The sequence below is a fragment of the Elgaria multicarinata genome, chromosome 4, assembly GCF_023053635.1.
Source record: "Elgaria multicarinata webbii isolate HBS135686 ecotype San Diego chromosome 4, rElgMul1.1.pri, whole genome shotgun sequence".
In the NCBI taxonomy this organism is placed as follows: Eukaryota; Metazoa; Chordata; class Lepidosauria; order Squamata; family Anguidae; genus Elgaria; species Elgaria multicarinata.
Genome location: NC_086174.1, coordinates 111,185,527 through 111,329,705, shown reverse-complemented (window position 1 = coordinate 111,329,705; position 144,179 = coordinate 111,185,527). Strand labels below are relative to the sequence as shown.

The 144,179-nt window shown below is 40.5% G+C and overlaps 3 protein-coding genes across 5 annotated transcripts; 2 read left to right on the top strand and 1 right to left on the bottom strand.

Moving 5' to 3' along the window:
- The first annotated feature begins 1,853 nt into the window (after positions 1 to 1,853).
- Positions 1,854 to 9,026, top strand: SDHAF4 (succinate dehydrogenase complex assembly factor 4). The gene is made up of 3 exons (XM_063125004.1): positions 1,854 to 1,970; positions 5,319 to 5,471; positions 8,220 to 9,026. Exons 1-3 carry the CDS (start codon positions 1,910 to 1,912, stop codon positions 8,327 to 8,329), a joined length of 324 nt encoding a protein of 107 aa, XP_062981074.1. The 5' UTR covers positions 1,854 to 1,909; the 3' UTR covers positions 8,330 to 9,026.
- A 27,286-nt stretch (positions 9,027 to 36,312) lies between these two features.
- Positions 36,313 to 110,888, top strand: SMAP1 (small ArfGAP 1). Of its 3 annotated transcripts, none has more exons than XM_063125000.1 (11): positions 36,313 to 36,699; positions 59,691 to 59,824; positions 61,293 to 61,378; positions 62,834 to 62,909; positions 66,927 to 67,004; positions 67,654 to 67,728; positions 83,730 to 83,814; positions 96,974 to 97,104; positions 105,178 to 105,343; positions 106,080 to 106,411; positions 108,707 to 110,888. In XM_063125000.1, exons 1-11 carry the CDS (start codon positions 36,582 to 36,584, stop codon positions 108,839 to 108,841), a joined length of 1,416 nt encoding a protein of 471 aa, XP_062981070.1. In that variant the 5' UTR covers positions 36,313 to 36,581; the 3' UTR covers positions 108,842 to 110,888. The 3 variants fall into 3 exon arrangements, with proteins under 3 accessions (XP_062981070.1, XP_062981069.1, XP_062981071.1); XM_063124999.1 differs by having other exon boundaries at positions 67,648 to 67,728; XM_063125001.1 differs by lacking the exon at positions 66,927 to 67,004 and having other exon boundaries at positions 36,314 to 36,699; positions 67,648 to 67,728.
- B3GAT2 (beta-1,3-glucuronyltransferase 2) lies at positions 110,066 to 133,107 on the bottom strand. The gene is made up of 4 exons (XM_063125003.1): positions 132,541 to 133,107; positions 115,675 to 115,819; positions 110,232 to 110,380; positions 110,066 to 110,152 (listed from the first exon to the last, which is right to left on the bottom strand). Exons 1-4 carry the CDS (start codon positions 133,105 to 133,107, stop codon positions 110,066 to 110,068), a joined length of 948 nt encoding a protein of 315 aa, XP_062981073.1.
- Positions 133,108 to 144,179: the final 11,072 nt, after the last annotated feature.

The following is a 144,179-nucleotide window of genomic DNA, read 5'->3' as shown; positions in this document are numbered from 1 at the left end:
GATGTCACTGCTTTTCTTTAGATCATATACAAAAAAACCTCAGGTTTTAGAGAAAGGGAAGCTAGCTCTCTCTTTCTTGGACCAGAAGCACAAAACATGCTACCCAATCCAGCTTGTGCGAGCAAGCTACCATTGGTGAGTGCTTTGCCTCCCTGTACTCTTTTCCTCTTCACCTAAGACCAGGAGTTGCAACGGTCCCCAGTTCCAGTCTACAGGAAAGGGCTGCAGCCCAAAGAAAAGGTATATTGCCTTTAAAGATTCTGCTCTTTCCCCTGTTCTGTGTGTATGCTGTTAAGTCTCAGAAGGTTTATTTTTCAGTCTTGAAACTACTTCTAAGCCTCCACTTCCTCAGCTAATTTCCCCCAAAATTACCTTGTGCATTTGTATTTGTTTCAACCTCAATAAATGTGCCATTGTGGCATTATCCTCTTCAATGATGTAGATTTCTTGAGTAAAAATTGCCTTAGCCATAGACGCTTTATTGCCAATGTCAAAAGATTCCTTATAAGTGGGTGTAAGTCTTGTTAGAATGTGTACGAATCTAGTGAGAGCACATCACGTAACAGCAGCGTGATCCATTGTATGGGTACTAAGTGTTGCTTGAGCTGACAGGAACCTGCTTCCTTCAACCCTAGCCTTAACGCTATAAAGAAAGCTGGCGAACTTAGAGCTTTATCACACCAATCTTATACTGTGCAATCACTATGAATTGCATGCAAAGGATTCCAAAGTTTTCCACCTTATAATCTGTTTTCGTTGTGAAGTACTCCCATGCATCCTGCTTTAATTGCGCTTCTTAACCAAAAGAAGTGCAATATTTTGCTACTAGTTTTAGAGTGTATCATTTGTTTTCCGAGTGGCCACTGGGGCGCAGGAGCAGGATTTGAAGAAAAATTAAACAAATGCTTACACCTGCGTAAGCTTTAACAAAGGTCCGCATAGTTAAAGCAATGGTATTTCCCGTAGTAACCTATGGCTGCGAGAGCTGGACCATAAGGAAATCTGAGCGAAGGAAGATAGATGCTTTTGAACTGTGGTGTTGGAGGAAAATTCTGAGAGTGCCTTGGACTGCAAGAAGATCAAACCAGTCCATACTCCAGGAAATAAAGCCAGACTGCTCACTTGAGGGAATGGTATTAAAGGCGAAACTGAAGTACTTTGGCAGGATACCCTGGAGAAGAGGCTGATGCTAGGGAAAGTGGAAGGCAAAAGGAAGAGGGGCCGACCAAGGGCAAGATGGATGGATGATATTCTGGAGGTGACAGACTTGACCTTGGGGGAGCTAGGGGTGGCAACGGCCGGGCTGGTCCATGAAGTCACGAGTCGGAAACGACTGAACGAATAAACAACAATAGATATTAAGGAGAGCTTTAAGCACACCTTGGGTCAGCCTTTGATTCTTTTAATGATTTTTTTTACATTTCCCCTCTTAAACCCATTTCCTGGAATGCAAAGGATCTAGCTGCCTGGTAGCAGCAGCAAGAATAACAGCGACAGCTTAGCGCTGTACGGGATAATTCGAGGGAAACAGGTAGGTGGGATGAAGCTCTTATTCTCCCTAGAGCGAGAAAGATCCGCTCCCTCTGCTTCACTCGGTTCCTCTTTCGGAACCCTTTCAAATCCCTTGCCCGAAGGGGATCAGGAATCCTATCTACTTTATCCTCAGGACAAATGAAGGACAGTCGCGCCCCTCCCCAATCTTAAAGTTGCAATTCGAACTAGCAAACCCCGCGTTCTAAATGTTGCCGGAAAGCTTTATGAGTCACTGCAGCTTCGTTGAATCCAGTATGACGCGAAAAGGGGCTGAGTCCAGAGGCGGCGCTTATTGGCATAATCCCGCCTGCTACACTGCATAGCCTGGGACCTCGGGAGCCGCGTCCGAGCAGACTAGGCCTGGTCCAGCCAGGCAATGGCTCTGAGACTGTCGTTCGACTTGGGCCGCTCTTTAGTCCCCGTAGTGGGACAAACCAGTAAGCGGGTGCAGGAGGTTGGAGGCGGGAGGACTGCAGGGGGTGGGCGTGTGTGAGAGAAGGCTGCAGTAATGTTTTGGCCCGTCCTCTTGTAGCAGGGTCATCTGGCGCAGGGTCAGCCCAGCCTGAGGCGAGACCGTGTTCTGGTTGAACTGGGAGTTAGCTAAAGCCGGATTATGAGTGGTTCGGTTGCAGCAAATGCGGATCCGGCGCTGCTGCTGCTACCACAAGCCCCCACCCACTCTGCCTTCCCGCGTTCTAGCGGCTGCCCCTCCTTCTAAACTTGCGGGGCTATCCACGGACTCCTCCGTTTACAGCTGAAGCTGCGTATTGTTTCTGCTCCTCGCCTTGGCTGAGAGGCGGGAGAGAGGGGGGCTCCACGGCGGGAAGGTCTAGAAATAGGAAAACACGAGGGAGAAGCGGCGGGGGCCTTGCTTGCGCTCCTCCCCGCATGACAAGCAACCGGGTGCCTGTAAACAGCTCTGACTCGGGAGAGGAGGTGAGAGAGGAAGAGGACTAGAACCAGAGAGCACTGAGGATGGGGGTTGGTGTTTTATATTACCTTTTTGTTTTGTTTCTCCCACTTACAATACAGTTCTATAGATGTCTACTTAGATTTAAAAGCCACTTAGCTTAAATGGAGTTTGCTCACAGGCAAGTCAGTGCGTAGATTGCAGCTTTAGTTTGCTTCCCTTAATGGTCAAAGTCTCCTTGACCATTAGCTTTTCAGTAGCTTTTGCAGCCTCCCCCCTCCCGAAAAGAATATTGCAACCAGCTTCTGCCCTTTCATTTCATTAGCTGGTGCAAGAAATCGCTTTGTAAATTGGACTGAAGTGGAGAAACTGGACACAACAATTAGGAGTGGATTTTTTGTGGGATCAAAAGCAAATCATTGGCTCAGTGAGCATATACTCAGAAGCACCCCATCCCTTAATTCCTTGCCTATGCCAGGAAAAGTGGGAGGAAAGAATTGGGGTGTGTAGTGTTGTTGGTTTTTCTAAGAACTTCTGGAAGGAAATCCAGGAGTAGAACAGAACATGTACTCTCTTGTACATTTTGTTAATGATGAAGCACTCTGCACATGCACAGGCACATATGCCCACAGTGGTTCTTTTAAGGCTATGGAGAGGGAACAGGGTGCAGTTTTCCAGGAGAAGTCACTTTTGGTGCAAATGCTCAGCCTCTTTCTGGCTCACCTGCACCTTATCGCTATCCTTTGCACCCATTCTCTCAGACCTCATATTAATAAATATCTTCAAACCTTAGTAATTTTCAGAATGATTATGGTATTGGTAACAGTGTTTAGTTCTTATAGTAAGCTTCCCAGTAACTATCCTGGTTTTGTTTTGATTTAACTTCTAAGGCTGCCATTTGTATGCACACTTACTTGAGTGAGCAAAAAAATGCCTAGGAACAGGCTATTTGTCTCATTGAAGAATGGGCTCACGTTCTATTCTATGCTCAATTACTTGCCTGAGAAAATGGGAGTCTCAGTTTTTGCTATTTCTAAAATGGGACTGTGTGATTAAGAATATGAACAGAATTTAAATTGCAAATATGTTCAGCTAGTTCTGTATAATACAGATCATTCTAGCATATGGCTTATGAGACAGAATAGATAATTGGCTTTGCCCCCTACCCATGCCGCCATTTTGGGTCTTGCTTCAATTGGTGTATACCAGTTCTTCTTGTTGTTGTTTAAATATACGTGTTCATTTGGTGGCAAGGGAACTGCTCCAATGCCTCCAGCCTTGACATTCAGCAATGGGCGAAGGTGTTTTTTTTTAAAAAAAATGGTATAATTTGAGATGGACAGCTAAGGGATGGGGGGTGAGGACACCAAGAGGATGAATTCTTGTATGGATTGGAGGGTCATTTCCATAAATACCTTGCCCATGGTGTTACAATTGAGTAGTGAACTTGTAGCTGCCCATCTCCTGGTCCCACCTTGCAGTTCTAAGCTGTTCCAGGAGGTGGTGAGCCATAACCTTGCCCTTCTTTCTGTCCCTGAGGCTTATTTAATAGTCCTAGAACTGATGGAAATCAACAGATTTTCCCAGTATGATCATGAGCAATGGGTAAATCTGCACCAATTTTAAAATTTCTGTCATTTGTGCAAAGAGGCACTGATGGGAAAGAAAAGGTAGCAACTCTTAAGCTTATCACATCTGTGGCATGTCAGACCATTCATATGCAGCACAAACCAACACTAATTCTTTGATATTTTTAGTGTCCAGATTCACACTAAAGGGGAAGCTGAGAATCTGTGCCGCTCTTTAACAAGCCCTATACCGTATTTCTTCGATTCTAAGACGCCATCGATTGTAAGACGCACACTAATGTCAGTACCACCAGCAGAAAAAAAGCTTTGATTCTAAGAAATAATAAACGCACCCCATTTTTAGAGATATTTATATGGGGGGGGGGAAGTGTGTCTTAGAATCGAAGAAATACGGTATATAGTACGTAGTGACTCCTCAGTTCTCAGAATCTGATTTGGTTGTTTGTATCATGTAAAGTTTGGTTGTTGGTGTGTTCCTCCCCCTATTTGTGACTTTCTATGGTCGTTTATCCATGGTCACCTAGTGTAGATAAGGTACTCCTTATACACATAACCACGTTTTTGTACTTGAACCCAGGATGGTCATAAAATGCAGAACAAGTGTTTTCCCACTCTTTTAGTGTATAACTGGGGCTGGTGTGGTTATGGGCCAGGTTGGTAATTGTGCATGTAGTACCAGGTGATAGTGGTTTTATTCCAGATTTATTAATCTATGGTAAAAGGGCTGATGTGTTAATGCTGGGCCCCAGATTCAATCCCTGACATCTCCAGTTAAAGTCTTTTAAGTAGTTAGGACTGAGAAAGACCCCTTCCTGATAACTTGGAGATCTGTTGCCAGTTGAAATAGATAATCCTGGGCTAAATGGACTAATTGTTAGCTTCATATACTCACAATTTAGGGGAAACAAATTTCCCTCCAGAGCTATTAATAATTTTTGAAGTCCTTATATGTTTAAACTAGATTACGGTTTATATGTTTAAACCGTAATCTATTTGCTTATGGGGGGGGGTAGGAGAAAATTATCTATGGTAGGTTTTATTTATGAATGATGTATCTGCACACCATAGAGTAGATTGACTTGCTCATAGCTGTCTAGATGAACACGCTAATAGCAAGCTTTCACATGGGTGTTGTATTCTTTTCTGTATCTATCTAAATCTAGATTTGTACTGGACTTTCTGTTACAGTACTTCACCTTTTTGTTCATCTATATTGATTTCAACTTTGGAAAAAGAGGCATCCTGTGAACATCTTTCTTAATTTGATTTATGTTTGATTATAATAGGGCCAGTTTTTCTGCACAGCTCTTTGGGAAGTACTAACGTTAGCACAGAAGGAAATGCTGCATTTACCAAGCAACCTCTTAAGAAACCAAAATTGCCGGTAGGCCGTTTTGATGAGTCAGAAGCATCTAGTACAGAGAAGGAGCCATTAGAAAGTAAGTGTCTATGAATGTGTAAAATATAAAAATGAACATTTGGGAAATGGTACTAAGTTAGACACAACTCTGAGATGCTATAACTCTCAAGTCATGTAGTAATGGCAAGCACGCAATGCACGAAGAACTTCAGCTGGATATATTTAGACCCTACTACATTCATTTTTAATAGTTATTAGTATCTCTTTGTTATCCAGGATTTACAAACATAACTAAAAATAGCATACTTTACTTCATGTGTCTGTATCAGGGCTCTGAGACATTGTGTACTTGATATAGTTTGGATACTAAATTCACTGACACTCATAGCAGGACAGATGTTTTTCAGTTTGCTAATGTGAAAACCTGTGGGGGGTTGTTGAACTTACGTATAAGGCCTTTGCTAGACCTACCAGTAAATCCGTGCCCGATGAGGGGAGACCTCGCGATGCAAGTATCGCGGGATGTCGCCCTAGTCTACACGTCAGGCACGACGAGCTCAAAGAGAGATCCGTTGCGTCTGCCTTTTTTTTTTTTTTAAGGAATGAAGCGCACAAACGCTCATGCGCCAAGGTAAGTGTTGTTGTTGTTTTAAAAAAATATATGGGTTTCCCCGCTCCCCCCACCCTGCGCCCTGTATGCGGCTCCCGGCTCCTCACAAGTAATTGCACGGAGCCAGGAAAAGCCGCAAAAATAGGCCATATGCTTGCGGTCTCAGGCTCAGCACGAGACTGCGAGAAAAAGCGAGCCTAAAGGGGTAGGCTTTATCCCGGGGCCAGGGAGGGTTGATCCCTGCCTGAGCCCAACATCACCTGTGCATCGTCTGGATGCACTGGGGCGATCCTGGGTATCAGTCCGGGATAACCCTTGGTCTAGCAAAGGCCGAAGGATCATTTCTTCAGCTGAACTAACCCTATTTTAAAAGTAAGATCAACCATTCAGTTTTTTCACCCATTGCATCTATGTTTCCCTCTGCACTGCTGTGTCTTTTTATTATGGCCAGCTCTACCTTGTGTCAAATCATGATGATCCTGTCATCATAATGCTGTATCCCTCTTGCACGTGTATACCTTGTAGCACACACAATGGCTAGATCTATACTATGGCTTTATAACAGTATTGAAGGTGCACAGATAACATGCAACACAATCCACATTCCATATACCACTTCCATAGTGTTATATCCTGCTTTTTAGTCCACATTTGTAATGATTTGACACAAGGTGTTGATCTGGCCAATGACATTTGTTGTGGTATTTTGGATAATGTGGAATAAAGAGTAGGATATAACACTATGAAAGCGGTATAAGAAACATGTAATGTTTCCCAACAGTTATCAGTGCACTTCAATACTGCTATAAAGCAGTTGTGTAAATCTCGCCTATGTTATCTTTTAAGTAAACTGAGCTTCAGCACTGTGTCTCATAAAATCATAACTACTTCACACCTTTCAGCAGTTTTTCTTATAGTTTCTAAATATATTTTTAGTTGTTAACATGTTATATAATTGTATCCCGAGACGGTGATATTTTACAGTATATATAAACCCTTAGGTTTATTTGGTCTTATTTCGTATCAAGGTAAAACAAATACTATGTACTCAACTTTATGTTGGGGTAAATTACTTGGTGGAAATAATCCTCAGTTTATGGCCTTTTAATATTAAGTTGCTTTCAAAATTGCTGTCCCATTGAGGTATAGCAAAATATTTGGTCCAGATCTTTTCTTTCCCTGCTCCTCCTACCATAAGTGGGTGTGTTATGCAGGCATGGTGTCATGGAGAGAAAGGAATGAGATGTGATTGATAGTAACATTTACATATAATCCATAAGTCTATATCTGAATGGGTCAACCTTCCTTAAATTATGTGGTAGGGGAAATAAATGTGACTATCCTTGGATTATCTTTGTTTTACCTGACATACCATGACAATATCCTAATTCTGGGCACAATTGGTAAAGCAGTTTATGTTGCTGCATGAATTTCACAAGTATGTTTCTATAAATATTCAATCACCCAAGTCTTTTATTAACAGTCTTCCATTTGGAGCCAGCAAAAGCTACACTCTTGTTCTTTAACTCTTTAGGGCACTGCATCTTCTGCCAAGAGGGGGGAGAGAGAGAATTTTGATTTCTGATTGAAATACTGCCATTTGCTTTGAATCTTCTGTAGCCTGTTATGATACCATTTACCTGCCTATTATGTCAGCTAGGGCAAGTATTAGAAGCTAAGCCAATGTTTTGCTCTGTTTATTCCCTTTACTGCAATTCTGAGTCCTTTGTGTTTGTTAACAAACCCAAGTTTTTGAGATAAGTAAATTGATATGTTCTGATATTGGGGGAGTGATGTTACCTCACATTAATGTGTTGGTCTTCTCGGCCTAGTTACTGCAAAAATGTATGGTAACTCTTTAGGGGAGTTGGGTGGATAGAAACCAAAAGCTGTCAGCTTTGTAACTAGAGTATCCCATTTAGATCATTCCTCTTGTTCTTTAACCCTTTAGGGCACAAACATATGTGTAGGATTGCTCCCTAAGTTGATCATAATGTAGCTATTGATTTATTGGTATTCCTCATGGTAGATTTGATCCCAGAGCTAACACTGAATGAAGTAGGCAACCAACTAATTTGCGACCTTCTAGTGCCACAGTAAAGAGAAGGGTAAGGACTCTCCAAAGGATTCCAGGAACAGCACATATTGTAACACTACGAGTCTGATGGTTGAGCAGAACTGTCTGTTTATTAGCATTTTGCTGTACTTTCTTTGTAGAATTTCCAGATGACATCAATCCTGTTACTAAAGAGAAGGGAGGACCCAAAGGCCCTGAACCTACGCGTTATGGAGACTGGGAACGGAAAGGACGTTGTATTGATTTTTAAAGGGCCCCATACTTTAACATTACTGATATTTGGATAGAGGTAAAACTGATGAAGAAATATCACCCAGATGAGGCAAACTTCCTTTCTGCTTTTATGTGCAGTAAAGTGCCATATTTCCAGGATTTATTTAATTACATTTGAGAGGGATACTTTCTGGGGATAAATATATGTTAAGGTACAATGGTGTGTTTGCCTTCTTTGACTAACCTTGGAGGAAGTCCTGTGGGATTTAACTCTATGTAAGACTTTAAAGACTGATCCATGTGACCAAACCTTTTCAGTAATGCAGATTGCAGAGTTAATGTCAAATAAAATCTATGTTTGTTACTTACAGTCTAATGTGAGGTAAAGCAATTGATTGACTGCTCTCTTTATAGTGTTATGAAGCAGGTAACATTTCCCACTTAATGGGTAAAACACAGTTTAGGCATCTGATGGAGGAAATTGCTGCTATTCATCTGACTATAAAGCATTTTCAAGTGCCACGTTTATACCATTTTTAGATGTTTGAACTGAACACACTGAATACTGTGCAATGGTATTCCCTGAATATTATCCACAATTCATATTTACGTACTTTTTCATTTTAGATTGTTAATTGTTTAACCAGTAATTTATTGTGATTCTCCTACCCCTAATATATTTTTCCATTGGTCCCAATGCTGAATAAATTGCTTTTCCGTCTCTCTGGAAGAAATTATCTGGATTGTGGTGTCATTTTCTTTGGCTGGGCTGTGACTTTTATTTAAATAAGTGTCTTCTTGTCAAAATTATTAGCTTGTTTATTTATAAATGCAAACCAGAAATGTATATTTTTGAGGAGGAAGTACACCCAGGTTTTAGTACTTATCAAAAATATTCTTGCTGGTTTGTATTCTGTTGTGCTAGTGAAAACCCTAATCATTTTGGTGGAAATGTATTTTTAAAACAATCTCACCAAAATAGAATTAGGGGAAGTATTATAATTTTTGGAATACTCAAAATGTTTTTTTATCCTTTTTTGTTAAAAATGAAAACTTTCTGATGAAAATCTTTTGAACAACAATGTTCTGAAATCTTGAGAAATCATCTTCCCGCAATATCATTTTTTAGACTTTTCCCATTGCTACCTATGAATGTGCCAGGTTTCACCTTCATAAAAGGATATTACGTACATTGCCACGAATTGTGTATACAAAACAAGCAGCTATTGATATGATACACGTTTCTGTTTGAAAACTCAGTGTATTGTTTTCAGACTAATAAATTAATGGCCCTTACTCCCTTTTCTCTCTGGGAAAGAGCAATTAGGGAGGAAGTCATAGAAACAGAAATTTCTCTCTGCTATGGTGTTGAAGTACAAAGTGAGGTGCAATACCACTAAGCAAGCTATTTTGTACTTGCTTAATTTCTGTAAGATTAATCTTCTGTAAGATTAATTTCTGCAGCTGTCAAAACACACACACGTGTGTATGTGTATGTCATTTGAGCAAAGACTTTTTGAAGATCATATTCCTTATTATGTAAATCGGATTCCTTTCTATCCTAACAGAAAACCCCAATAAATATATTTCTTATGATGCAGCATGTTTTTTAGTATAGTAGACTGTTCTAGTTTCTCTTTGCTATAGTATGCTCTAATTCCAATGGATTTAAGATGTAAATAATGAAAGCTGTCATTAAAATTATCACCCTTTTAATTTAAGCGAAGCAGTTTTGACATGCCCAGGCAGAGTAGGCCGGGTTACTACATTAATGTGGTTGGTTTGTTGCGATTTTGAAAAGTGATCTTCAGTGTTTGTTTAAAAAATCAAACACATCTAACTCTGAAATGGCCACTGTCAGATAATTTATCTTTCGGACATCACCACCCTGAATCAACCATCTTGGTGTTAGCTCCTAGTCTGGGCCTTTGCTGTTAGCTGCAGCTTTTTGGAAACGCAAGAGGGGCTAAGGAATTGCCAACATGTTGTGCCCTCGGATCCAAGCGGACAACTGAAATTGGTAGGAGTATCACAAATCTATGCATAATATTATTAGAGCCCTGAATGACTGGGTCAAGAGAGAAAAGGAATGGTCCTTATGGATTTTCTAAAGGATGCTACTGAATCCTAAAAAAGCATGGATAACTTTTTGAAGGAGCAGATTTGAGATAAAAACCCAGAAGGAATGGTTTACAAAGAATGCTAAACATATAAAAGATATCCTTCAGGGAATGATAAAATGCCTTGTGAAAGAGAGCGAAATAGTCTTAACACTGAATTAGATAGATTACATAACGATTACATAGATGCTAGAGGAGGAGGAGGCTTACAGAGCCCATGCTGTTCTAGCAAATGTGAGTTGATAGACGGGAAAGAGATAATTTGAGACGGCATATCTGTTACAGCATTGACTTTGGCACAGTCTTAGTAGAAAGAAAGCAAGAATTAATGGCGTGAAGAAAGCTTACTGTACCTCTTCTAAGTGGACAGATCGGTCTCTAAGGCTACATGTCAGTCACTCTAAAGACCAGAGCAGGATCTACACTACTGCTTTATAACTGTTTATAACAGTTTTGACAAGTGTTTGGGCCCAGGACACATTATATATACCATTTCAAAGTGTTTTATCCTGCTTGGTGTATATCTGGCCCAGGAAATTATGGGCAGGAATTTAGACTGCCATTATTCAAAATGCCCCAGAGAATTTTGGAGACATCAAAGCCTTTTGAAAGGTATGGGTCATATGCCAAGAGATAACTGGAAGCTTTTAATTAGAGATTTAGGGGATGGTGGTTTGATGACAGATGATGACTAGGCTATGGTAGTGTAGTCAACAGGGCATCTAATCATATTTAGTGGGATACAAATGAGATCTGCAACTAAAAGTTGCAGTGTGGAGTACTCCTGTTCAAAGTCCCAATCAGTCATGCCTTCCAGGGTACTCCATTGCCCCCTCTCCCCACACCCCAGTAACAGATAAGTAGCATTCCTTGGTTTTTATCTCCATTTTTTAAAAAAAGTTTTTTCCCCCTACAAACCTTGAGGTTATCACAAATCCAATGATAACTTCCCCTTATGTATGGGTGGTGCCACTTTGATTATATAAGCAATAGAACTCACACTTGAACATCAGAAATAGAAGGAATGACTTAGATAAAACCCAGGAAATGGCAGAATTGGTACAAATTACATTTGGCAAAGGGAATTCTGTGCTTGAAACTACAAGTTTATTGCTACTGCCAGAAGAGACCCCTGGAAATATTTCAGTCAGACTCCTCCAGGTGCATAATACCTATATTGATCCTCATCTTATATAAACTGACGGTGGTCATACAGTGTTGTTGCCTAAGGGTAGATTTGCTTACAGGTGGATTTGAGAGTAGTTTTGGGCCAGATGGTACAAATCTGACTCATACAGAATTGCAGTACATTGAAATTTGTTCCATTTTGAAGAGTTATCCCTTCCCTTTGGGTCAATTAACACCAGGGCTACAACTGATCACAAAAATTGTGTAATTGTATCATGTTCTCAAATTCTCCACCATACTTCCCAGAATCTTGAATATTTGGCCATATCAATGCCAAAATACCTGAAAAAAGATGGCTGGTCCTGTACAAATGAAGGTTCACTGCTGTGACAACATGATTCGCATATTAAAGTAATGCTGGTAATGAATATATAACCCATTTAAATTGTTAGCATCTGTAGCGTAAACTAATGAGGGAACGGATTTGAAATGAGATTTAAAAAGAGCATCTTGTAGAGAGTGGCAGCTGGAAGTGGGGGAAGGCATCCTGAATGACAAGCTGCTGAGAGCTGGTTACTGTGGAGATGAGATAAATGTGAGGACAGAAAGATAGTTGCAGGAGGGCAAAGTAAGAATTGAGAGACCAAGTGACAGAGGAAAGTAGATGGAAGAAGAAAGTTCATTCGGAGTGGAATAATAAATATTTAAGCCTAGAAAGCAGATAGTGAAAGAAGTAGTGGTTAAGCAGCTGAGTGAGGACTGGTGTTGAAGAAAGGACCTTACAGTTCAACAATGTCAGGGGCTGCTATCTAAAGCCACCAAGAACTACAGGCCTGGCACCTGAGGAGAATGCTATGATGATGGTAGTGGTCGGAACATTGACACGTCTCTGCTTGTATGTGTCCATAGGAGGGTGTGGAGAGGAGGGACTAATATGAATTTGTCTAATCCCCCCCTTAAAACCATTCAAACCAGAAGGCATCACTACTACTTGTAGCAAGTTCTATAGTTTAAATGTGTGCTGTTGAAGTAGTATTTCCTTGTATCTGTCCTGAATTTCCTACCAATCAGCTTCATGGGTTGACCACAGGTACTAGTAGTATGAGAGAGGGAGAAAAATAACATAGCAAGCACAACTGTTGGAGTAGCTGGGCTAATAATAAGCACTAAGACTACATTTGCTATTATTAATAATAATAATAATAATAATAATAATAATTGCATTTTTATACCGCCCAACAGCCAAAGCTCCCTGGGCGGTTGACAAAATACTCTTAACAAATGAGAAAATAAAACCACAGAGGATATACATTTTTAAGGTAACCAGTTAGCTATCATCTGTAATAATAGTAAATTTACAGCATAATCCTATGCATGCTTACTCAGAATAAAGTCCCACTGTGTTCAGTATTATTTAATTCCTTGTAAGTGCAGTCTTAATTATACAAGGATAGAGAGTAATGATTAAATATCTCCAGGTGTTTTTGTGGAGTCAAAGAAGGATTAGAAACCATAGTTTCATGGCCATTGCCTGTCAGGCAAGTGAGCAGATCAGGGTTGTTGTTTTTTTCTTTCTTAAGGGAAATGGAAGTCTATGAGGGGAGATTTCTGTAGATAATGTCAGAAATTCTTACTTTCCTAATAGGGAAGGAGAGGGAGAGTATCCATGGCTGTTTACACTATTTTGATAATGGCATGCAAGAGAGATTTTGTTGCCATGAGGCCTTTTCCTCAGTATTTATGAAGCTACACGTTAGGTAAATTCTCTGAGGATTCAGTTGCCATGTTTTCTTCTCTTGCCACTTTAGATTTAATCAATTCTGGGTTTTGCTTTACAAACTTAACCACAAGCAAGTAGGCTCTTGTAGAAACCAATTTCTGTTTATACAAACAAAAATGTCCACTGTCCTGTCACAAGATAAACCAGGACACAAGAAAAATAGTCAGTGGCTAATCCAGGATGCACCCTTTGTTCCAGAGTAAGAAGCATTTTTAGGCTGCAACTCTATTTGCACTTTCCTGACAATCAGCCCTGTTGACGACAGTAGGACTTACTTCTGAGTAGGCACACCTAGGATTGCATTGTTAATCTCTTAAATATGGCTGGCATTTGTTTTTAATTGAGTTTTATCTGTTAGCCATTCTAACAGAGTAATCCTTAGGGATTAAAAAATGGATTATATTTAGTAAATTAAATACACAGGAATAGTCTGAAGTCTTAAGAGAGAAGAACCTGGCATCCATCAACTAAATTGTGATGAATCCTTAGAGTGCTCCAATGATGAGGAAAAACCTCCAGAGGAGGAAGAGGGAAGTTTGCAGGGGAGATTTGTATGGTTGTGTTTGTTGCTGTTCCCCTTGAACCTTTCCCTCCATTCTTCCCTTTTTGGTTTGCTCATTGTTTTCTTAGTTATGTTTAGTAATTTATATTGAACAGTTTGGTGCCAGGATATCTGAAAGACCTGCCTCCTCACCGATGAGTCTACTCAGAACCTGTGTTCATCACCTGGGGCCCTGTTATGTGTCCCACTTACTAGAGAGGTGAGAATGGAGATTCAAGACGGGCTTCTGTTTAGCAGCATTCCCAGTTGTGACAGATGATAACTAGACTGTTAGGAGTTTTTAGTGATTGATGCTGTCTACCATTCTTAACTGTATAACTAACCAAAACAAAAGTCAACATCAAAACCTTCTGCCAGCATATAAAGAGGATTCCAGTTAAATTCCCTCCCACAGCAACTAAGAAAGTTGTCTGTGTTGGGAATATTGCAACCTTGTCTGCAAATTACTGTAAGGTGGCAGCGTTACAGTTAAAATTCATGGGAATTTTGACCACAGCCAGCCTCAGGATCTCTATAGCCTACAATGTGATTTGCTGCGATTTCTTCCATTTGCTCCTCCCCCATTTTCTCAGATCGCCTCCATTTCTGGGAGCACATGTGTTTACTCTCTCACTCTTGCTAGTGTAATTAGGGTGACCATATGAAAAGGAGGACAGGGCTCCTGTATCTTTAACAGTAATGTAGAAAAGGGAATTGCAACAGGTGTCAATTGAAGTGGGTGAAATTCCCTCTTCATCACAACAGTTAAAGCTACACTAGCTATAGTAGAGTGGCCAGATACAAAAGAGGGCAGGGCTTCTGCAGCTTTAACTGTGTTGATGAAGAGAGAATTTCACCCTCTTCAATTGACACCTGCTGAAATTCCCTTTTCTACATTACAGTTAAAGATACAGGAGCCCTGTCCTCCTTTTCATATGATCACCCTAAGTGTAATGGAACATAACATGGACTGAACAAACTCTTTTGAAACTCTGTGCTGTATAAGCATTGTATATACAAGAATATTTGTGAGCAAAACTGTTTTCTTTCACGGAAGAAAGGTGTGGTTTCCTTTTTTTTGTTGTTGTTCTAAGATAGCCTGTGTGCATGTCAAACTGGTAAATGCACATTTTGTTTTGCCTTTTTTGTTTTTTCTGCTGATTGCCTTTCTAACAGGCGGCATCATTATTAAATAATCCCATCAGTCTGCCTGCCCCTGGCATAAACTGAGGTCCAGTATTGGGCAAACTGCAGAATAATAATAATAATAATTAATAATCTGGGGTAGTTATTAAACATATAACAACTAGATTTCACCAAATTGCTAGTATATAGAAGTGTTACTTTCAAATTTTTAATAGCCATCGCTTTGATAAAACTGATATGCATTTGCATTAATAATACCTCTACATGCACATCAGGCTATATAATCTTACCATGACATGCATCTTAGCACACGTAAGCATGACTTGAAATCTGTATGTCAGTTGGTTTGCATTCAAGGTTTTGTGTTTCATACATATATAGAAGAGCAGAACATGCTGAAATGATCTTGAATCTACTTCTGCCTTTTCTTCAACGCAAGGAATGCAATTGAGTTCATTACACCATCACTAATGCATTGCCAAACACAGCTGCTTCTCTGATTGGAAGAACTGCACACATTTGCTGTTCTCAATTCAGACATATTTTTAGGAAATGGTTGCTGTCCTAAAATAGTTCCACTTAGAATAAAACATTGTAATATACTAGATTTCACACATTTGTCTTTTCTGATGCAGCCTTCCCATCACATCCCAAATTTAGAAGGCAAAAACTGCCTTGAAAATTGTAATAGTGTAAAGGGTGTGGTGTGTGTGTGTGTGTGTGTGTGTGTGTGTGTGTGTGTGTGTGTGTGTGTGTGTGAGAGAGAGAGAGAGAGAGAGAGAGAGAGAGAGAGAGAGAGAGAGATAAATTAAAGATCGGAGTTATGAAACCATAATTTTGTGTGTCTTAATGCCAAAGGAAATCTGTTTCCTTCTAAAACATCTATGAATCTCTTAGGGATCTTTGTTAGAAACTGAATTATTGTTATTGACTTCTGTAATTTTATTTGTACATTAGCTTTCTTAAATGTTTTACAGTGAAAGGTGGTATATAAATAGTATACATAAATAAATATGTTTTTGTAATATTTTTTATGAGTAGATTTCTAAATAGTATGTTTTTCAGCAACAAATGATTGTAAATAGAAATCAATTACGTGAAATGGAATGAAAGGATACATTTTAGTGATACTAATGTTTCTAATATGCTGGAATGTTATATTAGTTATACTACAAAGATAATGTTCCTTTTTACACTTGTTAAATTTTAAGAAATGTGTCAAAACCCAATTAAAATGTCATGTTAATAAAGGAATGTTAAAGTATTGAATTATTATTGGTGCTGAGCAGCATTGGATTTAATATTGTCCATCCCTTTCTGTCTGTTTCGGATAGTAACATTTTGGAGGGTGTGTAAGGAGAATAGTACTTTGTACCGTATGTGGTCCACCAGCTTTTTGGCGTGAAGAGTTTGGGACGATATCAGCGCTTATCTCCCAACTGAACATCCCTGATCTGGCTCTGGCATCACAACCTTTATTTACTAATACATGTGGGTTCAATTAACTAATACACGGGGTAATTTTTCTTTCTCATGGTGCCCACATGGAGATCGCCAATCACCAGATATCCTAATCTGTTTTCACAATTGGTGATTGGTTTATTTATTTATTTATTACATTTATAAACCGCCCCATAGCCGAAGCTCTCTGTGCAGTTTACATATTCTGGTTTGCCAGAATATGGCAGATAGAGCTGAAATAAGAAGGATTTCACAGACATGTTATTTCCTTTCATAATGTTTGTAAAATAAAGGGCCCCTGATTTCAAGCCTTTAGACACACAAAAGCAGTTTTGGGCATAATCTGCTGATCTGAGCAATAACAGGAAGAACTTACCATGAATTGTCAACATATCTAAAGATGTATGCAGAATCGACAGGGCATGTCTAATGTACTGTAATGGTTTTGCTGGAAAATTAATTAAAACTATTTAAAAACAGTAACACACTTATAGGTGAAGAGAAGATCTTTTGCATTCAGTATGAATGAACAGTAATGAACAGATGTTTTTGGAAATATAACTTTGTTCAGGTAAAAATATTAAATGATAATATAGTGAACCTAAGAGGATTTGGTACTGAAATGGTACCAACGAAAAATAAGGTCATTCCGGAGTAGTGGAGTCCTCAAGCACGAAGAAATTATTAGTTTGTAAATTATTTCAGTTACAAAAAAACCCACCTCAAAGAATCTAAGCACTTACTTCAGAAGCTAAGGAATGCTGATGGCAGCTGAGCTATGGAATGTTACGGGTGAAATTCGGGGTGGCCAGGAAGTAAATGAACTAGGGAAAGAATTGGCCTGCTTTGAACCCTTAACTAAGAGATCCATCACACCAGCATTTTAACGTACTCTCAACATGCCTGGTGTCTGGTTTTGCAGTGCGGCACTCACATGACATCGTACCCATCCTGCTGTGATCTCACTGTGATTGCGCCGTTTCTTCCACCTCTTCCGTTTTATTTTTGTATGAAGAAAGTCTGTTTCTTTTCACCATGCATAATAACATTGCCGTTCCGTTCCCGGGTAATTTATTTTTCAATGCTATTTCAGATGGTCCTGATTTTTATGCTGGGTGGGTGTCTGGAAGGATGTGTGTATAGGATAGTGTCTCTGACGAAAGCGGAGGGCAGGGTGGTTCTCCAGCACGCCATTTCAATGTCCTTTTATCATCATTCTCCTTGGGAATGCCTGCTGGATCGTTGGTACAGAGTTTGTTGAGTTGGTCCATTGTACTTTCAGTACTCCAGCTTGGTTTATAAGGATCCTGGGGAAAGCATTGTGTGTTCTTTTTCTCCCCCTGCCACTTTCTCCTAAGTTTTACAGTGCAACAATACTTTGTTGAAACGAGGATAGGTCAACCAGTCCGTGGACATGCAAGGGGTTGACTTTCCCTAATCCCTTAAGTACACCATTGCATCATTACAGTCTACCAGAATTGCATTCAATTGCATTTGCGCAGAAATAAAAAAAATAAAACATGGGAAAAGAAGAGTTCAGGCGGGGGAAGGAACCCATGTCCATCTTAAAGTCCCTCCCAGCCACAACTATCAATGAATTGCAAGGGGAAGGACAAGGGAGGTGACAGAGTTGTTAGATCAATGTTCTTTTCACCCAAGGACGAAATCCAAACAGCCCTTAAGCACGACTCCACCATTCCAGCGACAGAGGGTTCAAAAGCACTTTATTGATTAGTAATCAAGGCCTGGTCTCTTCAAAGGGAGCAATCAGACAAAAGACATAGGGAATACAATACAGTATTTGAGCTTTCAAGGGGCAGGGCCCTGTTGCAGCATTAACCAATCAGAACATAACACTGGGGCATAGCTAATTATGCTAAACAGTTCTGTAAACAATACCTTTGGCCTGACAGCGAGTTATAGAAGTTAACTTCGACACAGCAGCACTGGAGACAGCTGGAGACAGAACTCTTGTTTATGTTTAGATAAGAAAGATGCACTCAAGGAGACATTCTCATACAGGACATCATGACATTTTGGTTGGTGTGCAATGGAGACTTTACAGTTTCCTGTTAAAAATGGAGGTGGTTATGCTAACAGAGTGGTATGTTAGCGATGCAAGCCTGCACAAGTGAAAGGATGCACGAGCTGAAATCTCACAACAATGCACACATGTGAAAGTGTTCAGCGCTTAATGTGCTGTCGAAACAGGCGGATAGTGTGGGGACAACCTGGGGGTAAACTGTTGTGATGGAGCTCTTAAAATATCAAGAAGATGGTTCAGAGGGATAAGTACTATGACGTTAAAAAAGAAACCCCTCTCCTTCCCACACTATACTGTGATATTTGGGGGAGAGAAGAAGAAAGACACCCTTTCCCACTGTCCAGAAACGTCATCCTGCTCTTTTATATAACAATAAAAGACTCAGGTTTGGGGCTGGCAGCAATCTAGTACTAAGGGAAACATTTTCAGGGGCATGACCCCGCCCCCTTTCCTTCTGAAAGCTTTCTCCCACCTCACCTAATGAGCTCTGACCAGATACAAGACTCCGGATACAGGTTCGCTAACCCTGAACACAAGCTCTTCAATTAGGCTCTGGGGATACACTGACTGCAATATTTCATTGTGCGTCTCCACTTGTGTAGATATTGTTCTAGAGTTCTGCATATCACCATAGAATAGGAAAAGAATGAAGGGAAAGTATTGGAAAAGAAGGCAGATATTTTACCTTCCAATGCTCTAGTCATAAGACTCCTAGTGGTCAGTTTCTTGAATTGAATTGCTGGGGTTCAAGAAAAGACATGTATAAAATAAAGATTTTGGAGAACAGCTTCTTTTGCAGAAGCTGTGTATACCTCCTAGCCTTCACAAATGATCAGCTACCAGAGTGACCTCTTAGATTTGGCCATGTCCTCTGGATGAATGGGATGGATTTTATTCACTGTTGCCTTTGAGGCAGACATTGTGAACACTGCAGATGTCTCTGTTCCCAGACACTCAGCTTTTTATTGTTTTTTATTTGGTGGCAGGGAGGGAATTATTTTTCATCTTCAGATGATATCAGGTTTATTTATTTTTTAATTGTTAAGATTTTTGCTGAGTTAGCACTTCTTCAAATATTAGATGGGTTCTCTGAATCCTTATTATTAATTGAATATAGGATTTCACAAGGACCCAGAGTTAGAGGTTGCATATTAGTGTGTGTTTTGAAAGACAAACAGATACATCTTAGTCAGCAATATGAGACTGGAAAGATATGAGTGCATCTGAGTGTTCCTTTTGTTCAATTTTTAGACTTGGGTTTGTAAATTGCAATGTAATAGGAAAGAGCTGTGCTTTAAATCCTTGCTAAGTTTGGGATTGTTCTTCCCACTCTTGTCAGTCTTTCTCCATTTTTTTTTAATGTAGTGTGTTTTTTCATTTCTCCTGTACATATAAAAGTCACAGTGAGATGAAGTTTAACTCAGCACTACTGCAGATGCTATTCTTGCCAAAATGAGCCAGTAGCTTGCGAATGATGCCAAAATGAACCAGTAGCTTGCGAATGATGTTACCTTCACCATTTTGAGGATGGGAGCCGCTAAAATTAGAAGACTGAAATGGATTAATATATCAGTGTCATGTCTTCTAAACTGTAGCCTGAAGATTACAGATCCTATTATTTTGCAATTTAGTTACAAATGGCTAAAAGAAAGGGGGGAATAAATTTGAGACAAGAAACTTAGAACTATAAAGTGTGACATTTTGGTTCAGAACTACATAGTCTTTGTGTTTCTGCAAGTAAGCCAGTGAGACTTAAGTGTTTGCTGAGATAATTTCCAGACTATTTTCCTTATGCAATAAATGCACAGTTGTTTTCCATTGCACAGGAGCCAGAATCTTTTTTCAAGATAATGCTTTCATTGTTGGGATATCACAGTATTATCTGTGCAATGTACAAAACAATACTAGCTTGGATCTGAAGATAAATTAACTTAAGGAAGTTCACAGAAAGTTTCTTGTGCCTCCCATCCCTCTGTAGCCACATGTATTCTTCAAAATATGTATTCTTCAAAATACATATCTAGATGGAGAGGCAGATAACAGTTGTTGTTGTGGTTAAAATGCTAGAAGGGTAAGGGCCTTCTTGAACAATGTGGAAAGGGGGGCTACGGAGGATGATCTAAAATTAGATTAAACCCCCCAACTCACCAGAAGAGCATTGGAGGGTGCAGGTAAATGCAGGCAAGGGAAAGAAAGGGGCAGGAAACTTTATGTGAACTTCCTTAAATTAACATCTCTGGACAGAAGTCAGTATTTTGCACAGTACAAAATAATGCAAAATAATGCACTTGAACAATGTGATGTTCTAGCAATGGAAACGCTACCTTCACCTCCTCCTTAGGAGGATACTCAAAACCACCATATATACCACAGTTTAGGAAAGATAGGACAAAGTCCAAGTGGTCACCAGCATGGTTAACGAGATGTCAAAGAAGCTAATAGAGAAAAGAAGTCTTCCTTCAGAAAATGGAAGTCTTGCCCAAGTGAAGAGAACGAAAGGAAGCACAAACCTGCACAAAAGAAATGCAAATGGAAAATAAGAGATACAAAAAAGTATTTTGAGAACCATATCACTAACAACATCAAGGCTAACAATAAAGAATTCTTTAAAAAATATCTGAGGCAGCTAGGGAGGAAGTTGGACAGTTGGATGACAACGGAGTTAAAGGAGTACTAAAGGAGGATAAGGAGATTGAGGAGAAACTGAATCAATTCTTTTCATTTGTCTTCACTGCAGATGTCAGACAGATACAGTACCTTTGCATGGACTGATGTTTTCAGGAAGGGAGCCTGAGGAACTGAGGCAGTAGTAGTGACAAAAGATGACATTCTCAATCTTATTGACGAATTGAAAGTTAATACAACACTGGGCTCAGATGGTATCCATCAAGAGTTCTTAAAGTACTCAAATATGAATTTGCTGATCTTCTTAGGGACATGCTCCATATTTTTGTTAGATCAGCCTCTGTACCAGAGGACTAGAGAATGGCCAATATGATGCCAATTTTTAAAAAGTGATCCAGGGGGACCAGAAAATTACAGGGAAGTTAGTTTCTGTTCTGGGTAAATTGGTTGAAACCATTATTAAAGATTAATTAGTAAGCATATAGAAGGACGAGCCCTGCTGAACTCCCCCCCCCCCCAAACAAGGCTTCTGCAAATGGAAGTCATGTCTCACTATATCTTTTAGGGGCTCAATAAACATGTGAACAGGGTTGATCCAGTGGACATTGTTTACTTGGACTTCCAAAGACTCCTGAGCAATCTTAGCAGTCATGGAATAAGAGAAAAGGCCCTCTTAGAGAGGAGGTATAACTTCTTCCAATGGTGGTATATAAACAATAGGGTCCACAGGGATCTGTATTGGAACCAACGCTTTACAACTTGTTCATATATGATCTGTAATTAGGAGTGAGCAGTGAGTTGGCCAAATTTGCTGATGACACCAAATTATTTAGGGTTGGTTAAAACAAAAAGGAACTGTGAAGAGCTCTAGAAGGATCTCTCCAAATTGGAAGAATGGACAGCTAAATGTTGCTGCAGCTCTGTACAAATCCTTCTCAGCCTCCCACAGCCTTGTTTCTGCCATGACACCAGGAATTGTTCAGAAAAGCTAGCTCCTCCTTCCCCAACTTGGTGCCATCCAATGGGTGGCTGATGTGAGTTGAAGTATAAAATATCTGAACCCTGCCTTCACAGCACCACGTTGGTGCCACTCTGCTGCCAAACCCCGCAGTATTGCTGCTGTGGGTGTTGGTGGCGGCAAGTAATCTTAATGAGGTGGTGGCCAGGCTTTCTGCCAGCCATTCGGCTTGCCAGGCCCTCCCCCTGCCCCTTGCCTGGCTTCCAGCAACCAATCAGAGGTCTCCTTCTACTGGGAATGCCTCCAGGATGACGTTGGAGTGACATCAGACAGTGGAAGAGCCATAGTGACCTTGCTTCGGCAGGAAAAGTCAGGGTAAGTCCTCAACTTTTCCAATGCGCAGCTTCACAGGAAAGCCCCATAGTGGCTGCTGCTGCATGTAACTGACACGGCACCACTATATAACTACCATGGGGCTTTTAAAATATTTGGACAGCCCCCTGGAGGGCACTAGGTTGAGGAAGGCTAATCTAGTCTATATATTCAACCTTAAGGGCTACAAATCTGTATGAAAACTATTATTGTTGGGCTAACTAATGTATCCAATGGACAGTCAACATGTTGTCCTCCAGATATTTTGGTCTACAACTCCCATAATCCCTCACCATTGACTATGCTGCCTCAGACTGATGGGTGTTTGTAGGCCAAAATACTTGGGGTTTTGCCCACGCCTGCTATATGAGATGTATGACTATCACCAAAATCAGCAGCCCCATGTCTCCTCTTTCTGTCCCTTTGCCTCAGTAATGGCTAATAATACAAAAAACACAATATGGTAACCCAGCGCTGCCAGCTCCCCTCTCTCATTCACGTCATTGGCTGGTCACTTGCAGGGGCAAGGAAACTCATAGCATGGCGATACCCTCTCAGGCATGTGGTCTTACTAGACGTTACAAGGAAAGAGGAGGAATGCAAGGAGGGGTGTATTCTGAGTGGCCGCCCTTAATGTCTAGTCCCAGTTTCAGAATCAATTTTGCCTAATTTGTGACCCATCAGGCTGAATACAGCCACCAACTAGGTGGCAGTGCTGTACTAGGGCTTGATAACATCCTGATATTTCTGCCTTTCTGGGACTACAAGAACAGCAGTGTTGGTGGGCTGAATTTGACTATGTTTCACATGTTGTGCAGTCATGTTCAGAAGGCTGAGTACTCATCTAATATCTAATGTCATGCTTGGGTAGTTTATTTTGGGGGAAATACACAGGTTAAAGGAGAATATGTATGTAAAATCTGTTGGATCCTGGAATGGATCCTGGTTATGTTTTCCATTGATTTGTTAATTGCTGAGGATCTGGAGGAACAGAAGACTCAGCAGAAACTTAAAGGTCAACTCTACACCTGGACATTGAGTGTCATAATTGAATAATTGTCTAACTGATTGTCTTCAATTAAGGGTTGCAAGGAGTTGCATCATTGTACAGGTTGTCTATAAAAGTAAATGTATTTTCATGTGCAAGTAGAAGGTATAACTTCCATGTCCCTAATGTGAGCTGTATTGACTGACCGTTTGTAAGTATTTGTATCTGTACTGCCATAACTAAATTATATATTTATTTGCCAGTAAAAAGGTTTGTTTTAACTTACATAAATTTCTGTCTTAATTCACATCTTTGCTGACTTGGCTGAGAACCGCTGTAATCTCTGCTAGTCTCTGGAAGGCCCAGACAGAGACTTAACACAAAAGGTTATGTGCCAGAAACCCAGTCTGTGCAATAACTAAACAGCTTCTAAAGCCATAACTCAACAAAATCACCAAGAATCCAGTCAGAGTGAATTGAACATAAAATGAATGCCTACATTCTGGCCATTTCTTTTAAAGGTACTTAGAAGACATTATAGCCTTGTATTTCTCCGATGGCAGCAAAACAGTAGATTAGAGAGAAATTGCTGTGTTTCAGTTATGCCATTTAGATGAATGATTTTAGCAAGTCATGTCATGTTGTAAAGTTGATAGCATTTTGTTACAGTTCACCATTTTAGCAAACAAATTACAATGCCCTGTTTAACACTGGGCTATTGTTAGGATTGCTGCATTAGCAATAAAATGAAAAAAGGGACTTCTAATTTAAATAATGGCGCCACTTACAACATTTTCATGTCAAACAGGAGACAAAATGCTGCGACAAAATGTTTGTTACAACCCTTTTTGCATCAGCAGTATTTTATCTCCATAATGTAGAATGTTTAGATTGTATAATTCATTCCCTGTACTCAGCTCTGAAGTAAGCTCTTTCACTGCCGGAGGTGGAAGAGAACATGCACTAGAGAGTCACCAAAGCTTTAGCCTGGGCATTTTCAGGAAATAGTGTAAGAACCTACCCCAACTTGATGCCCTCCAGATGTTTTGGACTTCAACTGGATGTAAACCGCCCAGAGAGTTTCAGCTATTGGGTGGTATAGAAATGCAATAAATAAATAAACTCTCATCAGCCCAGCCAATATGACTAATGGTTAGGAATGCTGGGAGTTGCAGCCCAAAACATCTGGAGGGTACCAGGCTGGGGAAGGCTGGTGTAAGACATTCTTATTCAGATTTGCTTATGGTGGCCAAATATATGGAAAACCAGAAGGATATGCCTAAATAATTAGCCAATGTTACTCATCCTGAGCCCTTTGGATGGATGGAGCAGGATACAATTTTGATTAATGATAATTGGGACCCATCCCAACATTTTGCACCCACACATCTGCGGCACACAGCACATTTGCACCTGGCCATGGCTAGTAACAGCAGTGGTGATTCCTGCTAATTTGACAGCATGATGTCCTAGATCATAATACTTGTGCAACATCACAAGTCATATCCCTCAATGATTGCACTAGTATAATTGATACCACGTCATTTTCTGAGAGCTGCTTTGCCAACACAACAGGTTGCAGGATCTGGCTGCAGAAGATACTTTGGTGTCAGTCAGCACACTGTCATGTGTTCTTCTTTTTCCACAGCAAGCAAGTAAGCAAATACCAAAGTACAGGTTAATACAGGCTGAAGTTGTTGTTAGTTCCTGGGAAAACATACAAGTAGAGATACTGAAAAAAAATGCTTCAGTTTTAAATAATGAGCTCCATCACACCACATTTCCCCTCCCCATGTTTTATCTTATTTTCCCATGTTTTTTGTTGTTATTATTTCTGCACAAATGCAATTCTGGTAGGCTGAAATGGTGTAATGATGCAATGGTGTACTTAAGGGATTAAAGGATTAGGGAAAGTCAGCACCTTGCATGTTCAGAGTGGTCTACCTATCCTCGTTTCAACGAAGTATTAGTGCACTGTAAAACTTATGAGAAAGGGGCGGGGAGAAAAAGAACACACAATGCTTTCCCTAGGATTCTTATAAACCGAGTTGGAGGACTGAAAGTACACAGCGAACAACATACTAACAATCCAGCAGGCATTCCCAAGGAGAATGATGAGGAAAGGAAATTGAAATGGCGCGCTGGAGGAAAACCACCCCACCCTCTGCTTTAGTCAGCGATACTGCCCTACACACACGCCCTTCCACAGATACACCCCAGCAGAAAAATCGGGTTGATTCAAAATAGCATCGAAAAGCAAATTACACAGGAATGGAACAGCGATGTTATTGTGCATGGCAAAAAGAAGCAGACTTTCCCTGTACAAAAATAAAACAGAAGAGGAGGGGGAAACGGTGTGATCACAGAGAGAACACAGCAGGATGGGTATGACGTCATGTGAGTGCCGTGCTGCAAAATATGTATTTTAGTGACACCAGGCATGTCGAGAATGCGTTAAAATGCTGGTGTGATGGAGCTCTATGTCTTGTCAAGTGATAAATAGAAAGAAAAATAAATAAGTACATTTGTAAGATATACTGTCACGACAGTACTTAATTTTTAAATTGAGAGGTATCTGGAAGCTACATTATTTCACCTGAAATCCCTAGTTTCAGCTATGTGTAGACTGGTCTGGATTACTCCATGGAGAAGCAAAGGGCACAATTTTATTTATTTGTATTTTATTTACTTTCAGAGATGTGCTCTGGTACTGAAAAGAGGTAATAGGTCTGAGCCCTGATTAACCCTGACTCAGGGTTATACCATAAAAACATTTTTCTTGCACAAATTAGTGAGCAAAATTGCTGATTTATGATCTCCCTGATAATGATTTACTGGCTATTGTACGTATGCCTGTGCCCATTATAGTACAACTTCGTTTATAAGAAACAAATCCAGTATGTCATGGCAACTGTTGGAGTCTAATAAAGACTGTAAGGATACAGAGCAGGGTTGCTACATGATACAAAAAATGCCCGCTGTGTGTTGCTGCAGCGAACAGAATAATACTGTCTATCATCCTGTGGTAGCTGTAAACATTCGCCAATGATGTGTTGCTTCATATTTTGTTGAAGTGTCATTTAAATATGTATTTTAGTGACAACAGGCAAGCTAACTATTTGAATGTTTGATATGCTAATTGTTGAGGCTTCCTGAAAATATTTCCCTGAGGAAAAATCTAGCTTCTGGAAGAAGGACAATGTACCACACAGCATTTAGTCCACTACCCAATTTTGAGCAAATTCACAGAATATTTCCTACATTTTCCTTTCCTCTGTAGTTTTCCAGCACTTTAATTGATCGTTAGGGTTGTGCATGCAACTTTGGGTGAGATTTGAATCTCAGCAGCTTAGGACTTGGATCCACATCTCCTAGCCTCCTAAGGTTCATACAGAGATCTGAAGCCACTTGTCTGAAACTGCTCTGGCACACTGCAATGCAGCTCCTCTATGTCCTTCCTTTCAATATCCCCTGACATTACAGCTCCTATCTGAGCTAAACTTCATGTTACATGACAGATCTGTGATTGGATCTCCTAATCTTTTTGTTTTTACGTTAAACAACTCTGTGTGTGTGAGAGAGAGAGAGAGTGGGAGGGGGGGGAGAGAATTTAATTGAAACAGTAGTGCTTAGAGAGGAGTTTTCAACTCTCCTCCTGTGCTGCTTCCTTAGAGAAGAAATATGTTCTGTATCCCGCCCCCTCCGCCCCCCAATAGGGATAACATCAACTTCAGGGGACAATTTAGCTCACAAAAACAGCATGGGAGGGACCTATAAAACCTTTTCAGCACACTGTTCTAATTAAATTCAGAGCCTTCTTACCTCAGTTGTTTTAATAGTTAAAAATCCCTCCCTCAGTATCACTGTTCAGCTGAAACTCAAGTTCCCTACAGCTGCGTTAAACACAAAAACACTGGGAAATCCAATAACATATCTACCACATAACTTGTAGTTTGGTCCACTGTGCCCATCTCTGTCACCATCATTTTTATTTTTAAATGCATGACGTCATGCATGTGACATCCTTAAGGACTTGTGCATTAAAAATAAACTAAAATTGCCACTGAGCACTGACAGGGACAGTGGAAGGCAGTGGGAGAAGGGACAGCAGGCAACATTAGTCTACACATGGTACTTCACTCTGCTGAGCACAGCTCTATCGGCCATAGGCTGCAGTTTAGAGAAGAGATTCTAAGTCCTACATAAAATCTTACAATCAGTGGTCTGTCTTGGGGTTTTCCGAAGTTGCAAGCATCAGCCATTTTTGAAAATGTGATTGGAATTACTATGCAGAATCAATTGTTTCACTGACAAATCCTAGATGCTCATTGCTTTGAAGAAGGAAGCTGATATTTAGTGTAAACAGTGTCAGTCATAAATGCCAGTTAACATCGAGTATCATCGGGTGTGTGTGTGGAATCGTGTTTCCTTCTGTCGTTTCCCCCTGCTTCTGTCCCACACTATTTCCTCTTTCTTCACAAAGGGATAGAAAGACGAAGTAAACAATGACCACGTGGTCCATTCAGTGGGCGTTTTTATCACTCCGCTTTACCTGCACACAGCAGGAAGTGGAAGCACATTTCGTTTCAAAAAGAAAAAAAGATGTCGGCTTTACCAAGGCCTATTTTGTGATGGAAGAAGGCCAGAAGGAGTGGGAGATGCATGGGAGGCATCGCTGTCGTCAAAAGGACCCATGAACATTCATAAGTGGGTAGTAATGAGCATGCGATAAAACGCTTGTCTGATGATGCTCATCAACACAACTATCTTTGTCTCTGTCTAGGCTGTGGATATTGAGGCGGGATGCTCAGTTGCATCTCCTTTGCTGTGCTGCTTTCTTCTCCACAGAAGACAACATACCACACATTGTTATTGGGAAAGGTTCAGAAACATTTGAAACTGCAAAAGCTCTTCTGCTCTGCCAGGAACAGGTGTGGCTCTAAGCCATGTGGATAAAACAGAGTAAGGAGACTTTCTGTCTTCTGCTGATATGCAGGCATGGAGGAGAGGAAGTAGCCGAATCATTAAACCGAGGCAGGGGAGAATAGTGAGGAGGATCAATGCGAAAGGAGAATAAGAGCCTTGAAGCAATATTTCTCGAATCAGCCTGGGAATACAAATCAGAAGCTACAAAATGGGAAAACAGAAGGGGAGCTGAAAAGTTTTTAGAATAACGGAAAATAAAATAAAATAAAAATTAGATATGTTCATTAGTTCCAGCGGGTAGTTGCTGAAGGGATAAAGTAAAGCAGATTTCAGAAAACAGAAATAACCACAGGATTATTATAAACCTCCTTGCAACTGAAGACAAGATACTGTTGTGATGTATTGTTGCATAGGAAAGAAAATATGGTTTCCTAGAGTAATGTCAGATCTAAATAAAGAAACTGTCTGCCTCAGAGGAATGTGAAAATGCTGAGAGGCTGATGAGATCTGCCAGAACATGGAACATCAGGCTGATTATGCCCATCAAAACAATGGATGATTAAATCTCATAGCAAAGAAATGACACACTGCTGTCTCTAGTTAGCTCATTTTCATGCAGTCTAAAATATAATGCATTGGTGTAAAAATATTCTCATTGCTATAGTAATTGGCTTTGAGCAAGACTACACACACAAAAAAAAAAACCCCGGCATGTTGCATTGTTATTTTTTAAAAAAGAACACTCTACTATAGTTTTGTATGTGACTATGAGAAGGCTTGCAGCTGTGTGATAATTAGTCACAGACAGGGAATGGGACGTGTAAGGCAGGGGCTGTGGTATAATACAGTTATTATTTGCAGACTCCTATTTCAAGGTTTATGAGCTTTTATTCTGAGCTTGATGTTTCTGAAAGAATAATCCCACAAGACTGCTGGATAACAGAAGATTTACACCCCAATCCCACAGTGACTTACTTCCCACTAAATAGGTTTAGCATCCAAAGACTTCTCAACTCAGGGACACTAGATAGAGCACTGGACAGTGGGAGAATTGTGTTAAAGGTGTGCACTGGCTGTGGGTGTACATGGGGCGGATCTACACGGCATACTGAAGGCGCTTGCGTGCGCCTGCAGTGCGCCCCGAAAACGATGGTGTAGGTCCTGCCCTGGAAGAGGCGGAGGAAGAGGCGGAGGAGGCGGCGGCTGGGGAATCCGGCCGCGTCCTTGCCGCCGCCGCCGCCCACCTCCCCGCCAGCCTCCTGCTGCCGGCGAAAGAGCCACCCAGGTTTCAGGGACCAAGTGTGCTATTCATCTAAAACTTAGATTCTAAATAAAGAAATGTTGCAGAGATACTGAAAGCTCTTGCCACTAAACTTTACCTTTTGAGTATATGCAAAAGAATCAAAATAGACAAAGAGCAGGAAATCCATGTGCACAGATGAAAAGGTTACAGCTGTCCTACAGGTCACAAAGGGCATGTCTACACCAGCCATTTATCCCAGGCTGGTCATGTGGTCGTCCCTGAGCATCTAAATGATGCTCAGGGACGACCACATTAACCAGGGATGACCATTCAGTTTGACCAGGATAACTGGGCCTGCGGTTTTCCTGAATTTTATCGGGGTACTGGGACAATCCCAAGGTCTGCAGGCAGTATGGCGCTCACTCTCAGGGTCGTCCCTTCTTCCCTGCAAGTAGTGGGGCTCTGCCACCAAGCATGGATGGGTGTGTGGGGGGAGAGAGTTTTTTGCCATCGCAGCGATGGCTATCGGGGTTCTTTTCTTTTTTTAAAATCTAGTTACTTTTTGGTGCATGATGGTGCTGCGTTGCGGCGCAAAAGTAAAAAACACTGCACCAGACGTCCCTCTTTCCTTCCGGGATGTTGCACTCGTGTTTGGACACTGGGGGAGTATCCCAGAAGCAGGAAAGCCCAGGATCCTTCCCCCCCCCCCCATCCTGGAAAGCCTGTAGGTGTAGACATGACCAATGAGGCACTAGGGCCTAATCTACACCAAGCAGGATATTGCACAATAAAAGCAGTATATAAAAGCCACACTACTGCTTTATAGTGGTACTGAAGTGCACTGAGCACTGTTGGGGCCCATTGACACACACCATATACCGCTTTCATAGTGCAATATCCTGCTTGGTGTAGATTAGGCCTAGGATTCTGTTTTCTAGCTGATTCACTACATGATGGTAGAATGATGATAAATTCAGAGCAATGCCTGGATATTTGCTTACATATGTCATTGCTAGCTATTTTCTTTCTTATGCTTGAAGGATTACTCATTGCTAATGCCTTTATTTGGATTTGGTTTCTTCTTTGTGCATCTGTAAGAGAACCTTTGGTGATAGCACCACTATCTGATTTAGACTGGGGGGAAGGGGAGGAATGACAGGGATCCAGGAACCCTAAGAGTGAATCACCAAAAGCCTGGGCTCCAAATCACCAATTTAACAATATAGGATACTGAAGCTGCACTGTAGCAATAATCTGATTGCTTCACCCAGTCACATGATAAAACAGTTAACACTCCCAATATGCCCTAAAAGCTGTCCTAGCCTGTTAGGAGGATTACATGCAATGGCTATAAAATCATAGAATAGTAGAATTGGCCATTGAGTCCAACCCCCTGCTCATTACAGGAATCCACCTTAAAGCATACCTGACAGATGGCTGTCCAGCTGCCTCTAGTGTGGGAGAGCCCATGACCTTCCTAGGTAATTGGTTCCAAATGTTTGTCAGTGCTGGGATTAGGAAGCTTGGCCTGGTCTTAAAGCAAAGTTGTGAAATGGAAATGAGAGACAAGTCAGGCTTGTGATTTTTAAACAAGGACAGTCACTTCTTTTGCTGTGTGGATCCATTTTTTTGCAGGAGATTATATGAACTGGGTAGGCAAACTTATTAGATCAATGGCTGAACCCAGTATTTATTGAGGATAGGCTTTCTGAGATTGCATCATTTAAAATCTAACGCTGTTCTGTCGTTTTGTGCCTGAACAATGAAACATGTTTGCCTTGTTTGAATGTTGACTCAAGTAAACGGTACTTGTTTTCTTAAGTTGTGATTTTCTATTTGTATATTCCAATGGCATATTTTAGCTACATGAAAAGGTTTACCAATCCTGATAAAATTATAGCACATTTGATATTTATTCAACATTTTGAACAGAATAATCCCTCAAGGTATACCGGGGGAAAGAAAAGCCTTTAGAGAGCAGCTAATGTGATTTAGTAGACAGGGTATTGGATTAACCTGGGGTGCCTGGATTCAGTTCTAGACTGGGCTCAATACAGGACCAAACTCTCTCCCACTCCCTCTCTCTGTGTGTGTTTTTGTGTGACTATGAGCAAGGAAATTCTTGTAACTGTCACCTTTCTGAAACTATTGTATGGAACACTTTGATGATTGGGGAGGAAAGAGGGGGGATTTCTTATTTATTTATTGCATTTATACCCCCCCACCTTTGATTCCTCCAAGGAACCCAAGGCGGCATGCTTAATCTTCCTCATCTCCATTTTATCCTCATAACAGCCCTGTGAGGTAGTTTGGGCTGAGAGTCTGTGACTGGCCAAGTGGGGACTAGAACTCAGATCTCCCAATTCCCAGTCCAACACTCTGACCACTACACCACAGTAGCTCACTTATAAAGACACTATTTCATCCAATCAGGCAGGAAGGTCAGATTTCAACTCCAGCACAATGCAACAGGGGAAGAGGGAGATTTTATTTAAAATTGTCTACAATATAATATTTGTTACTTAATATTTGTTATTCTTCTATTCTGCTCATATGGTGTCATATGTAGTGGTAGAGTATAGCAGAAATACTGCTTATTTAGGCTTGTCAATACCAATATGAGTGGTCAAAATAGAACATTTCTGCTGTCATTCCTGATCTTGTTTTCTTTTTTTTAAAAAAAAGTATATACACCTGATCCCATACACAGAAATGCATATTATAATCTCCTATAAGAGTGTATGGCTTTCCTTGCCTTTCATGGTTGTGTTATCAAGGCTGTTGCATAACTTCTGTAGATACTTAGGACTGTTTTTCTCATTCTCAGAGGGAACCAGTGCGTGACTCATCCAGCTGCCTCCAACTTTTTTTTAAAAGATCTAAATAAATTCACAGAGAATTGCTGCTGTCCATAGGAAAGAAAAACAGCCACAACCATAGCAGCAATTAAGAAAATCTCCATCTTAAAATAATAGATGAAAGAGCTGTTCAGGATGGAACTATGGCCTTAGCTAAGCCTAAAGTTTATCCCAAGATTGTCCCGGGGTCATCCCTGTTTGTGTAAATGACACACAGGGGATCCCAGGAGCAGGCAGGGTTAGGGTTAGGGTTAAACTTTAGGTCTAACTAAGGCCTATGTTTTCCAATCCAGACCATTCTTTATCCTTTATAACATGATACCTAACCGTATGCATGTCTGTTTAGAAGACAATGGCCTGGTTCAGACAACATGCTAAATTAACCCTTAACCATTTTGTGGTTAAGCAGCATGGTTTAGTGTGTTGACTGAACCAGGCCTATATATATATATTGAAGTCCCACTCAGTTTAATGGCACTTCCTTCCAGGTATGTGCATAGGATTGCAGCCTTAAGACTCCATCTCCTCCTCTGCCATATTCCATTGTGACCTCTTGGGAATTAAGAAAGTGGTTTTTAGTCAGTAAAGTTAACTGACCATTAATGAGCCAGATTTATGTGGAAAGGGACATAAACTGCCCTCAAAAATAAATTAGGATCATGTGCAAAGATTGTTGTGCTGTCACAGCTTGAGCTGTTGCACTGACACTGTAACAACAACCCATGATGTAACCACTAGATTTAGAACAGCAGCACAAGTTCTAGATTTAGAACAGTTACACAACACAGAAATGGGAAGAAAGTGGGCAGGGCGGCCTCTGATGCACATACCAACGTTAAGTTCTCTATACATCCAAACTATTTATTTATATATTGTAGCAGTTCTAATGGAAATGTAACTGATGGGACACTATGCCACTCTTCTCTACAACTTTTCCCCCTTCATTTCAGAACATCTGTTCATTTCCTACAGGAGATAAACAACTTTTATTTCTTCATGCTTTTAATTCCTGTAATGGTTTGAAATTACAGCCAAATGATCTGTAATTCATACACTGTATAAAGAATTGTATCTGATACAATTTTTGAGCTCCTTCAGACACGGGAAAATTGTGCTCCCTTACTGTTGGTTCTGAAGCTGCATCTCTTCCACTTCTGCAGTGAGCTGCAATTACACAGAGGAAGAGAACAGGGGCTTGACTGATTTATTGATTTATTACATTTCTATACTGCCCAATAGCTGGAGCTCTCTGGGCGGTTCACAAAAATTAAAACCATTCAAAGTATAAAACAACAGTATAAAAACATAATATAAAATACAATATAAAAGCTCGACCAGATAAAAACAGCAGTCTTGATGAAGGTCTATCACCAGGGTGGATTCGGAGTGGCGGCAGGTCATCTACATGACGCAGCCGCCATTGTGAACCTGTCTGGGGGCAAACCCCCAAAGCTCCATTTTAAAAGTCAGTCACTTATTTCTTCTTTTCAGCAAGGCGCAGACGCGCATTTGCCATCTGTCACCTTGCTCCTGAGCTGCTTCCAAGGCATATCTGAGCAGATGGTGAACCCTTATTGGTTGCCATTTCCCCATACGGGGGAGGGGGCCCCTGCGAGCTGAATAGCCGCTGCCCTTCTCCAGCACAGGGAGAAGCCCCCCAAAAGTTTTTAAAAAACACAAAGTGGGATGCCAGGAGGCACGGGCACCCCATGCACCCATGCCTCCTCCAAAGCAAACAAAAACAAAATGAGGATGTGAGGCGGCATGGGCGACTTGTGCACAGGCACTCCTCCTCACCTGAGAACCCCTGCACTCGTGCTCCTTCACATGTGGATGATGCGAAGGAGTGCAAATGTGGAAGTTTGGGGACTCGCGCCACTGAGGCGCCATCAACTTGCAGCCTAGGAAGAGAAGCGACCACAAGGGCCATGCAGTGTGGTGGGACAGTACCCTCTACTGGATGTTTTATAGCAAAACTTCTGCATGCGGCAGGAAATAGCAATAAATGTCACTAGAGCTCAGAAGGATTGCATTTTTGGAGGATTATTTTACAATGAAAAAAAAATAAGAGCAGGGGACCAGTGGGAGCAGGATGAATAAGTTGCCATGAATAAGTTGCCATCAAAATGTCCCGCGAAGAACTGTGAGTGGCCAGTCGCAAGTGTGTGATAAAACGCTCATCTGAAGAAGCTCACTAAGAGTTATTGTTTTAAGTAAAGTATGAGTTATGCCTTTGTGTTACTCACCTACTTATATGCCTGGCAGATACGATTTGCATTATTCTTAAATTTACTATGTACCCATGCATAGTCTTCACATCTCCTGGGATGAGAAGGAAGGAAAGATTATTTTTGTGAGTATACAATGAATCTTGATGTGTTAGAATGTTGACAATCTCTTTCCCAGATTAATTGACATCTCTGTGTGGCATCTACATATTCCAAGCCTGCTTCCAAAGTGTATTCAATAACCATAGTATCTGATCTCAGTGGAAGCTGTAGAGAGCATGGCACCTACAAGGTAATCAAATCATTTTCATTATTCTTAAATTTACTATGTACCCATGCATAGTCTTCACCTCTCCTGGGATGAGAAGGAAGGAAAGATTATTTTTGTGAGTATACAATGAATCTTGATGTGTTAGAATGTTGACAATCTCTTTCCCAGTGTATTCAATAACCGTAGTATCTGATCTGTGGAAGTTGTAGAGAGCATGGCACCTCCAAGGTAATCAAAATATTTGAGGAAATCCTTTAAGAAATTTAGCAGGATGGCACAACTTCCTTCACAGAAACAAGCAGAAAGCTGGAATACACACAAAAACTGGATTGCTTCTATTTTATACTGTTTCAAAAACGTGCTTTCCATTTTCATATTGGTGCTCAGTCTGTTATCAATTGATTGAGAACCTGGCTAGTATCTGTCTCCCACCCCAAAGTTAAGGATAAACTTGCACAGGATTGCACTGCAAGCAAATAATTTATTTTTATTTATTGCATATTTATACTGCTTAATACCCTAAGCTCTTTGCACATTAATAGCAGATACTTTTGAATGCCCCTCCCGCTCCCATCCCTGAAGTTGCAATCCTAAAACACAGCATGTAGCAAATCCTCCAGGGCTTCATTCTGCAGCCTTCCATGGTTGATACCGTGTGTGGCAAAGCCTCAGTCAGGAAAGTCGGAATAGCTATTTCTGAAAACAGGAACCCGGGCACGCATTGGCCTGCCTGCAGAATGCCCGAATGTGGGCGGCTATGCTATGACGTCGGGAAGCTACCGGGAGCGAAGCAATTAAGGAAAGCCGGGCGGGCAGGGTGCTGCTTTCCACCCGCGCCTGAGCTTCCGATCCTCTCGCAGGCGGATGGATACAGCTCTCCTGCGGATACTGATGACTCACCACTCCTTTTAAGCCACGACACAGGGTGGTTGTTTTTTTAGTGGGTCGGTTTGTCGCACTGGTTAGAGTAACAGGACAGGCGGTGAGAAGGGTCCCGCCTTAGTCCCTGGACACTTTTTCTTTTTTACTCACACGTTAAGCCTCGCTGGTCTCAAAGGGACTTACTTCCGAGTTAAGTGGCCATATTAGGAGGAATCTAGTCTCTAGCTATCTTCTGTCCCTACTGAAAGCCTTGGGAACTACTTCGTTACGAGGAGGGAAAAAGATTCAGCAGTGGGGAGGACCACGCGCGTCACTCGGGGGGGGGACGATGGGGAGGAGGAAGGCGGAGGAGGCTCTTTTGTACGCGGACGTCTGCCGTTCGCGGGTAGTAGTTCCGGTTGAGGAAGTCGATGCCGCTCCGCCTTTCTTTGCCTGACTTTGCCGGCAGCTGCTGGTTGGTTGTGTCGCCCTCGCTGTTGGGAGGAGGAGGAGGAGGGATAGGAAGCTCCGTCGCTGCCGCTCCTTTTGGATTGCCGGCTGGAGTTCCTCCTTCGGGCCTTGAGACTGCGCCCGTCCGACTCGCTTTCTCTTCTTCTTCTTCCTCCTCCTCCTCCTCCTCCGAGCGCTCGCCGCCCGCCCCACCCCACCCCTCTCTCACTCTTCTCCCCCTCCTCCTCCTCCTCCTCTCCCTTCCTTCCTTGCCCTTCTTCCCTTCGCCATGGCCACCCGGTCGTGCCGGGAGAAGGCGCAGAAGCAGAACGAGCAGCACCAGGCCATTCTGGCCAAGCTCCTGCGGGAGGACGACAACAAGTACTGCGCTGACTGTGAGGCCAAGGGTACGTCGTCACGAGCGGGGCTCGCGGAGGAGGAGGAGTGGGTGGGTGGGGAGAGACCCTCCATGGCTTTGTGGGTCTGTAGTCCGAGGGCGGGGGCCTCCGGAGGGTGACAGGTGAACAGAGGTGATTGGTGTCACTGACAGAAATGGGAGGCGTCTCTCTCTCTCTCTCTCTCTCTCTCTGCTTCTTTCTGTTGTATAAGTATGAATGAATGAATGGCCCCGTCTTCGTTTTGGGAGGTGGTGAACGTAGGAATGGGAGAAGGGCGATGACAGCAGTACACAGAAGGTCGAACAGCTCTCAGGGCCCAGGCTGCGTTTACAGCAGCTCACAGTGACAATCTCTGTGGTTACTTGCTGCCCTTATCCATTTGAAGCCACTGCTTCCTGAAAGTGGTTTCTTTTCTTCCGTGCGCTCTCTCTCTCTCTCTCTTTGTGCTCATAATATATGATAGAAAGTTACTTTCAGTTTCCATGGTTGCTGGGAGGTTAAAAAAAAATCAGAAGTAATTAAACATCTTTCTTATCTCTGTTCCCTTTAAAAACCAGGCTTATTCTGAGCCAGGATCTATGAGGTAGTAGGCCCAGAGCCTTCCCTATCCTCTTTTCCAGTGGTAAGACTCATCCGTGAGTCACGTTTATGTAGGCCAGGGTACGAAGAGCTACTTTAAGTGATCTTAAGGCTTTGGACCTGCCTAGTAGGATTTTTGGCATTTTTTTCTTTTGAACAACAGTCCTCATGCTGTATCACAAACTGCTTTGGAAGCTCTCCTCAGTTTTGAAAGAGGCTTGCTCTATGGCATCGGAGGGCTGCTATTCAAGATACCCAAACCTAATGCTCCTTTGGGTGCAGAGAACTAGTGTTGGGTTTTTTGGTTTTTTTTATTTTATTTTAGCTATTATTTGGAGTGATGCTTAGGAGAGAAACTTGTAGTATTTTGTGAACCCCTGATGAAGAGCCTATGCTTCAGTGTATTGGAGTATAGGGCACACTCTAAACTATTTATCACTCTAGTTGGAGTTCTGTGTACTTAACATCTTGACATTAACACCTGTAAGTAATCCCCATTGAACTCAATGAGATTTACTTGTTTAGAACTGGAGTGCAATGTTATTTTTCTATCCTTTTAAAGTTATAGTTGTACTCGCCATGCATAAGCACAACCAGCCCCATGCATTTTAGAAGTAAGATGAAGGGCTTCTATATCACAGGTTGTAGCTCCTGTGTACCTTTTGCTTTAGAAATCAACACCGTGTTAAAGATATCAAGCACTGTGTTTCTGCAAACAGGTGATTAAGGGTGCAGTCCTATGCATGTTTACAATTCCCAACATGCTCCAGTCATTCTTTCCTCTTGACTGAATATCACATCTGTGTATTTTGGATTTTATTTATTTGTTTATTTATTAATAGAATTGATTTCATAGACATTTGAAACCAATACAATATTAAAACGGCATAAAAGATTAAAAACAATACAACAAAAATTATAGGAATAAAACTACAACTGGCTAAATTTTTCAATTTTTTAAAACAACAACAACCAAAGCACTGAAAAGAATATGGTTTCAGCACCATGCATACCTCCACAAGGACATTCCAAAGTTAGGGCACCACCACAGAGAAGGCCTTCTCTTTTGTACATGCATAATGCACTTCTATGGATTAAATGCAGATAAAGATCTCCTTGACTATATTAGTGCCTGGGCAGGTTGATATGAAGGAGCTACATCTTCACATATTTGAGCCTTAAGTTGTTTAGGGCTTTAAAGTTAAGTAAGTACCAGCATCTTGACTTGGACTCTGCAGTGAATAGACAGCTAATGTAGTTCCTTCTGAGCTGATGTCACATGGTTGTGTCCAGATAAACCAGCCAAAATTCTAGCAGCTTGAAGCTTCCGAATTATTTTAAGGAGCAGTTCTACGTATAACATATACAGTGATCCAAGCTAGAGGTTACGAGAATATGGAACTATATCTGCAGGCCACATCAACTAAAACTCATCCAACAAAAGCAGACCAGATGGTGCTCTGGACATCTCTTATGGAACTGTATCAGTGATGACATTTAAATCAGAGCAATTATGAGAGACTTTACCTCAAGCTTGTCACAGTGTGGCTTTTGGGGGGGGATGGGAAGAAGAAGAGATGTAGCTGGTAGAGCAGTGTAAAACCATTTGACCTAGATGACACATGATTGTGGATTTCAGGAGTGATCAGTGGCAATGCAGAGAAGAGTAATTATCACAATATCCATAATGTAAAACATTGTGCTGTAGATCATTGCATAAAAAGGGAATTTGATAGGGCATACCAGAGAAGCTAATTGGTTTTATATTTATCACTTTAATCTGTCAAAATATTTTTTAAGGCCATGATGAAAGGTGACAACTTTGGTCATGGCCTACTAAATGGAAGTTTGTAGTTCACTTGTCAGAACACTAAATTAAGTACTTTTGTCCAGGGTCGTCTTTACCAAGTAATTCTACTGGACTTCTTGCTATCTGGCATGAGGACTGGGGCATTATGCAGTAATGCTTTTGTTTTACCTAGATGGCTTTTTTTCAAAACATGGTCCTCTGTTCCATTGCACAAGTGTTAGTGTTCTGCAGTACTGTGTTTTGTTTCCCATGTTGTTTAGCATCTACATGAAACTTCTGGATGAGGCTATCCAGATACCTGGAGTGAGGTGCCATCAGGATGTCGATGGCACCCAGTTCCTTTTTTTCATCAGATTCAGATGAAATAATAGAGATATTGAATCAGTGTCTGGGATTGATAATAGTCTTGATGAGTGCCAATAAACTGAAGCCTGGTCCAGACAAGGTGGAGATACATTTGGTGAGTGGTTAATTTGTTTTGGGAGTTGTTCAACGCTTTCTGATGGGATTACACTCCTCTTAAAGCATGGGCAGAAAGTAGGTCTCCAGATATTTAGGGCAGCAATTCCCAGTATTTCCAGCCATTGGCCATGTGGGCAGGGACTTTTGCGAGTTAAAGTTCCAAAATCTGGATATCTACCTTCCTTTTCTGCGTATGTTTAAGTAGGAAATGTGGCAAGAAGCTCATTCCACCAAGACTTGTGCCAAACTGTGATCCATTTTAGAGAGTTTCTGGGTGCTGTTCTCCATGTTCTAGTAACATCCAAGCTATACTACTGCAATGTATTGAATGTGGGGCTGTCTTTGGGCTCATCTACACCAAGCAGGATATTCCACTATGAAAGAGGTATGAAAACGGTATATAAAAGGAAGGAGCCACACTACTGCTTTATAGCATTATTGAAGTGCACTGACAACTCTTGGGGCTCATGACACATACCATATACTGTTTTCATACCACTTTCAGAGTGTTATATCCTGCTTGGTGTAGATGTATCATGGGCCCCAACAGTTGTCAGTGAACTTCAGTATCACTATAAAGCAGTAGTGTAGACCCCACAGTGAAGTTCAATACTACTTTAAAGCAGAAGTGTGGCTCCTTGCTTTTATATACTGCTTTCATGCCACTTTCATAGTGGAATATCTTGCTTGGTGTAGATGAGCCCTTTGAAGACATTGGAAACTGTAACGAGTCCAAAATATAGTTTTCAGATTGTTGATGGAAATTGCAGAATGAACATATATTGCCAGTTCTTAACTTGGGTGGCTGCTGATCCATTCCAGAGTGCAATTCAAATGTATTGGTGATTACCTAGTTCTCAAGCCATATAGAGCTTTAAAGTAGTCAGAAGCAACTATCTGCTCCACATGAATCTGACCAAATGCTAAAGAAAATAACGAAGGCCATTCTCTGGGTACCCTCCCTTTAGAGGAGAAAGGGTCTTCTCAATTTTGGCATCCTGTCTATGGAATGTTCTGTCCATGGATATAGCCTTATGCTGAATCTCCTGTCTTTCCAGTAACAGGTGAAGATCTCTATCTAGGCTTTTAAATTGCATTGTTAGATTAGTTTTTCTCCTGCTGAGTTGCTCTGGTGCTCTGTTTTTTTAATTGCATTTTGATTTTTTTATATATACTTTGTCTTAAATAGCAGTAATTAATCGGTGACTTGTACATCTTCCTTACTTGTAACATTTTTTTTTCTAAAGACACTCCATAAATAACAATATCAGATTTGAGCAGATAAAGTAATAATTAACAAGGAAGGGTGCTATAGACTTTTAACTGTAAACCAGCCCACACTTCCTTGAATGGATTAAGTCATTATTTAAAAGTCAGGGAAGCAATCTTTTTGATAATTTGCAATGTTTGTCCTGAAATTACTTGATGATTCTTTGTTTTTCTTGCTACTTACATTGGACGAAGGGTGAGAAGTGAGTCATATCAGTGGGCTGATGCGTGGTTTGCCTGAGCACACATCAGGAAGATGCCTCCTTAACAGATACTGAATTAAGAACATAAAGTGCCATGCTGGATCAGGCCGAGGGTTCCACCAGCACTCTGTTCACACAGTGGCCACCCAGCTGTCAACTAGGGACCAACAAAGCAGGACATGCTAGTGTTAAAGTTAAAACAGAATAAAAGCGAATCCTGATTTCAAAAGTCATTGTGTAATTTAGAGTGCAATCCTATACCTGTCTTTTCAGAAGTAAGTGCTATTGAGTTCAGTGGGACTTAATCTCGAGAAAGTAGGTATAGGATTGTGCTGTTAATAGACATGAGCCTAGAAGCAGTGAATGTTACAGTGACTCACTTAGTAGAACAGCTGAACATTATTTGTTTTTTAAACTCAATATGGTTCTCCAGTATATTTCTTCAAATGTTTTGAAGGTCTGCAGATAGGAAATCAGGTTCTTTATGATAACACTGTTTTGAGATGGTGGAAAAATCAAACTTTTACAGATTTGGGATTTATTTTTAATCCCAACTTCAAACATGAAACCTACATCTAATGTTTTCTATCTTTCTTTATCTTCTCCTTCTCTCTCATCCCCCTCCATCTAAGGGATACAAAATTTCTGGACAGTCGGATGTCATTGAAACGCCCCCCTCTGTGTGTGTGTATGTGTATGTGCATGTGTGTTGGTGTGGGGAATGGAATTTTTGGGGAAACTGGAAATACATGTACTTTTTTTATTAACCTAAAATTTATTTTACTGCTTTAATATAAAATGCATCATTTATAATTTCATATATAAAACTATACTTCTTGGCATTTTTAATGAAATTTTATGTGAATTTCTTTAGGCCACGTTTTAGCCCTCCAAAGGTAGTTTACATAAAGAATCCTAATCATGTTTACTTAAACTGTAAGACCCACTTTATTTAGTGGCATTTACCCCCAGGTAAGTGTGCATGGGATTACAGCTTCAAAATATAAATGCTGTAAAGTGCAATCCTATGCATGCCAGATCAGAAATAAATCAAACTGAGTTGAATGGGACTTACTCCCAAGTAAGCATATATTGAATTACAGACTTAGTTTGGTGCAATCAAGATTGCAAATATACCCTGTACTAGAGAGAGTTGCAAACTACTGCACTCTATTCCACCTAAGCACGCAACTAAAAAAATCATCGTTCAGAATTTAAAAAACTCCCTCAACGTGTAGATGCTGTGAGAATGATGATGGAGGGGATGGGGCTAGTTCCCTATCACCCTTTACCCATTTATTTTACTCAGTTTTAAAATACTTACTGTTGTATTAAATCATCTTGAGCATGTAAAGCGCCTCGATGCCAGAAATGGTGAGGCGGCGCTATAAAAATGCTTTAAATAAAATGAATTCTTGTATAGTGCTACCACTGAATTTGCAAGGAATGTATGGGGTTTTTAATCTCTGAATCAAATGTTGCCATCTGGACCAAATATTGACCTTTGTCTCCAATATATAGAACTTATACCTAATTCATTTGTTGGGGGCATGTAATTTATAATTAAATAGTTGGATACTTTAACCTCTCAAGAAGGAACAGTAAGTTTGTGCAATACCTTACCATGGTTTGCAAGTGTTTACAAAATGTCTGTAGCCTTGGTAATTCAGATCCTTGTGCCCCCAAATCAATCAGTTGACTGGCACAAACATGTTAGAAATGGCAGTAATGTGCATTTGTGTGCCCTCTCCCATTTCAGTAAACAGTTAAATCTATTGGGTTCATCTTGAACAGATTTTTGTCTCCACTAAATGGAGGAAAGAAATGGTTAATTGAATAAGAAGTTAGAAGATTGTGGTTATTAAAATCTTCTACAGTATTTTTCTTGAATAGGTGAAACTCTGGATTGAAATTAGGGATGTGCTCCGCTTCTCCTCGAACCGGAGAAGCAGGAGTGGAGCGGGGGGCTTCACCTGCCCTTAAGGTGGAGAAGAAGAGGATTGGGGGGCCGGCGGAGCGTGGCGAAGAGGATCGAGGTGAAGGTGGATCCTTCGCCTCGATCCGGAGCTCCGCCAGAAAGGTAAGTGGGGTTTACCAGGCCCTGCCGCTGTCGCTGTCGCCCATGCGGCAACAGCGGCAGGGCCCGGTAACCCCCCCCTCCTCTCCCTTACCTGTGTCCGTCCGTGGTCTCTCGGCTTCTTCAATTGAGCCTGCGGTTCAACCAGGAAGTCTAGGCCGCACTTGCGGCCCAGACTTCCTGGTTGAACCGCGGGCTCAATTGAAGAAGCCGAGGGACCGCGGACAGAGGCAGGTAAGAGCCCCCTCCCCCTTGGTCCCTTACTGGGCTCTGCCGCCGTCGCCGCACAGGCGGCGACAGCGGCAGGTCCCGGTAACCCCCCCCGCCCTCCTCTCCCAGCCTTACCTGGCGCCACTCCCCTCCACTGCGTAGCTCCGATTCGGAGCCGGAGCTCCGTGGCGAAGAGGAGCGGAGTATGGGCGGAGCGGGCCGATCCGAAATTTTCGGATCGGCCCGTGGGGCGGAGCGGAGGGTCCGTGCACACCCCTAATTGAAATCATTTTGACCAATTACTGATGAAGAAAAAATCATATAGATTCTGCACAGATGAGAATATAGGTATTTGTATCTAATTTCAGCTAACATGAAAAGAAATATCTTGAATTTTGGGTACATCTAAGAGAGTTTGGTCTGTTCACCACATCAAATCTATTCCTGTGTTAGAAAATTGTACCACGGAACCAATTGTACCATACAATTCTAATGAGATTGCTCATGTTCTAAAATGCAATAAATATCTTAATTAGAAATGATTTAGGCTGCAATCTTGTACACACTTACCTGGGAATAAGTCCCGTTGAACTCAGCGGGACTTCTGAGAAGACATGCCTAGGATTGTGCAATTAGTCAAGTTCTAAATCCCTGATTATCAAGGGGCAACTCATTAGACATTGATACTTCTGCTGGGCATTTGATGCAATGATTTAGCAATTTCTTTGGAGATAAAATTGATGTCTCCATTTCTTTTGAGGGGGGGCACAGTAAATAAGGCCTGGGACTCTATGTGAAATTTATTGTACACTTTAGGCAAGTCAGATGCACACTTGGAAGTTAAACACATTGAAAGTTATTTCTGGCAGGCCAGACAGAAAAATACTATAGGTGAACATCACTTTGTTTTTAACAGATATTGGAAGGATAAAGTTGAAATCAGTAGTAAAAGTAGTGACCATATGAAGGAGAGGCAAGTAGAAATAATAGGAAAAGTATAGTTTATGTATATGTATTCTTGAGTTAAACATTTCAAGTGTGACAAGGATTATTACCTGAGAGGGGATTTAATACTAGTATACAGCTAATGTATGTATATAGGAGAAATCAAGTTTACTGACTGATCAGATGATTAAAAAGAAATCTGATTATTTTTTTAAGGGTTGAAGGAGTTACTGTCTTTGATTTTCGGTTTGAAGTGGAAAAAGCTCGTAATCTCCCAGAGACACAGAAAACTTCAAAACACCTTTGAAAATGTACTGGGGGGAAATTACTATAGAAAGAACTTGATTCAAGAGTGGTGTCTCACCAGAATTTCACATGCCTTGATCTTCAGAGCCCTCTAGTAAAATGATGGAAATATTTGGGTCATGTGCAATGAATCATGCCAAATATGCCATTGGGTAGTATGAGAAACCCACAAAATGGAAGGAAAATGGTCAGAAGCTACCATTAAAGGATGTATAAGAGTTGATATTTGGGAAAGACCAATGATAGCATGGTATATATTCTAATTGCAATCTATTTTACATTGTAAGCTCCTTGAGACAGGGACTTCCATGTCTTTTTATTTTGAGGGCCTCACTATATGTGGAGCTTGTGAGGGAGTAGAAAGATGCACTACAAACCTGTCCCTTCATCCACAACATCCTTATCTCCCTTGCTGTTTTTCTCATTCCAACTTCCTCTTTCTCCCACTTTCTTTTACTGGTGGATCACTGGATGTGGCAGAAGTGGTGTGTGAGATGACTGGAGCCCCTACTGCTTGTTTTGCAGTTGAAAGTTGGTGAGCACTTAGCCCATCCTCACTTTTGAGATAAGAAGTGGGATTTGTTTGACTTTGTTGGTGGAAACTTTGGTTTGCTAATCCCACTCTTCTAGGCAACTTAAATTCACCAACCTCTGCTGCTTGTCATTGGGGGCAGATGGAAGCATACAGTACTGATGCTTATCTGAGAGTCAGGGCTTTCCCTTGAGCTCAAGGCAGCCTGAATGCCAATAAAGCTTTCCCCATTTAGCCCATGAATACCACTTGTATTACAACTCTAGGCCCTTTAATTTGGGGGTGGGTACAAAGGATTGGTTTGTTCCCTATACTCTTCTCCCCTTCCCACAAAGGCAGTTGGTAAAGACTCTCTTCTGCCCTACCTAGCTTGCCAGTTTGGTTCTTCATCAACACTAAGAAAAAAAAAACCTGGCAAACATGTATATAATTATCATTCTGTTTTAAGTAGCCTGGTGAAGAAAGAAGATATAATTGCAGTAATATTTTTTTTAAAAATGAGAATATGTGATACATGTAGTTTAGCAATGTGCTTGGCACATGTCTGGAAAGATCTGAAGGGTCCTTCTACTCGTTGATGGGGATACCTAGTGTTATAACACTGGCCCACCATACTGCATTGGTGTAGATTCTTGGGAATGTTGTTGGTTATATGGGTGGCTTGATTTAAATCGGCAAGAAAAAGCCAATTTGAATCAAGCTTCCTGTTATCCTCACTTCATATATTTTCTAAACAATGGTGCAACTCCAAAATCTGTAAATGAAATATAGTGTAATTTTCCTATGTGAGGAATGATCAAATTGGTTCTTCATTTACACAGAAAAGCTTCCTTTAACTCAGTGTGTCCGATATAGGGCATTGATTCAGTTTACAGACTAATTATAGGGCTAACATGCTTATATTCAGGTCATTTAATAATAAGCAAGGTTTTTAAGAGAAACATAGTACTTACTATGAAATAAATTTTAAAAAACAATTTAAATCAAGTAATATATTCTTAAAAATTAATTCATTTTTATCCAGCCTGGTTGATTGTGCCATTCTGGATGTTAATAGTTGTGATGCATCCTAAATTGTAATTTTCAGTTTCAAAACAGAGCCCAATCTGAGCTACTGTGCTAGGAATTTCCCATCAAAGTTATGGCAATTGTAACTTAAGCCTTGAATAAGGAAAACAGCCTAATTTATTACAGTTCTGTCTGACAGCTTTTAAATCAGAAGCCTAGATAAAATTGGATGGAAAAATGTACTTTTTGCTATCTACATTTTTGTCGTAAGAGTGTTACAACTGCATGCTCTTTTAACTCCTCTTGAAATCCAGTGGGAGCTTGGGATACTTAAATTGTACATTGGTTTCCAGTTACTGTTTTTTTGTAATAGGTGAACTGTACTGATGGGTTTTTAAATTTCTGCAAAGATGAAGCTCAGTTCTATGTGAAGATTCCATGATGTAATTGTTAAAATATACAATTCAGTCTTGTAGCAGCTTTATCTAATTTTGAGGTAATAAAACTTTATTAAGGCAAAATAAAGGTAGCAACACTTTTTAAATTAAATGCCTCAAAGCTGGAAAATTCAGAGTTCAGTTATTTTTGCATTTTATAGCCGGACATATCTAGTGAAGTGTGCAAATTTTGTAGTGTGAAAAGTATTTTTATTTCTTATTCCGCTTTAACTAGTATGCACAGTTATCTGATAAGTTAATGGAGGCTGATGGTGTTTATACTGAAATATATTCTTCCTCTAATGCATAATAGGTAGATTGTATATATTGGAGGGGATCCAGGGAACTTTTGCTCAGGCAAGGGGAAGTTTCTGATTTCCACCAATTCCTAACTACCTTAGCCTTCCTCAACCTGATGCCTTCCAGAAGTGTTGAACTACAACTCCCATCATTCCCAACCTGCATGGACAAAGGCTGTAACCACATTCCACTTACTCTTGGGGGTGGCCTTTTGGAGGTGCGGTGCAAGGATTTATTTATTTATTGCATTTTTACAACAGGAAATGGAAAATATTCTTTGTGGGAGAGGAATTCCTTTTTTAGTTTTCTTGAACCTGTCCAATGTGACTGCATGAATTCATTTTAATTGAAAGTCACTATTTAACAACAAAAAAGTTCAAAGGGAAACTGAAACGTAAAATTGCTGAACTAAAATTTATCAGCAAGTGTGATTCTATATGTTCAGTGATTAATTGAGACCAGAGATTTCTCTCCAGTTACAGATAATAATTTTAGTATGGTAAAGCCAGGCAGACTGTGCTGTTGCCAATTACTGCTGCTGTGAAATAATCTTGTACTTACCTTGAATACATTTCAACTTTGTATAGAAATGTCACAAATGGTACTTTCTGCATTTCGTATATTTTGGCTACACTACTTACCTAATCCCTTCTACTTCTGATTCGGTTTTCTGAGTTGCTCATGCTTAGGTAGGCAAAATGGCAGGACCATGCACAACATGGAGATATCAGCAAACATAGGGTAATCCTGAGGTGACAAAAAAAAAAACTTTTAGGAAAAAAATAAGGGGGAACACGCCCCTCAACACCCTAATCACAGAATGCAAATTGAGGGGAAGAAACTCTGAAAACTGTATGGCAGGAGAAAATGGAATAGAGTGACTGGAACAGGAGGATGAAGACACATAGATATAAAAATTGTAAATAGAACCCTAAAATTGCCTGAATAGGAAATTTCCTGGTGGTCCTGATGTCCCAAACTGATCCTCTTAACATAATGCTGAAATTGCCCAGGGCAATCATTATGAGGTTTTGTAACACCTTGGCTGAGATCACGTCAACAAGCTCTGGCATAGAGATTGATAAGTGGGTGGGCGGTACTGGCAAAATCCCTGGCTCAAACCTTGCACCTATGGACTACTCTCCTGTTGAGAGGTGGATTCCTTATAATGACAACTTGTTCCTGATCGTCCAGCTTACATTAATGCTGTACTGTGTACCCAGGTGGACAAAACTGGGATAGCTCAATTTCTCCCAGATAGTTCAGATCTAGTTCTGATGGTTTTCAACAACCTGCAATGTTGGGCAGAGCTATGCAGGTTGGGCTGAAGTGGAGTGAGTGGCTTATCACAACCTTGCAGTTTTGTCTTATGCTTTTAGCACAATATTGCAGGTTGAGCTGAGAAAGTGGTATATATCAATCATGCAGTGTGATTGTGCAGTGTCATGCCCCTATTGTTTGGAGAGTTTTGCTGACAAGAACTTATAGCAGCCCTGCAATTTCATCCGCTGTTACCTGAGTTGCAGCTGAAGCTGCTTTGGATTCCAAGTCAAAAATCCTCCATACTTCTCGAGTGGCAGCAAAGGTCAGTCTACTTAAACTGCCTTTGTAGACCTACTCCCAGGCCAAATCAAGCATTCAATTAAATGCAGAAGCCAATGTTTTTAATTAAAAGTGCACATAAAGACCCAAGTTAGAGTAGGGATTCCTGTCTTTGATGCTAACTCTTGTTGTTTCAACCAGCTCAGCCACATACTCAGGTAACACATGAATGCAGGGATAACTAATGTTTTATTGTGAGCCCCAGTTTTTATATCTGCCAACCAAGGATAACACTTCATACATCTGATCAAGTGGCCTCTGATCCATGAAAGCTTATGTTTCAATAAATCTGTTTGTCTTTCAAGGTGCCACAAGACTCTTCTATTGTTCACTTTATCCGGAATTAAGAGAGAAATAGTGCAACTATATAGGCTTTGTCAAGACTACTCGTAACTGACAGTAACTTGCTACTTATAAGCAGACATGGAGTTAATAGGGTCAGTATGTTAATGATAGTTTAGAGCTATGGCATTGCAGCCAAAGGCAGTTATTTTGTTTTATGGAGGTGTGGAAGTAAGGGACAATATATTCTGGTATAAGGGACAATCCTTAATATATAGGTCCTTGGAGACCTTGTCTGTTAGTAGAGTGCATTTCCTGGCTTTCAGTCGTTAATGCTGTCCCAGTTCTAACGCTGTTACGGCTATAGGTCTGAGTACAGGTTTGTGTTTCCTTCTGTCTGCTCTATTTGGGTTTGTGGTTTTATATCAGGGACTGCTGTGAAACTGGGTATGATTCTTGGCTTGCTTGAAGAGTATACCAAGGTTGGTTACAGTAAAATGTAACGCTTTTAACATTGTACTGCAGTTGGCTTTTTGTATTTTTCTTACCTTTTTTATGTGAGCAGCTTTGGGGGGCTTTTTAGGGCAAAAAATGTCATGTACATAATATATATCAAAACTGGATAGAAAAGTGAGGATTTGTGTATATGAGGGAGGATGTGGAAGCAAGATACACATGATCCTGAACCAAGTCATTGTGTTACTGTACAGTAGTAACTAGCTTTATAAGCTATGTTTGCTTATAAACTGAGAAACTGGCTAAAGGCTTCAGTTGTAGGTTTAAAGAGCTGTGAGAATGAGTATACTCGTATACAAGATGAAATGCAAACTGAGTTTTTTCTGTACTTAAACTTACTGTTTTGAAATACAAAACATTATTTTTAAAACCCTAAACATTTTCAACATGTTTTTGGTGGCTTGGCAGTAGGAGCTGTTATACTGAAAGCAAGTCTAAACCTGGATATTGGCGTAAACCTGGAATCATGGCCTTTGAAAGTTTGTCAATGTCAATTTGTAAAGGAGATTCTACTTTTGGTGAAACTTGCTGTTTAGAAAGTATAATTTCATCCATTGATTGCTCTTTTGAAGTAAACAAAGCCCATGTATACTAATGTAGGAATCAATATGGCAGTATTTAAAATAATAATGGAAGAATGTCTTATAGAAAACAGTCGCTAAAATGGTTATTGGTTCACATTAAAGAAATGGATGTTGTTGCCTAAAATGAGTTCATTGTTTTTGTGCTAGTAGCAATTTGAAAATTCAGTATTAAGCTATTTTCGTAGTACCAACACTTATACAGAATTTGGTGAGATACAAAAAAAGGGGCTCTGATCACTCTCCCATTAATAAACTGGGTGTTCAATTTGTGGACTTGCTAGCTGCCAAAATAGGAGTAGAGATGTGGCTGGCTTTTGGAGAGGGTTTTTTTTTTCCTCCAGTTGGGAGGAAGGAAGTATGCAATAACATCCTGTTTATGGAAGGGGGAGCACTTGCTCCCCTACTCCAACAACTGAATTGGACTAAGGACTGTGCATGTTCATTGGTGCAAAATGTAGTCACTAGTGTGCTGATAAAAGCAGTACAGGCAAAGCATATATTATACCAATTGTATTAGTTATTGAATTGTTTCCAGACTCGGTTTAGTGTTGGTATTAACCTGGTCCTAGGCTGTTTAGGAGGGTTAAAAGGTTATTTGAGACCACCATTGCTCATATGGACCTGCCCAAGTCTTGGCTTTGGATAAACTTCCAAGACCATGCTCTCTAGTTGGCCTTTAGCAGAACTTCTATTGGCAGGTACAAAGACAGGGTCTTCTTGATGGTGGGACTGCAACTGTAGATTTCTCTCCCCAGAGAGATCTGACAATGTTTTCTATCCAGTTTTAGACAAGTGCTGAAATGCTTTTTATTCCTGAAGACATTTCATGATTATTTTAATTAGATATTGAGTTTTCTACTGGTTTTAATGTTGCCTTATTATTTATTTGCTTTTTTTGTCTTGGTATATTAATCTGTTAGGTTAGCTGCTTTGATCATTTTTCTTAGAAGTGGGATATAAATAAAAATATCCACACCATTGCTTTTGATGGGATGTGTACTCAGATATGCATCCAATCTAAACCTGTAGATCTTATCCAAATAAGTCATACATGTCTGTGCTGGCTCTGCATGTGGAGGTCTGAGGGGTGCAGAGGAAGGTTTAAAGGAGAAAATCTTCTTTGCCCTGCCCCTTTTTGGGGGATGAGATTTAACAACAAGAAAGCAGGAATAAAAAAAAGGCAAATGTTTAATTTTTTTCACAGGTCTACACTTGTTCATATCTAAAAAACATAGTGGGTAACATATTGTGCTCATTTAAGCATCAGGTACATTATGCCCTCCTCTGGCAAGAAGTTCTACTACATGGGGGAACAAATTAGAACACACACAGCCATTTATGTTAGCACAGAATTAGATGAATTATTTAAAATTAAAAGTAGAAGTGTCTGCTTCAGTACCATAGGATGCCAGATTTGTTTTGCAACTGATAAAGAGAACCATGGCATAAAATCCCAAACTGATCAGTTTCTGTAGACTGTACCACATGGTTTAATTCCTTTGTTTGATGGTTCAGACAAGGATTTCTCAGAGTTGTAATGTCATGGTATAAATCCTTGTACTTGATCAAGTGTGCTCAACGCTCGTGCTCTTCGCTCCTCTGATGCCATGTTTCTCGCCTGCCCAAGGGCCTCTACTTCCCTTGCTCGGCTTCGTCCATTTTCGTCTGCTGCCCCTTACGCCTGGAACGCTCTTCCAGAACATTTGAGAACTACAAGTTCAACCACAGCTTTTAAAGCTCAACTAAAAACTTTTCTTTTTCCTAAAGCTTTTAAAACTTGATGTTGTGCAGACTTCTACTGTTACTTTCTACTGTTAGTTTTTCCCTACCCTGTGCCTGCTTACCCTACCCTGTACCTGTTTGCATTCTCTTCCCCTCCTTATTGTTTTACTATGATTTTATTAGATTGTAAGCCTATGCGGCAGGGTCTTGCTATTTACTGCTTTACTCTGTACAGCACCATGTACATTGATGGTGCTATATAAATAAATAAATAAATAATAATAATAATAATAATAATAATAATAATAATAACAACAACGAATATACTGATCGAAGGTACAGGTAGAGAACACACAGGAGTCAGAGCTTTTTAGTAATCCGGATGAAGTAAAACAAAGGAATCTATAGTGTGGTTGTGGAGGATGACTAAGAGCCTTTTGGAGTTTTCTGGCCAACTCATTGAATTTGGGCTGGCATTACAAAAAGCATCTTTCCAAGGGTCAGTTAGAACAAAGGGACCACAAGGGATGCCTGGATGGTGCTTTAACTACTGATTTACCTTCAGGTGAAGGTGATATTTACTGCCATGTTTACTTTAGATTGGTGACTTAGAGGCATTGCATTTAACACGTTCCTATACTTTCCTCATTGCAAAAGCGCAACTCCTCTTCGCTCATTCAGGGCGGAGGATATACAGACCATGAACTTCCATTACAACAAAAGTGGGTAGTCTAGCATACTACCATTGGGATCCTTTTGTTCCCAATCAATAATAATAAGATGTGTGACTTTCAGTACCATAACTCCAAGACTATGAAAAGTAGACACCTGAAACTCAGCATGCATACTAAGGGGACCATAGGGGTGTGCACTTTGGGGTTATTTGGTTGTTAAAACTCTTAAATTAATTTAAATATGTCCATTCGTTTGAAGCCTGCAGTACCATTTTCCATCATTCGGTAGCAGACTTCCCTAATCAAGGCAGAGGTTTGCAGTTGATGCAGTTTGAAGCCAGTGGGGAGTAATCTGAGGGACAGAGACAGAGTTATACATTTGCCCCCTTCTGCTTGCTGTGGGTTAGCTCCCCTTAGGGGACAGGAGTGGGCATACAGTACACCTTCGTCAAGCAGCTATAAGTGGGCACAATGACAAGGGCTATGCCTGGGCTGCCAGTGGTCATGGCTTCACTTAGGGTAGTATTTAATGTAGGTCCGAACTTAAGCTTCATTTCAATGGGCCTACTCTGTATAGGACTAATATTGGATTCTACCCAATGTGTCCAGCTCTGAAAGCTACTTAACTTTGTTTGAACTTTGTCAAACAAAGAGCTATTCTAATCCTTGTGAAGCCGAAGGTGCTAGGGTGATGTCAACAAATACAACCTACAGAATGCATACAAACAAGCTGTTGTGGCAGAGCTTCTCAGTAATAGCAGGCTATATGAGTAATATCCAATTAATCTCTCCCACTGATGGAAGTGCTTCTGTCAGCAGAATGGGTAGTGGGCGTTTCCCCCTGCAGCGTCCTGAGCATCCTCAAAATCTGTTCCAGAGAATTGAGGGGGACCCTCTGGAGCAGATTTTTGATGGCTGGGGGCTACAGGGGCAAGGAGAGGGAGAAAGTCCTGTTGGATATCATACAGGTATTTCACAATGAATTGTAACCCTTTTTAAAGTTCTGTAGTACACTGATTTTACTGGAGTGTTTTTATTATGATTTTACTGAATTTTTTATGGACAAATAATATATTTTAATATTTTCCCACAAATAGTTAATATTAACTATCTTATAGCCATGCAAATTGCTAAAACCTTTGGGTGCTTGTTTTCAATTTATAATGAGATAGTGGGGTTCTTTGGCTATAGGAATCTGCGGGGTTTTGTGATTGTCATACTTTCTTGTTGCCTGTAAATGTGATACCATGACTTCAGCAGTTTTGGAAAAGGCAAGGGAGATTGATGCTATTTACAGGAATCTGTTTTTCTTTGAGATACGTTATTCCATGGTCAGCAGCTTTCAAAACTGTGATTTCAAGAGAACTCATGAGGTTGTGTTGTGCTCCTAACAACTGCAAATGAAAAGATGCCAAACTGTGTCAAAGCCCTGCAAGGATGCAAAACAAATAATATAATAGTTCCATAAGAAATTGATACCTTTGTGCATTTAAAAGGGAATGATAACTTTTACATACAGGGTGTATAATGTTCAACATTGTCAAGAAGGAAGTAAAATAATCAAGGCTACTTATGTTTACCAAAAGATGCTTCAGGAAGAACCATATGGTGACTTGTAAAGGGCAGATTTGCTTGCTATCTAGGTGCAAAAAATCACTATGCCACTAGATGGAGCCGTTAATCCAAGTGAGTAAAACTTGTTGGTAAACTAAGCATCTAGTTTGTTCCGTTATGTGCTGCAATTATTTGAATGTCAGATAAAAGTTGCTTTAATGAAGAGCAGAAGAGTTATAGAAATCCCTGAGATAAGCTAATGCCAAGAAAGCTATTTATCGGTTGCATTTATTGGAAGAGAAATAATAAGCAGCATATAAAGAAAGATGCACATTACTATAATTTCCATCCTATGGATTAAAAAAAGTGTTAAAATTTAATAAAGATAATCTGAGCTACAGAGAGTTGAGGTGCTTGTATAGTGTTCCTGTTTTATCACTTTTTTTACATGAACCATATAAAACAAGTTATATTTCATATATATAAAGATGCTTGTGTACTGCTTCACAGCAGATTAATCAAACTGAAATTTGTAAATATGTTTGAGAAGTTTGAACAGGAACGTCAGTTGAAATCTCAAACTAAGTTCATAGCATCCTACATGTAGTAATACTGTAGAAAGTGTTCTTGTCAGTTCATAGGAAGTGGAGCAGAGAAGTGAAAAATAGAGTTGCAAGTGTAACTTGTTGGCTTGAGTTTGGAAATTCTTCGCTACAAATTCCAGCCAGGAATTTGCAGAACACAAGCAAAAGTACATTTTATTGCATTAAATACTTGTTTGTTTGTTATTAAATAGGTTGTTCCATTTTAATGTATTTTCATTTCTGCGAATGAGTACACACATTTTAATGTATTTTCATTTCAGCTAATGAGTACACACAACATTTTAAACCTTCTTGTCACAGAAAACCATGAGACAGTGATAATATTTTGGTCAAGAATGTTATTTTGATCAAGTGTATGGTGTAATTTTTAGAAATGAATAATAAAAAAAGTCCAGTTACAGTCTTGTATTTAGCTGATCTCTCATTGGGATGGATCCAAAGGACCATGAATGAAAGAAAGTACATTCAGTGATGTTCTATAATGAATCTCATGCTTCTGCTTGTAAAGACGCTGCGCGAGTAGAAAAACATACTTGGGTTTCGTTTAGTTTCTCATGTAAAGCTATAGTACACTGTGTTAAAATAGTCCTTCCTAGAGATGTGCATTGAATTCAGAGGAAGCCTGAGGCCTGAGCAGAATTGGGCTACTTTGGGCAGCTTCTGTTGCTTCTCTCCAAAGGCAGCAGAACCGGAACCAAGTGAGCCTTCATTACTTGAGTCATGTTTTGGAGATATGGCGATTATGGGTTCACATGTCATGATAAGCCACAATGGTTTATTTTTCTGAATCAGCTATCATGTTTTTCAACTAATTCTGTCGAGAAATCAAAACGTTATCAGCTGTTTCCTTTAAAGAGGCTAAAAGTTTAAAGATGTCTAGTACAAAGACCACTGCACCATATTAATCTGAAATTAGGTGTGCATAATGCCCTCCTATGGGGTTACTATGCCTACAAATATCATCCCGTTCTGACCGAGAGATAAAATGTTACAGACATTTTTTAAATTTCCCATAATAGTCAGTGGGAGGCATGAAATCTTGGGTTTCTGAATCTTGACTTGGGTTTGGTACCCAGGTCAAAGCAGATTGACTCCAAATTGGTCTGAGGTGAAGCAAAAAAAATTCTCAAACCTTGAACTGGGTTCAGAGTCTATTTTTGTGGTTAATGCCCACCTGCACACTTTCCAGGAGTGGAAGTTTCCTTCATGCAGAAAGGCAGCTTTGACTTGAACTAGCGTAGTCCAAAAACTATCTGAAAATATGAGATGTCTTTGTACTTTGAGAGATTTTACACCCCTTATTAGTAGAAAGACACTACTCCCTTTCATACCATAAATTAAGAAAATTAGTTGTCCCTGTTCACAGAACCCTCCTTTTCCCACCAAATAAATGATCAGTGTTCTTCCATATTGAGGGAGGAGACTCCAAGGAAGCAGTAGGTGTACACCCATTTGTTATGCTGAGCTGGAAGAAGTACAACATGCCCTCTCCAAGGTCTGGATGTGAGGGACCTGTCCCCTCCCTAGCACCTGATTTTCCTTTGCTGGATCGGGATATTTATTGGTGCCACTTGATAAAAATCAGTTCTGTATTTGAAGTAGAAGCTGCCCTTAAAATATCATAGAGACAGATATGTGGAGGAAGTGAGCATAGTTTTTGTTACACTATTCTTTAGCTATATGTCTTTTTAGAAACATTGACAGATGGCTGTCTGTAGTTTTGTATCAAAATAAGATTCTTTCCTCTTCTTTCTTCTTTGCTGATGTGTTCCCTGTAATTGCATAGATAATTACTGGAAAGAATGACAAACAGATGTTATAAATGCTGCCTATATGCAGAAGTTAAGAAGTTTGCTATAGCATCCTTGCTTGTAAAAAGATTTTTTTCAAAATAGACTGATAGGTATAGATTGGCAGTAACAGTGATGTGAGTTCACGTCACACAACAACCCACACTGAGTAGAGGGTGGGTTGCCATTGAACCATGGCTTGTTGTATTTGTTGAACACAGCTGTGCTAACAAATCATAGTTTGTCAAGTACGAACAACCTAAGAAAATAACCCATGGTTTGTTGTTGGGTTGTGAACTGTGGGTTGTTTGTGGTTAACAAACCGTGGTTTGTTAGCACAGCTGGATTCACACAAAACAAGCCTTGGTTCAATGACAATTCATGGTTCAATGACAATCCACACTAAACTCATACTCAACCTTGAGTTTGGGATGTCTTATTATGTGAAACCACCCATTATCTTTACCTATATATGTGCACATTGAGAGATGGCTGGGATAATGTGCAGTCCATCTGTGAGTTGCCAAAGAAGGGCTGTACAGTGATGATGTAAAGTTAATTGTGGTGTGTGTTCTTCGATTAATAGCACTATGCAGAAACCACAATATCTGAAAGGCACTTTTATAATGCAGGCTTATAATTGTTGCCTGGGATGAACATAGATTATTCTTGGACAACCAGGTCTGATCCAGAAGCTTATTTTGAAGCTTATTTCCAGCATTTCTGATTGTTTAATTTGTTAGGGCACAATTGTATGCATGTTTAAGATTCGTTTCTGTCTAAACATGCATAGGATTGCACCCTTAACATGCTCCACTGAGTGACTTTCTATGCACTTGCATGAATGACAGCTGGGACTTATACTTGGTACTTACAAATGGCATGGAAAGGATGCTGTGGCTGCTTTCCCCAGTTAATTGTTTCAGCAGTCCACAAATATGTTGTGAGTTTATCTTCTAGTGAGTACAGAGATGTGCAGGGGCTTCAGAGGCAGTCCAGAGCAGAGACATCATATTGCTTCCAAGAGCTTCCAAAGGCCAGTGTGAAAGTAGACACAAGGCCCCAACCCCACCTCCTCATGTCAAGGGAGGGGCAAAGTTGGTGAAGAACCAACCTCAAGCCAATCTTTTGCTATCAAAAGCTTATTCTCACATGGATCAGAGAAAGCAGCTCAATAAAACCTACCCAGCAACCAGAAACAAAGCAAACGCTTGCAGCAGCCATTCCATGAGGCTGCAACAGGGAGAGATAGGACTGTAGGACCCATTCTCATTGGTTCTGCTGAGAGGCCAACTTCTCCTCTCCCTCAATCATTTCCATTCAGGCTGGTTGTATAAGAATTTTGTAACTTTCAGAACTGGAATCTGAGATTGCTTTTTCCCTCTCTTCATCTCCCTTTCCCTCAGTGCCGTGTGTGTGGGTGTTTTTATTGTAAGCCTGTGGGCAGGCCATTCTGTGAGCTTTTTCAGCTGAAGACGTGGGCAAAAATGCTTTAAATAAATTCAGTTCTAAAAGCTATCAGTGCGCTAACAAATTCCTAGGGGGGACCCCCTCAGTAAATACCCACCCCAGAGAATACGAAGTTCCCCTTAACAAAACAGAGCCAACTCTGTGCTCGTGTGATGCTCTTATAGATTTCTTACAGAAATCAAATGCATGGGCTTTTTGTTAAAGATTTGTTTATGTTTATTGTGTGAATCAACCCCTCGTCTAATGATGTTGAACTGGTGGAGATGTAACACTCCTCCATTCATTAGCTATGGCTAAGGGATTGGTGACAGAACGAAAGTGTTGCATGCTTCCTTTGATGACTCTTCTCCAATTCTGTATGAATTCTCCTCACCCTTACCTGATAGGCCTTAACTATGGCTTGCACCAGCCTTTACCATACTTAAGACTCATCCAGGGTTTCTGTTAATCATGACATGAAATGAGGGTTTGAAGCTGATTTCAAAACGTTGGTTAGTATTCACCACAATCGAGGCTGGTGCTGGTGTACCCTGACAATGGGGATTTGGTGTTTTTATGACATGTCTGACTTCAGTGTGGTGACTGAAAGGGTTTCCACACAAATGAATTGTGAATCCTAACAATTTGTAACAAACAAACAACTTGCCAGTGCATGTGTGATTTATAACAGTTCACTAGTAATTTGGAGGTTTGTTTCTATTTTCAGCATGTACATTTTAATCTTCTTTCAAGAGTCATTGCTACATTAGAATATTCTTGAAATTCTAGTGTTATGACTTTAACTATAGGGTCAATTTTTTACATGTCCACTGAAACTTCATGTAGACTCTACTAGCCAAATATAAATTTCATGGATCCTTGTCTTGAATGTTGTGTTCTTCCAGCATCTTGTAGTACTAGCTGGTAGGCCTGTAGATTCTTTTGGGAGAGCTGCAGCAACTGCAACCTACAATAGCAGGCAGCAAGGTGGACCTGGTGCCTTTACATTTTGTTGAATGTGATGGCAAATGGTTTGTTATTTATAATGTGGTGGCAATAAGACATGCAAGTGGCTCATGCTTCCTGTTATTTATAATGTTCAGAGAGATCTATGCGTCAGTTCTATTCTCAACATTTCAAAAGTTTAGAGAACAGAACATGACCCTCTCATTTTTTGTTCTCATCCATTTCGTTAATGTCAGAAGCTACTTTTACGTTCCCAACATTTCATGTTAGTGGGCACAGGCAGACAATGAGGAGCATCTTCTATACATCTTGTGTGGCTTGCAACATTGCTAGATGAAGTACTGGAGCTCATTGCACAGCCTTCAAGAGAAAGCTTGCTTTAAATTGAGGACAGTCACCAAAAATGGGAATTTAAAGTAGTCTCCATGTAACGGTTGTGTAGCTGTCCAAAAGGTAATTCTTTAAATCCTTTTGCCCTGCTATCACTTTTTGTGGGTAGCCATACTTATCCGATATGGCCTGACTACTAATGTGGCCAAGTGAACAACTTATTTTCTGGGTGGGTGGGTACAACTACCATTGAGGTTTTCATCTCCCTCCTACTGGAGACTCACTTGACAGCCTTTGTAAGTTTTTTTTTCATTTTGACTTGATGTTTGCAGTAGCATTTTGTTTGAGATGGGGTAGAAATTCAAATATTTCGATAGATCTCCCTCACCTGAAAAAATAATTACACATATATACATGCTGCTGGTAGTTTCATTTCTGGAAACGTTGCTCTGACTACACACTGTAGGTACACCTCCAAGTCTTTGGCTTTGATTAAATGGGCTGCATAGAGGGGGCTTTTGAAATATAGCAGATTGTGTGTCCCCCACCCCTCTCTCCTCAAAGTTTGAAAAGCAATTTCTGATGCCATGTAAGTGGGCAGCTATCTGGAAAGTAAAGGCAAAGGTCTGTTGTACATATAATAAGCAAGAACATGTGGAAATGGGCTCTGAGGCTGGCAGTCTTCAACTATGAAGGCTGAAAACACAGTTGTATTTTATATACCTAAAACAAAACTTTAAAACTTTAATAGATCTTACAGTACTTTAATCTTAATTTATTTTCTTTAGGTCCACGATGGGCTTCCTGGAACACAGGTGTTTTTATTTGTATCAGATGTGCTGGAATACATAGAAATCTGGGCGTTCATATATCCAGAGTCAAATCTGTCAACTTGGACCAATGGACACCAGAACAAATACAGGTAAAAACCCCACACACCTGTATTGGGGCTGGGGCAAAGACCCTCTGGAAAGTTCAATTCAAAAGCAAAATTGGTAAAACAGATTGCTCTTCCTCATCACTTTAAATAATAAATAAAAGAAACCCAACATTTGACTAGCTGTAGGCATTTTAGTCTGGAGTGCACTATGCAGCAGCAGTAGCTACCATGTGTGTTTCCCTTATGGTTTCAGTGCTCTTTTTGTGTGCTTCTTATAATGCGATTGCTTCTTGAAGACTACTTGAAAGTGCTTCCACTGTTAAAACAAGCCACTCTGTAAATGTAAAGCTTTTGAAGCCTTATCACGTACCTCTACAAAAGTACTTTCACCCATTATTTATATTCTTTTACTCATCCATTTGTCTTTTGCAGGTATCTTGCAAAGATGTGCTAATGTTTCCTCTATTTCAAACAACTTATTTAGACACTGACTAGAGTTTGTTTTAAACCATGGTCTACAAGCCAAGATTTGTGGGAAATGAAATTAAGTTCTGCTAAAAGTGCTGGGCTTGTTCCAGCTTGTGTATATAGTGCTAAACCAAGGCCTTAGCTAGACCTAAGGTTTATCCCGGGGTCGTCCTGGGGTCATCCCTGCCTGCTTTCGGGGATATCCTGTGTGTCATTTACATGAACAGGGATGACCCCGGGACAATCCCGGGATAAACCTTAGGTCTAGCTAAGGCCCAAGGTTTAGAATTATATGTGAACTAGCCCTATAAATTAAGGTAGCTGAAACAATTTCAACAAGGGTGTTACAATACATCCTCATCACTCAGAAGAATGGAATAATCTCATCCTAGAAGAAGCAACTATTAAAATTTAACTTTATCCTTACAGTACTGTATAACCCTACTCCAACAAAACATGTCAATACAAATTCATATCTTTCCACAGTACAGTTAAATATACCTAAACCCTACTACTATTTGAAAATACTTAATTTTCTTGGAGAGGCATCCTGTCAAAAGAGGGAACTTGCTATCTTCTGATGAAATAAGTTTGAAATCTTTGACTTTGTAATCTCAGCTGCCACTTGTAACAGTGTTGACCTCTGAAATAATATTTCTGCAAGGTGCAATAAGAAGCTACTCAAGATTCCTGCCTTAGGCTTTCCCAACATTTATGTGTTTTTTGTCCTGCAGAAAGCATACAAAGCCTATAGGTATTGCTGCTTTCACAGAATATAATGCAATGTTATCAAGAAAAGGTATAAAATCATAGTATTGTGTTGTTGAGGAGTCATCCATGGCTGTGAAAGCTGTAGCTTGAATATTTAAACATATTTAGAGGCTTACAGGTGATTTATAACTGTATTTACTCAAAAGTCGCATTGATCTTGATAGTAATTACAGTTACATAAAACTGGTTAGAATTGCAGCAGCTATATGTTAAAATATGTTAAGAATTAAAACTTTCAATGACCTTTTCTCCCTTTTGTCATTGCGTTTAGTGCATGCAGGATATGGGAAATACCAAGGCAAGGTTACTGTATGAAGCTAATCTACCAGAGAACTTTCGAAGACCTCAAACAGATCAGTATCCTTTGTGCATTGCCATACTGGGAGAAAGTTAGAGTATTGTACAATGTATTCAGTACATTATTTATTTTTATTTCTTTATTACATTCTATCCCACTTTTTTCCTCCAAGGAACCCAAGGCAGTGTACATAATCCTCTCCGTTTTATCCTCACAACAGCCCTGTGAGGTAGGTTGGGCTGAGAGTCCAAAGTCACCCAGTGGGTTTCCATGGCCAAGTGGGGACTAGAACCCAGATCTCCCATCTCCCAGTTCAACACTTTAGCCACTACACCACACTGGCTCTCATTAGAAGGATTTTAACAGTGATACATGCTATGCAGTGGCTAAATGTAAGTGTTAGGAGTTGAAAAGGAGTAAAAAAAATTCTGGACAGTTGATTTCCAATGATTTGGGAGGCAATTTTCAATTTATTTCAGCAAATAATACACTCAGAGGTAACAAATGGTTAAGTAGCATTGGATATGGGGGACATATTCTGATAAGGGATCATTTTAGTAAATATATTAACTTCTAGTAGTTAGAGAAATTGCAAATAAAAATATACCCAGGTGAGGGCAATCTCAGACATCTCTCACATCCTGTCATTGTAGCTTACATTAGTCATTTGGCCCTTTCTCCTGTAGTGTGTCTGGCCCAGTGCTGGTATTGAATAAATGGAGGATGAAGAGCCAAAGACAGCACAAAACTGTATTAAAATGAGTGATGGTGATGAAAATCAACTCCCAATGCAGAAAATTCCTGAGCTGTTATGGCTTTAATCAATCCCAACTAAATTTCAATATCGTTTGTAATGGTTTTGTGCCCTCCTTTTCCTACTTATCTTGCATTTCTCCAAACTTACTAAAATTGAGGGGGAGGGAAAATGGCGGACTGAGAGCTGACTAAAGCCAAGGGCTCTTCAGGCTCTCTGTAACTAAGTTCACGCTCCCTGAAAATTAAGGCTTCTGAGCATGCTTGGGGCCTTCCTTGCCAACAGGAACTATAAGAACAGTTATTTTACCCTCTCCTCAGAGTCCTTTGATGGCAAGTAGGAAAGTATTAACTGTGCATAGCACCTAGTCCTGGTGAGACTGTATTAGTCAAGAAAATAGCTCCCCTCCCTTTCCGTTGAGGTTTGAACTAGTAATGTTGGGTGGTAATTAAAGAGATCTTTTGTTCTGCTTGCCAGTTGTTATAGTGCAAGCATTTCTGACAGCCATTTTGAGATGGAGTTAAAATAATTTATGCTAGAAGGATGGAAGTATTAAGAGGTGCCTATATGAAATTAAGCATTGAATGAGACCCTGCTAAGATATTAATTAAAATTGAATGTGTGTTAATACTGACAGCAGTTCACTTTTTGCTTTAGCGCTTTTACCTGGAATGTAAATTGGGAATCAGATGTTCTGCACTGTAAACCTTTTTTTAGTTTGGTCTATTTCCTATGTTTTCCTTAAGTTATTTGATATCAGAGCTGTGGAATTCTTCATCAGGGATAAATATGAGAAGAAAAAATATTATGACAAAAATGCAATTCATGTCACCAGTGTAAGCAAGTAACAATTATTCTCCTTTAAATGTCTTTTTAATGTGTGCATGTGGAGAAATACTTACATTATACATACATAAAATGCTGTTAAGTACCTCTAATAAGGGATACATATATAGAAATACTTAATATATACTACAGGACAATATTTTTACAGAAAGATTTTTGTGCAGAAGCATGGAAAGGTTATCTTTAATATCACTAATTATAGAATTGGTGTTAATGACTTTTATGGACATTGATTATTAACTGAGGATATAATTGAGTGAGAACTTAGAGCTGTAGATTCATATAAGAATTTGTATTCTGTAGTTAAAGCTAAAACTGTAGTTTTTTTTCTGCAGACTTGTCCTTTCCTAACTCTATGCGGTCAGAGACAGGGATTGCTAGGTTTCAGCTCTGGAACTCGACGAAGCTAATGGCTAATACAAAATGGAAATCTACTGGTAGTCATATTAGTTCAGAGACAGTCAAAACAGAGGACAGTAGGATCTGGAGTAGAGTCCAGCAGAGAATTAGAAGTGAAGAGAAACAAAAGTTCAACTGAAATTTGCTTTGTTGCTGAAGTATAAAGAAAGAAATGTCTGGGCAGATACGTTTGGGGATATTGTAAAACAGAGGATCTGTTAGGGAGAATAAATAGGAACTTAGTTGCAAACAACCCATTGAAGATTACGGAGTAACCGTCATACTCGTTCATGATTTATTAAATCTGTTGCTGAAAGAAATCTGGGCATGTAAAATAATTAGCTGAAACATAATTGGCTGAAATAGAAATTGCTATAGCTCAAACCAAAGGTTCATCTAGTCCAGCATACTATCATGGTAGCAATGGCAAATGCATATTTGAGCATCGTAATTAGAGGTACAGAGCTTGTCTGTTATGACTAATGGCCATTGCTCTAACTTGCCTCCATGAGTTTATCTAGTCCTTTGAAAAGTGTTTAATCTAGTGGGCTAGATCTATTCTCATGGCAATGAATTCCGTAACTTAACTATGTGTTGCCTTTTTCTTATTATGTTAAACACACTCTAAGCTTCTTTTTTTGCAAAAGGTTGACTAGAAGTGTAAATAAAATAACATTTTCTCCACCTGTCTGATTGAAAGAAGTCCTGTAACTCTCCCATAGGGTGGGAACCCTGCGACCTGTCTCTCTGAATCCACTATTGCTTGGGATTTTATGGAGATGTCTCTACCAACAATATGATGTCATATTTCTACATCAAGCTTTTACTGGATTGTGTGTGTGTATATATATAAATATTATAATCAAAGAATACAAAATATAGAGTAACAGTTTCAGAACAGGAATGAAATGGTCAAGCGGTGGCTCAGGAGAGGCAATTATTTTAAAGTACAATTAAACAACAAAGAGACTAACAAATGTATTGATTACCTCTCTATAAATTACTTAAATTGTATTTGCTGCCATCGCAACAAAGAAATGATGGCACAGGCAGTCTCTGTGGCCATCTCACCTACTGTGCCTCCCTGGGTAAGGGCCCTTCAGTTATGTATTGATGGGCAAAATTACCCAGTCTGCTCCCACTAACACAGTGGCACAAAAAAAGAAGCCGTGGTAGTGGAAGAGGTGGTGGGTCCTCCTGCTGGTGCAACGTGTTGTGAATGAGGTAGTTTACTGAAGCATTATATTTCGATATGTTACAAAGAAAAGAGCTGCCAGCAAAACTTGTAACTGCATCTCGCTTAATGGTACTTCTTAGTAATGTCAGAAGCTGATGATCGTGATACAGATTGGAAGGCCTGTTGCTTTGCATGCAGACGTTTCCAGGTTCAGTTATTGCAATCCCCAGCTTAAACAATCTATCATAGCAACCCTGGAGAAAGCTTTAACCTTCCAATATGGAGAACCACTGCCAGTCAAAGTAGAGCCATGGCTATATGACTAATGCTCTGAATCAATGCAGTTTTGCTTCCTTCATATGCTCAAATTACAGTTTCAGAACCAGAAGCAGGGGCTGGCATCATTGCTGAGTGCTTTAATTTTTCTGATACAGTGACCAGTCTCTGACCAGTCCAGTGAATCTGTAAATGCATTGTCCGCTGTTGGTGTTAGGCTTTGGAGCTACTACAGGGTCAGTTCCTTAGAACAGACTTGCCAAGTTGGGGATGGGGAACAAAGTATGAAGCACTGTCGTTTACCAATAAGGGAAAACTGTAAAGACCACAAGATTTCACGCTTTAGTTTCTGTCCCCTGTACTGTACCCTTCTGGTGCTGCTACAATTCCAGTGTGAGTGGAGCAGGAGGCACAGAACAAGAAGAGGTGGGAGCTGTAGTGGGGATTGAGCAAATGCAATATGATGAGAACATGAGTAGCTGGAAGAGGTGGCTCTGAAGCTGTCTTACCTAGTTTCTGATCCTTATTGTAAAGCTTGGGTACATGGGGTAGTATCGAACAGATGCTGTGTGTGCAGCAGCCAGCCCCACCAGCACAAGTCTGTGCATTGCTGTGATAGAGCACTTCCAGGGAAAAGCCCAATGGGAGCAAAAGTACTAGTTTCTGGAAGGACTGTGACCTGCCCCTTTGAGAAACCAAAGGCAAGGGTGGAACCAAGTAATCTTCTGCAATAATCTTATTAGTAAAAGTTTTATTAAAGTGCCAGGTGCCTACGCGTTTCAAACATGGTTGCGTTCTTCCTCAGGGCCCTGAGGAAGAACGCAACTGTGTTTGAAACACGTAGGCACCTGGCACTTTAATAAAACTTTTACTAATAATATTATTGCAGAAGATTACTTGGTTCTGCCCTTGCCTTTGGCTAATTTTTACTCCTCTACGGGGTTTTCCTTGCTTTCGCACTTGTCCTTCGAGAAACCAGCATTTTCGCTCCTTTGTCTTGTTCCAGGAGGCACTATATCGCAGCCATGCACGGTAGGGGCTGCTATCAGGCTGGGGCTAGTGGCGCTGGCCACGTGTGCATGGCCCCTATTGGATGCTATCCATGGAGTTTCTGTCCCCTAAATTCCTACTCATTGGAACTCAAAGGCTTTTTGCTACTCACAAATAACAACGGGCTTTCTCAAGCTTTCTTACTATGATTACACATTAGAAGTGTTTGAAAATGTCTGAAAATACTTCTAAGTAAAACTCATTTTGAGGTGATAGTTGCATCTGTTCATATATGGACTAAATAATACCGTGGGTAAAGCCAAAAGTACCCTGTTGATTGCAGTTGTATATAGAGATGTTCACCAGACTATAAACTGCATTATAATATGCCTGGCAGTTTATGGTTAGAAGGCTCTGCCTTATTAACTAACATGTTTTTTCTTTGGCTGTTTCCAAATGGAAGGCCTCATTTGAAAGTTATACATTTAATTAGATTTCTGAGTTATTTTGCTTTATTCTTAAAATAAACAATTCTGTTAGGATGAGCAAGAACAAAGGCGCCTTCACCTCCTTCCCTGTTCCCATGGGGCAGTGTTCCTTTTCAGCTTCAGGACATTAATATTTCAACAGTCATGCTGAATAAAATGGAACAATGAATGAAACTTAATTATTTTCCCTCATGCTTGTGATGTGATCTTATCCAAGTTCATTTCTTATTTTATATTCTCATGAGTTCATCCATAAAGCATTCACTATTACCTGATCATTTTTCAACTTTTAAAAATAGCTCTAGTAAATTTCAAAAAAGATGAAGGGCTAAATGACTGTGTGGCCTATTCTGTACAATAGTTAGTTTTTGCAATCTGCAGTTAAGTTCACCAATTGAACTACAGAAGACCTACCTGAAGCTCATTCATCTTCCTAGGTATGCAATACATGTTTTATGTTTTCATTATAAAAGCTGGCATAAGCATGTAATCGTTGGCATTCATGGTATTTTTTTTAAAAAAAACCTGCTGGTTTTGCCTCTTTCTGTCCTGTCTTTTCTACATTTCACCTGAATCTTCTGAGATAAATAGGAAGCAATACAATACGCTGATGTTCTGTAGTCTGTTAGTTAAATCTGCCTTGGTGTCTTTTCTTATCTTTCATCTGCTTTGTACAGATGTCTTCCTCTGATGCTGCTCAGCCTCTAGCATCCTCTCCTTCTCTGCAAGCTGCTGTTGAGAAAAGCAAAATAGAGGTATCCTGTCTTCCTAGTGTGCATGTTGTCTTTGCATGCTGGTGCTTTCTACATTTGATTTAAATGATAATGTGCAATACATTATCTAGGCCAGCACCATAATTTATCACAGGGGAGACTTCAGGCATTTTAAGCTAAACCACAAACACTGTTATCCCACTCTTTCTAACTTCAGCTGAAAAGAGCCATTCAGCTGATATTTCATAATCCACCATGGGGTATGTGCAGTTATTTCAATTTTCCACCTCTTTGCGATGCTAATAAAATAAGGACACTTTGGTACTCTTCCACATCTCTGTAAAAAAAAACAGGATTCTGATTCTTTCATAGCTATGTCTTAGTTTTCCCAAAAATGTATCAACCACCTCACCTGTGTATATAGTGTTTTTCTAAGCAATTAGCACATCCCTAGTATTATTTTTGAAAAGGACTGGTTCCACTAGTCACCAGTGTTGCAGTGTGCATTATACTTGCCAATGATAATGGTAATATATACATCTGAAGCAAAAACATGAAAACTTAGTGCAACTTCATAATTCTCAATGGGAGGACTTCTTAAATGCTAATTCAGTGAAGATATGGCTGTTGATATTTTAAATGTTCTTTATACGTAATATCTGCTAACTGAACATTTTTCCCACAGAAGGAAAAGGAAAAGAAGAAGGAAGAGAAAAAGAAAGACCGAGAACCAGAAAAACCTTTGAAATGCTTAGGAGTTGAAAAAGTAAGAGCAGTTTTTCTCTTACTAGCAGATATTTTAAAGCGTATATTGCTACATGTAATTAAAAAAGTATGTTTCAAACGCATGAAATATACATTGTTTGAGTAACTGTGAAAACTTAAATATACCTGTTCTACTTCACGGCATGAATCCAATGGAAATCTCATCTGGAAGTAATAGTGACACAAAAAGGCTCATGACTGTTTCTGTCAGATGTATCCACAAGGAAAAGAAACTTCTACTCTTAATTTCTTTCTCAGGTTGCCTTGGCTCTCTTCTTCCAGCTGCCTTTTGTGCTAATAATAGCTGACACAGGTTATCTGAAAAGGGAGAGTGATTTACTGTGCCTTTTAATAAGAGGGATCTTGGCTTGCATAACATAACAACATAGAAGAGTTCCAAATCTGTTTTAAATCATGTCCTACAGAGCCAATTGTTGCCAGTCATAGTTTTAGTTCGCTAGAGGACAGTGAATACGCAGAGGCAGTTAGTTATTGCTTTGACCTTGTACAAAGAAATATACTAACAAATAGCGGAGGGCTGAAAGCTGCCCTATTTTGTGGCCTGTGCTTGGGTACCCATTTAATCAAAGCAATTTACTTAGTTCAAGTTACAGGAATACAGTGAGGCCAAAGAGACTTTTCCTTAATGAAAGATGTGCTTTAATGTGAAGCATCGCTTTGTTTTGCTATGCTGATGTTATTGATAGATAAAGAGATGCTTTGTTTCTCTTCCTAAGCTGTGAAATAAGACACATCTTACTACTGAAAGGGAACTCAGTAGAGTCCTCATGGTAGCTATTTCGTTACTTGAGTTTTTCACATCCAAGACATATCATTAAGATTGATTCTACTGGGGGCCTGTTGTCAAAGACAAGGTAAATTATTTGAGATCAGTATTGAAATTTAGTCCCTCTTCCCCAACTCTTCCTATAGAGGCCCTGCTTGAGTTTTTCAGGTTTTGCAGCCTTTTTACAGACCCTGTATAAGGTTTTTAGCTCAACCCTTCTACTTCTCTCATAACTGCTGAAATCACACTGAAGCAGCTCTGTAACTACGAAGGCCCCAAAACAGTATCTCCTACAAACAGATGCCAAGGTTTTGTGCCAGTTTTGTGCCACAGATCCCAAGTTTTGTGCTACTGCCAAAAGCACGCAAATAACATATCCTTGCTTTCGCATTATCTCCCCCAACTCTATGCCAAAGTTTTGTGCTCATTTTGTGTTGGAGGAGATATGAGAATGTGGATTTTTAAACATTTGCCATGCCACATCAAGCGTATGTCATCTTCACGCTTTTAGTGGTGGCAGAAAGCTCGATATTCCTCCAGCCTGACATCACCCTCCTTCCTATCAAAGGTAGCATCTTCCTTCCACACAAGCTAATACATCATACTCCAGTATTCTTTCTGTACCCATTTTCTCCCCTCACGTTCTCCCTGCACTTGCTGGATGTTCATAGGGCCATCACTTTCTACCTCTACTGGACCACACCCTATTGCAAGACTTAAAGGCTATTTCCATCCTGTGATGGATCAAACAAGGGCCTGCTGGTATCGCCATAATGTTTTTCCACTGGGTAGTCATGGTGGTTAAACTGCACTATGAGGTTACACATTGGTCTGTTCCACTATGTATGGATCTCCTCCTTTACTACCTTTCTGCAAGGTATGTCATTTCTGGACCTCTGAAAGGCTGTTACTTATCTCAGCCTTTCACTTTCCTTCAATAGTGCAAGCTGGATGTGTGTGCCAGTTCTGATGCTGCATTTGGACAAGCAATGTTCTCCTCCATTGTGTCCTGACCACCTGCTGTACCTCTGAAAGTTAGTTTGCTAATACCTGTACATGTAGACCATAAGGAAGAAAGACAAGTTGTTTACCTGTAACTGTAGTTCTTTGAGTGTTCATCTGTGCATTCACACAATCCAACCTCCATCCTCACTATAGGGTTCCCGCCCTGCTGATTCCTTTTTAAGTCTCTATATGGCCTGTGTGGTGCTCTCTTGAAACTGAGTGGGAAAGATGGGGACTACGCTCCTTGAACAGGGGCAGGCAACCTTAGGCCCACGGGCTAAATATAGCCCTCCCGGGACTATATTTACATTCCACGGTCCTATATACATACCTTTTCCCCTGGCCACAGGTCATTTGGTGGCTTTCCAGCTTTTGTAACTTTTTTCTCCATTCTAAAAGGTTAAAATTCCTCTCTAAGGCTTAGTTGCTGGCAATAAGAACTTTAAGCTATAATATACTGGCAATTTTGGCTCCTGCCCAATTTGCCTTTGGCCCCACCCACCACTAGAATGCAGCGCACACACCCTAAGCCAAAATGGTGGGCGTGCCAAAATGCTTCTTGGCTCAAGAGTTTTCCAAACAGACCTCTGTGCAGGCGCAGAACCTGTATGAGTGAACGCACAGATGACCCTTCGAAGAACTACAGTTACAGGTAAGCATCTGTCTTTACAATGAATATATTGGGCTTCTTTTTCTTAGGGAGAATATCCCACTTTTTCCCCTGTGTAATTTGAACTCCAGATAAACATTCATTATAATGTTAATATTAGTATGTTCTGGATCTGGTTTTGAGTGGCAGTTCTTGTTCATGCAGTAATAATGAATACTAAAAGATTAAATAACAGCTTAAAGGCAAATAGAATTCATTTATGTGACCATTAATCATGGCATCATATATTAGCTTCTGGGATTAAGGGTCAAAACAAGTTACAAGCTTTAGAATATGAGCTGCAATTAATATGCATTCTAGTAGAAAGAAATAATTATCAGTAATTACCATAACTGCATTTTTTAAGAGAACAGCAGTCTATTTTATATGTAGTAAAACTGGGATTTTTTTTAAAAAAAGCTCTTGTGTTCCTTATGTAGTGCTTAGTTTGTATTTTATGCATTCTCTTTACTTATTATGTAACAGTGGAGATGAGACAAAGGAAATTCCACATATATTGAAGCATAGTGCATAAAATATGCCACATGGGCTACAATCCATAAAATGTTTCAGAGCAACCAGTATAATCCTAGGAATTTCACATTTGATGCTTCTACTGCAGAGCAGAGAGAAAAGAAAACCAGTCTTTATTCTATATATCAACTTTTATAAAATTCATGAAAATTATACTTACTGTATGAAGCTAAAAATAAGCACATTCCTTGCAGCCTTCTGTTACGGCCCACAATGGTAAAGCCTTAGCCATCTTTGCTCTAAGAATAAGTTTGAGGTGAGACACAGCCTTCCTCGTAGACCAGAGGTTTCTGTAGATCCATTCACTGCATTCTACAAAATTGAAAGTAGTGCTGATCCTGACAAGTCCTCCAAATCCGTTCTGTGCTCTGATCTGTAGAGAACTTTGGCACCTGATGATTTGGCCACAACCAAGGAAATCTTGTATGTCAAAGTAAAACAAACACCTTTAGTAGTTCTTTGTGGTTTCTGTGCAGGCACACACACGGAAGTCTGTAGCGGCACAGAACATAATTAGGACTCTTCTAGAGTTTAAGCCTGTATGTTTTGGCAACAGGGTATGTTCCTTGAGTCCAGCATGAATGCCACAGCTTCCCACTAAGTTCAAGGAAATTGCCACAGTATCTTTAATAATGACCTGCAGTGAGGAAAGAAGAGGACTGAGTGACTGCACAGACAATCAAGTGGCCTTATCAGCTGGGGTGATTATATGGTTTTCAACCCACCACTAAGACAATTATCTAAGTTCAATCCTTTGTTCTCCCACTGAGATCTAAAAATATTTTTTCTTGAAAGCATATTTCCAAATTCTATAGGTGAGAAGGAGCTATTAGTTCTACATGATGCCATCGAAGTTAGTCCAACGAGAAAGATCGGCATGTGTATTATGTATGATTTTGATACTCTGCAACGATATTACAGTTCAAACATTGCATCCATTAAAATATATCTCAAAAAGTGTGCTAATTGTGAGATTTGTAGGCTTTGTTGCTAATTTATTGTAATGTTACTTCATTCATACAGACCAACAGACCTGGCATTTATCTAACGTTAAAATGCTCCTTAATATTTGTGAAATCCTGTTGGTCCTGATATTTATTTATTTATTTATTACATTTCTATACCGTCCAATAGCCGGAGCTCTCTGGACGGTTCACAAAAATTAAAAACATTCAAAGTATAAAACAACAGTATAAAACCATAATATAAAATACAATATAAAAACTCAACCAGATAAAAACAGCAGCAATACAAAATTACAAATTTAAAACACCAAGTTAAAATTTATTTATAGACTGTTAAAATGCTGGGAGAGTAAAAAGGTGTCTAAAAGCATATAATGTAGACCTGGCGTCTAAAAGCATATAATGTAGGTGCCAAGCGAACCTCCTTAGGGAGCTCATTCCACAACCGGGGTGCCACAGCAGAGAAGGCCCTCCTCCGGGTAGCCACCTGCCTCACTTTGGCAGGGGCTCGCGGAGACGGACCCCTGAGGATGACCTTAGGGTCCGGGCAGGTTCATATGGGAGGAGGCGTTCCTTCAGACAACCTGGCCCCAAGCCGTTTAGGGCTTTAAATGTTAATACCAGCACTTTGAATCGGGCCCGGATAGTGACTTTTGCTATCCAGGGTGTTCTCTAAAATCATTAATTTCCATGTTGGGCACTGCTAAACAAATAACTTCTCAAGCCTGCTTGGCACATCTTATATTGATCAACTGCCTGTTTTTGTGCTTGCCTGGAGAGAAACAACAAAGAAAGAAAGAAAGAAAATTGAATGCTTCTATTTCCCCCCTTCTAGATGATTTATAAAAGAAATAATTATAAAACAGCCAGATTTGGATGGTGTTAAAAGACAGAGTGAAAGAAACATGGGAAAGGACATGAATAGACTAATGTTAAGCCTCTAGTCATTAAAAGTATACAAATTTACCTTTAAAAGTAAGTGTGTGTAGTAATGCAGCTTTAATGAACCTGAAGTAGGGCTTTTTGCATAAAATTCTGCAGCTGATTTCAGTCAGGATCTAAAATCTCCCTCTGACCACATTATTAAAAGTTTTCAGGCCTGTCTTTCTACATAAAAAATGAGGCAATTAGTTGGAGATAAGTTAGTAATTGTTTTTTAAAAGCATATTTTTATGAATTCTCCAACAGAGTGAGTGAATCTAGTTCTTTTCCATCCATTTCTCCCTTCCATATTTAGGTGAGAACAGCTGTCTGAAAAAAGTAAAACAAATATGTAATGGTGGTTTATTTAAGAAATATGATAAAATATACTATTCTGGGTGAGAAGATATGGTTGCCTTTTCTTACCCCCATATATTTGTTGAATCAATCCAATGAATGTTTTCTTATGATTTAATAAGTCCCATAGGGTTTAGTGGAGCTTATTCCTAAGCAAGTGGACCTAGGGTGAAACTCTCAGATGAGGACAGTCTGCTGGAGGTAAAGGAATTCTTTGGGACTTAGTTAACTGTCACGATGAAACAATATTTTCAGACAGAAAATAGTTTGTGTCTCTGCATCACTGAATATATAAGCAGCAGGCTATGTATAAACAACTATTCAAACCATGCTGAATTTACTTCTAATTAGTTCCCATAGCCATGAGACAGATAACACTTTTTCTTTCAAAAGAGGGAAAGATCCTTGTTTTTTCCTCATGACTTTCAATTCCAAGTATGCTTTTCCTATTTAAAAAAAAATTTCACCTGCCTGAGCCAAAGTGAGGAGTGTGTTGGATGTGCAGCCCCCTTTGGAGGGATTTTATGGGGCAGAGAAACAGCATGTGGGGAAAGGGTTAAGCACTTTCTGCCCCTTTGAGTGACTGTTTTAAAGTTTCTTCTCTTGAAGCTTCTTTTTTAAAAAATGGCCTTGGCTGTCAGCACTAACCCTGAGACGACCTCGACTAGCTCAGGAAGGGAGATGATTGGGCAGCTGGGTGGGCAGTACATCCACAGAATCCCTATTCTGTCCCGAACACCCACCTTCAGATACACATTCGTTAAACTGGAAGACTCTGGGATGGGCACCTGGACAGGGGGACAAAATCATGATAGACCGCTGTGACTCTGCCTCCCCACCCTCCTGGTCTTGCCTGCTGCAACATGGAGGATCCAAGTGGGAAAAGCTGGGAGAGATTTACTTCCCCAGTTTCATCCAATTAGGTCTCCATGATAGAGGCCAGGTTTAATCGCTCATCTAGGATGAAGTCCCTGATGGCTTTTGTTTTCCCTTTCACTGACCTGGCATTCAGCAGTAGTGCCTTCAACCAAGGAGGACTGTCAACAGGGCTGTTCTCTGATATGGGAGACTGCTTGGGAGCAACTTGAACTCCTCACCCCCATAATGATTCAGCTGCCTCCCGCTGCCCTCTAATGTTTCAATGGCTGCTCTCTCTATCCCTCCACCTATCTGTGAACTTTTTAAAAGAGATCTACTCCACCAGCAGACAATAATTGTAGATTGAATAACAATATATACAGCAAGTAGGCAGATGTAGACACAATCCCTTCTCTTCCCTCCCTCTGTCCAACATACTGGATGCCCCTTGCTCTTTTTCACTCCTGAAGCGGCTCCCTTTGGTGCCACCCCGTAGGCTGCTCACCATTTTATGCACCAGCTGCAGGAGCTGATACAATCTCTTGTAAGGTGGCAACAGGTCTTTTGCAGAGAGTGCAGAGCCAGGGGTCTGATCCTGTCAAGAGGCAGCATTTTCAGGCCCCAGAAAGTCTCGCTGAAGCATCCACAGCTAGCAGGAAGGAAGCACGATAGTGAAGCTCACTTACAGTCTACCTGGGCGGTGTCTCTTCTGTGTCTTCTCTGAGCAGGGAGGTGTTGGATTGCAGGAATATAGTAACAATTATAGTAACGTTAACTCACAAGTCTGCACTAATGCTATAGATTTTGTTAGCAAAAGGGGCTGAGAAGTATGTTGAAGGTTTTTTCAAACAGGAAACCTTCAGCAGGAGTAATAGCTTTTTAATGCACGCTTAGTGAAGTGTATGAAAAGGGCATATGAGCTGTCACACACACAAAAATAACTTCAGGCCCATTGCAGATTTATAGGAAATTGCTAACATTACTTTCTTGCCTTAAGGGAGTTTTCAGATGTTTAAGCAATCATTTTAAAACTTTATTGCCATGAAGGCCATAAAGAGGGAATGGATCCAATTAGTTTATATATAAGCTTAGTTTATCCTTAATGAGAGCAGAATAAGGTTTTGTTCAGTAATTATGGAAGCCTTGAGTTAATTGCAAACTACTTTTAGTGAAATCAGAATGTCTTAAATATTCTGAATAGAGGTTTTTATACTGGTACATGAGAGGTGTTATGGAGCTTTTATTGGAGGCAAAATGTTTAAAGTGAAATCAAATGCGGAAATAGGCATCTAAATTTTGTCTTTGAATTGGGTAAACTGTGTCCTGTCACTATTGTTCGCTATTGCTAACATAGAACTAAAGTGAATACTTTTTTTAAAAAGTTCATAACTTAGAGAAATTGATTTGTATATTGAACTGAGATGTAAATAAAGTTGAAATCCTGGTAAAAAGTGGGAGTATGATATTCTGTTGCTTTTGGTACTAGAATACCAAAATACTAGAGTATTAGAGCTTTTGGTACTAGAATAAGAGTTAATTAAGTCAAGACGGAGGTACACTACCAGTCAGTAGAAATGCTAGTCCAGTATTGGAAGTAAAATCTGTTCTGAATGGTGTTACATTTACATCAGAATTGCAGTTTGGAAATGCTCCTGGATAGCTAGGTTTTGCCCAAGTTTGGCTGGTATGCCAGTCACACCTCTTCCATGAAAAAGTGGATTTTGCCATAGTTACACATGCCTTAGTAAGTAACATCTGGATTAGATTACTGCAATGCACTCTTATGTAGGGTTGCCCTTAAAGTGTTTGGAAACTACTGCTGGTGCAGAATCTTGCAGCTAGAATAATTTCTGCTCGCTGCTTTTCTGATCATATTACACTGGACATTTAAATTATACTGGCTTCCAGTTTGTTTCTTGGTCCAATTCAAGATGCTAGTTATTACCTATAAGCGCTAAATGTATTGGGATCACGGTATTTGAAGAACAATCTCCTCTTACGTGAGACTCAGTGGCAATCCTCCTCAGATTCCCTGCTCAGCATTCTGCCATCAGGAGAGGTGTGCGTATTGGGGACATGGGGCAGACCATTCTCAGTGCAACACGTCACTTGTGGTATGCCTTCCAGGGGAGGTTAGACTGGCCTGTTACCTATTTTTTAGGTGGACAGTTAAGATATTTTTATACTGCTGTATGTTTAGTGTCCATTAACCTTACTAGCTATGGCTTTTGTTCTAACTGTTTTCCTCTGACTTTTAAAACTCTCTGCTTTTATATTTATTGAGATTTTAGAGCTGTAGGTTATCTGGGAACCATTATTACTGGCAAAAGGTGGTAGAAAATGTTTCTAAAAATGAATACTGCATCTTCTTCAAGCAAGTAGGGAAAGTGAATAACAGAAGTTGAAGTACCCTATTGTTTCTGGTCCTTCATTAGCTTCAGACCAGGGGTGCTTCCAGATGGGGCTTTTATGGCACCATTGCCCTGTGTGGTATGCCCCCCTTCTGCTCCTTTAGTCTTTTACTTGAATCCATGGTCCCAGCTCCAGAGAGTATATCAAAAAGGGGTGTAGATGCTGTGTACTCTCCCTGTGATATGCCCTCTCTTCAGGCCCGAGAGCAGCTCAGCTCAGCACCCTAAACCTTTGCCTTCCCTTCCGCTGCCATCAACTAAACCTGATTAACAAGGAGTGAGTTTCAGTTGTAAAAGTGTATTGGTTTCCTCAGTAAAAAGCGTAAGCGTAATGGTTACAATAGGCACAAAGCATAATGGTTTCAGTTCAATGCTTTTAAAACAGTTCCAAATATGACTTTGTTACCCGGCCTGCCTTCCCCTCTGTAGTCTACTCTAGCACTCCTCCCTCAATCTAAACCACCAAAATAATAAACCACGATGTTCCTTCCTCAAGCTACCCTGACAGACCTAAACCCAAACACCACCTCTCCCTCTCACAGCACTTCAATATATTCACACACACTCAACTAACTCCTCCCATTCCCTGCTATCTACCAATCCAGGCATTCCAACTACCACCCAATCAGCAACTCACTCTTATCCCAGTCCCTGCATCATAAACACCATGAGTACATTTATAATCATTTAACATTCTTTAAAACAATAGACATTTCTAAAACATTTCAAATATTTACACTACATAAATAGGCATAACAGAAAGGAAAACATCACACCCTGCCTAATTGATGGAAAATTATAGGGGATCCAGATGATATTGTCTTCTACTCACGATCTTCTCTTTCTTACTGCTTCTTCTGTCTTTTTTCTTAACTCAGAAAATCCTTTAACAGTTGCACAGTGTCTTCTGATTGATAACACTAGGAGTCCTTCTTGGAAGCACCCCAAGCCAAAGTTAACTCTTCTGCCTCTCTTCACACTCAATTCTGCATTCTTGGTGATGCCATAATCCTTCCCTTCCCTTTCCCACCTTAACAGAGCAATCCTACTGGTGGAGGTGGGAAGTTCCAAAGGCCTGATGGATAAGGAGCAGAGCTTTTTCTTCTCCTTCTTCCCCTCATTGGCTTTTGTGGTAGCATTTTTACTACTTTCTTCCCTTTCGAACTAATGGGAGACAAAATATGTACACCAGCTCCACCCAATTTAGGGGCTTGCCTACAGACCAGGATGGCTTTTGATCTTGCACATCCAAATCCTCCCCTAATCTACCAATGGCCTGCCTCCTAATCCTCCCCCTTTTTGTTGTTTCTACCCTTGTCAGACCTCTGACATAAAAGAGGCAAGGGCTGGGAGGGGATATCCAGGGTTGGACCTGTCTTTTTGCTTGCGGGGGGGGGGGGGGGAATCTGACCTATCCTGTAATCCTTGCAGGCTAAGAGGTTTATTTTATTTTGGTTGATAGCACTGGACATTACTCTTAGTTGTGTGCTGGGGTGGAGACCGAAACTGTTTTGATTTGTAGACTTCAGTGCTTGACTGTTTTCACTCAAAATAGTCCAGCCCTAATATGAATTAGCAGCTTAGTGTGTGTGTGTGTGTGTGAGGGAGAGAGAGAGAGGGAGAGAGAGAGACACACACACACACACACACAGAGAGAAATAGTATTAATAATAGTTTTATTTATTTATATTTATTATTGCATTTATATCCCGCCTTTTTTCCTCTAAGGAACCCAACTCGGCGTACGTAATCCTTCCCCTCCTCTCCATTTTATCCTCACAACAACAACCCTGTGAGGTAGATTGGGCTGAGAGTCTGTGACTGGCCCAAAGTCACCCAGTGGGTTTCCATGGCTGGGTGAGGACTAGAACCCGGATCTCCTGAGTCCCAGTCCTTTAGTCACTACACCACACTGGCTCTCAGTGTGCTAGCACGAGTTGTACTAGTTCTGTTGGCCATATGTGTTTCCTTCTGCTTAGCCCAAGTGACAACTGCTGATGTTACTGGGACTGGCACTCAAATTGGTTGTACATTCAGCTTTGATTGATAATATGGTTTCAAATTAAAATTGGCACCATCCAGTAAAAGTGTCTAGTGAAACCAGTCGTTGTATTTGTAGCTCCCAATTTAATGGTTTAGCTGTATGTTAACCTGTAAATGTTTATAATTATGCAGTGTTCAGCGTGCACATTGTGCCTGAGTTAACTATTAATTGGCTGCCGCTGTTGAATAATATGCAGGAGCACTGACTGCTCTTTGCTTCCTAAGCTAGTGACACAAAAGTTTTGGTAGCTGTAACTTATTTCAAGTTTAAAACATTGTAGAACTTATTTTCTGCAGATGTTTTGGATATAGGGAATGACCCTTGTGAAAAAAGGTTCAGAGAATATTATTCAAGCTGTCTGAAGAGACACTGCCAGACAGGTTCATTTGACACAACCTGAGCATTGGCTGCTTCAGTTTTAAGCACAATATATTTACATTTTGAGTACACCTTAAATTTTACTCTTTCACTGTCTTGGATCAATGAACACCTCTTATGAGCAGCTTTAAATATCTTGTATTGTGTTGGCAGCCAGAGCAAGCTGAACTGTGAAGAGATTAAATATCCTCTAGCAGAGTAGTATCTGGCTGAACTACTTCATATTGTTCCACTAATTACTTCTGCAAATACTTACTATAAGTTTCTTATATTCTCTGCCCTTTTCTCTTAGAAAACTCAAAATAACAAGATCCATTATGGTTTTGTTCTACAGATGCTGTGGACATTTCTCTGTCCCTGGATAATTGCATCTTAGTAAATTCAACCTCAGAATTGAGCAACTGTAGTAATTAGCAACATGGTGCTTCCAGGTTTATTTAGCTTCTAATTACTAAACAGGTCTTTTCTCAGCTTAATTAGTATAGTATTATAGTAGAAGTTGTCTAACTGTGTGGTATTAATTTAAAAAATACTTTTTAAACTAATAAAACATAGTAATTTAGCAAATTTGCTTTAGATATTGCCTCCTTTCTTTAATCCCCCCAATAAAATGGGTGTAGGGCTCAAGGTTGACCTCTGCGTGTGTGTTTCAATGCTCAACAGCAATCCCTTGCTACAGGGATTCACAACATGACAGCCCACCATGGGATATTTAACCCATGATGAGCCTGCAGGGTGCATACAGCTGCCATTTGGTGGTTCTCGTGTCATGTGAACCCAGCAAGCATGAGTTATGTGCGGATTAAACATAACTCATGCTTGCTGGGGTTGCAACACATGACAACCCCTGAATGGGTGTTGGATATGCAATCTGATGCCATAGCTTGCCATTCAAACCTGGTCTGTGTGTCTTAAATCTTCCCAGCCTCCCTTGAAAGTTGCTTGGATTTAAATGTAAAATGTATTTTTTTTATTTTTCTTTCCTATAACTCCATGTCTAATGGGCATATTGCATTACAAACAAGGTTGATCAGGTAAGTAGGTGAATTAGGTTAGACCTCATTTCATTCTGATAAGTGCAAGACATGTAAACTCACTAATTTCAGGATTGTTAGCATACTTACAGTGACATATAAATCAGGAAAATGTTTTCTGTGATTTTCTTCACCACCACGAGTCATGTTGTTGCTCTTCAGACAGGTATTGCGCTGCTGTATCTTACGGCATACTTGTAATGAGACTACTAAACTGGGGGGGGATATTCCTTCAGACTAAATTTATCATATTGTTAGCGTCTCCAATGTAATCAATCTGTGGTAAGGATGTCCAGATTAGATACTTTTAAAATCGCTTCTTCTGTTGTTGCTAGGGCATACTAAGTTGTAATCTACCAAACACTCGCTAATGACCTCTGAAACAAATGTTATACACTTATGGTGTTCACGGTTGTTTCCACTAGCTCATATTTTTTCTGGAGCTGGAAGCAATTTCAGCCTTCGCTCTGCATCATATGGTAATATTAGAACGCTACTGGAAGTGGGCAGAGGTCTGAACAATTGAGAGCAGAAACAGTTTGTGCAGTTCAGTTCAGTAGGCTGTGATTTGCCAAAAGTGACTTGATGGTTTAGAGATGGAATCTGAAATGGATATTTAGCTTAGTATCAGGTGGGCTGGGAAGTGGTTGTCCTATAGAGTTGCAATTTTTCTGCATTGTTGTCAAACACTCTTGGTTTTCAGGATTTGAATTGCTGGGGTGGGGATTGTTGTGTTATAAATACTAACCAATATCCTGTGTGTGCATTCATGTTCTTTATTTATGATCTTACAACTTTGCATGCTTTCCTTAATTATTGATAGAGGGTACTAATTAAAAGGTATTAGCAATTTTGTTTCATTTAAAAAAATATTCTGAAGACCCTTTTAGCTGCCCAGCTACTTAAAATTGTAGAAAACTGGAACAAATGCAGATCTTACAAAAGGAGATGTGTCCTGAGAAACTATAAATTACAAGTAACTAGGCTGCTGAAGGTTCTACTAATGAAGGCGTTATTAATTTGAACGAGACATCTGTTCTACATGACTATGGAAATTACATTTATAACATTTCTGTCTTGATATAGAAATGTTTAATACATTATAGATGGATTAATATCAATTCACAGCTGACTGGGTTTTGCATTAGTTAGAACACAAAGAGCATGTTAGTAGAAAAGCTTTTACATTTAAATGATTTCTGAATTTGTTGTACTCCAGTCAATTGGAACCAAATAACATTGGTATGGCTAAGTAAAAAGATACGTTTTGTTTTTTCCAGTTCTAGATAGACGTTTTGCCTATATTGGCATATGGCATAGAAGCTGGCTTAGCTTGTCAAAAATGTCATAATATTGCCATTGCTTAGAGGTTCATCACATAAGGCTGAAATCCTGCTTCCACCAGGGCTTTCTTCTTCCGTTTTCCCCCCAGGATTACGATGGGCTTCTTTAGATGGCAGATACATGATTTGATTTGAAGTAAATTAAATTCAAAACTTCCTTTCTTGGTTCATCTTTATTATACAGCACTATCTAGTGGCTGAATTACAGCGCAATGCCATCATTTCACACTGCCGACATCTCACATTAATTTTTCTTATCGCTTTATCTCTGAACTTTTAAAAAGTGGAATAAAGTTCAGAAAGCCAGGAGATGCTTTGGAGGTTCATGACGTCATGTAGAGGTCCCACAAACTTCTGTGAGTGACCAGTCACAAGTGTGCAATAAAAGCCTCATGTAGAAATGCTCTTAATGAGGCATAGAATTCTTATGGTACCGACCATAGTGCTGAAGCTGATGCAAATGGTGATAAAAATTGCAGGGTGCTTTAGGATGATACGGCAGTTTTATCCATGCTGTTTGATCTGTTGATTTATGTTACATGCATATAGTAAATCACTTGCTTTTGCTATCACCACAAAACAAGTATGCATGTGCCTCTCTAGTAGGCTTGCAGTTGACATGCAGCATAACAAGATTGGTTCATTTGCTTGACGCAATATACTACTATAGTGGCACATGGCATTTGGTGCCCACTTTGAGAGTATAGCTTTTTATAGTATTATACAAGGTAAAACTTAATTTTAGATTGTTAATCTGTCTAGTTTCTAAACAGTTTTTAAAGCAATCTAATATTTTAAAGTAGAAGTTTAAAATAATATATAGTACTGCTAAAATTCACAATTCAACTGCACTTACTGCATCTTGTTCTAGTAAAAAGATCTTGCATCATTCATGCACCATGCTTCAGCGTTCAACCTCTGAAGGAAGGATTAGGAAACATTGCAAGTTTTACTTTTTATGAATGTATGCTTAAGTGTATAAACATTTCCAGGGTGACTTACAAAAATTACACTAAAAGCAATAATAAAATCAACAGATTAGAAAATTAGTACACTCATGAATAAATAGCAGAATAGAAACTGCAGTTAAAACAGTTTCACGACAGATTAAAAGAATTTTAGAATTAAAAGCTTGGGGAAGTCTAAAGGACTTTGTTTGGTGTTGAAAAGATGTTGTAGTTGGTGCTAGGCAAGCCTTCCTAGGGAGACCATTCCATTAACGTGGCTCCACAACCAAAAGAGACCTTTTTCCAGTTGTCACCTGCATCACCTCAGGTTGTGACTGCACTCAGAGGAGGGTCCAAGAAGATGATCTAAGCATACAGGCAGGCTTGCGTTGAGTTTCTTCAGGTACTAAATAACAGTAAAATACTCAATATTACCAATCCTTTGTGGTGGTCATCTTGTCTAAGCCAATGCATCAGCATAGTTTTTCAGTATGTTAATGTTAAGAAACGTTACTGTTAATTATTGTTAACTAATGTTAATCATTGAATCATTGTATTTATAAATTGCCCTTCCTACGAGAAACTCAGAGCAGTGTTCATGGTTTTTAGCCCACCATTTAATCTTCAGAATTTATCTTATCTCATAAATAAATAAATAAATAAATCATGACTAGCTCAGGAATAGTCAGTGTGTGCTTACTAGCTGAGCTGAATGGGAGTTTGAGTCTTGGTCTTCTCATACTAATTTGACACTAAGCACTACTCCACCACAGTGACTTGTTATGGCATTATATGGTGACAAAGTTATGGGTCAGGATGTCTCCAGTTCAAATCACATTTCTGCCATGAACTTGCTAGAACAGGAGTGTGGAACATTTTTTTCAGCCAAGGGCCAAATTCCATTTCAGAAAAGCTCTCAGGGGCACATTCCAGTGATGGATGGGCCAAAGTCAAAAGTGGGCTAGGCTGAAAAGTCCTTCTGAAATCCCCACTAAATCCCATCATTACCAATTTATTCACTAGGTATGGTGCAGCTCAGCAGAGAAAGAGATTATGCATTTTTACTCAGAAGTATCACACATCCAGAGGCAGAACAGTATATCCATGTTTGCACATTGATGCAGAATATTATGCGTGCTTACTCAAAAAAAATAGCACAACAGGAGGCTCAATACGATGCATGTTTACACAGAAGCAACTCGCATATTGAATTAGAGCTGATCACGGCAGGAAAACAAAACAAAAACGCAAAAAAGTATAAGGAAAGGTTAGCCAATTAAGAAATATGTTTCGCAGTGCTCTAGCTGCTCTTTTAAAAATACCAACAAATAAATAAATAATGCAGAAACAGTGGGAAATCGCTAGATAACTGGCAAGGGACAGGTGGACAAGGAAACAACTGGTGGTGTAAGGAAAGGGGTATGGCTAGGAAACCCCACGTGGGGAGCAGGATTAGGCCCATGGGCTGGAAGTTCCCTAAGACAAACCCCTTGCTATCTCAGCCTCAGTTCCCCATCTGCAGTATGAGGAGGAAGTCTGCTTTGAACTCTTGGAAATGTGCCATTATAAGTACTATTTAGCATTTATAATACTTGCTCAGATACTGGTACAAAACAGCATATTTTGCCATTCTTTTTGCCCCCTTTACATGCTAGTAATAATAATATAAGAAATCAAAACACTTTGAAATTAATGGCGAGCCTGGACGAGATTACTTATTTGTGATATTTTGTTTTTGATTCTAAATTAACCTTTATTTTTAAATAAAGCCTCCGAAGAAAGAGGATCAGCAGTTGGAGCTTAAAGCAAGCCCTAAGAAAATACCAGAATCCACTGTTGACCTTTTGGGACTTGGTAAGTAATCAATTACCTTTGTCTTGTATAAAAATAATTGTGGCAGGACCTGTCTTGCAATAATCTAAGTGTGTGTTCTTCCACATGCTGTCAAATATTGTTGGCTAAACTCTAAAATGATGTTTTAGTCTCATTTACTTAGATGGGGAAAAAGTGAAGCGGGTCTGTGCATTGCTGTCTACTAAACTACAAGTAATGAGCTCCTTAGGGAGCAGAAAGCTATCAAAGTGATCTTCAAAGTGTTGTGGACTGTGACACTTAAGCTCTTTAAAAATTTGTATGTATTTTTAAAGCTAGGTTTGCCTTCTTAAAGTAGACAACTCCCTAATACCCGTGTGAGCACTGTACAGTTTCTGCTGAATGCCCTTGTCCTAGAGAATCGTTCCACTAGTTTTGCATGACCTTTGAATTGGGTTTCTCAAACAGCACCCCCACCCACCCACACCACCCACAGATACATATTTATTTTGAAATTGAGGGATTTGAAAAACTAGTTGTAAGATGGGGTCTGCTTGTCAGAGAATAAAGCAAATGCTCTTGGAGAAATCAGGCCCTTGGCTATGTTTAAAGTAGTACTTTCTTTGTGGTATTCTTAATTAGTTATTAAAAGCATTTTAAACTTGCTCTTTATTCTAGGACATGGGTCCCCAACATGGGGTCATGGGCTCCATGGTGCCCAGGGCAGGGGGGATCTCTGAGGGCAACCATGAAGCTCTCTGACCCATCATTTTTTACAAATGATGTTTTTAAATAAAAACCTTGAAAAATGTTAGCATGCCAGAATCTCCTTCCCATTCTTGAACTTGCCACTTTTCCATGGACAGGAAGAGAACAAAGGAGTTGCTTCCTGCCCCCCACCCCCAGTCTTCTTCTGTCTTCATCGGCCTTTCCCCCTTTGATCTTACCCCCCCCCCACAGCTCTAGCCTTGCTATTTCCTCCCCTCAACCCCTTTCCTTGCCAGGTAGGGAATGGAGTGGTTAGTTTTAGTTCTGGGGTAATTTGCCAGGGAGGCATATGCTAGAGGTGGTTGGACCCACTCCTTTTCTTTCTGCCCCCCCCATCTGAAAATCCGATATCTGTCAGTTGTCATGGTCCCTTCCAAAGGGTTTTTTTATCTCTGTCTCTCTTGTATCGTTTCTCCATATCCTGCTTCCTTCTCTCCAACTCAGTGTCTGTCTGTGTAGTGATACTCCCCACCTCTCTCTCTCTCTCTCTCTCTCTCTCTCTCTCTCTCTCTCTCTGGGCCCATTCAGAAGACATCTTAAACCATGGCTTTAACCATGGTGGTTAAGCCAGAAAGCCGGGCTGTGTTCAGAAGACACCTTAAACCACAGCTTTAACCACGGTGAATATGGGCTTTTGGCTTTATTCACCATGGTTAAAGCTGTGGTTTAAGGTGTCTTCTGAACACAGCCCGGCTTTCTGGCTTAACCTCCATGGTTAAAGCCATGGTTTAAGGCGTCTTCTGAACGGTGCCCCTTTCATAGCAAGCGAGCTACGGGGGTGGGTGGGCGGTGAGAATCAACTGTTCAGACTGCTGTGTATCTGTGCTTGACTTGTAGGGGGCAGGGCTGAGGAGCGGGAGACGAGTCGAGGGTGACTGTGGGCTGATCTGGCTCATGGATGATAAAGGACGATATTTCTGGTGAAAGAGTAAACCCTTAGAAGCTATGTCTGCACCTCAGAGTTCTGAGTGCTATGACAGACTGAAGTTTGGAGAAATCAAATGCCAATAAACAAAGCTTATGCAGGCTAAGGCTGCATATTTTATTGAGCACAGCTCATTGATGGAAATGCAGGAATTTTCACATGTTTCAGGATGTGCTGTGTCAGGAGTGTTGGTTAGCCCATCTCATTGAAATATCCTGTTTCTCTAAAACACCTGCTATCAATGAATATTCAGTTTGAACTAATAATATAAAATGGATGACTGAATGACTCCTGCAAAAAATACAAAGAAACAAATTTATGTTTATGTAACATGACAGGTTTGGGCGAGAATTTATTATTGTAAATTCTAATAGTAATATGCCTATAAGATGTTGGGTCAAGTGGATTAGGACCGAACAACCAAGTTTGGGAAACAGTATATTAGGAGTGATGATCACATTCATGCGTTACGAAAACATTGGGCGAAACCCAATAGTATCCCATCTCCCAGCAGGACAGATGCTGTTGGTGGAACATATTCCCCCTCCCCTTGTATATTTGCAACATCTGCTCCAAATCCCTCAAAATCAGATATAGCAGCTATGGGGGAGGGTGCAGGGGGAGCAATGAAAGCAGAAGTTCCATTGCACAATATATTTGCCATTGATACATTTTGAATATATGGGTTATTTTCTATTTGAGTATAAAAGGTGCCATTTACTCTTACTGTGATCTGTTATTGGGCACTTAAAATTGTGTAGTCTAAATAAGGCCTAGTTCTCACAAACTGCAGATGAGATAATACATCTGCATCTGGACTGTATCATTTCAGACTGCAAGTGGGGTGCTCAGATGATTTGCATGCTCTTCCATACAAAACAAGTTTCTTGCACAAACATGCCAGGAAGGAGAACAGATTAGGGTACTTGTTGCTGATATCTGGTTTCTATATGCAGGGTGTCTTTTTATGAAGAAGAGCATCTCATCATTTAAGCCCTGGTGGTACGGCCTAGATATAGGTTAATCATGTCATCTGCTGTTTGTGATAGTGAGGCTCAAACCTTTCACTGTAGCTAGCCACCAAACCTTATTTCACTCAAAGGCCAACTACACATCAAGAGATACCAAAAACAAGGATATGCTTAATAGGAAAGTAAAACCAAGAGACATCATTCTACATTAATGATGGGAGAGGTGGAAAGCAATCAGCATGAAGAATCCAGAAAGTGTTTGGTATAGTTGATTACTTTTCTATCATTTGGAACTGGATTCAGTGAAGAATCATGAAAGTCAGAGTCTCAAGACAAAGAAGAATAAGCCTTAGCTTATAGAAAAATAGAAGGTGGATTCCTCTCTCTCTCTCTTTGTCAAGGGAATTACCAACATGCTCAAGCATGCATGAAACGTTAATGAAAGCCAGGTAAGCTAAGTTAAGCTACAGCTTAGAACAGGCGTGGGGAACATGTGGTCTTCCAGATGTTGGCGATCTATAACTCTCATTAGCCTTAGCCAGTATAACCAATAGTGAGGGAGGATGGGCATTGGAAGTTGCAGTCCATCAACATTTGGTGGGCCACAAATTCCCCACCCCCAGCTTTTGTACTTGTGTGCGTGTGCGCGCATAAGCCTAATATTCTGTGGATGTGTAGTTGGTTGTTTTGTTTGTTTTAAGCTAGAAAGTAGGGGCAGTATCCTTATGATGTGAAGTTCTTTTCTGTACTTAAAGCTTGTTATATACTGCTCATTGAAAAAGATGTCTATGGAAATATTGAGAAGGAGCAGAGATTCTACATAGCAAAGTAAGACACGATGCATTGGATACCATACATGAACTGCAGTGAAAAAAACTTGACCTGACAAAACAATGAAAGCATTCAATTAATAAAAATACTAAATTTTAGTAAATGGTGCTGCAAGTTTTTTTAAAAAAGAAAAATCTGGTTCCCCAAAATGCTAATGCTTGAGGAGGATATGTTGCTAGCAAGGAGATAAATGGCTGTTAGCATTTGGCACGTTCTTAAGTGTTGCATAAATTTTAAATTATTTATCTGACGCCAGACTGTTCAGTGCCTTAGAGGGAGCTTCCTGGATACTAATAAGATCTGTGAAAATAGCTCCTCAATATCTATGGAAAAAGTCAAGATCACTTTTTGGTGATTCAGGGGTGGATAGGTGGGTGCATCAGTATTAAATTGACCAGTGTTTCAGCTTTTAACCTGAAGAAACTAACATAAGGGGAATTTCAAAATATATAAACTGAAGTGGCTCACTCAGCTCCAATCGTCTCAGGTATCTACCAGCCATCATTGATGGATGCGTAGTTCAGACATAATGCAAAACCCTTCCCTTTCCTCGTTTGAGGTAAACCATATTATGCTTTTTTCCTGAACTTGCAAACTATGACTTACTGCAGCCTATGGTTTGCCTTAAACCAAGAGGGGGAGGGAGGGAATATTGCCTTATGTGGGGAGAGATGGGAGTATGCAAACCCAAGAATATTGTGAGGTTTGTTCATGTTGTGACAAATCTAATAAAGAAGTGTTACCTTAAACCAAAAACAAACTTGAAAACAAAATAGGTTTAAGGAAACTGATTAGAAACAATATGCCAAATTCTGGTGTAACTATGCCTGTTAAAATAAAATCATGTGTCCATAGAAAATATATTTAATCATAAAACATATATGTACACTTAAAATGTGAACAGAATGGTCCACAAACATGCAACAAACATAAATCCCAAACCCGTTTCGACCCACAAGGTCTTCATCATTGGGAAAAGGATTTTATACAGATTTTTAAAAACTTTTTAATGCAATTTTTTTTAAAAATACTTTTTTATGCCCCAGATACAAGGGTTTCCAATAGGACCAAAAATTGGCTCCTATAAATCTTCAAAGATGTAGCAAAAAAGACGGGCGACTAGGCTTTTCCTCATGTCTCCAAGAGACTGGTGGATAGAAAACACACCTAATTAGCATTTACAAAATGGCATAATCTAAAACAACACTCCCACAAAATGCTCAGTCTAGAAAAAATTTAATACTAAATAATCTTACCTTGACTCCCAAAGTTTTATCTGAAGCATAAATGATATCCCTAGTTCATGCAGGCTTGTGAAAAGCACTGACTTCAAAAGTATATGCAAGATAAGCTTGGGAGCCATGTTTTCAATGCTGCAGTTTTTATTTGCTGACTACTGGTTGTGGACTGAGCCTACCCCAGCTGTGTTACCAGTTCATTGAGAACATTTGGATTTTCTAGTTTGGAGGTGCACGTTTTCTCTTAAAATGACACTTTCTAAAAATGGCACTCCTCATTTTGTGGGATATCTTGCATCACTACATAATACTGAAGCACCTTTTCATCAAATTGGAAGGTTGAATTTGTAAGAAGAAGCTAAACTCATTTTCCATTTGATGCATCATTTAGCAATTAGATGTAGTATACAGAAAACAGAGAAGGATATGGATGGTTGCACATGTTAAAGTAACCATCACAATGTATTAGCATTAAAAATGGATAATCCCAACCTTTACGTGGGGGTATAAGTAAATTACCATGCTCTTTCACTTCAAATTTATCGTAAGGGTAATAGACATTGAAGAAGATACTGATTGAAAAGTAGTTGAATATGTAACCTTATTAACCTTCAATTATATTGAAAAGCAGGAAGCTGTTCAATAAACATTAGAATATGACTGTTAATCAAACAATCAGTAGTCACTAGTTGGTATATTTCAGACCATGCCTGTCCTACTTAGTATCATTCACCCCACCTCAGGAACAATAACTTGTCATCCTTGAGGCTTTCTGGGTAAGCAGCATGCCGTAGAGATTCTTTGGTGCAACTTAAAGGTTTTTGATTCTGGGAATCCAGCAGTGATGATAAAGAAATCAATTAGCCCTTATGGTGCAGAGATAAATGTGAAAACATGTTAGCAAAAAAATATAATGTGGGGGGAAAGGATTCCACTTTAAAGCTGGGACTAGCTGTTACAGGAAACAGAGCTGCTCTCTCTCCCCTGCCCCCATTCCTGGAAATATATCATTCATTGCACTGTATTTCACCACCAGCAGCAGCTAGTAACGTAAGTTAGGGGTGGGAAAATTCACATCAGGATGGTGTCGTATGGCAATGCTCGTGACTATTTTTCAGGCAGGAGCCACTTTCGCTCCAGTCACCACTCCAGGGTTTATTCCCTATACAGGATTGACACTGCCTCTCTCTTTCTCACCTGCACATTCAGTTTCCCCTCCAATGGCTGTGCAGCGCATCACTGTGGTGAGCTAATCATGTTGCTCTTCGTCTCTTGTGCTTCTCTCCCACCACAGCTAATTGGCTGACTGCTCCTGCTTTCTTCTCTCCACGCTCCTCCCCCACCTTAGAGCTGATGAACAGCAGGTCTCTTGACTCCCCACCCCTAAAGCCTACCTGGTAATCTGGAGCACCGCATTCTGCCCACTGTTAAAGCAAGCATGGAGGCAAAGCTAGGGAGCCACCACTGAGTGTGAGCAGCTAGTGCAGAAAGACAGACCCAGAGAACCGCACTTGAGCTGACTGGGAGCTGCCAGTGGCATTCAGGCCTTGCACTGAAGAACACTGTCATATGGCATGTCGAACTCGTTCAGATGTAATGCTAAATTATGGTTTAGTATTGCCTGGACAAGCCTTGGCCCCATGCACTCCCCTTTCTTCTAGCACACCTGCAAAGAAGTCCAAAACTTTTGCTTCTGTGGTTTTTTTTAACCTAACCACAGTTTAGCTTTACGTCTTAACTTGCATAACTTGTGGTTAACCTTCAATATAGTTTACTGAAATAAGCTGTTATGAACCTGTAGGTTTTATTTAAGTATCAAGAACAGTTGAAGAGATGTCCTCCATGAATTTGTGTGTCTATTTTTTTTTAACATACCTCACCTAAGCGTTACTTGTTCTTGTAGTGAGCTTCAGGTTCAGCCTGGATTACTTTTCCCATACAGTCAAAGAATCGAGGAATAGTTTTTATGCTTTTGAGAACTCTTACTGGGTTGAGATTTCTCCTTTGTAAATAATCCCTGAACATGCTCCTAGTCAAGGACATGACCTTGAATGAGAAGTGCAGTTTCTAGATTTATGTGTCACCTTTCAATAAAAAAAAAATACAGAAACAAATAAAACACAAAACAGCATATCAATCAGGACAAAAAAAGTTAAATCTTCTGAAAATAAAAATGGTGCCAAAAAGATTTTTGAGTGTGCACTCGGCAAACGTACCATAAATGGAACAGAGCAATGCTCACATGGACTAGTCCCAGGCTGTAGCTAGACCTAAGGTTTATCCCAGGATCATCCCGGGTTCCTCCCTGCCTGAGTGCTAGATGCCCTGTGTGGCACTTAGATGAACAGGTTTGACCCCAGGACAATCCTGGGATAAACCTTAGGTCTAGCTATGGCCCCAGTTATCAGCCTAGCAGCTGTATTTTGAACTCACTTCAGTTTCAAAGCAATCAGTGGAATAGCAACTATACATGATCTTGTATCTATTTCAGGACTGCAACCATAGAGTAAATGTCAAAAGGGGTGTTTTGTGGTATCTTTTTTCTTCTTTACCTGACCTTGGTAGTTCTGTCCTGCATATAAACCTCTTTGCAACAGAAACTGCCACGTCTAATATATTACTGATTGAACTCATTTCTGGATACCTTTTATTGTGAGGGTGCACACATAAAAAGAGTTCGGTCAGTGTTGAGAATTGTTTAGAAATACTTCCAAATCTGTTGATTAAAAAAAGCCTTTCTTGCTGACTTCATTTTAGCTAATTAAAATGTAAACATTCTGGTAAAGATATTTAAAGCTATTAAACAAGATAGCAATTCTTCTTTAAGCCTTTGCATCTTTCTTCATACATATTAAATACCTAGATTGGTTTTAAAATTGGGATGGATCCAAACTTAACCATATTTAGAATAAACCCACTGAAATCAATGGTGCTTAGGTATGACTAGCTTGTCCGATTGATTTCAGTGGATCTACTCTGAGCCTGGATACAACCCATTGAATTTAACATTTATTGCAATATGTCAAAGGGGTTTTTTTTCTTGAAAATTTGCCTCTTGATAATATGTTAAGGCAGTACCTAGAGGGATTCTAGCTTCCCATTCCTCCCCTCTCATTCAGTTTTGACAAAACAATGCCACCATCTCTCTTAGAAGAAATGGAAGGCACTCTTGATGCCCAGAACTTGTTTTGAGTGCAAAAAATAAAATGAAACTCTACACTCTTTGCCTCCTGGAAGTTAGTTTGCTAGAAAGAAATAGAACTGTTTAGGAATGGGTTAAGTAGGTACTCTGCTATATTGTAATGACTGCATAATAATTCCTTGCATGTCCTGATTATCATCTGCCTCTTTACCTTTGGCTATGGCAACTCTAAAGTATTAAGCATTCTGAGGAAAAAGAAATTTGTTTCCATTAGGGATACCACCTAGGAATACAAGGCAATAGAATATTCTGCACTATAAAATAAGAATTGAGAAACCAAAATGGAACTGACTGAACATCTGAGATTTGCAATATAAGAGTGGAGACCTGGTTTGTACCTTAAACATCACTGTTATTTACAATTACAGCTGATAGCCTGTGGTCATTTGTCCTGCCTTTGTTCACTGAGAAACTAAGCTTTATGCAACAAAGACCCCTCGGCAGATTTTATGAACACCCTAAAGCTTTAATGTCCTCCGAGGGAAGATGGAGAAGGTAGCTTGTTAGCACTTTATCAAGAAGAATCACCGCTATTGTGGGGGGTTTGCTTGAAATGTCAAAAACTCAAGTGTTAGAAAATTGTTATGGTTTGGACAACTGTGATGCATTTATCCCCCCTCCCTTCCTGAATTCTATTTTATAGGGAGGTGTTAATCTTTTTTGTATTAACAAGTATATAAATTGTGGCACATTTACAGTTGCTATGGGAACCACAACTCTGATTACCTGACTTCAGTGTAGAATCTCTAGTGTACTGTTGCAATAGTGCTTTTGCATTTACTTTCATAACAAGAGAAAAATGAAGTTAGCAAAAGCATGAACAAATGCCCCTGTGTCCCTTAGATTGTACTATGCATTTGCCACTGAAGGACTTATTATTCATAGAGGAAGTATCTCATAAAGGCTTTATTCTGTACATGTTAGAATTCTTGAATCAAATTATGATCATAGCCCAATTCAGGCATTCTCTAAGTGGTTTAAATGTGTGAGGAGAGGATGACTTTCTGAAGAGGACAGCCTCCTGTATCGGTGGAGGCTCTACACATGATTGAGAACACTGATTTTTCCATTAGCTCTAGCCAGCATGACCTAAATTAAAGGATGATATAAGAGTTGTAGTCTCAAACATCTGGAGAGCACAAGGTTGGGAAAGCCTGGGCCATGGCATCTTCTGGACCGCTTAGCTGACATAGGGTTTATGGATGCTGTTTTATAGAGGTTCTGTTCCTTCTTAAAGGGTTGGTCTCAGATTGTAGTGCTCGAGGACTTCTGCTTATCATTTTGGCTTTTGGCCTGTGGTGTCTTGCAAGGTCCCCTCTTGTCCCCTATCCTGTTTGACATGTACAAGAAAATGCTGGGGAGGTTGTCTAGAGATTTGCGGTTTGTCATCAATATCTCCCCCCCCCAAAAAAAAAATCTGATTCCAGGGAAGCTGTGGATATCCTGAATCAGTGGGATGCAGTAATGGGCTGGATGAGGTTTTAACAAATTGAAGCTTAATCCAGACAAGACAGAAGTGCTCCTGGTGGTGAAGATGACTTTTCAGGGGACAGGACTTCAGTCTATTCTGGATAAGGGGTAGCACTCTTGTGGAAAGGTCAGGTTCTTAGTTTGGGATTCTCTTAGGTCTAGCTTTGCTTCTAAATGCCCAGATAGTGGCTGTGACCAGGGGAACCTTTACCCAGTTTAGGCTGGTGCACCAGAATAGTGGGTATGGCCTGAAGCTCTTAAGAGGCCTTCATTGTTGTTATTTACCTTTTTCTCGATTAGCCCCTCCCCTCCCTCCCCTTCTTCCTTCCAATTCCCAACCTATTTATCCAGGAATGGAAGGAGGGAATCCAAAGGGACAAGAAGAAGGAGCAACTTCAGTGGAACCAGAGCTCCTTTCTTACCTCTCTTGCAGAGCCAGCCAGACACCAGTGGTAGCCCACTGCCAGGTTCTTATCTGCTGCTGAAAACACAGGAATACCAAATAGGCAAGGGAAAGCCTCAGTGCCACAACACACAGTACCCTGGACTCAACCGTGGCAAGACAGCAAACAGTTGCAGTGCTGCCGAGGGACTCAGCAGCAGAACAAGGAAACAGATGCCACTTGCTTTCCATCCCAACTGCTTTCCCTTTTAGATAAAACAGAGAGGAGGCAAGGAGATCATGGACCTGCAAACACCACAACCACGGAGCAGACAGACCATAGTGGCAAGTGGGAAGGCCAGGACAGGTCTCCTGGGAAGAGCATAGACTTGTTGGAAGTGTACTTTCATATTCTTAACAGAAAGCAATACAGGAGATACTTCAGGCTCTGTGAAGACAGCTAGCATTTTCAGGGCAAGGTTTTGCCTATTAGATTTAGTTTAGCATCACCGGTGTTTACAAAGACCTTAATAAAGCTGGTGTAACACCTATGATTTAGGAGAGTCGATCTCAGTCCCTACTGGAAGGACATCCTGATCAGGGCAGCCTTAAAGCAGAAGTGTATTGGAATGTCCTATACACGTGTATTGGATTTGCACGTAGGAGTTAAAGGGAACCTTCAAAATCAGTGGTGATTTCACTTAGAAGCTCTCTTGTACACCAATTTAGAGGAGGACAATAGGTACCTTGAAAACATTTTAAAATGTGCTGCTGGTTTGCTTATTCTGAGGGAAACAAGAAATAAATCAGCAAGAGTTCCCAATCCTTTTGTCTCTTGGGAAAGAAAGACTTTCTAGGGCTGAAAACTACAAAACATCCCACCCCCAAAACTAGAGAGGCTGAATTCCCCATCTATAAAATTGAAGCCCACTATTGAGACTCAGCCTTTGCAGTTGTGGAGCTGTAGGAGAATGGATTTTCTGTCTCTGGGAAGTAAGCCAGCTGAAGCCTTTCCCGCACCACTCACTCCACTCTGGTTACAGTGATAGGCTTGTGATCCTGTAAGCTGATCAGCTCCTTATTGCTGACCTACTCCCTTCACCTGCTGGGGCAAGCTGTTTTCAGGAGACCAAGTTGCTCAGGTCACTCTTTGAGTGTATGAGAAGTCAAGAGATCTGCAGAGGGCTCTTTCTTTACCCCCTTTCATTGTGCTTCGACGCTCCTTGAGGACATGAATGTACATGTTAGAAAGCAAACTTCTGACAAGGTATTAGGGGAGATCTTCACAATTACCTTTAGTTCCTAAATAATGGTAAAGAATGCAAATAATTCTCGACCTTGAGATCTTCAGTTTTCAGATGAGTGAATGGAGATTCAAGACAGAGGTTTATGTAGCCTCTTGCAAAGAAAACACTAATTGGAAGAAATTAATATATCAATAGCTTGTATTTTCTCAGAATGTATTAGCAGACAGAGGTAAAATCCGTAATTTTTTAAACTTATTTTTATTATAAAATTTCTACAAAAGAAGAAAAAAGAGAGAACATATATGGTTACATATATTTGAACATATCAATTTCAATGCAAACGTAAGATCTATACATAAATTTCAACAGAAGCAGGCCAAATATCCAGATAAGTAGCCATTCACAGGTGGCATCTATATCCTACCTTTCAAATGTTGAAAGCGTTGTATGGTCTTCAATCCATTGCATTATAGGAGGTGAACGTTTAACCTTCCAGTGTTTTGTTGTCAGAAGGGCACAGAGAATCCATTTACGCTGACCAGGCATTAACTTCCAGGAAGCAGGTAGATAATTTAAAAGAGCATGTAACTCAGTAAATATTAAGGAGTGTTCTTTTCACTTAGGAGAGGTACCAGACAGGGGTATCCACTTTCTCTTTTGTTATTTGATTTATGTTTGGAATTTCTGGCCTGTGCTATTAGAAAGAATATTCATGACTCATTAAATTGATTAATGAGATCACTCAGGATTTAGATAGATGGGCATCTTTAGAGCTGAGTTCGTGGGGCAATGTAAATATACTCAAGATGATATACTGTTTGTTATATCTTATCTATACCTGGCAAACATTTTCAAAAAATAAATTCTTTATTCTGTAAATTTTTGAGAGTTTCCTGTCTGCTACAGTTATCTTTGAAAAGGATGCAACTTCCAATTAAAGAAGGTGGGTTTAGTTTTCCAGATCTAGTGTTATATCATCAGGCTTATTTGTTGACTTGTACTAAATTTTGTTCTTTTCCATTTAAATCAGATTTTCAACCTTGGTCAGTAGTGGAATCTTCTTGTCTGGGCTCTCTCTCTAAAAAGATAGTATTAAGTTCCAGGCATATTGGAATGGATAGGGTTCATCCCACAGTTACGGCTGTTAGAGATGTGTGGTGTATAATATCCCATCAATTACATTTTGATCCATTTTTAATGCTATAAATTAACACTATGAAGAAACACAGATTTAAACATTGGTAAGAAGTTGTTTTTGTGATGGACATGGACTCATAAGGCAATGTTTACCTTGGATCAGTCGGTGGGTGCTGATGATGACTTTTTGTTGTTCTCTGTTTTGGAGCTAAATTTCATTTGCCGGCTATGGCTGAACAGAAATACATGCAGTTGCAACATTCGTTAGTGTCTAAGTTTGGGCCTGCTGTTTTTACAGCTTCAGCTATTGGAAGCACTTATCTAGGCCAATCAGGGAAATAACCCTACAATCCATGTCTATAAATACTGGTTATTAGTGAATAAATATGAAATATTAAGCAGGGTCTTAAGCAGAACCGCAATAGGGAATTGGATTGTCCCATTTTTGCCTAATCAATGGATTGCCATCTTGGCATTTGTATCTGATGCACCTAAGGATCTCAGGTTGCATCTTATTCAGCAAAAACTTTTCTTTTGTGTCTATTGGATGCTGCAACGTCTCTTTAATAAGGGTTTGTGTAAGTTGGCTAATTGTTGGAGGTGTAACACAGCTGATGCTACTTTTAAACATATGTTTTGGCAATGCCAAGTAGTTCACTCTTTTTGGGAGGAGGTCATTATACGGATGCATTTTGTATTGTAAAACCTGTAATGCTGGTAACTGTTTGACAAGGCAGTAGAAGTCCTGTAAAAATGTATAATTTTGCTAAACCAGCATATATGCCATTAGGCTGTGTTTAATACATTCAAATCTTCCTAATTATATTGGCACGCTGGAGCTTTTAAATTACAGGGAGCTGGCAGAATACTCGACGAGTCTGGATGCTGCTCTAGTATTCAAATAGTTCAAAATTTCTGCCAACACAGAATGCCTTTAAGCACTGGCAGTGCAATTGGCTTGGTATGTACATACTTTGTAATTATCAAAATCAGGTTTAACATTTTTCATTCTAAAACACTGTAATTTTAGATGGTCCTGCTGATTCCTCTATTACAAATGGAAGCACTGTTACTTCTGCTGCAGTACTAAATGATGACCTGGATATATTTGGACCAATGATCTCTAATCCTTTGCCAGCAACTTCTATACCTCCTTCCCAGGTAAGCAGCAGAAATGTGAATTTAGCATTCTATCTTTTTTGAAATGTATTGATTCAGAGATTGAAATGTTTACTTTAGAAATGAAAAGCATGCCTAGTAGTATAAGGATAAAATATCTCAGCTGTCCAATCACCTTTTGCTGGAGCGGTTGGCAGGCAATCAAAGTTGTATTGGTTATGTAATAAACCTATGTAGTTACAGCAGGATGTTGCTGTGTCTAGTATTAGCATAAATGAAGACTGTAATGCTTGTAGCAATTCAGGGACATGCGTACCCCTACGGCATTGGAGGATCAACTTCAGTAGTTTGTTGTAAAGAGAGTTCAGGAATGTTTGCCCTTGACCACTTATTTCATTCTAACTATTCCAAAAGTTGCATTTGCCAATGAAGTTCAATGGAATGTATAATTAGAAAGTAAATGTACAGAGTAAAGAAGTTATTCAAATCTGAAACAATGGAAGAAGAATTTGAGACTACCTATACAAGCATCCCCTTGGCTGTACACAAACATTTCATATCAATTAATCAATCAATCTTTATTTACAGTCAACAGACCACTATTACAACATATAAGTACACAGACGTAATAAAAATACATGATGGTAAAGAAGAAGGGATACAAAATCTGTAGAAGTACTAATCAATAGGTTTAAAATAATGATCAGACATCCATGAGTGGTCTAATGAGAATAGCTAGATTCAAAAATTTGGTCACTTGTTCAGTAATGGGCTTATTGGTACCATGAAGTAAAATAATCATAAGAGACTCAGGAGAGTGACTGGGGAAATGCTGTATAGTAGGGCATATTAGGTCTTTCTTGGTCTCTTGATAGTAACTGCTATCTCTCGTTTGGATTACTGCAATGCGTTATACGTGGGGCTGCCTTTGAAAACGGTCCGGAAACTTCAACTGGTGCAAAACAGGGCAGCAAGGTTATTAACAGGGACTGGCCGGCGAGATCACATTACGCCAGTCCTTTTACAACTTCACTGGCTGCCAGTCCAGGTCCGGGCCCAATTCAAAGTGCTGGTATTAACATTTAAAGCCCTAAACGGTTTGGGGCCAGGTTATCTGAAGGAACGCCTCCTCCCATATGTACCTACCCGGACCTTAAGATCATCTACAGGGGGCCTTCTCCATGAGCCCCTGCCAAAGGAAGTGAGGCAGGTGGCTACTAGGAGGAGGGCTTTCTCCGCTGTGGCACCCCGGTTGTGGAACGAGCTCCCCAGAGAGGTCCGCTTGGCGCCTACACTGTACTGCTTTCGTCGCCAGCTGAAGACCTTTTTATTCACTCAGTATTTTAACACTTAATTTTAACTTAAATTTAAATTTTACTGTTTTAACTCTGTATTTTAATCCTATATCAACTTTGCTGTGTGGTTTTATCCTGGTTGCGCTTTTTATACTGTATTTCGTAATTGTGTTTTAAACTGTTGGGTGTTTTACTGTGGTTTTAATTTTTGTGAACCGCCCAGAGAGCTTCGGCTATTGGGCGGTATAGAAATGTAATAAATAAATAAATAATAAATAAATAAATAAACTGCAGTAAAATAGTACATGCAAAATGGACTCCACCTCGATGTCATCACAGGGGCAGCATCTAATATTCTTTGGAATTTTCTTGAATCTGCCTTCTAATAGCTTGGAGGGGAGAACATTGAACCTTGCTAAGGAGAATGCCTTCCTATATTTAGGGTTAGTTAGCCATCCCATTTCATATTTTATCACTCTTCAGTGGCTGGACTGGGGAATGTGCTATGAATCTGGGATATCAATTTTGGTTGTGTATAATTTTTCTACAAACATCAGAAAACTAAGCATATTTGAACTCTGTACGTAGTATAATGTTTAGTTTAGATAGGTCTGTTTATGGCTATTTATCCATTACAGACCTAGCAACCGTCATGTTTAGAGATACTGTGGTTTTGATACTGTGGGACAAACCTTGTTGATATAATCAACTTGCCATGCTTATTAAATTCCCCGAGAAGGAATTCAGCAGGCCATTGGCTGAGGCAAAATGCTGAGGTAGGCCGACCAGAAGCTTGTTGTCAACATAAAGGTACAGTATATAATCCCAGAGTGCAGAACACTGAATAATGTGCTCAAGTTACATGAAGCCAGATTCCGGCTGGACATCAGGAAAAACTTCCTGATTGTTAGAACAGTACGACAATGTAACCAGTTACCTAGGGAGGTCGTGGGCTCTCCCACACTAGAGGCATTCAAGAGGCAGCTGGACAACCACCTGTCAGGGATGCTTTAAGGTGGATTCCTGCATTGAGCAGGGGGTTGGACTCGATGGCCTTGTAGGCCCATCCAACTCTACTATTTTATGATTCTAATCCATGAAGACCTGGGGGCATCTCTCTTAGGGTATTTTTTCAGGGGATTGCAAACTAGTAGTAGCCAAACAGAAGCGCTCTTATCAGAATTAGTGAGGTGACCTAGTCCGACACATTTTGGTGATAGAAAAGCATACCTGTTAGTTAAAAGCAGGGGTGCAGAACTCTTATTACCCTTCTGGCTGAATTCAATTTTGGAGAAGCTCTTGCTGGCAGGGGCATATTTTAGTGGTGAGTGGAGCCAAAACAACAAAAATACCAGCGTATGTTTTAGCTTGAACCTCTTACTGCTGGCAACTAAGCCTTAGGAGAGGCATTTTCAACTTTTTAGGATGGTAAAAAAAATCCTGCACAGAAGCTGGGAAACCACCGAACAGTTGGTTGTTAGGGAAAAGGGAGGCAGGAAGGGGCCTTGTGCCCCTTTTAGGGAATCCTGGAGATTTAGGTTTGGCCCCCAAGAAGCTTGTGTTTCTGTAGCCTTGGTTTAAAAGTGCGCAGAGGCCAAGCTGGTAAACAAAATTATATGCCAAAAATTATGCATGGTGTGGAGAAAGTGGATAGGGAGACATTTTTCTCCCTCTCATTAGTACTACAACTGGGGGGGGGGTGTCATTCCTTGAAGCTTAACAGTGCAAAATTCAGGATGGGTAAAAGGAAGTGCTTGCTCACACAGCACATAAACTATGGAATTTGCTACCATAAGGGGATTAGACAAATTCACGCAGGAGAAGGCTGTCATTGGCTACTAGTCATGGTGGCTATAAACGACCTCCAGTATCAGAGGCAGTATGCCTAGATATGCCAATAGATGGGGAACATGAGTAGGAGGGTGCTATTGCACTCACATCCTACTTAGGGGTTTCTCACAGGCAGTTGGTTGGCTGTGTGAACAAAATACTGGACTAGATTGATTCTTGGTCTAACAGCCTGGCTCTACTAATGTTCTTAGTCCAGCTGATTGCTTAATAGTTTTGTTGAGTTTCCTTGAATAGAGGTTTTCACTATGGTCTGTACAAGGCCCAGGAAATATTCTTTGAAGCACATTTATTGAGGTGTTATGACCACTTTGACATGTTTTAAATCTGTATTTGTATTGTTTGAGTATTTGCTTTTATCTGGAATGGATAAATATTGGTAGGAGTTATGCCCCCATTTTGTTAACTTATTTGATTAAGAATATAGATTTTTGCTTTAATAATCCTTTTATTTACCTGCAGTATTAACAGTATTGTGACATTTTCCTATTTTTTTTATGCTGTTCCTTGAAAAAGATTAGGCTCAGAGAAAAGCGTAATTCCTTTTCCATTATCTTCACTTGCTCTCTCCCTCTTCTTTCCTTGCTTTTTCTTAGGCTGTGTATGTGTGTTCGAGAGATGTTTTCTGCTGCCATCTGCCATTCTTCTTTTTAAAAGCTTTCCTGAAACATTTGTGTGTTGTGTGGGAATGGACAAAAAAAAACCCACCCAAAAATGTGAAAAGAAAGGAAATTTCCATCAACTTTTAACAATTGTCCATGTTTAGAATGGAGCAATGCGTTACCATTTCATGTTCTCATCTCCCTTTCTGTTCTCCCTACCCTTCTTCTTTTTGATGCACAAATTGTAAGCCTTCGGGCAGGGATTTCTCTTTTTTTAATTCGCTATGCAGTGCTTTGCTTATTTTAAATACTCCAGCAATAATACCCTTTAAACTTTTGGCTAGTGAAGAAAACTTGAATAATTTATCCAATATTAATATCCAGTGATGACTTGCATGTGTGAAACAGCTGTCACAGATGAGAACTCAGAGAGAGCACTTTCATATGACTTGTGTCACTGCTCAAACCATAATCTTCAGAAGGGGAAGTTGAGTTATAAGTGGTAAGAGTTTGGATATTAGCAGCAGTTCTGCTATAGCACCATACTAGTCCTACTCATCTGTCGGAATAGCCCTGTCCCCTACCAGTGAAACTGGATGAGATTAGCTCTTTCTAGAGACAGGTTTTGAGGTTTTGCAGTGCTTCAGCAGTGATGAGGGGGACTGTACACCTTCCAAAGATGGTGGGGACACAAGAAACAGTACTTTTGAGTAACCAGGCATTCAAAATGGCACAGGTAAGCTTGCACAGGCACCAGCAACTGGCAGTAGGCAATTGATTCAGGCACAGTCACTTCCCATACTAAAGGATTGTAAGAGTTGCAGTTGTTGTGAGAGAGAAAAAGGTCTCTACTAGCTAATTCAGTTATGCTTTATAAATAAAACTGAAACGATTACCCTGCAGTGGGGTTGTTTGCAGTGGTATTTGCCTGGTCCAGTCAAAGTCACACAATAATGCTGAGGAAACCTCAATATTTGAAAAGGTCCATCAAGTGGTGTGTACATGCATGTGAGGTAACTTGGTATCTTTGTAAGCCAATTTGGGAGCCTTTTTCAGCTTAAGAGAGGGGTAAATAAATAATAAATATTTGCTGTTACGATATAGGAGTGGGCTTCATCTAATGAATAGATGAGAGGAAATCCAAACTCCTCCACAAATGTTCAGGGCAACATTCTTATGTGGACACAGTAGCATTCCCATAGAGTGTAAATCACATGTCTCTGTCTCCTCCATTAGTATGTCTGCACACAGGCATCAGAACATTGCAGGGAATGGTGGTACACATCCTCATATCTCAGCTTAGCCAGTCCCTCCACTCAGTCAAAGAAAATGAGCTTACAGATAGTGTTCCTTGACCATGTGGATGTGAATATGGGAAGGTGTGCACAGATGTCCCATTTCCCATAACACCCTGGTACACTGAGTTCCTGCATGTGCTGGACACAAACATTGGCTGACGAAGAGGTTTTATACCTTAATTTTCACTCTGCTCTTAATCTGCTGTTTTAACCCTATAACATATAGAATTTATTATGAATATATGCAAAGAGTTTTAATGCCACCTATATTTTGAACTAATGTATATATGGAAAGAAACAGAACTTTTGTGCAGCAGAGTTCAGAGAATGTTCATGGAGTGTGTTCAGAGGAGGGCAACGAGGGTGATCAGGGGTCTGGAAACAAAGCCCTCTGAGGAGAGACTGAAAGAACTGGGCATGTTTACTCTGTAAAAGAGAAGGCATGATAGCACTCTTCAAGGGAGACATGATAGCACTCTTCAAATACTTGAAAGGTTGTCAATCCTCCCAGAGTGCAGGGCATGGAATAATGGGCTCAAGTTACAGGAAGCCAGATTCCAGCTGGACATCAGGAAAAACTTCCTGACTGTTGGAGCAGTACAACAATGGAACCAATTGCCCAGGGAGGTCATGGGCTCTCCCACACTAGAGGCATTTAAGAGGCAGTTGGACAGCCATCTGTCAGGTATGCTTTAAGGTGGATTCCTGCAATGAGCAGGAGGTTGGACACGATGGCCTTACAGGCCCCTTCCAACTCTACTTTTCAATGATACAGATACTCACCTTAGTGATTATAGGACTTTAAAGTTTTTATCCGGCCCTTCCTTTAGGAACTTAGGATGATAGAGTAGATCCCACTCACCTTGTTCTCACAGCAATCCCCATTAGCCTTAGGGGATAGTGACGTGCTAAAGTCACCTAATGAACTATATGGCTAAATGGGGATTTGAACTTATATCTTTGGCCCTACTTTAACAAATTAGCCATAATTCTGGTTTTGCTTGTTTTTATTTCCAAAGTTACCATTTTTGTAGGTATATTATTTTGTTTTCCTTCATATTCTTTTCATTTCATTAAAAATGTAACAATCTGACTTCTAAGCCCCCTGACAAATGCCTGTGGTATTGTGTGTGGGACAATATGAAATTGATTCCTGTGCAGTTCTTTTCTAAACACATTTCAAACCTCCAGAATTCAAACACAAAATCCAAGCTTTGCAAAACACTTAAGATCATTTTCATAAATCTTGTTCTTAATCATAAATTTGAGAATTAATCTAGCAGTTTATAGTTGTATTTTATGTATATAATCCTGTACCCAGTTCACTTAATCATGCCTTACATTAGTTGAAAGCCATAGATCCAGGACAGTAGTTCTGTTCAGTATTCCTTGTCTTAAGAAATGCTTTCTTCCAATCATGTGTTTCATTAGTATATTTGAGAAAATAGTATAAACTAGCTAAAAATGAGTTTTAGGTGATACGTTTTCTCCTGAAAAAAGGTTTGCACTATAATACAGACTCCAAAGAGTACTTGCAAAGTTACATGGAGGTGAGTAATGAATAAAAGAAAATAAAGCCACAAAGAATCCGGTGCTAGTATAGAGAAGATGAAGAGTTGTCCAGAGACCACCTTTGTGCATTTTATTTTTACACTTTTAATCTAAAAGAATAACATACACGCAGATAATGACATTTTGCAATAGTGTATGTGTTTGGTAAATTTTGCAAATTGTAAAAATAAGCTGGTAGATCTATGACAATCCTGCATTCAATACACGTTCAGTAGTGATAATAGAAAAGGTATTTTTATAAAAGACATTGGCCTTGTGTACACCAGCCGTTTATTCCAGAATAGTATTGAGGTCGTCCCTACTACGCCACATGACATTCACCTACTCCCGCGGTGATCTAGGGACGACCCGTTACTCAGGAATATCGCTGACTGCTTTTGTCAGTTTTTCCAGCTCTTTCACCACAATCCCAAAGTCTGCGGCTGGTGTGCCCTCCCCCTCCTGAAGCTGTTGCTGTTCAGCGTGAGCCTATCCGCTGTAAGGGGTGGGTCCAGTGGTTTTGGACATGTGCGGGGGTGGGTGCCTGCCATTTTTGGCACAGGTTTTGATTGGTTATCAGCGTCTTTTGGCGCTAACCGTGTATATATATTTTTAACACATATCGATGCCAGGAGTGCATGTTCAACACAGTATTTATCCCTCCCGCATTTCTGTGTATTTGCACTGGTGCGTATCTCAGAGGAGTTATTAAAAACAAAAAATTCCATGCCCCATACCCATCTGTCCAGTCCCGTCCACTTCTGCCAATGCACGTTTGGAAGCGCCGTCACGGGGCACACCTCCTTCCACAATGGCTCTCCTTTACTTGCAGGAAACTTCCATTGCATGTGCCCTGTGAATGATGATCGCAGAAGGGGGAAACCTAGTAATTATCCCTGCTCCGTTAGTGTAGATTAGGCCACTGTATTCCAGTATTGTGAGAGAGTGTAGGCTTAGTTCCTGACTAAAGCCAGCTCCAGTTTATGTGGCAAAAGTATTTGTTGTGTTCCTACAGTGTTGTCACATCAATGTACAGCAAACATGTAAAATAGGGAACACCCACAAGTGTGTACTAGCAACTTTAAGCACCTGCGTATGCACATCTAGTCGCCCTTGCCCAATCAACTTTTCTAGATGCATGTATGCACAAGTGGAAGAAATGAATCTTACATATTTGTTGCAGGGTAACAATACACTTGCTACATAAAATGTGGAGCTGCTCTAATTGTGTTTTCCATTACATAAACTTCTGGATTATTGTTCGTAATATATATCATTATGATTTATGCCAAAGAAACATATGTAACTAGTATTGTGTTCTATTTATGTCAGCACTGAAGTTCTTGGTGTGTATTTTTTATAATAGTACTTCCAAATGTTTGTGATACTAGTAATTCTCAAGTTTGGTACTTAGCTTATATCTAAAATGAGTTTTATTTGGTTTGAAAACATTTATCATGTCAGTTAATTTCTCCAGTGGCAACTTTTTTTCAGTAGTCTCCTTCGATTTTTATTTCCAAGAGTGCTTCCACGAACCCTGTAGGTTCCACCTTATCTGCTGCATCTGGAGATCTTGATCTGTTCATTGAACAAACTAAATCAGAAGAATCAGCAAAGAAACAACTCTCCAAAGACTCCATCTTGTCACTGTATGGCACAGGGACTATGCCACCGCAAAATGCTCCAGGTAATTGGTTTTCAAACTGTGCTAATAATCCCCACCCCCCAGCTGGGCATGTGTGTTTGTGTAAAGCTGGATTTATTTCCCTTGTTTTACATTAAAAAAAAAACTATAATCAAGCAACATGTCTAAAGAAAAAAATATTCAGGATTGAGAATTGTTTTTTGAGGGAGGAAGGTGGAGGAGGGAGGAGGTCCTGAGCAAGCTAGTGAAAGGAGGGATCTTGATCTCCTTGGTGGCATTCCCCTCTTTTTGCTGCTGCTTTTCTTTTGGTTACTACTTAATTGAAACATCATGCCTAGTGGAAATTGTAACCTCTGATTTGGAAGACCTTCTACTTGTTGTGAATTCTCATTGTTGTAGGAGAAGAACACTGCACATGCTTGAAACCACGTGCTTGCTTCCTAACCACTTTGACAGCTGCAAGTTACCAGGCCTAATTTTTAGGCACCAATAATTGCTAAAGTGCATAGATTTTGTACCCCTGGTTTTGTTATAAATCCATCCACCTTTAATTTGTAACAATTGTGGGCTTGTCACTATTGGGATTCCTTATTGAGCCTCCAGTAGATCTTAAAAATAAATAAGTTATGCAGCCACTTTTCTTGGTCCCCTGTGCCCGTTTTCATAGATTGAAATTTTTGTCAGCTACAACTGAAATTTGGGGAGAAGTCTTTTGTTTAGAATGTAAGCCTTCACTGATATAACACTCCTCCTTTTCCTCCCCTTTTGTCGAATGCAGGTGTATTCATGGGACCACAGCCTTTGCCCTTTCCCACACAACCAGCAGGCCATTTTCAAGGTTTTCCAGCCATGGGAGTGCCTGTGCCTGTACCTGCAGCCCCTGCAATGATGGGAAACATGATGGGACAATCGCTGCCTGTCATAGGACAGAATGCAGGCATGATGGTGGGCATGGGAATGCCTAATGGCTTTTCTGTCACGACACAAACTGCTGGTTTAGGACTTCCTCAAAATGTTGGTGGACCCCAAGGAACAATGGTGGGACAAATAGCCCCACCACAGAAATATGGCATTCAGCAGAATCAACAAACTCAGTGGAATCTTTCTCAGGTGGGAATATACTTTTTTCTTCATGTTAGAGTGGGGAAGGTGGTTATAGAAAAGGAGAATTTTATGATTAAAACCCTCTGACAAGGAGTGAAGTTACATCAGTAGGACTTTATGTTCTGCCATATTGCATTCACTTTGGACATTGCTTCTCCATATTAGAACAATAGTATACTAGTTACTCCACCAGCTTTAATTTTCATAACTATGTTAGGGAATTTCAAGTTAAAGTGAATAACCCTTATGTCTATGGCCTAAACTACAGGTTAAGAACTTCTCTGTGTGTAAATATTACCGTTTAATATTACCATTTATTAGGTGGAGGAGAAGGTACAAGCAAAACTGATAAACCTTTAAGGGCAGAGGTGGGGAATCTGATTCTCCAGTGCTGGACTACAATTCCCATCAGCCCTGACTATTGACCATGCTGGCTGGGACCGAAGGGAGCTAAATCCAACATCTGGATTGCTAGAGGATCCTCAACCTGCTTTTAGGCCAAGAAGATGGTCTTCCCTGGGAATATCTCTGGGGAAAACCTTGACAAGGATGGGATAAGTCACGTTCATGGTTACTATAGAACATGCAGGGCCTGAAACAGAATGTTCCTCTTCACTGTTCTAGTTAACCAGCCATGCCCTCATCCAGGATACTCCAGTCCATTGGTCTTCAGTCCTTCCCTCTCCCCCCAGTAGTTGACATTCCATGGCCACTACGCATGCTCAGTCTGTTCCTCATTGGGATATTTTGGAGAGGGGGGCGGGTTCCCATGCTTTCTAAAGATTTTGGTACTTCTGCAAAACTCAGGGTTCCACGTCTCTTGTGTGAATGGTGCCACTTCAGCTACATAAGCAATGGCACATGTCTGAACATTGGAAATAGAACGTTTCCCCAAGAAGGCTCAGTCACCAATATGTTGCTTTAGAAGGCTTTCACTGAAAAAAACCAACCAGTTTCTCATGAGTGTGAGAACAAGAATAGCTTAGTAATTTTGATACATTTGTCATTGATGATTTAGGATGTTTCTGAATCACATCAAATGGTGTTTACTAGATGCTGACTTGGTTCACATGATCACTGGGGCTCAAAACACGTGTTTGGACTACAACTCCCATCATTGTTTAAACTGTGGCATTTGATAGGCACCATTTGCCTAATTTCCCTCCCAGGCATGGCTTGTCATGTCTGAATCCAGGGGGCACAGCTTGTTGGAGAGGAGATCAATCCTTAAATAACCCATGGGATGATGATGGTGCAAAGCAGCTCACAATGTAGTTCCTCCTTTTGCATTTGTTCACATGGCTAGTACAAAATGTTAACAAATATTTTATTATAAGTACTGTTCATTTTAAATAATAGCCTAGCAATGATCCATCAAAACCATTTAGACTTTAGCAAATCCTCTTACACAGGTCTACCACTATTTCCTACAATAATGATGTATTGTGAATATTGGCATATTGTGATTTTTTTTAATTAGCATTAAGACGTTTGTATGCAAGGCATTTAAAATCTGTGGTAACTAGCTATAGATGCATCTTATCTCTAAAACTGGAATATAAGTTTACATTGTAACTAAGGGCCACTCCATATTACCAGAGTGGTGTGGGAACTCTGGTATATTTTCAAGAGGCAATTACTTGGGCATGGTTACTTTCCATGGCAGAATTGCTGTTAGTAGTATGGCAAATTGACACATTGATCAAACAATGATTGATTCGTGTAGATTAAATGTAGCAGCATGGTATCTATTCATATGGAAGCAGCTGCCAGATCACTCTGGTAATCTATACATCGGCCCTGCATCTTCTTGATAAGATTAGATTCTCTACCTGGAGTTGAAATTATCAAGATTACAGTATAGAAGAAAATCTCCAGTAAGCTAATATATCCAGTTTTAGCTTTCAATTTTGGTAACAAAAAGGTAGTTTTGAGGTGTTTTAAGATTTAGAATGAGTAAAAAAAGAAAAGAAAAGTTGGTGCTAATAACATTTATGCAAATTGTAAAGCACAATTTTTCTCAAGAACTTGGATTGCTTTCAGAGAAACCAAAGTTTATCTAAAAGTATTGGTCAGTCAATTCAGAAGCTGTATACCATGTTACATTTGAAAGAAACCTATTCCTTTGATGTTAGAGATGAGTATTATAAACAAATGTCATTTATTGAGATAGAGCGGTATGTTTTTTGTTGACCTTTAAAAAAAAAGAAGAAGTGAAGCTGGAGTTTTATTTACTGCTTGAATTGTAGTATGAAATTTCTATACCTGTATACTAATTAGAATCATGTGTGCATTTCACAGATGAATCAGCAAATGGCTGGGATGAATCTGAGTAGTTCCAGCAATATGATGAGCTTTGGCCAGCCCCCAAATACAGTGCCAGGATGGACTGGAAGTTCCTCAGGGCAGACTCTCAGTACGCAACTCTGGAAATGAAAACTGCAATAGAAGTTTCATCTAGATCAGAGTCCTGACATTCCATGCTCAAATCCATCTAGTTTCCCTGGTCTGCCCATGTACATTTTCCCTCTCTCCAATCTCAGAGTTATTCATATTAAGAAGTAATCTTAACTGACCGTGTTGTGGTCTGTATTGACTTAAATTTTGATGTAGTGAAAAGCAGGTTGAGAACACCTATCATCGGCAGCTTTTTCATTCCACAGTACATTTGATCTCATGAATCTTATCTTTCAGAAGAGCTACGTGACCAACTACATACTCAAAATTGTTATCACTTATAGATCAAATGTTTCCATATAAGGGAAATAGGTATCATGTTAGTACTATCTCCTAATATGTAAACTCCACCCTGCAAATTGCCCAGTAATTCTGTAGAAGGTACTGTATGAACAAATGTTAATCATATAAATAAGCGTATTCATGTATCATTGAAGAATGTTTTTCCTTATGTAACAATTATTTTGTCATTCATTTCACTGTACTGAGCAGGGGAAGTGGTGGTGAAAGCGATAAACCTGGAGGTCACTGTGGTTCCATCAGTTTTCTTTACATTTAGAAATTAACAGCTGGAGTTTCCTGCACCAAAATAGGCAATTTGGTATAAAAATGTGTACAGAGGACTAATCTAAAGTATACTATACAGCATACATACAGGGTAGCTCCCTCAATTATATATTTAATTTTGTCTTTACCAGCTGTATCCAGGTTTATGCCAGTAATTGTGTTTACATTTATGGAGCCTCATATTGATAAGCTGTTTCTTCCCTATATTAAAGACATCCATAAACATCACATGATTATTTCATTCTATAAGATCTTTGTCTACTGTTCTTAAAAACAAAGCTGTTTAATTTAGGAAAAAATAAACTTTGAACATCAATAATCTGGAAGCTGCCATTATAAATGATAAATGAATTGAAGCTTTACATTTGTTTAGATTAGTAACTTTTCAATGTTTCACTGCATTTCATTGAATGTCTTGTGTAAAAAAACAATCTAAAATCTGAACACTGAAAGTACTAAAATGGATTCGAGAAACACATGCAAAACAAGTGAAGACAAAATATGTACAACTTGAATCATCTGACAGAAGGCTTTCATACCATAAAAGACTGTACTGTCTGAATGTTAAAGTGTGGTTGGTAGGTATAGCTCTGATGCATCCGCTCATTTCGGTATGTCCCATTTTATGCTCAAAGATCATACTTCAATTTTGACACTGTCCAGGTGATACTTTGGCTCATTAGCTAGATTTACCTTTTCTGTTCTAGTGTGCCATACAAGAACCTGAAATAAGTTAAAGAAAAAAGTTAATTCTAAATATTCCAAAAGACAAGTATCTGTTGGAAAATAGTTAAATTAATACCTTTGTGCAGTTATTGGCTTTTGGCTCCAGTTCTTCTACTGTGGTAATCTGTCTCAGAAAATCAGATTCCTGCATCCCAGGCTGTGATCCATGGCGTCTGAATACTGCTTTAGGGTTCGATAAAATCACCTGAAGGCTTACAGCAAACCCTTTGTAAATCAAATGTTAAATAATTAAAACCAAAGTTATATACATTTCATAGCAATTTCATTTAGCTTTAGAAATTATCCTTTTTTTTTCTTTTCTTTTTTTTATGCTAACAACTTGTATTTTGCAAACAAACCCCTAACGGTTTACACAGTACCATGCAGTAGCATATAACTTCACCTATGTGGTTGCCTCACATAATTTATGCAGTTTATTTTTCATGCCACAAACCACTTTTGTCTTATCTGAAAAGTGACTAGCTGTGCTCCTCCATATCTGTTTAATTCTTTATACATTTTGTTAGAATGTAAACAGTGACAATGTAAGCAATTCAAATTTCTATATGATGAACAGCCTGCCTGGTGGTAAAAGATGAGTTTTAAAAGGAACAGACAAACTTATTTTCCTTCCTCATATACCACCTTTGTAATTAATTGGAAATTAAAGTCTGAAGTGAATGTAATTGTTAAAATAACTAGAAGGAAAAATAAATTTGACTTAATAAATTCATATGCAAATCAGTTTTTCATTGATACTGTAAGTGATTTCCATTTCATGTCAAGTGCAGCACAAAGTGGTAAACAGTGCTCTTATTGTGTGTGTCTCAAAGGACTGGCATTACTGGTGACTTCATTTCTAAGATATGGGCATGGCTTGCTAAAACCAGAACACTGGCCAGTTTCCTGAATCTTTTCTTTCCGTTGAAAAAAATAGCCCATTTGTTGCAAGTGGTGCTACTAAACGTAGAACCAAGAGGAATTATGTTTAGCTTGGATGATTCACTTTTTTCAGTTTCATTTTTAATTTGAATATGCAAGAATATATAACGAGTTAAATTCAGATGTTTGAATTTGTTTTGCAACAAGCATTACATACACTTAAAGACATGTGGGGGAAATGTGGAGGAAATGGGGAGATTTCCACTCATCCCCTCCCTCTTCCCCAGCACAGTGATGTGGATTTTCTGGGAAATTTTGAATTTGAAAATTTATCCAATGCTAATTAGGTTTTTTTGAACTGGATTTTTTTCAGTCCATATCTGAACGTTTTCCAATGCAAAGTAATTTCATTTGCATAGGGGGGAAATCAGTTTGCATTGGAAAAATGTTCTGATGTCCTAGAGCAGGAATGGGCAATTTGTGACCTTCCAGAAGTTTGGCCTACAACCCCCACCATCGGCTATGCTGCCTAGAGCTGATTGGAGCCATAGGCAAAAACATCTGGAGGGCCACAAATTGCCCACTCCTTCCCTGGAGAGATCTATTTTACTATTATTTAGTAAACAAAAGGTACCCCATGGTTCTTTTTGTCCTAATATAGCTCAAGTACTTGACTGATATATTTGAAGGAGATATGTAGGAATTTGTTGGATTATTTATTTCAAATATCTATAGATTGCCTTTCAGGGCAAGAATCCTCTCAAGGCAATGTACAACAGTAACATGCATATTCATATAAATGAAAGTGTGTGTGTGTACCAATGCAATAATAAAAGCAAAACTTCCATAAAACAACGAACATCAGCATAAGACAGAACCCACAAAATAATTGTTTTATCAGACTGGAATATAGTTGCAATCAGGGGAAGGCCAGAGTCGATAAACAAAAAATATATTTGCATTCACATACATCTAATGGGAAGCCAAAACAAATCACAGTTCCCTAGAATGCATGCAGAACGAAAAAGTATTCTTCACTCCAGAAGGAATGGAAACCAATAAGATTGGAACTGGGCACTGGATCTGATTATTTTGATTATGGAATCTAATGCTGGAGAAAGAGGTGTACCCTCAATAGTTTCCTACTCACTTTCAATTTAGTAAAAATTCTGAAGAAATTTTTAAATAAGCCAGAACATTTAATCAGTACTGTGCGTATATATCACAGAAAGTAAAACAGATCATATTAGTTATCTACACATGCTTCTTTCTTTTCCCCCTTTCTTGTGGAAAGAATTCTCTAAAATATAGCAGTCCATGGTCTGGCTAGAATATAGGTCCCAGTATATCAAAAGTCAGCTACCACTAGAGATGTATACAGTCTCCACAAAAGACTGGCCAAGTATGTAGACTTAACAGCTAGACGGAGCTATGGAACTCACTAACACCACAGCTAAAGATTGATGAGATTAATTTTTGAAGCTTTTCTTCTTTTGTAGTGGTGGTTGATTTTATCCCTTGAGCATGGTGTTTCAAGCTACCTACCTACAAGCTATCACAGTCATCATTTTCTGTTGGTTTGTGCAAAATGTTTCATTTCATGAGGAAGTAGCATTTTTCGCACTTTTAACTATCCTATGGGGCTTGTTTTCCTATGCACAGCGCAATGTTCATGCAATGAGAGATACTAGCTACCTGCAGCAGTTAACGAAGGTGTAAAGAAGAAATTCAGTCAAGCATTCAAACAGAAATGCCATATAAAGTTCAAATAAATGGAGAGTGTTTTCTATTATCTAAAAAGTAAATTAAATTAGTATAAAGCAGCGAGGCTTATAAGAGGATTAAAGATAAGACATGGGCATGCAAAAAAAAAAAATCTATTGCTTCCAATCTGCTCATTTTCAATATTGCTTCTGCATATATTTTTAGGAATAGCCATGAATAGTGGATTGGATCCAACTTAATTATACTCAAAGTAGACTCATTTAAATCAACAGACTTAACTAACTAAAGTCCCACTTGGCCTGTTCAGACAACACGCTAAGCCATGGTTAGGCTGCTAACTTTTGCAGTAAATGGTTAGTGAACGTGCTTGAACCATGGTTATGTAGCCACCATGGTTAGGAATGATTCACATGACATGCTAAGCCATCATGTTTAGTTTAACCACTGTGACTTAGTGTTTCATCTGAACAGGGTCACTGATTTCAATGGGTCTATTCCAAGCTGACATATTTAACATACTCAGTGAGAAAGTTTAGACATTCTACATTTACCAGGTGTCACTGACATGACATGAAATGACCTTGCTACTGATCATTGCATTCTATTTTTGGTTACTGAAGTACAGAAGCTCAAATGCAGAGTCTCTACACTTTCTTTTCAGTATCTCCCCGCAAATTCCCCCCCAAATTTGGTTCCATCTCCATGCACATGTCCAGATAGCCATATTCAACTTGACTACTCCATTCTTCTGTGTGCAAATCTGTTCACAGCCTTCACTCTTGCGGGCAGGGAGGAAAAAAGGGAAGAGATTCCCATGGCTAATAATGGGGCTGCAAATTACTGCAGAATTTTAGTACTCCTGTCTTCACAAATGCACTAAGGATGCCTGGAGCCCCTTTGAATGCTGGGGAAAGGAAGATATATGAAAAAAATAAATCCTCCACCTGCCCCATCCCAACCACTAAAGATGGTCTTTTAACATCATGCAGGGTGTAACATATGCCTTCTATTGTAATTTATATGATTATATTGTTAAGTGTGAATTAGGGTTAATAATATGCTAGAGAGTGAATGAAAGGTGAGAGGGGCTTGTGTGTGTGAGGGATCTAAAGGGAGTTCTGACAGGGCTTAGGGATTGAAGAAACAACTTCTAGTTTAGTGAGGTTTGTGTAAAGGATTTTACAAGGGGAAGAGTAGGCAGGGAAATTAGCATCACACATTAATATATTCATATTTTAAATAAATATTTGGGTTTTTTTTTAAAAAAATACAAACTCCCACATGTTGGCTGACTTATTATGCTACCATTATTAAATTGGGTTGAAGGAACCAATAAGGCATATTGGATGTCTCTGGAACCCAGAAAGAGGGGAAAGGCTGAAGTTTGGGAGTCAGTGGGGACAACTGACCCAAGTAAAATCAGGTGTTCCTAAGGGATTTGCTTCTCAGTTCCTGAGGTAGAACCTGTGCCGGAATGTCACAAATGGTGGCAGTGCCGGGATCCAAGAAGTGTATGAACAAAAGACACACAGAGAATAAAAGCAGGAGGGCGCATTAACAGGATATCTTGTACATGCAAAAATAATATCAGTACATATTTTACACGGACCTACGCTCACGACCCCCTCTCAGAAGTGTTCTTATGGCTAGATGATATCGCAAGAATTCACCCTCAGATGTGCTATGTAGTATACTATTGTATCACTTCATAACTATAATTTCTGTAGGTTGCGTTGATCAACCCAGACTGTTCTTCATGCAAAATTCTTCCCATCATGCTCAGGGTGATCTATGAGAAGGAGTGCTTATCAAGTGTTGCTGTCATGAGTGCTACCAGGAGTCAAATGTAGCCACACTTAATTGCATTTTTAAAAAGATACAAATTAAGACACCAGTTCCAGATATATTTGCAAGCTTCTATCTACCTAAAACCCTTAAGGACAAGAAAGTTGTATTTTTAAAAATAGTCAAAAAGCATAAGAACATAAGAAGTGCCCTGACGCTGGATCAGACCGAGGGCCCATCTAGTCCAGCACTCTGTTCACACAGTGGCCAACCAGCCGTCAACCAGGCAACAACAAAGCAGGACATGGTGCAATAGCACCCACCCACTCATGTTCCCCAGCAACTGGTGCACACAGGCTTACTGCCTTGGATACTGGAGACAGCACATAACCATCAGGGTTAGTAGCCATTGACAGCCTTCTCTTCCAGGAATTTATCCAACCCCCTTTTAAAGCCATCTAAGTTGGTGGCCATCACTACTTCTTGTGGTAGTGAATTCCATAATTTAACTATGTACTGTGTGAAGAAGGCCTTCCTTTTATTTGTCCTGAATCTCCCACCAATCAGCTTCATGGGATGACCCAGGGTTCTAGAATCTTGAGAGAGGGAGAAAAATGTCTCTCTATCCACATTTTCCATACCATACATAATTTTGTACACCTCTATCATATCTCCCCTTAGCCTCCTTTTTTCCAAGCTAAACAATTCCAGCTGTTGTAACCCTCCCTCAAAGGGGAGATGCTCCAGCCCCTTAATCGTTTTAGTTGCCATTTTCTGCACTTTTTCCAATTCTATAATGCCTTTTTTAAAGTGTGGTGACCAGAACTGTACACAGTGTGGTCGCCCCATCAATTTGCATAAAGGCAGCATGATACTGGCAGTTGTATTCTCAATTCCTTTTCTTATTATACCTAACATGCAGTTTGCCTTATAAACTGAGATTCTGAAGATTCTAAGTAACCTTCCGTAACACTCTTCCATGCTACAGAGCTAAACGTAAGAACCATGTATACTGTGTATCCAAATATTTAGAACCGCTTGTTTGCAAGTGTAAACCGGTAATGCAATATCTAACATATGTATTCACATAAAATATAATCTGTAGCAGAGATTCTATAAGTACTCACCTGCCATATCAATGGCAAAGGGCCTTCCTGCCCGCCAGCCAGTGTACCAGCCAACCACCTTGCCCTTTTCCACAACTGGGCGCTCATAGCGTCGTCCGCCCACCAGCCCTACAGGCCATACAGACACTTTGCGGGTTGTGCGCATCTGCAAAAAGAAAGCAAAGTATCGTTTTCAAACTAGTTTCTTCATCCACAGGCACTTTGCTGTGCTGAGAAAAGCTACTCTTTATTTTATTTTTTAATAATCAGATATTCAGAACATAACCAAATTCTCCTTCATCCTACCTCTAGAGGGTGCCTAATGAAATCTGTGCCTAACAAGTAGTTCCCTAGCTAAGTATTTCGACATCTAAATATTTTAACATTTAAACTTTCTAAAGGAAACAAAAATAGCTGGTATCAGTATTATTACACCTAACCAAAACTGGGGTGGGGAGCAGGGGGAGTCCTGTTGACTGCCGAGGACAGCTTTTTCATCTAGCCAGAAAGAGGGATGGAAACAAAAACATGCAAATCGGCAGTGAAAAGTTACCCAGATATGTTTAAGACACAGGCCAGAAATAGGCTGGGGCTTTCAACAGGCAGAGCCTGCCCCTTGCAAACCCATTTATTAAGAATCCTATCTATCCCACTCCATCCTTGGTCCTTTTTCCTCTATCACATCACATTTGCCTGGTTCTTATGTAATGCTAAACTATGGTTTGGTGTTATGTGCACAAGCTTTTGGGCTAGTGCTCCCCCACTCTGGAACAGCAGCAAGGAAGAAACTGGAAACTCTTATTTCTGTTTTCAGCTAACCAGAGTTACCACATGTGAGAACCTGAACCTGGCTAGCATTAACTATTATTTAAGGGAAGCAAGCCAACCTCAAACCATAGTTAACACAAACCACAGCTCTTCGTTTGGACAAAATGAGTAACTGTGATTAGTTGAAAATGGTAGCAAAAACTTCAGATCTCTTCTTTGTGCTGCTATGCAAGCCCAAGATTTGGTCCCATGGACTTGGTCCCATAGTCACTAGTGTATGATGAAATGTTGGCAACTGGCTTTTTTTATAGCTATAGATATTTATACAGAAGACCAACTGGGGCTGCCTACCAATTTGTGTACTGAATATATTCTAATAAGTGTACAGGCAAATTTTATCTGAACCTTATATTAGAATGTACTAAATGTGGAAAGACACCAGTAAGTTTTTATGTATTTCTGGAACCACGCGTGTCATGAGAAAGGCCATAAATGTTAATTTAGGTGTTTTAAAGATGAACAAATTCTGGCCTTGGAGTACACTTTCACCTTTATGTTGGGTAATAAAAAAGACCTGAGGAGTTAGTAGCAGAAAATTCCATTTGTGTTGAAATTTAAAATGTAGGCATTGTGAGGCTGGGAACTATTGTTGCTGTCACGGCATCATAAAAGATCTGAGTATCATTCATGCTAGCCTCTTGTACTCAATAAAATGCAAGAATTCAAGCATCCATGCAAACCTCTCTCATATATTATTTAGCTTTCCTCTTAAACCAATTTGGTACAGTTGCCCTAAGACAGCTTTAGAAAACAAAGTAAAAAAAGAGAATATTGTCAACCTAAAAAGCACTACAGAGGCAAAGCTTGCTTATTAATTAATTGAAAGGGAAAAGACATATGACTTTAAAGAGCTGATTATATTAAAAACAATTATAAAAGCAATCAAAGTCAGTATATGGCTGAGATCTAAAGAGCTATTTTAGGAGCACCCAAAGGCTTTGGCATGCCAAGTGGGATTTTAAACTACCCCTTTTAAATAACAAACCCTCAAACACTACATCACAAACTGCTCCTGAAATTCCCCTAAGTTTCAGTAGGACAGTGGTTCTCAACCTTCCTAATGCCGCGACCCTTTAATACAGTTCCTCATGTTGTGGTGACCCCCAACCATAAAATTATTTTCGTTCTTCTCTACACGATCCACTGTCATGGGATGGTTTGCTAATGAAAATAATACATAACAATAGCTTTAATAATACAAAAGATGATACATGACATAGTTCAGTCAATACAGTTTCCTAAGACCATCGGAAATACGTGTTTTCCGATGGTCTTAGGTGACCCCTGTGAAAGGGTCATTCGACCCCCAAAGGGGTCCCGACCCACAGGTTGAGAACCACTGCAGTAGGGGTTTGATATGTAGGACAGAGGATTGGTGTTTGAGACACACTAGCCCATCACTCCTTAGGCACGTGGAACTAGTTTCAAAGTTCTGGGATCCTGCTCTCCAAGAATAAGACATGCCAAATATACTTGATATATAAAAAAAATAATCACATGTAAACAGATAGCAGACAATATCTGTATTTCAAAATGCATAAGTTTAATTATTGCACGGGCAGAAAGATACTTGTGTATGGTACAAAATACTCCTTCCCTTTATTCCCTTCCTCTTCATTCCACAACAGGCCAACACATTCAGCTGTTTTGGAATTATACCTTAATCAAGATATGTTAACTCTCCTAGTTCAAAATAAGCAATAATTATAACATATAAACCTTATGCCTCAATAGAATGCCACCTGCACTGCCTTCACTGGACACTTTAATGTCCTCCACACTGTAATATTCATCTAACATACTCCTAAACAAATTGCCTTAGACCCAATAAAGCTGATGACAGATTATCATTAGGAAGGTACTACAAATGCTGTGTATGAATACAACATGACTGGCTCTTTAGAGGGGCTTCAAATTAACAACTGCTACAGAATACCCAAATACGACACCTCTGTTTGAGAGAAAATTGGTCACACTAAAATCCCACAGAAATCAATGCAACTGACTAATGCCATTGGCTTCAATGGGCCTTAAGCACAACTATTTTCTAGATTGAGGCTGATTTACATAACCTATTTTAGAAATTTTGACAGCACAGCAAATCACTAATTTAAAAAAGAAGTACTTCAAAAATAAACTTAAAGCCAGCCCAACTGACTCTATGCATGTCTGTATAAGGAGTGAGCATCTATCTGATTGTGTGTGTGTGTGTGTGTGTGTGTGTGTATACACACACACTTTTCCAGTAAAGAAAATATTTCTTTATTAAGTTTTATATCCCACCCAAGGAGACCAACAGCAATATTTAATTTTAACAAAGGGTACATATCCCCCTAAAATTGATCATAATAATGGGCTCAGGAAGATAACAAAAAGGAAGAAACAACACTGTTCAAGCCAGTGAAGGCTAGTAGCTCCTATTTCACTTGGGCTGTGAATCCATTCCGGGTTTCAGTCATAACCAGCCAGAACTCTAAAGAGGCTATCCAAGGTGCTGATCCCATTCTAGGGATAGGGCTCAACACCTTGAATAGCTCCTTTACAGGGCTTGCTGGTTCTGATTGAAACCCAGAATGGATTCACAGCCCCACCAAAATTAGAGCCACCAGTCTCCACTGGTTAAAGGAAAGGAAAGGAACCTCTTGTGCAAGCACGGAGTCATTACTGACTCTTGGAGGGACGCCAGCTTTCGCTGACGTTTACTTGGCAGGCTTTATAGCGGGGTGGTTTGCCGTTGCCTTCCCCGGCCGTTATTACCTTTCCCCCAGCTAACTGGGTACTCATTTTACCGACCTCGGGAGGATGGAAGGCTGAGTCGACCCGCGCCGGCTGCCTGAAACCAGCTTCCACTGGGATCGAACTCAGGCCGTGGGGAGAGTTTCAGCTGCAGAAACTGCTGCTTTACCGCTCTGCGCCACACGAGGCTCCACTGGTTAAAACAATGACTCAAAACAAGCAAACAAACCCCAGTCTCTCGTGATCATTAGTGTCTCTGAACTCTGAGGAGAGAGAAGCAGAAGAGGCAGCTCTCAGATGATTGAGGAACCTGTGTGTAGAGTTCTCGCACCTTACTCCCTCTCCTAGCTCTTAAAACCTGCTTAAGCTTTCAGTACTCTGCTTCTGTTAAACATTCAGCAATTCTCTCAGTTATCATGAATACTTATCTGTGCCCTTCCACATTTTTGCAAGGTTGTCTATAGCAAATCCACTTGAAATCTGTGGCATTTCCAACATAAAGCAGATTAAAAGCATCTCTATAAAAACCTTGGGGGGGGGAGATCTTGCCTTTGCTTAGCATATCAGCAGACAATGTATCTTGATAGACCCCACTGCTAGGTTTCTATTTCCATTATTATTATTATTATTATTATTATTATTATTATTTATACAGCACCATCAGTGTATTTTCTAAGGCATTCTAACTGGTAACAGGCCAAGTGTTGAAAGCGTTAAGGGTTCTTAACAACATCAATTACTATTTTCTTCTGACTGCATTGCCATTGAAACAAAAATAAAAAGATCTATATTAGGAGAACCTTATTCAGTTTAGTTGTCTTTCTTGGAAAGATGTAAAGCCCAACCCACAATTCAGGACATGCGAGGGCTTCTTTGTTGCTTCCCCATTACTTACTGTACCGGTGCAACTACTTCATCTAAAAGTCGTAATAACAAAAAACATTGTAGTTTTGCTCCCTGTCCTGGTTTTTCCCCAGACTCAGACACAAGTGCTCCAGAAGCTTACGACCACACTGGACAAGTCTCCAGAAGTCTCATGAGATGAAGGGTTTATTTCTTTATTTATCTATCTATCTATCTATTATGTAACTATTTATCCAGTTTTGCTTAATGGATTTACTTATAGATGTGAAACATTTACTCTTTAAATATGGGATGATATTATGAAGGGAATGGAAATGTTTGCTTTTTATTCAAAATGGGGGACGACGACGACATCCTAATAAATTATTAAAAACTAAAAGCAAAAACGAGCACAAACAAAATACAGCACCTGAAATCTGTAAATCTGATTGGAGCAGTGACAGGGATGCTTAATCTGTTCCAATCAGAGCATTTTCCAACCAAAATTGCCTCCCCAATCTGCATTCCCATTTGTGGGGAAAAGGGAATTCTGATTGGGGAAAGGTCCCAATTGGAAAGGGTTAAAGACCACCATTTTGGTAAGATTCACAGACCTAATTTGAACATAATGCCAATTCATCGATGTGGTTGTGAATAAGAGAGAGCGCTACCTCCCGCATGCTCATTGCTTCTACTTTCAGTCAGCTTTTATCAACAATCCAGGAATGTTCCTGGGTTGTCTAATGTGACATAGAAACCCAGAACTCTGGATTGTTAAAGGACAAACAACCCAGAGTTTTAACGTAACAATAAACCATTAGTTGTTGATTAAAGTTGAATCAAAATGGAAGTGATGAGCATGCAGGAGATAGGACACTTGTTCCTTCACTTGTGGCCCGACAACCCATGGTTTAAATTTATGGGTTAGTATTACGTGACAATCAGGCCACAGACTCCAGAGTGGGAGGGCATAGAATTACTTCCCATATTTCCAGCTGTCCATTTCTTTTTATCATTGATCACTCTTTCATCTTTCAGAGCTGTTTAGGTAATCTAGTGCTGCTAGAAGCATGCAAAGCCCCCCTTAAATGTACCTTAACCATGTGAATGCCACTGCCTGGGCAGCTCCTCCCAAGATTGCCCAGGTACCTGTAAAAGTTTCTGCCCATGTGTCTCACCCTGATGCCATATTGATACACCACATGACACAAACAGCAATTACCTGCTTTGGAGATCTGTCATTTGCATGGTGTGGAAATACGAATGATATGGGTGGAAGTCATTATGTGTAGCCAGACTACCATGGAAACAACTGAAAAGATAATGGCACTCACATGGGCGAAGGTACATCTGAGAGGGTATGGTTAATAGAGCAGAGCACTTCTCTTTCTGCGCCATGCAATGTGCACAACCCTGCAACCCAGCCCAGAAAGAATTACTAAGCTCACACAATTGCTTTTTTTAGCCTACCTGGTATCTATGTGTGAGCATATCTAAAATAAAAGAGGATGTGTGTCTTTCAGTGCCATCGTGCCAAGACCTTGAAATCTAGACCCCTGAAACTAGGCATGCATTCTAAGGGGTCCCCAGGGATGTGTAACTCAGGGTTATTTTGTTTTAAAATGCATTAATTAGTTTTAATTAATTTTAAGCTGTCTATGTGGTTGAAGCTTGCAATTGAAATTAGTAGGATGAGAGACAGAGTTATATGGATTGTCCCTCACTCCAATTATGGGACAGCCCCTTCCAATCTTACAGAGTTGGGTCTGTTTACTAGTATTTTATATTAAAAAACAACCTCCTTATTCTACTTCTGTTTTCAATTCCTTGATATTGTGTCAGGCCACTGACATGGAAATTTAGCTGGTTCTTTTACTATGCCCCTAGGTATAGGAAAATGGCCTATAATCCTTAGCTATAGTTCATAAAGTTCATGGCTTCCTGCTCTTTAAAAACATATTTTTAAACATATAGGCATTGTCCACGCCGGCAGTCAGAGGGTGGAGGATGTCTGCAAAGCAAGATAACCAAGAAAGTAACAGATGGAGTTGTTTTCCTGTACCTTTTGCAATGTAATATCTTCTAGTTAGAGAAGCACTCATACTCTGTACATGCCTAAATGCTTGGCTTCTCATTGGTTGTTGCATTTTCAGAGCTGTATTATGATTGGTGGGGAAGTTCTGCCATGGTATCTAAGGAGAACTGACCCTATAAATATGTTGACATTTCCTGAAATTATTGGGCAGTTTCCTCAGACTGCCACCTTGCAGCGCTGCTCGTAATAAACCTTTTAAGGAGAGAGAAATTGTGTCTTGAGAGTCTTTGACCACCACTCAGCGAACCACAGGAACCCGTGGTTTCGGGTTCCACCACACCACACACACGTATGCAAAACAAACAACCAGGTTCTGGGGACAGGAGAGTCTCCAGTAAATTCTGCTCCTTCACAAAGTATGTCCCTCCAGAATTCACTAAAAACCTCTGGAACAGTAATTGGTCATCTGCTTGCACTCCCATCTGTAGATTGTTTGCAAGGGCTTGTCACTCCAGTCTTGTGGGAGTTGATATTATACACTCTGGCACTAATCCAGAGAATCACAAGCACAACAGGTGACAATATAAAGCAGTTTTCACTCATAAGCTACTCAAAGCACCTATTCCTATCTGGATTTGCCAAGATTCTGTCCCCACTTAGAGCATCTCTTCAAGAAAAGCCCAAGTTCTGCATACAGATTGCGGTTCCTGAACTACAATGCCGGTTATTATTCATTGTTGAAAATCTTCACTTCCAGGTCCACTAATGATGAAGAATCCTGCTGTGTAGGATGCTAGCACTAAGCTAAGCTATAATGATGCATCTATATTGGTCAGGGGAATACTGCTAACTTGGCCATTAGTGAAACCCCCATATAGCAGCTTATCATGATGAATCATCAAGGCCATAAGATATCCTGGGTGAACTATTGAATATCCACAGAGCATGTGGAGAAAACAGGATATGAAAATTTGCAAAGGAAATTTTTGAAGATAATTTCTCTGAGCAAATTTACTTCAGCTTGCATGTTCTAAGAATTGTTTATTCACCAGGATTTGCAGTAATTTTCAACAGAATTGAAACTAAGTGACTTAGGGAAATGACTTGCTTTGGAAACAATTCCAAAAGAATCCTGTAAAGAACTGATCCAAAAAGGATTTCAAATGTTTTACCCAGCCCCCAGCCCTAAAACATAGCTCTCAAAAAGTTTTTGCCTGAAGAGACTGACAGAATGAATGGATGCATAAATTAAAGAGGAAACCCCTGAAGTACAAACATTAAACCAACATGGGTTAAAGCAGCAGTTTAAATCAAGATCAATTCAAGCTTGGCAGATTTATTCCATGAACAACATTGTTTTAAGCTCTTGATTCTGCTCCTGCCCTTCAGCACAGAATCGTTTATGGTCTTTTGACAGAAACATCCATGTGACATGGGAACTGCACAACGTTCTTTGTTTGCTTAAAACTAATGGATACTAATAGAGTAATTATGATCCATTTATTTAAAATGCCTGGATATCAGAGCTCAGTGGCCAGGTTGGCTTCAATAAATGGGTTTCATCCAAAACTACTGAAATTCCAAGACATTTTTAAGATTCTTAAGTCTAGCGAGCCAACTTTTGAGTCTTAACCAAAAATAAAATAGAAAAATAAAAATAAATCAGCATAAATAGTTCTATAGAAGTAAAGAACTAGGGTCAAATCCAGTCTACCTCCTCTCTTCTATATGCTGCTCCTTGCATGGGAGTTTCATTTGGGGGAAGTGCCTGAGCTTAGTGGTGGGGGCCAGTGGTCTGATCCGGTATAAAAGCAGCTTCCAGCCATCACACACCTCTTTTTGTCAGTTGTCCACCTGCATGCAGAGTTACACATATGGGCTAACAACATACACCTGAAGATTCACATAAGGGTCTGACTGGATCAGGCCCCTATTTTGCACTTGGAATTTAAATATGTCCCTTGAGACTCCAGTAGGTAGGATCTGTAGAATTACTTTTCTGTAACTCTCTACATGGAAATTTAATTAAAAGGGTAATGCCTTCACCCTTACAGCTTTCTACCTGGAAATACAGAATTATGCAACTGACAGTCACAAGGAGCTCGCTACAGCCTTTACGATGGCCATCTCTTGCTTCAAGCAGAGGGTGAAGAAAATACTGTAGAGAATGACCTCTCATTACTCAAAGCAATACAAACAGCCTATAGGAAAAGGGAACAAAACAGAGATTATAATAACTTCATGAAGAAACTTCAGTAAAGATGATCTAATAAGGAGGCTAGCCATTGCTCCTTCCACTGATTTGTTCTTAAAACCAACATTTTCTTAAGAATGTTAACTGATGCTTAAAGGGTAAAGGAAGTAGGAATAATGGAATGGATATTGCTGGCCTTTACAGAATCGTCACCTGTTCAATGACCCATAGATGGGGGAGGGAGAAGTGCTCAGATGCATATTTTTGATAGCTTAAGAACTGCGCATCAATTATAATTCAGCACTGACTAGATGTGAGAGAAGACTGGGAATCAGTGATTTTATTTATTCTCTCCAGAATTATTTATCTAGTATGTTTCTACCATACTGGTTCATCCTTTCCTGTCACCGAAGCCTTTAAAGAAACCCCACAAAAACAGTACAGATTTTTACAATGAATATTTATTTCCAATGTTTCTACTCTACCCCTGCAGCTATGGAAGACAACAGTATATGTAGCACACAACTCATCTTTAGATATCAGGTTGCTACTAATTACAAAAGGTGAAGGTTATAATAGATCATACTGGATACCAGCACGGCTTCACAGAAACGTAGGAAGCTGTCTTATACTGACTGAAACCACTGGCCGATCTAGTCTAGTACTGTCGACACTGACTGGCAACAGCTCTCCAGGGTTTCAGGCTGGAGTTTTTCCTGCCATACCTGGAGATGCCAAGGATCAAACCTGGGAACTTCTGTATGCAAAACATGTGCTCTACCACTAAGTCACGCCGCATTGAAATAGTGGTGAACACTGAAGCCTTTTCATTCTTACATATTTTCATTTTGAGGAACACTGAGCACTGGTTCACAGGATCAGCTAAGCTAGGCATAAATGAACACTATGATCAGAAGGAAGTCCCATTCAGCTGAAAGGGGCTAAGTAACTGTTCATAGGACTGCAGCTTACAATGGACTATGTCAGGGGCATAGAATGCCAGGCTTGAGAGCCAAATGGCCCTCTGGACTTCCCCGGATGGCACTAGCCAAGTTCCCCTGACCCTGGTACAAAATTCCATGCAAGTGGAGGTTCTGACAGCAAGGGTCCCATTAATACCTTAATACAGATGTATCATGTAGGTGCTAGATTACTCTCTAGCACAGCTGCTAGTGTTAAGGCTAAGAGCAGTTCAATATTACAATGGTGTGAGTTGTCACACCAATTCAAGCACGACTGGTCTCCTGTGTCACATTTGCACAGGGGATCATGAGGTCATCCTATTAGCTTTCCAGTAGTGAAATTAAATCTCTACCAGCATATGAAAATGTAACTTGAAAATTCTCTTTCCTCCCTTTGTAGATTCTTTAGAACCAGCTGGCCCACAGAATATTACTGGCACTGTTTTCCATAACTTAATCTCTGCCTCACAGTATCAAGTCTGTCTGCCCTATTAAAAATGGAACCATCATCCTGAACAGGTACTCATTCAGGACCAAGAAAGGTAGACAGGCTTCCTAGATTAAAGCATCATTCCCTTGCGAGATGCAAACTGCATCTTTCTGGCCAGAGTATATTTTAACCCATGGAGAAAAAAAACATCAGGTGGGGAGATGATTTTGAGCAGAAGAATGGCTCAAGAGAAAAGGCTTAAGCAACCCCCACCCCATACCAGTCCTCCATTTGGGATTGCAGCTCCCCGAGGGTTCTTTTTGAAAAGTCATGGCAAAGTTACACACAACTTCTTGTACCATGCAGGTTTTGCCCTTATGGCCAAGTAAAGGATCATAACTAGAAAACTACCATTTACCACAAAAGGGAAGTCAGTACCTTAACACTTTGAGCAACTTCTAAGATAAGAAACCAAGACCATGGATCTTATTTCAGACTGAGGGCCAAAATCCATTTTAGAGAAGCTCTGGGGCCCACATTCTACTGGTGAGTGGGGCCAAAGGCAATGGGACCAGGATGAAAATTGCCCCAAACATCAGCATAAAGCTCTTATTGCTGGTAACTAAGCTTTAAGGGAGGCATTTCAACCTCTAAAATGGGGACGGGGAGAGTATAAAACCTGGAAAACCACCAATCAGTGGTTGAGAAAATGGGGTGGGACCAGGGGAAGGAACATGGTCACCTAGGCAACACTGAGGGCTGCATTGGGACTCCAGATAGGTCAAATTTGGCCCACAGGCTTGAGGTTCCCCACACCTGTAATAAACCCACCTTTAATCCCATCAACTGATGCTTGTCATTTTAAATTATAAAAAACATTCTTGAATTCTTCTTCATTTTTTAAATTTAAAATATTATAGTATAATTATGCTTTATAATCTGCCTTCCCTATTCTCCAAAGACAAATTTAAGTTATGTGAGACTATTTACAGATGGAAAGACCGAGACAGCATACTTAAATTAGCACAAACTATTACCATGGTAACCATTGAACAGCAGTTCAGAAAATGGTTATTAGTAAAACAAATTGATAGTGCAGTGGCATAGCCAAGACTTAAATGTGTGCCTTTTGTTGAATACATAACATTCATTTTCAGGTACATGTATTTCACATGTGCATGCACAGCACACTGTGTTCTCAATCAGCAACACACATAAGCAATATCACATGCTCCAAACCTGAAAATGATCACTAAGTATTAGTTTACAAATGGTATAAATATAGCGTCTTTATGAAAAAGTGCAAGCTTGTGGTGAGATACACAGACATAAGAAAAGCCATGCTGGATCAGACCAAGAGTCCATATAGTCTAGCACTCTGTTTACAATGGCCAACCAGCTGTTGACCAGGGGCTCACAAGCAGGACATGGTGCAGAAGCATCCTACCACCCATGTTCCCCAGCAACTGGTGTATATAGTCTTTCTGAGACATTGATCTATGGAGAAAATGTGACCAGTAATTTATAGAGGAAATAGGTGTGTCCTATTTTCAGAACAGCTCTAAGTGACTACTTTATATTTAATCTACCCAATATACTTATAGCAGGGGTTCCTTAAATTTTGAGGTGGAAGGCACATTTGGAATTTTGAGCGTTGTGAGGACTCTCAGAAGATGGCTGCCATGGCAGGGGCTTTTCCATTCATAAAATGGCTGCCATGATGGGCATGGCCATTCACAAAATACTCCTTTCCCTGGTGAGACAAAAAGAAAAGTAACTTGCCCCAAAACCCAAGTACAAGGCAGAGATGAGGGCTGAGCTCCAAACCACAAAGCCATTATTCTGAATCCAAATAAAGGTGGTGCTGGAGAACAGCACATTGTTTTGCAGCCTGCCAGCTGCCAAATTATTATTATTTAATTACAAAATATCTTAAGAAGCAAAAAATCAGGAGTGATCGGGAGCCTGACAGGCACCAAGAGCGGTGTGTTTTGGTAGCAAGTTGGAGACCCCAGACTTAGCGTTGGATTCAATGCTGTTGTTCTGCTAACATACATTGGGGCAGTACAGGCAGCTGCAGGGGAGAGGACAGAGGCCAAAAATCTGGTTGTGACAACAGAGTTCTGCAAATAGAATGCTGGATTTAACCCCTGGTACCCTCCAGGTTATTTTTTTTTTGTACAACAGCAACTAGTAGGATATCGCCTGAGCACACATTTTTATGGTAAGCGGTATTGAATTACCATGAAAATGTTGGATGCAAAGCTGAAAACACACTCAAACTCCATGCATGCGATAGGCTCCACTTACAAGAAACTTGCAGCATAAATGGAAAGTGCTTAAAATCCAGTTAGGTTTTACACTAAATTTAGCAGCAGTAATAACAGGTGCAGGTTTATTCAGTAGGAGGGCAAACTTATCCAAAACCGAGCAAGGGCACATAGCCAGCTACTAAGAAAAGGCAGGTATACAGCATTGGATTTTTTTTTCTACTCATGTTATTATAATCATAATGCCTCCACACTTGAAATGGTTCTTGTCAAGAGCTCCTTTTGGCTCAGGAAATCAGCAGCTAGAAATGCTAGTGGGAGGCCAGGGAAGTGGGGGGACGACGGACGGGCATTAACATCAATTTTCTCTCACATGCCATTAATCCCATTTCATGAGAGAAATTACAGCTGGAGTTCAGCCACATGGGATGTGCTTGGAGGCTAGCCTTTTTTCACATGGAAGAAAAAGCAGTTGCAGCTTTTGTAAATTGATTTAGGTCTGGAGGAGGTGGGAGAGGGAGGGGGACTGAACAGGGTGTTGAATCAGAAATCAGTACCATTTCCCAAGTTTTCAGTAGATAATACAAACTCTGATCAATGCTTGATTGAAAAAAGCAAAACACTGTCTCTCCACTTCCTTCTACTTAGGGATGTAAAGTGCATCTCAGAAGAATCAGAAGGCTTATTTATTTATAAAAGGTACCAGATAGAGGGAAGATGATATGCACTATATTTCACCTAATGGATCTAACAAAACTGACCCATTACATGGCTTTGGACCGCAATAAGTGATGGAGCACCTCTCTTGACATGGACCTACCCATACACTATGCTCAGCATCTAAGGTCCTCCTCCAGCTGCCTCCTCCAAGGGAGGCTTGGAAGGTGACAACAAAAGGAGACGGCCTTTTTGCTGGAGCCCACCCAACTATGGAATGATCTCTCCAATGAGGCCCGCCTTGTGCCAATATTGTTATCTTTTTGGTGCCACCTTTCTTTTTTATAAGGCATTTGACAGGATGCGGTGAGTTTTAATCAGTCCTGGATCTTTGTAAACTGCCCAGAGAGCTTCAGTTGTTGGGCAATATAAAAATGCAAAAAAGAATATCCTTTCTCAGGGCAGGGCCATCCATTGGTGGCAGAAAAGGAGAACTAAGAATTAGTTGCTTTGGGAGCCCTAGGACTTGTTTAGATTAAAAGAAAATTGCATTTGCTTACCAGCGCTTTGCTTACTGTTTCTCTTGCACAATTGTAATGAGCTGAATTACACAGGAGGAGAGGAGCTAATTGAAAACTTCTCCTCCTCTCAGCGCTCATAGTAATGAATGGGACAGTGCCCTCTAATGGGTGTTTTGTAGCACAACTTCAGCTGCACACAGTAGGAAATCCAGATACATTTCAGAAGAATCAGGATATCCAAGTGTTGTTGTTGTTTTAAAAAATGGAATAATTATCGTCAAAATGACCTGCAAACTTCTGAGTGGCCAGCCACAAGTATGCTATTAATTGCTTGTTTAGACAAAACCCTAGTCCCTCTTCTCCTACCTTGTAACATGAATACATTAATTCCCGTGTGTGTGTGCACTTGGATGTGAATAGAAACAGGTTCAAAGTGAATTTTTCTCTTCTAGCATTGAAGCTACGTGGTGTGGGTGAATGTATCACTCATAGTGGGTGCGGGTGAATGCATCCCTCATAGAAGTGGAGAAATAAGTCCAAAACCAGTTGCCTCTTTCTTTAACTTACAATTTAACTGATAACTGGCAAGCTAAAGAGGATCTTATTTGTATATATACTTTTAATAAATGTCAATTAAATGAAAAAGAGAGAGAACGATGACTAAGTAACAAAAGATAAAGCTAATCTTCCTGTTTAAGGCTATTTAGCAGCAACCTCAACTGGTCTGCTGGTCCTTGCTGCAGTTCATTCCGGCCTCTCCTGAGTAATTAGCACTTTCATTTACATGACTAATTTAGGCTTTAAGAGAATAGAGGTCTGTCTCTCAACAGCTTTTTCGCCTCAACACTGCTTCAGGCAACAGGGCAAGGTTTCAAACAACAACACCCCTCCGCAGCCTCCACCCCAGTAAAGCTCCACCAGTACAAAAGAAAGCGCAACCGAAAAATAATTACAGCCAAGAAGACGAATGCATTCAGAAGCTCCGCAAGCCTCCCACAGTTTGGTGGGAAATAAACCAAAGCAGCAGAACAGCACAACTCCCTTCTTTTCAGCCACTTTCAATAAAGGCTTCAATGCATAAAGCCGCCACATCAGAAAAGGAAGTAAGAGAAACGGTGTGGTGCAGCAGGAGCAAACCAACACCTGCCAACAGCATATTGAAAGAGACCCAAACACATTTTAAAATCTAAACACACGTCAGCAGGGTTGAGCAGCCTTTCTGAAATGACTCTTCAGGGACTCGATGTGCTCTGCATCTTTCCGCAGTGCCTTGGCTTTAATCTATTGATTCTTAATGCACCTGGCCTAGATGCGAGAGAGAAAGAGAGAGGGATCTATTACACATAGCAACACACACATACGTTTGCCCCTATCTAGGGTCACCAAAGCAAAAGCATTGATTCCATTGAGTTCTGTGGAGCTGCTGGGCCATTGTTATCTTACAGGAAGGGGATTATATTCTGTTAAGATATAACTGTGTTCTGGAATGCATCTGATGAAATGGTCATGAAACCTTAAGACCAGAATAAACGTGTGAGTCTTTAAGGTGCAACACAATTCTCTGTGTATTCTGTAAGAAAGGGGAATTCCATATATTAGAGGAGTTCTCTTAAAATATAGAGCAGCTGGAAAGAGTGCCCATTCTGAATGGGCTATGATGACTTCAGCCTCTTTGTGTGCTTTTATTTGCCACACTCCTCCTCCCGTCCTTGTCAAAGGCACACTTTTTATTATCACTATTTTTCTACTGTTTGATGTGTCCTGCTTAAAAATACTTCTTCCTGCCAGTGGGGAAATCAAAGGGGAAAAATTCTGGCTATCATCCCCCTGTTCCTTCCCAAGCCCTTTCACAAGAGCTCAGTATGAAGTTGTGTGTCGTCGTCCCCACACACACACACTCATCACACCACAGATCCGTTTTTGTACTTCCTCCTCTTGCTTTTAACACTAGATAGGCTCCAGAGAAAGGGCAATGAGAGAGAGGGAGAGAGAGAGGAAAGAAGGAATAGATTATTCTGGAGGAATTTAAAGAAAGGAAAATGAGAAAGGGTCATGATTTGTGATGAAAGTTCCCCAACAAGGAAAGAAAGAGAAAAAGCTAAAGGAATAATAAAAAAGGAATTCCTTTTTATTTAATCTTTAATCTAGTCTTTAATGTGATTTTGTTATAAGGACTTTTGGCAAGTCCATAAAACAGGATGGAATTTGCTTATCTAAAAAACATTGAAATCGTGATGCGATTGCCGAAGTTGCAGGAGGTTTTTGTTGTTGTTGCAGGAATGCACTTTAAAGCTACAACTGGGAAGAGGGGCAGGGGGTGGAGAGAAAATGGCAGGTGGCTTATGCTGGAGAAAAGGAATATGGTAAAATTAAAAGGCAGCTCAGTGGCAACAACCAGTCCTTGATATTGCATCGTGGCACATTCTAGGTCTTGGCACTGAATAGGCAGGTGATACTTTGGATTAAATCTATGGAAGGTTCTGCACAGGGCAAACAGCCAGCCAGAGAGATGCTGGAAGCCCAGACTTAAGTGGAAGTCAGGCTTTCTGATCTGGAAACCATCCCTCTTAATGCTAAGTAGGTGGGAGATTGCCCGTTACATGAAAGATACTCTGCACATGCTCTAATATACCACCTTAATATTTCTAACACTGGCATTAAAAACAAAGTTTTGCATCAAAGCTCAAGCTCAAATTAAAAGCTGCATGCAGCAATGCCGAAACATAAAGGAGGATATGATCCACTACACTACATGATTGAGGAAATATTAGAGGCATCCAAGACTGGCCTGATCCTGGTGGAAATTAATGTCGGCGTTTTGGGGTTGGGGAGGAGGTGAGGTACCACCGGCAGGAAGCAAATAGAGAGTGAAATACAAACAGGGTATGATCCGGATCTGGTTGGTTTCAGAGGACAAGTGTGCAGGCTCCAAGTTAGTCCACGCACCCGCCGATCTGGATTTGGTGGAAACGTAACGCGCAGGTTGGACGTAACGTGCAGACGGATGGTGGAGGCGCTTGCAAAGCTATCCGAGGAGAAATCAACATTTATGCATCGAAAGAGGCGCGTCTAAGGTCACAGCAGTACGCATGCTTATTCGGCAAGTAAGACTGCAATCCTACATATAGGTACTCGAGAGTAAGTCCCATTGAACTCAATGGGGCTTACTCCTAAGTAAAACATGCACGCCTAGAATTAGGCCTAAGGCTGCGACACTATATACTTACCGAGGAGTAGCTCCCCTTGAACTGAGTGGGGCTTACTTCTGAGCAGACCCACTTTTTAGTGGGACGGTGGGTGGGTGTGGCGCTGCTGCTCGCAAGTTCTGTGGCAAAACGCGCGGAAAGGCAGCCCACCTCTTCCTCTCTCCCTCTCTCTGCCTACCTCCCCTCCCCTCCCCCGAAGCCCTACCTCCTGGAAGAGCTCTAGGCTGTAGGTGTTGTCGTCGTCGGCGAAGAAGAGCACGCCAGGCTGCGGGGCCGGCAAGTGCTGGTGCCGCTGGCGGATCCAAGCCAAGCCCGCGTTGCGCTGCTCCGTGGCCCGGGGCTGCCCCTGCCGCTTGTACCTGCGCGGCGTGAGCACGTGCAAGTGGGTGCAAGGCGGGCCGCCGCTCCGGCTGAGTCCCGCGGCGAAGCGGCTCACCAGCTCGGTGCCCACGGCCGAGTCCTCCACCAGGATCCAGTGCAAGCGCGCCACCTGCCGGAAAGTGTTGGCCAGCCGCGTGAGCTCCGCTTTCTGCACGGGCCGGCTGTAGGTCGGCGTGATGGCATAGATGAGGGGCGGCGGGGGCGGCGGCGGCTCGGCCTCCCCCCGCCGCCGCTGCTCGGCCTCCCGCCGCCGGGGCGCCCCCTCGTGCCGCCGGTCGAGAAGGGACGACGGACGGGGCGCCGGGCTGCCGCCGTCCGTTTCCAGCATGAGGATCACCAGCAGCACCCACGGCAGCAGCACCAAGAAGCGACTCAAGACCAGCGACTTCATGCTGGAGCCGGCGCCGGCGCGTCCGCCCCCTACCTCGCCGGCCGGGACGCCGCTGCTGCAGCCCTCGCAGCAGTGGCAATGGCAACGGGGGCCGCTGGAAACGCTGCCGCTGCTACCGCCGGCGCCGGCGCCGCCTCCGCCGCGGAGATTCAGCCGGTGCTTCCCTCGCCATGGAGCGGGCGGCAGGGCGCAAGAAGAGGCGCCCGGCTTCCTGGCGCTGGGGACTTCGGCGCAGCGCAGCCGGACCGGCACCAGCCGAGGAGCAGGGGAGGGGATCGCCCGCCTTGGGCCCCACACCTTGGGAGAGAGGGGCGCGGGAAGACGGGGATCGCGTCGCTGCCTGGGCGGCGAAAGGCCCCGATCGCGGAGCCTCTCTCCTGAAAAGAGAGGAGAGGCCACTGACCTCCCGCCGGTGGGCGGAGAGCCGTGCCGGGAGGGCGAGGAGCCGTAGCGCCGGAGGGGACCCCGAACTCTCCGACCTCTTCTCCGCGCTTTCTGCCTGGAACCAGGTGCGCAGGGCTTGGACGGGCCGTTACGATCTCGGTCCCTTTATTGGTAGTATTTATGCCAAAGCTCCCACTATTTCGGCGGCCGCTTCCCCGCTTTCTTCTCTTTCAGCATCGCTTCCCTTTCCTGCCTCACCGCCCCGAAGCAGCGGGACGACTGAGATTTTGGAAAGGTTCGGGGTGGGGAGGGGCGGGAGGATGTTCCTGAACTCTTCCGGGCGCCCCCTTCCCGAGTCCAGTGTTGGAGAGAAAGAGAGGCGGCTGTGGAACCGCTCTCTGGTGTCCTGGTGCTGGACGCGATCGAGGGACAGCCCGATCCAGCAGGAAGGAGGGAGGGAGGGACGGAGGTTTCTTGGCAAGCTGCTTCGCTGGGCGCTTCTGGTGGTGTGTGCGTGTTAGGAGAGAGAGGGAGGGATCCCCTCAGGGCTGATGCGGCGCAGGGGTAGGGAGCTGAGGCTTCTCTCTCCCCGCTTCGCTTTCTTTTTTGGAGTAGGGTTGCTGCGGAGAGGGTTTTGCTGCGGCCGTGGCTCTCGCCTGTTCGCTCTTTGCGCTGCAGGGTCTCTTCGGAGACTAGGCAGGGAATAGATTCACGTGCTTAAAACTCCAGAGACCGGGGAGGGGGGCTGTGGCAGCGGATGGGGGGGGAGGGAGGAGAAGGAGGTATCGGGGTTGTGGTAGAGATTAGTCACACCATGAAAAAAAGAAAGAAATTGCCGGTGTTTCTAATCAGCCTGCCAGCCAAACAGCCGAGGGAGATTACAGAGCCTGGGTATTGTGCCGGAAGAACGGTGCTTGAACAGGGCAAACACCGGAGCCAAAAGAAAGGAATTGGCGGAGGATTTCCCATAGCACTTACTTACTCCTGGGCTGTCTCTGAGAGCCACCCCAATTATTAAAAAGTGGGGGGGGGGAGATGGAAAACCCACAATGGGGTGAGTAGGGAGGTGAGATATTCACAGTGCCCTTCTTACCTTTCAGGTGCCCCCTATCCCTACAGGAGTCAAAGGAGCAGCGGTTTTTCAGCGCTTATTCTTCGGCATCTCTGGAAAGGGATGTGCATTCGTTTAATCTGGAAGGAAAGGAAGGCATTTGGATATAATTCAGATTAATTAATTCTGAATTTAAAATGCTGCCATTTCAAGTTTATTCCGCTTCTGTTTAACAGTTTGAACTACTGTTCCCTGACCTGGTCCCCCCCCCCCCAGATGAGCAGAACTATAACTCCCATCATGGCCACTGGGAAAGGCTGGTTTGTGCTGCGTGTTGCACTGCTTATTGGCAGTTGGGGAAAGTTGAAATATTGCCTCAAAGGTTCATGGGTGGGAGAGAGGCAGTCAGTTCTTCATATTTATTAGTCATATTATTTATGAGCCAACTTTCTGCCCGAATAGGATTCCAAAGTTTAAACAGAAAAAAATCCTACAACTCCCAGCACGCTCCCACTGTCTAAACATGTATAGAACTGCATCCATTCAGTTAAAACTTTTTAAAAACTTACACACACACACAAATTATTGACAGAGAAGGGCCCCAATCCTGCTGCAACTCCATGCCTTGAAGTAAGGGAGGCAGAGGTCCAAACACCAGATTGTCTGCCTAATGTTGCTTTGTTTACATGGGTCTTTCTTTACATGGGGCAAGAGGGATCAAGGGCCAAATACAACATAGGTCTCATTCAGAAGACACCTTAAACTACTGCTTTACGTTAAGCCAGAAAGCCAGGTTGTGTTCAGAAGACACGTTAAACCATGGCTTTAGTCACCATGGTTAAAGCCATGGTTTAAGGTGTCTTCTGAACACAACCCGGCATTCTGGCTTAACCACTGTGGTTAAAGCCATGGTTTAAGGTGTCTTCTGAACACAACCCGGCATTCTGGCTTAACCACTGTGGTTAAAGCCATGGTTTAAGGTGTCTTCTGAACACAACCCGGCATTCTGGCTTAACCACTGTGGTTAAAGCCATGGTTTAAGGTGTCTTCTGAACACAACCTGGCATTCTGGCTTAACCACTGTGGTTAAAGCCATGGTTTAAGGTGTCTTCTGAACACAACCCGGCATTCTGGCTTAACCACTGTGGTTAAAGCCATGGTTTAAGGTGTCTTCTGAACACAACCCGGCATTCTGGCTTAACCACTGTGGTTAAAGCCATGGTTTAAGGTGTCTTCTGAACACAACCTGGCATTCTGGCTTAACCACTGTGGTTAAAGCAATGGTTTAAGGTGTCTTCTGAATGGGGCCATAGACTCAGCCAGCCTAGTCAGAGCACAACCAAGTTCCAAATGTTATAGGAGGGAAAGCAACTGAAGGTGTCATTTGCTAAGTGCAGAGTCAGAATTCTCCTCCCACCTTCCCGGTTCTGTGTGGAAACAGGACTTGGGGCACTCCTCGCTGTGGTAAGACCTCAGAGTGCACGTTTCATCATACTTGAGTTTACATTTCTCTTCTGAAAGTACAAAAGTGTGAAAAGGATGGGCGAACTACCCAGGGTTCTTTTCCCTGCACTTTAGTGTAATGTGCAAAGTTGCCATTGGAAATGGATGCAGAGGATCTTGGGTTGCAGTCCCATGTATACTTGCCTGAGGGTAAGCCCCATTGATCACCGTGGGACTTACTTCTGAGCAAACATGCCTAGGCTTACACTGTTAATTTATCAGAATTAAATCTGCCCCACTGCTGCATAAAAGACTGTAAGAATAGAAAGAATATCGTCCTGGACATAGCTTTTTAAAACTAACATGCAATGTGACCCTAAGCATGTTTTCTAACAGTCCTACTGAGCCAGTGGAATTGATTTCATAATAAATAAGTTTAGTATCAGAGCCATAAGAGTACAATCCTAAAAAGTAAATCCTATTGAAATCAATGGTGCTTACATCCCAGTGCGTTTAGGAGTAAGCACCATTGAACCCAATATTGTTTGCTTTTGAGTAAACCTGCATAGGTTTAGCCTGTATATAAACCACATTGGCACTTGTTTTATAGGATTATGCCAGTTTGCATTTTGGAAGAGGACAAAGGTGATCCTTCCACTGCAAAATGGAAATAAGCCTTGAGCACAATTTTTGGTGGGAAGGTGAGATATATGTGTGCATTTCCTAAAGAGTAAAACCACACAATTCAATATTTTCCACTGCCATTGTTGTATCAAATATTGGACAATTCCTTTACATCCTTGTTTTCATTAATAGAAGGGAAATTGTTGCACATAAACCATTAACCAGAGCAGCAATTGTTCTAATTAAGAACATGCTTTGATATTGTAAGACCAAATAACATTCACTTCATGTTGGCCTGTTCAGGGTAATAACTCTTGACAAAGGCTGAAATTTTGCATACAGTTAGGCTGCTTACATCCCATTTAAGTTAGTGGGATATTTATTTATTTATTTATTTAGAATATTTATATACCGCTCCCCATTGAAAAATTTCAGAGCGGTGTACAAGGTAAAATGAAAATAAAAACAGAATAAAACAGTTAAACCAAAATTTAAAAAGAAGCAAAAATCAGTCCAACTGTGTGCAAGATTGCAACCAAAGGCATTAGATCTTTTCAGATCAGCCCCCATATGGATAAAATTATCCATTTTATACAGGCACCTATCTAGGCCACATATGTCTCCTTGCTATCCCAAGGGGACATATTAACCCCTCAGGGCTGAGATGCAGAAAAGACATTAGAGTGATATAATGCAAACTGAAATCTATGTGAAATCAGAGTGACAAATGGCCACGCACTGAACATCTAAATGAGGAAACATCTGTGCAGTAGAGAGATAATTAGAGTTAGCGTGTTCTGTTGAGAAATGGAAGGCTTGTTATGTGATTAATGAAATAACACAAGAGGGATGCAGCAAATATAAATAGTTCAATACATCCCAATCAGAGCATCTCAGACATGAAATTACTGTGGCCTATTTTGTGCTGATGCAGTTTATCTAAAGGCCAATAACCAAAATAGCATCTCTCTCAGAACAGCGGAGCATCTCACAATTTCCCCCATTTACTGTACAATGTGTGTGGTGGTGTTTTTACAAAATAGTACTTGCCTGGGTAATTCAGCACATGAATTAAAGATGTAATCAACAAAGCTCAAATCCCCTTGCCCACTACAAAGGCAAGGGTCGCTAAGGTGAATTAATTCAAAGTCTGTAACCTTCAAGGTAAGTAGTTCTTTAATACAAAGCAAAGGCCAAAATAGGGAGGGGAGAAACCAAAAGTGCCAACCAAAGCTAAGGGGAAATGAACTGATGGAATGTGTGGTATTAGGGTTGCCAGATATTTAATTGCCCCTTCTCCTGTGCCATGAGCACAGTGGCCTGACGTAAAGAAATGAAGGAGCTGAAGCTTTCTCTGGCATAGAGATAAAGCGTAGAAAAGCTTTACCTACTTTACAGTACAAATTTGTTTCAGACTACTGCTAAAGCAAAGCAGAAGGACCAGTACTGTCTTTTTATGGTCATGCATATTTATTAAGATAAGCAGGAGAGACCCCTTTTGAGGGCACCATTACCCACAATGACACACTTGTAGGGCATGAGTGAAATGGCTTTCTCCTGCGTTGTTCCCAAACTGGAATGTGCTTTCTGAAGAACTACAAATGGCCCCCTACTCTCTTGGCTTACAGAAAGCAGCTGAAGACACATCTTTTTAATTTAGCATTTTAAATTACGTTTTAATGTTTAACAGTTTTAATGTTCTTTTTATTGCATTGTTTTATTGTTTTAACTTCTTGTTCACTGCCTCGATGGATTTTTAGCAAATAAAAGCTAATTACTAAGCATAGATAATAAATGTTAATAACTAAATAACAGAGGGAGCAATCCTAAGACCCCTAGACAGAGTGTGTGTGTGTGTGCGGGGGGGATAGGATAGTTGGGATTCTTGGATCTGAGGTCGGAGACAGTGCTTTGATCTCGAAGCCAGGAATCCACTTTCCCCTTGCAGCCAGTGCAGAGAGAACTGACCTGCCTGCCTCACTGAGCTTGCAAAAGTGATTACAGAGAAGAGGGAAAGGGGGCATGCTGGGGGGAGGGGACTAGAAATTACACCATATCCCTAGGCCTCCCTAGCCTCCTTCCACATCCCCAGGCCTCCTCCCCAGGCTTTTTCCCTCCTGCTCCACAGAGCCCCAGCTAGACAGGTGAAAAAGCTTGTCTAGCTAAAATGCAGGAGGAGCATGAAGGTGACAATGGCCTCCCCACCGCTCCTCCTGCTCTACATTGGATGACCATCAACCTCTGAGCTCAGGGGCTTGTGGCCATCCTGATAAAATTGCACTCTAAATGATTTTATATGATGTTTTTAGCATTAGAGGCAGCATATAAATGCCCAAATAGATAAGTCTTTTGGACCTGTCTGATATCTTAAGGCTTCAGTCCAAGTACAGTAGTAAAAAGGCCTGAAGTCAAGTCACAAATGGCTTGTGCGGTTGAAAACTTCTGAAAAGATTTAGTAAGGAAATATTTTGATAGAATAAAAACTAGCCTTCTGCCTTGATGATCAATTCCTCATATCCAGTAACAAATGTCAACACCTCTACAAGGCTGCTTCTTCCCATTTCCAGTGCCTTATGACATATTGCTCCTCATGTTATTTATTGTTAAGATGCCCAGATGTCTTGCAAAGGGTGTTGATATGAATTTCTGCATTAATGCACTGTTGAAGTACGGACACTGTTTTTGTACTTACTATATTCCTAGTAAAATCCCTTTGCATTTCCCCTGCATCCATAGTTTCAGTTAGTCTCTTTTTTATTAATGTAAGTGGCTTCCATGCAATATTTTGAGTACTATGAAATACCTGGTCTATTTACCGCACAGAGATGATTACATGATAAGGACAGATCTTACCTATTTTCTTGGTGTTCCATATGCAACTCTCCTTCAAAATTTAGACTGGAAAATTCAGTTCATTATGTGTTGAAAGTGCATTTAGACTCCAATGGTTGAAGTGTACATGCAGTGTCTTTTATGTATATTATATGGCTGCAAACGTCACCCCAAGATAGTTCTGTTTAAAGCTGATGTGGAATTACTGCATTGTAGATTGCAATTAGTGCCATGCACAATAGCTTGTGCAAAAGAGCCAATTCGTTCTAGGTACCACACCAAGAGTTCATAGGTCTGTGCTCCATGGTGGTGTTCCCCCATTTACAAAGAGACACTGAGGTTTTAAACACAGTTACTAGGGAGTCAACCTCTTTGAACCTAGTCGGACTTACTTTTGAGTAACCATGCACAGGATTGCACTATGAGAACATTTAAAAAGATATTCTTGATTTTGGTTACATTGAAGCCTATGCATCACACTTTTGTTTCAGCGCACATTTAACTTCTGGGAACGTTAATGTAATATATGTGTATTTTATATATGTCTTTTAAAAAAGTGCTAGCCACACTGAGCTTGAAAGGGTTGGGTGGTTTAACTTTTAATTTAACCAATTTAAAATAAAATAACTTTAAAGATAGAGGACCTGAGTTTAGAGAGTGGGGATTACACATAGTATTTAAGTAGCTTGAAGAATTCATTGCAGCGAGATTATGCAAAGGTATGACTGGGTTGGAAAAGTATCGGAATTACAAAAGACAGGATTATCAACATCTAAAATGTTTGAGACTACGATCTATACACACTTACCTGGGAGTAAGTTCCATTGAATTCAGTGGGACTTCTGAGTAGGTATGTATACAATTCTGCTGAAAGTCATGCATTAGCATTCCCTAGCCTGGTGCTCTCCTGATGACCAACATGGTCATGGATGATGGGAGTTGCAGTCCAAAACATTTGAAGTGTTCCATTTTGAGAAAGGCTGACATACGTCCTTACACCTAGGTTTGCTACAGTTGCTGAAGCTGTGAGATACATTTCACTGGAACCTGCTAAAAATGTGGTGTTGGGTGAAAAATGCTTTTAGCCTGACCTGGAAGTGCCGTTCTTATGAGAAAGAAAGAAGAGTCTTACTGCATAAGCCCAGCCCCTAAATCCCACACAACTGAGATATATTGAGAATGTTAGCATTGTCAAGATGATTAGGCATCAGGCTTTGAAATAGGTTTTCTTTTGAAAAAGAAAAGAAAATATCAAGTACCTTTTAATTTGCCTACTGATTTGTGAGCCATTGGAATAATGACAGATGTTCTTGATTTTTTGACAATTATGACAGTAATAGGCTCCTGCCATTTTGGAAACTTTTTTGCAAAGCTAAAACACTTTGTGCATATTAGTTTAGCTAGCAGGGAGTTCCAATTTGCAGTTTATCTCTACAGTTGTCCAAAGAAGCAAAGGGACACTGCTTTCACTGTCACATAGGTGAGATGCAAAAGAGAACAGGGCTCCTGCAACTGTATTTCAGCCATATAACAAGTTACACTTGCTGAAATGGTCTCTTCACCACAAATATTAAAGGTACTGAAGCTGTGTGCTTTTTCACCTGGCCACCCTATTGAGTCACATTACCTTCCTATAAGTCTGGGGGCCTGAGGACGTTCTGCACACCCTCAAACCTGATTTGAAGTTCTGCAATCATACGTCATGCTATTTTGTCAATTTCTAAGAGACTTCTATTTTATTCCTATTTGGAATCCTTAGCTGTATTACCCTTGCCATCCCTGAATAAATGATGATTTTACCCCAGGGATAAGTCACTAACATACTGGAGATCTGTAGCCCCTTAATCCAAGGATCCCCTTTCTATACACCTTAATATTTTCTTCCTTGCAACCTCAGGCACTGTGGAAGGGCTCTTTAATCACCCCTTCTGCACAGAGAGCAGTGCTAGATTTACATGGGCCCTTCCTCTTCTTATTTACCTCAGGTGGTCATTCTAAAACACAGGCAATGTCTCCTTTCCATTCCCCAGTGGGAACACCAACAGAGGCCCTAAAGTAGCTGATGAGGTATATAAGGACAGAACTCTACCAAGACTTTTGTTACTGTTCACTCTGGAGAGAAGGTTAAATATTGGATTATTTATTAAATCTCACCTTAAGGCAAAACTCACCAGAATCACTTTAAGGGTTGGGAGTAAGTCAGAATCAGTGAGTTGAGTCAACATTGCTGGCACTTCTCACTCAATATGGGCCCTGCTGACCAGAGATGTTATGGAGTAAAGCTAAAGGTTGCCAGGCAAATATGCGCTTGTTAAACCCAACAGCAAGAACAGGCCTCATGTGGGTTTCCAACTGCCTCCCCCCAAAAGCTAGCCTTCCATGAGAATATGGTTATGTGGATTGGCCCTAATATTTCTGCTTTTCCCAAGTGTCTGAATATTAGGATTCCCAGCCTCATCCCCTACCCTTGGCCTGATAGTATGTCTGTCTGAAATTACAGTTATAGATAACAGCGCTGGGGAGAAGCTATTAAAATTGATTGTTCTCTGTGAGAAAACTAGTTTGCTCCTTCAGGAAATAGAAGCAGTTGGAGAAACATATAAATGCCATCATTTTTACTGTGGATAAAACAGCGAATAAAATGTATGTCTATTTCAGTTGGCTGTAGTTGAATATATTAAGCTAAAAATATTAGATTATTGGATTGGAATTTGTCTTTTGGTTCTTACTAGCAGCAGCTCCTGACAGCAAAAGGGAAAAGGTAGTGAAAGAAACTTGATTCATGCAGCAATTTAAAGGAGACAAACCTGATTCACACAACCATTTTAAATTACTTTTTTTCAGTCCAGGACAACTTTTTTTTTTTAGTTAAAGCAAGTTGAGTGTTCATGTGTAAAATAGGCCCTGTCAACAGTTCAGCATAACTAAATGCAGTTTGGCCCCTAGTCTTGACAAATTGAACTATTCACAGGAATGGGACAACATGTATTAATCCAAAAATAATTGTTTTAAATGGATATTGTCTGTTTTTGTTTTTATGGTTTTAAATTTTGTATATTTGTTTTTAATGTTCACTGTTTTTAACTTTTGTAAACCATCCAGAGAGCTTTATTTAATAATAATGGCTGTGTGAATAAATAGAAAAATGCCACCAAAGTATACTAAGTGGCACATCTCAGTGTTAAAAATGGCAAATCTGTTGCAGTTATTTTATGAATTTACAGGGAGAACATCATCTGTGCTTTTACCACCCGTGGTGGCTGTGGAAATAGATGCAGAAGAGAACTCACGGAAAATACCCATGGGTTGGTCAAAATGGGCTTAGCATAAGTTAAAGCACTGGACAGTGTTGGTTCAAGCTCCCCCCCAAGCAGAAGAGAATGCTGATGCCATGTGCGTAAACCCTTCCCATGTGCCTTGCCCATCTACTATAGCTCCTGCAGCTTTAACTGTTGTAATGAAGAGGGAAATTCACCAGGTGCTGCAAGCATAACAATAATACCTGCTAAAATTCCTTTTTCAATACAACTGTTAAAGGTAGAGAAGCCCTGTCTGCCTTTTCATATGGTCACCCTACGCCCTTGCTGCCAACGCTGCACTCCCACCCTCCTTTGGCACAGTTGTCCATCCTCTGGTAGCTCTGGATAAACAGTGGGTGAGAAATCTGCTCCAGAGCAGAGCACAGAAATTTCCAGGGGCCATGTCTACAGCCGGGGAAAGCCTAGCTCTGAGGAAGGACCCTCTCAGAGCCAGGCAGGGCCAGATTAAGGCCAGATGATGCCCTAAGGACAGCCCAATAATGGTGTCCCCTTGGCCCTTCCATTGCTTAGCTGGCAAGTCATTAAGACTCAAGTACCGTGGCAAAAATAAACACAGACAAAAGAATATGGATCATATATATTTATATATATTTATAATGCTTATAAAAACCACTGAAATTCATGCAGAAAATGTTGATAAGACAGTCAAACATACTGAACGCTAGGTATAGGTTGAGACAAAGATTGTCAGAAAGTTATGTCAGATGATGTCGTGGGACACACAGAGCCTAAAGCTGGTTGATTGGGTGTAATAAAATAATAAAAATTTGCTGCTCTTAGAATGTGTCTCTAGGCCCTTTCTATGAATCTGGAATTCCTTAACATGAGATGGCAACAGCTATGGTACCGGTACTCTGCGGTGACCCCCTTCCCTTGGCGCCCTAAACACATGCTTATATTGCTTAAAGGTTAATCCAGGGCTGAAGCCAGGAATTTTGGGCCTGGCTGGTTGCCTCTTCTGGCCAACACAGCTCTTCAGAGAGCCTTCCCTCTCTCTGGGTCATGCTTAGAGGATGCTGAGCCTGAGCCAGAGGGCAGGTGAATGAGAGCAGCTGTCCATCCTCTGTTTGGCTCTGAAGATCTCAAAGCAACATGAAGGATGGGTGGCTGCCCTGTCAGCTGCCCTCTCACTGGCATTTGCCACAACAGGACTGGCAGGGCTCTCCAGAGAGTCCACTAGAGTTGCTCAGAGACCCTGCCAGCCCCACTGTCCCAGTTTTAGAGTGACCATATGCACAGGGCTCCTGCAGCTTTAACTGTTGTGATGAAATGGAATTTTACCAGTTGCTGCCGGCATACAAACGACACAGGAGATACAGGAGCCCTGACCTTTTCATAAGGTCACCCTACCCACTCTGACAAATGCCACAGCAGGGGGGCTGTCTTCACAGCACCAAGTTGGCACTACCTTCTCCCCC

Coding starts and splice junctions, on each gene's coding strand:
- SDHAF4 (XM_063125004.1), top strand. CDS start 1,910: ATGGCTCTGAGACTGTCGTTCGACTTGGGCCGCTCTTTAGTCCCCGTA. Junction 1,971..5,318: donor CCCCGTAGTGGGACAAACCA/GTAAGCGGGTGC, acceptor TGATTATAATAG/GGCCAGTTTTTCTGCACAGC. Junction 5,472..8,219: donor AGAGAAGGAGCCATTAGAAA/GTAAGTGTCTAT, acceptor CTTTCTTTGTAG/AATTTCCAGATGACATCAAT.
- SMAP1 (XM_063124999.1), top strand. CDS start 36,582: ATGGCCACCCGGTCGTGCCGGGAGAAGGCGCAGAAGCAGAACGAGCAG. Junction 83,815..96,973: donor TGTTGACCTTTTGGGACTTG/GTAAGTAATCAA, acceptor CTGTAATTTTAG/ATGGTCCTGCTGATTCCTCT. Junction 105,344..106,079: donor GCCACCGCAAAATGCTCCAG/GTAATTGGTTTT, acceptor TGTCGAATGCAG/GTGTATTCATGGGACCACAG.
- B3GAT2 (XM_063125003.1), bottom strand. CDS start 133,107: ATGAAGTCGCTGGTCTTGAGTCGCTTCTTGGTGCTGCTGCCGTGGGTG. Junction 110,381..115,674: donor CTTTGCCATTGATATGGCAG/GTGAGTACTTAT, acceptor TGATTTACAAAG/GGTTTGCTGTAAGCCTTCAG. Junction 110,153..110,231: donor AAGCCAATAACTGCACAAAG/GTATTAATTTAA, acceptor AACTTATTTCAG/GTTCTTGTATGGCACACTAG.